Source organism: Anopheles gambiae, chromosome 2 (genome assembly GCF_943734735.2).
Source record: "Anopheles gambiae chromosome 2, idAnoGambNW_F1_1, whole genome shotgun sequence".
Lineage (NCBI taxonomy): Eukaryota > Metazoa > Arthropoda > Insecta > Diptera > Culicidae > Anopheles > Anopheles gambiae.
In genome coordinates, this window is record NC_064601.1 from 27,901,494 (window position 1) to 28,021,101 (window position 119,608).

The 119,608-nt window shown below is 46.1% G+C and overlaps 6 protein-coding genes across 10 annotated transcripts; 4 read left to right on the forward strand and 2 right to left on the reverse strand.

The window, feature by feature from the left end:
* The first annotated feature begins 2,140 nt into the window (after positions 1-2,140).
* Positions 2,141-10,988, forward strand: LOC1273134 (cadherin-23). The gene is made up of 20 exons (XM_061645569.1): positions 2,141-2,406; positions 3,229-3,433; positions 3,515-3,959; positions 4,785-5,050; positions 5,124-5,218; positions 5,295-6,119; positions 6,188-6,375; positions 6,436-6,777; positions 6,842-7,326; positions 7,398-7,610; positions 7,680-7,789; positions 7,874-8,031; positions 8,133-8,260; positions 8,328-8,437; positions 8,525-8,645; positions 9,055-9,162; positions 9,256-9,854; positions 9,948-10,513; positions 10,603-10,666; positions 10,749-10,988. The coding sequence occupies exons 1-20, from the start codon at positions 2,377-2,379 to the stop codon at positions 10,896-10,898; spliced, it is 5,208 nt and encodes a 1,735-aa protein (XP_061501553.1). The 5' UTR covers positions 2,141-2,376; the 3' UTR covers positions 10,899-10,988.
* Positions 10,989-13,491: 2,503 nt separating this feature from the next.
* LOC1273132 (probable ATP-dependent RNA helicase spindle-E) lies at positions 13,492-18,925 on the forward strand. The gene is made up of 6 exons (XM_312084.6): positions 13,492-13,819; positions 13,896-15,048; positions 15,136-17,684; positions 17,761-17,882; positions 17,968-18,207; positions 18,309-18,925. Exons 1-6 carry the CDS (start codon positions 13,628-13,630, stop codon positions 18,442-18,444), a joined length of 4,392 nt encoding a protein of 1,463 aa, XP_312084.5. The 5' UTR covers positions 13,492-13,627; the 3' UTR covers positions 18,445-18,925.
* Positions 18,926-19,054: 129 nt separating this feature from the next.
* LOC1273131 (C-1-tetrahydrofolate synthase, cytoplasmic) lies at positions 19,055-29,415 on the reverse strand. Of its 2 annotated transcripts, XM_061645574.1 has the most exons (9): positions 29,295-29,415; positions 25,957-26,244; positions 25,634-25,844; positions 23,282-23,406; positions 22,855-23,201; positions 22,147-22,378; positions 21,877-22,050; positions 19,650-21,087; positions 19,055-19,542 (listed from the first exon to the last, which is right to left on the reverse strand). In XM_061645574.1, the coding sequence occupies exons 2-9, from the start codon at positions 25,998-26,000 to the stop codon at positions 19,300-19,302; spliced, it is 2,814 nt and encodes a 937-aa protein (XP_061501558.1). In that variant the 5' UTR covers positions 26,001-26,244; positions 29,295-29,415; the 3' UTR covers positions 19,055-19,299. The 2 variants fall into 2 exon arrangements, with proteins under 2 accessions (XP_061501558.1, XP_312083.6); XM_312083.6 differs by lacking the exon at positions 29,295-29,415 and having other exon boundaries at positions 25,957-26,461.
* A 1,309-nt stretch (positions 29,416-30,724) lies between these two features.
* LOC11175696 (ubiquinol-cytochrome-c reductase complex assembly factor 2) lies at positions 30,725-31,860 on the forward strand. Its single transcript, XM_003436205.2, has one exon. It carries the CDS (start codon positions 30,725-30,727, stop codon positions 31,034-31,036), a length of 312 nt encoding a protein of 103 aa, XP_003436253.1. The 3' UTR covers positions 31,037-31,860.
* On the forward strand, positions 31,051-32,278 carry LOC1273130 (probable methyltransferase-like protein 15 homolog). The gene has a single exon (XM_003436206.2). It carries the CDS (start codon positions 31,051-31,053, stop codon positions 32,203-32,205), a length of 1,155 nt encoding a protein of 384 aa, XP_003436254.1. The 3' UTR covers positions 32,206-32,278.
* Positions 32,279-32,344: 66 nt separating this feature from the next.
* LOC1273129 (tyrosine-protein phosphatase 99A) lies at positions 32,345-90,016 on the reverse strand. 4 transcript variants are annotated; one of them, XM_061645571.1, is made up of 16 exons: positions 88,345-90,016; positions 64,752-64,918; positions 62,895-63,021; positions 62,266-62,389; positions 58,006-58,187; positions 55,865-56,052; positions 51,124-51,238; positions 42,807-43,013; positions 42,427-42,704; positions 42,216-42,332; positions 41,991-42,133; positions 38,623-38,915; positions 37,774-38,540; positions 37,399-37,695; positions 37,043-37,311; positions 32,345-36,962 (listed from the first exon to the last, which is right to left on the reverse strand). In XM_061645571.1, exons 1-16 carry the CDS (start codon positions 88,439-88,441, stop codon positions 36,371-36,373), a joined length of 3,963 nt encoding a protein of 1,320 aa, XP_061501555.1. In that variant the 5' UTR covers positions 88,442-90,016; the 3' UTR covers positions 32,345-36,370. The 4 variants fall into 4 exon arrangements, with proteins under 4 accessions (XP_061501555.1, XP_061501554.1, XP_061501557.1 ...); XM_061645570.1 differs by having other exon boundaries at positions 37,399-38,540; XM_061645573.1 differs by lacking the exons at positions 51,124-51,238; positions 55,865-56,052; positions 58,006-58,187; ... (2 more) ...; positions 64,752-64,918; positions 88,345-90,016 and adding an exon at positions 43,231-44,899.
* Positions 90,017-119,608: the final 29,592 nt, after the last annotated feature.

Here is a 119,608-nt window from a genome sequence, read left to right on the forward strand (position 1 = left end):
ATTCTCCGAAACTATGCTAACTAGACAGCGGCATACAGCAGCCCGTGGGTCTTTGGGGCCGTCCTCGTTTGTGGTACGTGGAAAGTTCAAGCAGCCCGGCACCTTGATGTCACGGAAAGGAGAAATTAAAATCCTCACTTCATGCAAGCGCCAACGACCGGCAATACTTGAGAGAAACTTCTGTCATGCCTGTGTCTTGCTTCCGGAAAAGTGCTCAGGTCTTTTCGATTTGGGATTCTTGAAAAGGGCCTAATTGGAATGTACACAGAAGAAAATCCGTCGTCATTCCAGGCTGCGCTCCGCAGACCACACAATTCCTCCGAACGTCGGCATTCCGTCGGTGCGCCGGTGTGAACGAACGCCGACAACGCCACCCAAGTCGAAGTGGCAAGTCTGCCACAGCAACCCGCCTCCGCCAGAGCGGCAGAACCCGATCACTTGGACCAAAAAAAAAAAAAAAGGATGGCAACTCGTCCCCGAATTCTGGGAACGCTCGTCACATGTAAAAGCGGATGTGGACGTCAAGTGTCAGTGTCGACGGGCATTGTGCGCCTGGCGGTGGTAATTCAATTATTCGAATGCTTGAGATTAATTGAGTTTGACTGTCGCAGCAGAGGTTGGTTGCGCGTATTCACTCATTATTTTCAGCGAGAGAATTTTTGAAGCTCAGCAATTGGAATGTCAGTTTCTAGGCTTAAGACGACTGCTGCTTGTTCTTCTCCCACTATTGTCCCCCAGCATCCTTACCACATCACGCAGATAACAAGTGGGCGAAAGGGAAAAACTTTCCAACCCAACAATCCGTCCTTTCTTGACGACTGGGCGACTGTGCGCTGTGGGTGAGCTGATGAACAAGAGAAGGGTTGAGCGAATTAATAAGATAATGAGATCCAATTATAGCCTCTCGGCCAGAGCAACTAATACAGGCAGGTAAAGTGCCCTTTTAAACCTTGAGCAGTGGTTATGATAGTGGACATTAAGCACGTCTAATAGAATATAGTTTACGAACTTGGGTTGATCCAGCAGGACGTTGGATTGTGTGCGTTCCTTCATTGGACGATAATTTCATGAAACAGCGTGTGTTACTGTGAATGTTTAAAGATGGCATATTTAGTATTTCACTGCAAGTTACTACCTTTTCACTGCAAGTAAAAGCTACCAGATGCGTATGCTATCTCACTTTTTCGTTTCTCACAAATCGTTGGAAAATCATTAGCCACAAGGACGTTTTACGGTTTGTGTGCTAAACCAACCCGATAAGGTTTAAGTTGCTCAACCATTATGAAAAAGCATGTAGAGTTTCATTGCACAGCTGCACACGGGACACAGCACAGAAAAAAGGATTCCTTCTCCCCCAGAATTGCTTCACAAATGCGCCTGACTCTTGTTGAAGAGCAAAAACAGAACGGGGAAATTTAGTTTTCCCACCCAAACCTCTCTAATATCATGCTTTTAACGGAGGTTTTGAGCATTTTACCCAGGACGAAGCCGGCCACTCTCAGTTTGCGTTGAAGTGGAAATGATTTAAATGCGAAAGTTTGTTTGACTGGCGCAACATGTGCACTACAATGGGTTGAAGCAAACAAACAAACAAATTGTTTTATTGTGTTTTGCTTATTTTACATTGGTATAGATATTTTACTTTTACATACCCTTGGGTGGACATCCATTAACAAATGGTTAGAAACCAAGTTTTAACAACTGTTCCTCATTAGCTTCCAATCTCCTGGTGCATTCAAATGCAGTTTTACACATTCCTTACCAACCAACAACATTGTTCCCCTAAACACGTGAACCTTCGTTGGGCATGTGAGTAATCAAAGATATCACAAACTGACTAGAAATGCCAATGGTAAGGTACTCTACCGACTATCGCAAACTACCGCGAGATGGTAGTACACCACCGCACCGTGTGTTGTTTGTATTGCACTTTCTATTTCACTCTGTCCTTGTGGTTTCTGCTGGAGACAAGACTCATATCACTCGTTTACTAGCAACCCTGGGACCGGTTATCTTATCACGCGGGAGGCTGTTTTTAAATAGTGAAAAGCAATCGACATTTCTTATCACCCGATAGCGGACGATATCTCCAAGCGGAGCGTCACTGGTTTGGTCACTCGGCGTCGGGGAAGAGAGCAATCGATGCCAATCGGAAGGCCAATTGGAGTCAGTCGTTGAAAGCTGTCCGCTGCAGGTGCATGATTAACGCGGTTTGACCGCAGGCACACAGTGTTTTGTTCGAAGTGGAAGTTTTTTTTCTTCTTTTTTTTTGTTGTTATTGCGATTCATTGCATTCAAAGAGTGTGTTAATTAGTGTACCGGCTGCTGGCGGCCATCATTGAATCGTGTGCATCACAGCAGCGAGAGAGCGGAGAAATGAAATGTGTTGCTAGTAAATTTAACATGGTAATTGCATAATATTATTTAATCTGTTACCGCCAATAAGTGAAATAGACGTGAAAAAGCATGTGTTAAAGATAATATTACCAAGTGCCGACTGTTGTAAATATACTCCACTGGAACTCCTAGTTCCTGTATCACGTTTGAGAGCCAAAGTGGAGAGTGTAGGGCGCTAATTGTGATGTGGTCGAGAAAACAGGAGCTTTTAATCCTTTCCCCATACGGTCAGCCACACGGCAACCGGGAACAAGATCCGGGTGACTAATCTAGCCCACGACAACAACAACAACAACAACAACAACAAAAGGCACTTGATTGTATCGGCGCATTGTTGGACGAGTTGTCTTATCGAAATGCCAGCAATTGACAGCAATCTTTACGGTCGTTCGCTTCCGCCAACATTTGCAATGCAGCAAGATAGGATGTAGCGGCCTGTAGCGGATTAACTGCCGTTAGGAAAAGGGTTTACGCGAACCTGGGTCCCAAACAGCTTGTGCGGCTCATTCATGGGCGCCCCCTGGTAGTGTGTGTGTTTGTGTGTGTGCGTGTGTGTATATGTGTCACGGCCCTTGTACGACAGTATGTCTTCCCCGTTTTGAGTTGTCTAATAATTTCGATGTCATGTGTCACTCATCGTGTGATTGATGAAACCGCTTCACCGACTGCACTTGCCAGTGGAGCTATCGCTGCCAAAGTTAAACAGCCAGTAAACATGACTCGGACAGCATGTTCTCCACTGGCACTCCGTGGGTGGGCACTGGTGATAAAATTTTAAAGCGCGTTCGCTAGTGTATGTGTGACTTCGTTTTTTTGCGACTTTCTTTACAGTGGTTGCACTTGGGTTGGTTGCTGGGGTTGCTGCTGGTCCTGTTGCCGTTGGTCCGATGCCAAGGATGGGGCGAACCACGGTTCGAGACGGGAAATGTGGAAAATATATCACTCGCCGCATACAACGAGGCGCAGCTGCAGCAAGATGTCTGGATGGTGGAGGAGATGGATGCACCGTTCGTGCTGCTCTACATCAATTACCAAGGTAAGTACGAACGATTAGGGGGGTAAACGTGCCAGCAAAGTGTGTTCCCACATTACGGCCCACTGCCCGATTATGCTACAGGACCGTCCGAGCCTACGATACGCGAGTCACCGGCCGATCTTGACGCAAGGCTACAGCTGTCCGAGGGTGGCCGCTGGTCGATCGTAATCAATCGCCGGCAGGACTACGAGGTGCATCAGCGTAGCAGTCTCATTCTGCTGGCCGTCGAATCCACGGCTATCCCGTACGCGATCGTGGTCAACTTGGTGAACGTGCTGGACAATGCGCCCGTCATGACGGCCCAAGGTAGCTGTGAGATTGAGGAGTTGCGCGGGGACTTTGTGACGGACTGTCTGTTTAACGTGTACCATGCGGACGGGTTCGAGGAGAATGGCATTGGCAATTCGAGCACGAACGAGCTGTCGTTCGAGATCGGTGACGTGGCCGGTGCGCGGGACCACTTTACGTACGTGCCCTCCACGGTGACCCCTTCCCAGCCGATCTACAACAAGCTGTTCAATTTGAAGTGAGTATAGGGGTGGGAAAGGGGCGTCCCTCTGTAGAAAGGACCAACTATCCGGCTGCATGGTGTTGACTAAGTCTCGAAAGCCTGTATAAGCCGTCCACTCTGCGTAGGACTGGACGACAAGTAAAATATATGGGTGGGCTAAGCCAATTCTAAGCCAACCCGGTCTTATCCATCAATTATTTTGCCCACTTTGCTATCAAATATCTTGCCACAAATGGGTAAAATATTTGTTAATTTACCAAATAAATGCTAATGATAATAGTTAGCATATTCTTACCGTTATTTTTCCTAAGGGGTCCTTCCCTTGAATTACAATTGAAGGAATTCACCTTGTGGGTTGGACCTTGTTGGAATCAGCAATTTAACCACCTAGAATGTAGGTATTGTTTGATATTGCATGTGCTAATTAAGTGCATTCAAATGATCAATTTCTAGTAATTAAATTTTCAATTATTTTCTGTGTCAATTAACCCCATATCAATGAAATAACAAATAGCTCGCTGCCAAACAATAGTATGAACCCTTTGATCTTTACAGTGAGCGAAACTCTATGTGATGTATAGTAGCTGATAATTACTAATAATAATTACATGTCTATTTTCTATCTGTAGCCCTTTCCTCTCATGAATTGCCATTGACTAAATCCTAATGGGTATAATTGAGCAAACATATTAGTACCTTTTCGACGAAACAGCTTCAAGCTATATTCAACACAAAGCATACAAGCATATATCGCTAACTAAGCTATCTAGAACTACATCCACCCATTTGCTTCTGGTATACTTTTCCAATGCATTAAATTGATTACACCGTCGCCTTCAGAGTTTTAAAGCAGCTGGACTACACCGAGAACGCTATATTTAACTTCATCACCACCGTGTACGACCTAGACCGGACGCACTCCTTCAAGATGAGTACGATCGTTCAGGTACGCAACGTCGATAGCCGGCCTCCGATCTTTAGCCGACCGTTCACCAGCGAACGAATCATGGAAAAGGAACCATTTTACGCGACCGTGATCGCAATCGACCGAGACACTGGACTAAACAAACCGATCTGTTACGAGCTGACGGCTCTAGTCCCGGAATGTAAGCAAGCAGTGTATTCAATTGCGGGGCAAATATTCGGCAAAGCTTTCTAATTTGTGTATTACTTGTGTAGATCAGAAATATTTCGAAATTGGACAAACTGATGGAAAGCTGACCGTGCACCCGATTGATCGAGATGCGGAACAGAACGAGCTGTACACCTTTACGGTACGTGCAATACTAACGGAAATAGGCTCAAAGAGTGTCCCATTTATGATTCCCCGTTTCGCAACCAAACCTTCAGATTGTAGCGTACAAGTGTCACAACCGGCTGCTGAACACCTCCAGCGAGGGTGCAATCATTTTGCTGGACAAAAATGACAACATTCCCGAAATATACATGAAGCCGCTTGAGCTGGAGTTTTGGGAAAACACCATCATGGAGCTGCCATTCGACGAGCTCGTTATTCACGATCGCGATCTCGGCGAGAATGCCCGGTACGAGGTGCGGCTGGCCGAAACGGTAGCAGGCGTACAGCAGACAACGGACTCGTTCACCATCATCCCTGGCAACGGGTACCAGCGTGTATCGTTCACGATCAACATCAACAATGCGACCAGCCTGGACTATGAGCTGCCGGAGCGTCAAACGTTTGTGCTGCACGTTACCGCTCACGAACCGATCGAACCGACGCACGAAAGCACCCAGCCGATTACGATTCGGCTCAAAAACTGGAACGATGAGGTACCGAAGTTTGGCCGCGATGAGTACCAGATCAGCGTGCCCGAAACGATCGGAGCGGGCGAGCTGTTGGCAACGGTTACCGTGACCGATCGCGACATAGACGATGGTATAAGGCTGTTCGCACTGGGACGGTTGGCTGAAAGTTTAAGCGTCACCGAGCTGCCGGTCAGTGCCGAGCCCGAGACTAACCTCCCCCTGTACGGGTTCGAAATCGCTACCAAGGTGGGGGACATCTTCGACTACGATATTGCGAAAGAGGTTATAGTGCAGCTGCAGGCGGAAGATACGCTGCGCACGGCTAAACAAGAAAGCCTGCATCAGATCTTCTCGCAGCTAACCATCACGGTGATAGACGTGAACAATAAGCCGCCACAAATTACGCTGGTACGTTAGCAGTTGGAGCAAGTGTGCCGTGGCGTTTAGTGATGTTTCACAATCACTTGTTATTGCAGCCTCGCGGTACGATGCACATTTTGGAAAACTCGGTCCCAGACAGTGCGGTTATCATTGGCGAGGAGCAGATAGCACAGATCATCGGCACAGATCCCGACACCGAGGCGGAGCTGGAGTTTAGTATCGATTGGAGCAACAGCTACGGCACCAAGAGCGGAATCCGGGCGAAGGCGGAAACATACGAAAAGTAATGTAATCTTTTGTGATCCAATCGTTAACATTGCTAACTCAACTCAATGTCCCTTAGCTGTTTCTACATACACGAGGAAAAGGTAAACCGTCAGCGAACGATCGGAACCATCCGTGTGAATCCCACGTTCCCCCTGGACGTCGATCACGAAATGTACGACACACTGTTCCTGGTCATTCGGCTGGTGGACCGGAATCAGACGATCCTGCCCAACACGGTGGAAACTGTAGTGGCGATACAGATTGACGATGAGAACGATAATGCTCCTTACTTTGACAACAGCACGCTCACGGTGGTACGGTCGGTTAAGGAACGATCGGACTCGGGCGTAACGATCGGTAACATCATCGCTCACGACATTGACGGACCAGGCAATAACGAAATAACGTTCGCGATGGAGTAAGTAACTACCGTTAGCTCGCGGTCAAACTGGCACTATCAAAAACCTTCTCGTCTCTTCTAGACCAATAGATCCGGCCCACAAAGGATGGATGAACATTGACGACAACGGTATCGTAAGGGTGGAGGGCAATCGATCGATCGACTGTGACATTCCGCCCATCGACAAGGTGCTACAGAACGTAACCATATCGGACTGGAAGTGGAGTAACTGGCACGTGTTTGAAATTGTCCTGATGGACACCAACAACAAGCAGCCGTATCACGATCCCTTCCCGAACGATGGGCAGGTGTACCAGTTTGAGAAAATACCCTCCAATACGGCCATCGTGCGGGTGGAGGGCAAAGATCAGGATCGCGATGTCCCGTACCATACCGTGTCGTACGAGATCAACTATCGGGATTTTCCGCAGCTGCAGCGTTACTTCGAGGTGGACAGTACCGGGCGGGTGTACGTGAAGGAAAACAACGATCTGCTCGATCGAGATGCGGGTCTTGAGAGCATTATGATTAACATCGTGATGCTGGATAATGCGGGCGGATATGACAGTAAGTGCTTTGGGACGAGCCAGCACGCCAACACTTTTCATCGGGCATTTCTCCCGTATTTTCTCCGTCAGTTCAAAATCGTGTATCGACAAACATCAATCTCACTCTGCTCGACATCAACGATCATACGCCAAAGCTACCGGAGCTGGCAGCGGACGAACTGAAGGTGTCGGAGAACGCCAAGCAGGGCTACATCGTAAAGACACCGTTTGCTGCACTTGACCTAGATGACAAGCGTACGCCAAATGCAAAGATCAACTACTACATCGAAGAGATGACGCCAGGTACCAGATGCATGCCGTTGGCAAATCGTATGATTTGAATTTGCTAATTGTTGTCTTTCCTGTCTCTAGAGCTGGAAACTCCCCTATTCTCGCTGGAAAATATCGACGAATACAATGCGGTGCTAAGGGTGGCTCAAGATCTGAAAGGATTTTACGGAACGTGGACACTGAAAATTAAGGTTAGTATTCGGTGGAAGAAACCAGCGATAAATGTGCATAAATAATACATCACCAACACTTACTCTTTGTTTCGGCATAAAAAGGCCTGTGATCGTGGCAGTGAGTACGAACCAATAATTCCACTAACGGAAGAACCGAAGGACAATTGCGAAACACGCGACTACGAGCTGACGGTGGAACCGTTCAACTACAACACTCCCAGCATTACCTACCCCTCCCGTAGCGCACAGCTCCGTCTAAAGTAAGTCGCTAGTGGGCCGAGCATGCCACACAGATTTGATACGCAGCTGGCAATTGGGGTGGACTATTTTTCCATTTTTTTGTATGTTTTCACACAAAAAGGTACGAATCGCTACAAAACGGACGCCCACTGGTCGAGACTAATGGGTCCCCGTTGCCGAAATTCGAAGCCATCGATGATGATGGTGGCATATATGGAGACGTAACGTTTTCACTGACCAGCACAAATGGTAAGCTTTCGACAAGTGGTTTGACGTTAATTGAACTGTTTTATGGCCTTCCCACTCTCCTCCACAGACGGTGAGCAGGACCACGAAGTGTTCCGGGTGGATAAAGTTGACAACAAAACGGGCCTGCTAGTGTTGGAAAATTCGCTCGCCGTACAACCGTTCCCGAAAAACTACAGCGTACGTAGTGACCCGGACCCGATTGGCAAACGATTTGATTTTTCCCCACCAACACGCGTAATTATTGAACGCTATTCTATCCCGCAGATCACCGTGATTGCCAGGGATGGCGGTGACAGGCAGTCGGAAGCCGCTATTCACGTCGTCTTCATCAACATGACGGGCGAGCCGGCCTTTCTGGAGCCGACCTTCGATACGGACTTTACAGGTAATACACAGTGGGCACAAGAGTGCGAGTGAAGGTTGCGATTTGCGGTTTAGCGAACTTTAGCGCTGTAGCGAGCAAACGGTCATCCATTTAGTTTTGCTAGTGGACGGGCTTTAGGTCTCAATGTCCGGGAGCTTTAATGTTCCAGAAGAAAGCTTCAAAAGTTTCCTCTAAACGGTCGGGCCAATCAAATAAGTGATAGAAAGCAGTTTGTTCCTCTTTCTGCGACTATTCATTTCCTCTCCAAATAAGTACATAGTGCAGCAATCATTTCAACACTGCAAACATTATCAATGACCTTTGACCCATTTGCCCAATGCTCGCGTACCGCAAAACCTTGAAGTGTAGCCACAAAAAAATCTACCTCAAATGCTCAATCTTCGGGACGGGCTTTTGTTTAATTTGGCAGAAAATGAAGAGGGTCGCGATGAGAGACGGCAGCTACCGTTTGCCGAGGATCCGAAGAACGCGGGTCTTCCCCCGGGCGCAGAGACGAACGTGTACTATTTCATCGATAGTAAGTAGCGAGCGAGTGAGCGTTGAATTTCACCCATCATCCGATTGCCCCCATTACTCCTCTTCTGAACGTCCCTCTTCCAACCCGCCCCAGAGACGTACGGTAATGCGAGCCATCTGTTTCAACTGGACCGCGTCAGCAATGTGCTGCAGCTGGCCCAGCTGCTCGACCGGGAAGAGATACCGACGCACGAAATCCGAATCGTGGCCACCAACAACGAAAATGGCCCGCCGGATACGGTGCTCGAATCGTCCCCCTCGCTGCTGGTCGTCCGCATCAAGGTGAACGATGTGAACGACAATCCGCCGGTGTTTCAGCAGCGGCTGTACGCCGCCGGCATCACCACGAACGACCGCGTCCCGAAGGCACTGTTTCGCGTGTACGCCGAAGATCCGGACGAGGACGAAATCATCCGGTACGAGTTGGTGAACGGGACGGCGGTCGGTGAAAACCTGCAAACAGACGGGCTGCCCTTCCGGCTCCATCCGGACAGTGGAGAGCTAACGCTGACGTCCAAGGTACAGCCGAACCAGAACGGGTACTATCAGCTCACCTTGATTGCGTTCGATCGGGACGATACGCACAATGATACGGTGCCGGCCAAGGTGTACATCGTGTCGGAATCGAACCGCGTGACGTTCGTGTTTCTGAACAGCGTCGAGGAGATTGATCAACCGGACGTGCGGAAGTTTGTAAGTACTCACCACCAACTTCACCGTCCCAGTTCCGCATGCTAACACGTGCTGGTGAGCACCATGGTTTGCTTTGCATGGTTTCATTTGCAGCTTGCCCAAGAGCTGACCGGTGCGTACGAAATGGAATGCAACATCGACGACATCGACCAGACGACGGCGAGCGACGGTAGACAGGCCGGGGGGTCTAGCAGCGCCCTCACGGACGTTCGGACCCACTTCATCCAGGACAATCAGGCGGTGGAGGCGAGCCGGATACAGCAGCGATCCTCGAACCGGACGTTCGTCACCGTGCTCAAGACGACGCTGCGCACTCGCGGCCTCTCCCTGCAGGACGTACCGCCCCTGGCGACGGAAGCGCTGACCGAGGCGGACGAAACGCTGCAGATCATCCTGATTGTGGTATCGGCGGCCCTAGCCGTCCTGTGCGTGATACTGTTCGTGGCGTTCTTCATCAAGATCCGCAGCCTAAATCGCCAGCTGAAGGCCCTGTCCGCGACCGACTTTGGGTCGATTTCGTCCGAGCTGAATGGGAAGCCGACGCGCAACGTGCCCACAACGAACATCTTCTCGATCGAGGGCTCCAATCCGGTGCTTAACGATAACGAGTTCCGCGACCGGATGGGTGGTAGTGGTGGCGGTGTTTATGACGATCTCAGGTGAGCCATGGCAGAACGGTCATTATCGGTATTAGATTGAGGTAAAATAATGCGATTTTTTGTTTTGTGTTTCCTCCACCATGGACCAGTCTACAATCGGAAGAATCCGACTTCAACGACGTGGACAGGGACATTTTCGCACCGAAGCGAAAGGTAAGTTGCTGATCCGTAGACACTCCAGCGATAACCATTAACGGGCTCTTCTCTTCGTGCCTTCTCGTTATCCTGCTTGCAGGAGAGTCTTAATCCCGCGCTCCTGGAGCACATACGCCAGCGTTCGCTAAACCCAATGGCGAACGGAACTGACAAGAGCAACGACGGCGCGCCAACCTCCAACCATAAAAAGCTCGACGAAACTGACGACGAGCTGTCCCACCGGTTCTAGCGCGTGTGTAGTGGTTTCGATGTCGATGGTTTTATGTGCTGGTTTGGTGTTAATTTTAGCTGTAAATACATTTTACTGTTATTGGATGAAGTGCGGCTGCTAATCAGTTAACTCCAACCTGGTGCCATTCTGTTGTAGGCAGAGACACTCGTTTGCTCTTTCTGTTTACTGTTGAAGGACTTACCTCTCCCCCCCCCCCCCGCCGATACAGCCGTTAACGGATGCACGAAACATGTTTAAAGGCCACACATAACTAAACTCAAAATGTCATTTTATGCTGATACGAGCAAGGGTTCCATTTGGGTGGAGGGGCCGGCTGTGAAAGTTATTTCTTTTCCTTTTTGTAACCATAATAAAGGACAGTGGATGACGAAATCTCTCCGATTCGTTAACGGCCTCTTCCATCCTGACGTGTATGTGACATAGATTGGAACGGCCGATGCTTTTTAATCCTTTTTTTTAATCTCTTCTTCCATTCGGCTCGTCTGGAGTCGTCGTAACGTTGTACGGGCTTAGCACGATGGGAAGCACAAAATTTATGTAAATTAAAACGGATACTCTACATGGAAGAAGAGATAAAATATGGATCAATTCATACCGGCCAGCTCCAGGGAGCAACCTGATGGTTGAGCATGAGCATCAGCAGACCACATGTTTGATGGTTGGATGTTGGGCTGTTGCCGGCTAGATGTGAACCTTCTACGAAACTTCACTTTCAGGCAAAATCACAAGAGCTACTCCATACTACACATAGTGAAAGCTTGATTTCAAAATTTCAAATACCACAAAAACCTATATCTCCATCAATCGGAACAGCAAGTGCTATCTGAACATGTTTTTCAGTTTGATAGTCAATGTTTATAACGTAATAACTACGGAAGCCTATTCATGCGGTTCCAAGAGAGCCCTTAAATAGTGCATGTAATAGGCTTTTACTACTCATTGCGCAAGTTTGAAGTAGCTTTACGTTGGGCTAGAGTGTGTAAATGATAATCCATTGATATGGATGGGCGCGTGCGTTCACCCTTGGGGCCTTTGTAGATATGAGCGGGTTAAAGGGATTTTTTAGAGTAGGTTATCCAGTGCCAAATGAAGTTCCTCATCGTCATTCGACCGGTTGCTTTGCTATTCTTCTACAGCTATCGGATCGAAAATGTTTCTGTGGATCTTCCACTTCAAAATGATTGAATGCATTGGATCGCATGTGTAAATTAAAATTTACTTCACAAATATCCGTGTACGAAGAAACTACTCACCGAAATGGAGGGTGAAGTCTGTAGTTTTTCCCCTCAACCGAGAGAAGTATTTTGGAATATTTACAGCAAAATAAAAATGCTTACCTTCATCTTTCGCTGGATATAGCAATCGTTTGTTTAAATTTGCTTATTTTTCAATTTTACGTTCGAGAATGCATTGAGAAATTCATTGGAACTTACAGTGCGGCTTTCTCCACACTGGGATGCCAGCGGACACCAGTTTATAGCGTACATAATTTTATAAACAATACACAATTTGAAATGTTCATCAAACAAAATATAAATAATGAGCATAATTTTAAGAATAAAAACCATCCCAAATCTAAGATAAATTCTTAAAAAATATCACATAATTTAGTTTTTGCACCACGGTGTATCCCTCTGTGAGACGCACGCAAACATGTATAAGAAGAGCGGGGCAAAATGGGCATGTTAAGCAGTTTACTGAATATTCCTTTGAATATGCCACAAAACACAATTATTCATGCATTATTGTATGCCTCCACTATTTATCTATGGATTAAAATTACCATATAGAATGAAAACAACTTAAAATCATGAAAACAATGTAAAATAAAAGTTGATGTTTTACGAGAAGCTATTTTGACACGCAGGGTAAAATGGGCATATGTAAACAAACTGTGAAACGTCAAAACACTGGGGCAAAATGGGCCACAACAACTGCGCTTAGGTAATGGTCTATGCTTTTGCGCACCGTTTCTTGAAATGTATTTTCGTTCTATCTTTTGTTTTGCTGGTCAAGAAAGCCCTTAAATTCTTCCAAAAATATGTTATTGAAATTAAAACAGTTCTTACACGCTTTAATTAACAACATCCAAACTTTTCAAGCTGTGTCTGTCATCATTATTGAGGCGACAAATACAATACCATAGCCTCACCAATCGCCATTTGTCAAAAGTATCTGCCCATTTTGCCCCACGTGAAGCATTTTTGTTTTTTTGTTATATTAGTAAAAATATGCATTCAATCGCCTAACTTTCTTCAGACAAATTGTATAGAAATATCATATCTTTAAAAATATATCATATAAAACTTCAACGCATCCCTGTGACACTGGTTTAAGCTTATTTTCGAAGTGGCAAAAATTACATCAATGTGCTACTAAATCTTATTTTGCATTTTGCTTGGTTATTTATTATGTAAGGGTTATGAAACTTACGTGGCGTTCATAGAACACTCTAATGAATACATTTTGAGCATTGGAAAGCATCTTTGTAGTGAAATAATGCTTAAATAGAGGGTGCCCATTTTGCCCAACGTGCCTATTTTGCCCCGCTTTCCCTTACACTTTGTGCGGAAAGCAGTTTGACATATGCACCGCGACCAGTTGTCAACGCAGGTCCGAAAAGGTCAGCAGAAACACAACACAATAGCGATTCACTGGAAGTGCGGGCACGCTGGCGAGCATCTGCCTCAATTTGTTACAAAAGATTGCCAACATTCACTGCCACGATGGAAGATGACGATGTTGCGGACTTTTTCGATTTTTCCAAACCATTCAAACGCACCGTCGTATCGGGCGGATACATCAATGGCGCGGTTAAACCACAAAAGCTTAACATCCAGACGCTGCCGGAACGGGCGCATCAGGGAACGGAATACGCGGAAAAGTTTTGCCGGGAAGAGGAGGCTCGACTAATGGAGGTTAGTACGACCATGCGGCGGCGCGGGATGGATTCGAACGCTATGGCTAATCTTCGTTTTTCTCTCGTTTCCCAAGGGTTGGGTTGACGAAACGTTGAACAAGTCGACGGCATCCCGGCTCGAGCAGGTGGACGACATGTCGTCGGTGATGGAGGAAGACACACAGCACCTGCAGCGTGTGCGGGCAAAGGAGCTGATGGAGCCGCTGTTCAGTCGGTACAACTTCACCGTCACCCCGAACCGGCTCACGATTCATCAGTCAAAACAGGACATTCTGAAGGCAATACGCGAGAACCCGGTGGTCGTGCTGCAGGGTATGACGGGATGCGGTAAAACGACGCAGGTGCCACAGTACCTGCTGGAGGATGCGTACAACCGGAAGGAGTGGTGCAACATCGTTGTCACACAGCCGCGCAAGATTGCCGCCTCCTCGATCGCGCGGCGCGTTGCCGAAGAGCGCAACTGTGCGCTCGGTTCGCTCGTCGGGTTCAAGGTGGGTCTGAAGGAGATGGTCAGCGAAGACACGCGCCTGACGTACGTGACGACAGGCGTGCTGCTGAACAAGCTCATCACGTCCAAATCCATCAGCAGCTACACGCACATCATTCTGGACGAGGTGCACGAGCGAGAAGTGGATATGGACTTTCTGCTCATCATCGTACGCCGCTTGCTAGCCACGATGCGCAACACAAAGATCATACTGATGTCGGCCACGATTGAATCGTCCGAGTTTGCCCAGTACTTCAAGATACCGGGCCCGAACAGTCTGTTCGCACCGCAGCTGGCCGTTTCCAACGTTACGCAGCACGATGTGTCGGTGTACTATTTGGAAGATTTAGAAAAGCTGAGGGTTGACTTTACCATCAAGTACGAGCAGCCGGATGTGCACGAGAAGATGTACTTCCTGGCGGCCAAAGTGGCCGTGGTGTGCGATCGATTCATCGACGAGTTTGAATCGGCGTCGACCATCGATTACAAGCCGTCGATCATCATGTTTCTGCCCGGCATCAACGAAATCGAACGGATGGCGGAAGTGCTGCGCAACTTTCTGGGCGACAGCAATGTCAACTCGCAGGAGCAGACCAAGTTTACGATTCTGAAGCTGCACTCGATGCTGCCCTCGGAGGAGCAGGCGCTGGTGTTCACCAAACCGTCACCCGGCTACCGGAAGGTGATTCTGTCAACGAACATTGCCGAAAGTTCGATCACCATACCGGATGTGAAGTTTGGTAAGTGGGCAGGGGGGGAGGGGGGCTTGTTTTCTGTCCAGCGCATTTTTGTAAACATTTGATCGCTTCTTTTCATTCTGGGTACAGTGATCGATTTCTGTCTGCACCGTGTGCTGGTTGCCGATACGCTGAACAATTTCACCACCCTGCGCACACAGTGGGCCTCTCGCAACAACTGCATCCAGCGGGCCGGACGCTGCGGTCGTGTGATGAATGGGCGGGTGTACCGGCTGGTGAACAAGCACTTCTTCGAGCACGGGATGGCCCAATCGATCGAGCCGGAAATGGTGCGCTGTCCGTTGAGCAATGTCGTGCTGAAAACGAAGCTCCTGGACATGGGGCCGCCGCACACGATACTCGCCCTGGCCATGTCGCCCCCGAACCTGTCCGACGTGAGCAACACGGTGCTGCAGCTGAAGGAGCTTGGCGCACTGTTGCGAACGGCCAAGGGTGTGTACGATCTGCAGGACGGTGACATCACGTACCTGGGCAACATAATGTCTACGCTGCCGCTGGACATACACCTCGCGAAGCTGGTCGTGCTGGGGTACGTGTTTTCCGTACTCGAGGAAGCCATCGTCATCGCGGCCGGCATGAACGTGAAGAACATTTTCTGCCAGCTGCGTACGATCGAAGCGCTGCGGGTGAAGCGCCACTTTGCCAACGGTTCTGCGTCCGATGGCATCGCGATCCTCAACGCGTACAACTGGTGGCGCTCGATCAGGGAGCAAGGCACGGGGGGCGACACGACCGATTGGTGCAATCGGTACATGCTCGATCGGAAGTCACTGATCGAGATGGCCGAGCTGGTGCAGGAAATAACGATGCGGCTCAAGACGGCGAACATACGCGTCGTTAGCGGGGCGAACAATGCCCGGTGGACCGATCGGGAGCGTACGGTCGTGCTGAAGGTGGTGATGGCGGGCGCGTTCTATCCCAACTACTTCATCCCGACGTGCGTCACCGACCGCGAGCTGAGCGACAAGATGGTTTACACCGAGATCGGTGGCCGGGACCCGTTCAGTACGGTGTTTTTCTGCGGGTTCGACCACAGCAACTACATCGGTCCGCTGTACCGGAATGAGATCCGAGCGCTGCTGACCGAGCGAAAGCCGACCAGCGAGAAGCACCAGGTGAAGGTGGAATTCGAGCGCAGCACGAACAAAATCTTTGTGCAGTTCCAGTACCCACCGGACCAGCAGAGCGGGAAGAGTCTGTACGAGGAGCGCAACTCGGCCGATCGCGTGCATCCGGGTGTGTACGAGGCGATCAAGCTGCGCCAGCTGCGCCACAACCAGTCGGAGCTGCTGGTGATGCACCACAACGACGCGGTTGCCTACGCGACCGAGCATCGACTGGGCGTGTGGAGAAACCACGAGTGGCACCCGCGCAGTGTCGAGATCCCGAATGCGCACCTCTCGGTGGAGCCGCCGATCCACTGGAACCGGGTGACGGCCACCGTTACGCACGTGGAGCACCCGAACAAGTTCTACCTTCGCCCGCATGACGAAAAAAACGACAACATTTACCACGACATCATGGAGAAACTGAACGGGTGCGATGCAGTGTTGCGCGCCTTCCCCGAAGGCTACGCGTTTAAGCAGCGCGATATCGTGGCCGCACCGCTGCCGAACATGGTCACGGGCAAGATGGCACGCGCCAAGCTTCTGCAGCAGTGCCTTGTTCGCGGCGTCGAACACTGGACGGTGTTCTTCATGGATTTCGGACTGACGGCCGGCGTGTCGGTGAAGAGCTTCCGGCAGCTGCGTGGTACACCGCTGGACATGTTCACAAAGTTCCCGGACCGAGTGTTTCTGGCATCGCTCGCGGAGGTGCAACCGTCCGCCGTCCGATCGCCCAAGGACGTTTGGATGGAGGAAACGATCAAGCACTTCCGGCAGCTCGTACACGGCCAGCAGTTCGACGTGGAGGTGTACTCGGTGGTGAACCGCGTCACGATGGTGGTACTGCGCCACAATCCGGACGATCCGATCGACCTGACCGTCAACCGGGCGCTGATCAATTCGCACCACGCGCAACTGTCCGAGGAATCGTACATGTCCAAGATGAACCACGAGAAGCGAAAGCGTGTACAGTTCGAGATGGAACTGGACCCAATGTACAAGACGCAGATACTGAACGACATTTCCGAACAGCAACGCTTCCTGGAGGATGACGACGTGGACAGCCTGGAGCTGCCGCGGGATCTGCTCAAGGTGCGGCTAATGCTGCGCGGTCCGTACAGCCCGCTCGAGGTGAAGTGTAGCTCGACGGTGTTCTCCGGCTATCGGAAGCCGGTCATTATCGAGAAGGAGTCGCTGAACTCGGTGCTGCTCGACACGAACCCGCAAAACACGCACGAAAAGCTGCTGGTGGCGGGTTGCGTAAACGAAACGTCCAACAGCCGGCTGATCGCGCGTATGACGACCATGATGCCGAACATTCCCGGACTGCCCGCGCTGATGACGCTCATCTTTGCGCCCACCTGTCTGGTGAAGAAGGATCCGGACGAGACGCGTGTCGTGGGGCTGCTGGCCGGGCTGGGCACGGATCCGCGCACCGGTGAATCGATGTATCCCGAGCATGACATGTCACTGGCAGTGGACATTGCTATAGACGACGACGACATTGCAGACGTAAGACGCGCGAACTTCTTCGCAACACAACAGCAGTCGCAGTAACTATTCTCTCCCTCCATCTTCCAACTTCCAGATCAATGCACTGCGCTATACAATGGACTCAATTCTGCACGGCGGACATAACGAGCAGACACCCATGTTTGGCGAGTACAGCATCGAGTCGCTGATGGTGAAAGTGAAAGATTATCTGATCAAGTAAGATGCAGCAGCGACCGCTTTGTTGGGTCTCTTTTTATAATGCCGCTCATTTCTTTTACACCCTTCGTTTTCTTCATTTTAGAATATTGCAGCGTGATCGACCCATTCAGGACAATCGCAGTATGGCACACGATTTCAGCTGGGTAAAGGAAAATCCATCCACAAGCACGTCGAGCCAGAAGCGTTTGCGAAGCACTGCGATCGATATCTACACCAAAGCAATCTTCCCACTGTACCACAATCTTAACCTCCGTCCAATGACGGCCGATCGGATGGAGTTCCTGCGGCAGCACTGCAAGGATCTACACCTGCTGACGCAATCGTACGTATCGTCGGCATTCAAATCTCGGTAATTTAATCGTAGAACATTCACTCATTTATTTTTGTTTTTTTTTGTGCTTTTCTTCCTCCCCCTTAACGCAGGCGAGTTCCGTTGCCAAAAGGTGGCATTACGTGCCGTCTGTGCAATGTGACGCTGGAATCGGACCACACGTTGCGCATCCATTTCTACTCGAAGCTACACTGCGATCTGGAGTTGAAGATCAACTACCGACGCTGAGATGTGTAAACGTCACACGCGTCCACATCGCCACCGATCATTTCGTATGTTTGTTTTACTTGTTTTGTTTACTTTTATTTCTCTTTCCACAATTTATTAACATACTTCGGGCATTTTTGTTTTGTTTACCAAAGTAATTACGCGACAAAAGGTATGCACAGTTACCTTTTCTTTATAGATATTATTTTGTGCTACAATCGTTTAAAACCATTCCCACAGACTTTAATGAACAAATTATGCATTTCTGACACTTTTTTGCCTTTAAATTCTATTATGATTGTGACGGGGAGTTTACAAAGATATAACGAAACAATACAAACGAGATTAGTTAGCAATCGTGCAAATGCGCTAATACCATTGTGATGAATTTTGATATGCAATATCAACTTTAGTGCCGTCGAATTTGACAAATTTATACCATAGTGAGGATATTATTTTTTTCCTGAGAATATTAAAATGACGAATTATGAAAGCATTCAAACGATACATTTGTTGAATTATGATTCTTTTTTTTCCGAAACCTTAAATACAAATCAATTTAAACACAGCCCAATCTTCTGGACTGTAAAGTGGGGTCCAGCATTTTTACAAAACAGTAAAACAGAATTAATTTTGTCAATGAGATTAGTTTGTTACTTTATTTTTCATAGTCTAAAAAGAGGGGGAAGCAAAGGATTGTGTGTGTGTGTAAGCTACCGATCAAACATAAGCCATCAGCTGCCCTTTCACCACAACCAAACAGCACGATGTGTTGTTGTGGTGGTGATGGTGGTAGTGGTCGCTACTAACACGTTAGAAACGTTGAACGTGATTGCGTTTTAGGTTAAAAACTGTTTCCTGCTTTGGGGTTGCATTTTAAAACAGTCCTTCGATTTCACCGGTTTCCGTGTTGAGGTCGATATCGAAGATAGACGGACGGGTAGGCAGGCCCGGCATTTTCGAAATCTCGCCACACATTGGCACGATGAAACCGGCACCGGCCGACAGGCAGATATCGTTGATGACCAGCTTAAAGTCTTTCGGGGCACCCTTGGCGCTCGGATCACCGGTCAGCGACATCGACGTTTTGGCCATGCAGATGGGCAGCTTTCCAAAGCCCTGCAACGATGCGCGAAACATATTTATTTTACCGTTTTCTTTTAATGCATACAGAAAAGAAGGAAACAAAGAAAGAAAGAGAGAGAGAACGAGATTGTATCCCTTACCTTCTCCGTGTAGAGCCGGATGGCATCCCGAACCTTGCTGTTCAGCTCGATCGTGCCGGCACCGTACATCTCCTTCGCGATGCGAACGATCTTGTCCTCGATCGACATGTCCAGATCGTACAGCAGCTTAAACTCGGACGGCCGGTTGCACGCATCGATGACGGCCTGGGCCAGTTCGGCCGCACCCTCCCCTCCCTTCGCCCAGTGGTTCGAAACGATCGCATCGAACGCACCGGCAGCCTTTGCCGCCTTTTGCACGAGCTCGTGCTCGGCGGCAGTGTCCGTACCGTGGGCATTGATCGCAACCACCACCGGCACACCGTACTTCAGCCCGTTCTCGATGTGCTTCAGCAGATTCGGCAGGCCCTTCTCGAGCAGGTCCAGATTTTCGCTCATGTACTCGCGGCGCAGCGGCGCACCGGCCGTCACGATCGGCCCGCCACCGTGCATCTTCAGCGCGCGTACCGTCGTCACGAGCACGACCGCATTCGGCACCTTGCCCGAGGCGCGGCACTTGATGTTGAAAAACTTCTCCATCCCAATGTCCGAGCCGAAACCGGCCTCGGTCACCACGTAGCCGCGCTTGCCCGCCAGCTTCATGCCGATATCGTCGGCCACGATCGACGAGCAGCCGTGGGCAATGTTGGCGAACGGGCCGGCATGCACCAGCACGGGCGTACCCTCGAGCGTCTGCATGAGCGTCGGCTCGATCGCATCCTTCAGCAGCACCATCATCGAGCCGGTCACGCCCAGATCGTCGGCCGTGACCGGCGTGCCCGCCTTGTCGAAGGCAACCACCATCTTCGCCAGCCGCTGCTTCATGTCCTCCAGCCCGGTGGCCAGCGCCAGGATGGCCATAATCTCGCTCGACACCGAAATGGCGAAGCTGGTATCGCGCGTCAGGTTCTTCTCCGTCGGCGACAGCCCAATCGTGATCTTGCGCAGATACCGATCGTTCACATCGAGCACGCGCGTCCACACCACGTTGTGCGGATCGATGTTCAGCCGGGCGAAGCGCCGGATCTCGTCCGGCGTCAGCGCGTACGGGTCCGTCTTCTCGATGCCGAGCCGCTTCAGCCGGCGCAGCTGGATCGGGGCAAACTTGCGCGAACCCTTCACCGCCGGTACCAGCCGCTCGTACAGTGCCTGGTCGGTTTGCGTCGCCTCGTGGAAGATGCGGGCGTCCAGCTGGGCGGCGAGCAGATTGTTCGCCGCCGTGACCGCGTGTATGTCGCCGGTCAGATGCAGATTGAAGTCCTCCATCGGGATCACCTGCGAGTAGCCACCGCCGGCCGCACCGCCCTTGATGCCGAACGTTGGCCCCTGCGACGGTTGACGCAGGCAGGCGATCGAGTTGCAGCGCTTGTGCGCCGTCAGGGCCTGCACCAAGCCGACCAGAGTAGTGCTCTTACCCTCTCCCAGCGGTGTGGGCGTTATTCTATAACGTGACGAATCGATATCAGTTAGCTTTGTGTTTCATTAATTATTCGGTCAAATTGTCATTCATCATCGAACATGAACTCTAGTAAAAATGGGAATTTTTTCCGCGTCGTCAACTCCTCCGATCATCATGCCATCGTTGTACCAGAGTAATGGACATCATTATCTCTGGTTGAGACCTCACAAAACAACAAGCTATTAAAAACAAAAAATCATTCCTCTCTTAAATCAGCGCCTCAGCTCGTGGACCAGACGTATGCAGTAATTAGGCTGTTGAGATAGGCTATTATTAGACGGTCGTTAGATTCGTATGCAATCACTAGGAAGGAGAGTGCTTCTTTACAACAAAACATTCATTTTGCAATAATAAGAGTAATAACACTATTTTTAAGAAGTGTTCTTCCTAAATGTAAAGCCCCTTTTCAACAGCATTATTGGAATTAAAGTGGCTGTCATTCAACAAGAATCTCTCAAGAATTAGGCATGTTCGGGACGTGCTACGTGGCGCAACAGAATAATCTTCTCCTATTCACCGTACTCTGATAACGAAACTCACAATAGAACATGGCTCATGTTTCCCTTTCACAATAAGCCCCGTCAGCCAAAAGACAGACTAGAATCGTAGCTCTTAATACGATAATAAAAGGGAAGCACAATGAGCGCTAATCATGAACGCTCTGGTAGCGTGGCCGTGCTTCCGTGTACGAAGCGTCCGTTTTCGGCCCAATTCAAGGTCAACGATGATCACGTGGTCGTGCGCTACAACGCGTTTTTTCTTAACACTTACCCAGCGACTACGACATATTTAGCATCGTCCTCGTACTGCAGCCGCTGCAGCACCTTCAGCGATACCTTCGCCTTCTTGGTGCCGTACAGCGAAACCTCCGACGGTATTAGCCCAATTTCCTGCGCCAGCACCGCCACATCCTTCGGCTCCTGGGCACGAGCGATCTCGATGTCACTGTGTAGAATGGAAGCGATAAAAGGAAGATCAATACATAAAGCCCTATTCGAACATATCCAACACACAGACACACACACACAAACAGGTACGCACCTCGGAACCGGTTCGGTAAGCTTCAATGGCAGCGGCTTCAGGCACCAGCGGAACTCCATCTCGATCAATCTCCGGGCAACTCTCTGGGCAGACTGAACGGTGTTCTGCATCAGCATCGCTACCGTCATCGGCCCGACCCCTCCAGGTACCGGCGTAACGTGCGACGCAACGGGGAGTGCCTCCTCGTACTTTACGTCTCCCACCAACCGCTGGCCACTCTTCTTCGTCGGGTCTGCGAAAGGTTGTGCGAGGGAGAGAGTAGAAAGCGTAAGGGGAAGTTGTTAGAACGAACGGCGGTTGCGTGTGCAAGAATGAGAGCCTGGCTGGAACCCACGGCGTTTGCAGACTTTTTCGTCAACAATCTACGGCTCCGGTACGTGGTGAAATGAGCAGTGAAATGCTATTGATCAGGACGGTGAGTGGTGTGCCCGAAATCATTCGACGTGGCACCGAAAACATGGTAACTGATAACATGTGATGATTAGGAGCAGAAGCGTCACTAACCAACCCCGGACGATGGTACAGTACGAGAGGAAAGCGATGTGAATATGATCAGCAGAATTTGAAAGAACTCAGAGTATCTCCCGTTACCACGATCGCACGATCGTTATTATGGTTGCCAACGAAAGTGATGCTCCTGAACTGATGCTGAAAGATTAGAATTCTACACAACAACAAAAAAAAACATGCAAACCCGTAAACACTCACCCGGGATGGAGTTGATGCCACAGTCGATGACGACGGCACCGGGCTTTATCCAGGCGCCCCGTACCATCTCCGGACGCCCGACGGCAACCACCAGTATGTCCGCCTTCTTAATCAGCAAGTTGAGATTCTTCGTCTTCGAGTGGGCCACCGTAACGGTGGCATCGGCCCACTTGAGCAGCTCCGACATCGGCGTACCGACGATCTTGCTGCGCCCGATCACAACGGCGTACGAGCCGGCGATCGGTGTGCCGGTGCGCTTGATCAGCTCCATGCAACCGTTCGGCGTGCAGGGCAAAAAGCCGGACATGTCGCCCGTTGCGACGCGTCCCTCGTTGATCGTGTTCAGGCTGCGAAGGCAAGGAAAGAGGGAAGAGCATGTTTATGTCGCCAGGAAGCCTTTCCTCAAATGTACCTCCGGCTAACCTACCCATCAACGTCCTTTTCCGGCGAGACGGCATCGGTAATGAGATGTGCATCGATCGGCGTTTCCGAGTCGAGTGGCATCTGCACGATAATGCCATGGAAGCAAGGATCCTCGTTAAGTCGTTTGACCTGGTGGAAGAGGCAATCGACAAACAAACAATACAATATTATATGTGCTCATCACAGCATACAGCCGTCGTCCTTGGCTGTTGAAACGGTGCCGATAAGGGGTACAACCACCACCACGGAGCTCCTCGGGATTTGCCTCAAATCAATCAAACCCCCTCCCTCTCGTGCAGAGCGTTGTGACCACATGGAATGCATAGTTGTGCATCACACGGCCTGTCACGCGACACAGGCTCACCTTTGCGCCAATGTCCATTAGAACTTTTTTGGCACCAGCACAAGATCCGATCTGCGTGATATGTTAATGGTGGCGTTATTTTTGAAACGAGCACTTAGTTTAAATCAACATCATCCGCCATCGCTAGTAGTGGCGTGGCAAAGGTGGTGGTGTGCGGATGCATTTGCGAGAACGATGATCATGGGAAAGATGCATCATCGCAAGGGAGGGTTGGTGGTGATCCTCGTTTTCTGGACAATTTATTGAAATACTTGGTGTGAACGACGTGTTGGCGTGATGCACGGTACATGGCGCTTACACACATTAGGGTTGCCTAATGTTAGCTAAACGGTGTCGTCTTTGACACATTCCGATCGGCGATCGGCTGTTGACAGATTGGTAGGACTAAAGGAGTAGTTTCAGCTAATGCGTTTTGAAGCTGATGAAGCGTTTTGAAGCTTCATGTATTTAGGTATGATCTATAGAGCTGTTTGGCCATGGTCATACATAGGAATTAAATCGACGACGGTCAGCGCTTTAACACCATTACGCGAATGGTTGTGACGCGTTATCACCGTGTCGTAAGCAAAACAAGTGACGTAAATACGTCATAAACTATCGCGGAAAGGTTCTTGGAATCTTTGTTGAGGATGTTCAAATTAGTAGTGAGCTTTCTGGAGCGCACCCACGACTCTGATCCGACTCAGGTTTTTTGCTATTCCGATTCCAACTCCTTCAAAACCGGAACCACTAGTTCCACCCGGAGTCGGCCGGAGTCCAAGACATCCAGAGCCGGAGTCATCCGGAGTTGGAGTCGTCCGAAGCCGGAGTCATCCACAGAGTCGAAGTGATCCGGAGTTGGAGTTGATCGGAGTTAGCCGGCAGATAGAATCAATAGAATCAAGCTGGTTTGCACATGCGCTTCCTTAAATAGTACATTAAATTTGTACTTTTCACTCTTCCACTTGTTGCTTTTCAGCATTTTCAGTAAAGGTCCTCTTTTTAAACTAATTTAATAATTCAGAATTCCAAAAGGCAAAATATTGAACCATTCAAATGATACTTTGCTTTGCTTTCACTTTCCTGCTAACACACCCTTTGTCAAACTTCCTAGACCTTGATTCGAGCTGATAAGAAAGCATCGTGGCGGCAAAAAACAACAACAACAACCTTCGCGGCCACTTGCTTTCCTGCGTCAGAGCCAACGCAGGCTGTAGCAACGCACTGAGCTAATCGAAAAGGGTAGGGTGCAATATGTCCTGTTGTTGTAATGCTGAATGCTAAACGATCGATCCGTCGATCATGTAGTAAAATTCGAGCCCCAGCTGTGAGCATCATTTACTACCCACTACTACCATCGTTACAATGTTGTCGCCGTGCAAGCATAACGCATACGCAATCGAAGCATGCGGGACGATCGCGAACGGTGGTTTGCTAATGTCAACCGTCGGATTAACTCATGTTTTCTTCCCCTCCACTTCCCCCCGCATTGAACGATCTGGTAGAGCATTAATTTTGTCACCATCGTGTAAAGGAAATGTTTGAATCGTAGAAATCCACATCTATCCCGCCGCGCTAATCGTCGTACTGTGCGAATCGCGATCGTTTCATCCGCTCGATCGTCGTACACTCCTCTAGCTGCCGTGTTCGGCGTTATTTCAACTTAATTGAATCAACCCCCGTTACCGTGTTTTCCTTGCAAATCATCAGCCTGCTGCCCCAAATAGCTCAGATACAGCCCGCGCGCAAAGGTGTCAACAGATTTTCCATCAAATTACTGCACGCTCCCATTGCGCCGGAAATTGGCGCATCGAAGTGTGATAGTGCCCTGCGATCCGATGCATCTGCATGCGCCAATAGAACCATGGCAACTGCAGCAACACCGCACTGCGAGATGTTTTGGAAACACAGCAGCAGCAGCAAATCGAATGCTTCGCGTCATCGTCTTCGCGCTTATCACAACGTAGTGGTGGGAGGTTGGGGGGGGGGGAATGGGAAGTGATCACTACTTACCGTTGCCAACAGCTCATCCTGCGTAGTGGAACGGGGCAGCTGCACGTGCTCGGCGTACATGCCGATCTCTTCCGCCGCCTTGATCTTCATCCGGATGTACACGTTCGAGTCTTCGCGCCCACCGACCTGAACGATCGCGAGCCCGGGCACAAGCGTCGGTACCTGGCGTCGGATTTCGGCCACCTCCTTCTTCAGCCGTTCGCGAATTTCTCTGCAAAAAACACGCACACACGCACAGACACGTTGAAGACATTGGCGAAAGATACTACTACCAATAGCAGCAACAACAACAACAAGTGAAAAAAGACGTCCACAGAACTCACTTGGCCACATCCGTGCCGGAAAGGATCTTTGCACCGTTCAGCATTTTGCTGTCGAAACTGTCGCAGGTGTGGAGTAGTAGTGCACGCGTCGGTAGCAGTTGCCTCTTGCAGGATCTCTCTATTGCCCAGCGATCAGCGATCGTGTCAGGATGCTGCTGTAGGACCGCTAGTGATAACTTCCGGGATGCTGCTACTACTGCTGCTGCTAGTGCTGCCGTGCCGAACTCGACCAGTGCTCCGATCGTACTGAGCGCCGACTGGTGCGCTTGGAAATGAAAATCAAACGCTCTGCCGAAGGACGACGGTGAGCGGGTTGGTGTTAGTGGTGGTTGAATGGTTGAAGGGGCGAGAGCGCAACCCGTTGGCTGCTGCTTTCTTCTCCATCCAATGATGGCAGATTGGCGAAGGTGCCGAAGGAGCATCGCGCACTGGCGATCTGGTGGTAAACTGTGTGCGCGCAACTGGATCGCACACGCGGGTCCCCCGCCCGGTGTCATTCGCAATCATGCTGCTGCTTTATCGCATCTGCCGCATTCGGCCACGGCCACGATCGGAGCGTGAAAATATGTGTACGGTAGAGAGGTGGGAGGGTACTGGGGGAGCTTTTTAACTGATGTTTGCTTCAGTTTCATCGAGAACGCGAGAGTGAGAAAGATTGCGCGGTTTCGTCCTCTATCAGCTGTGATAGGGGGAAGGGTTGGCTTATACAGTGGGTAGGATGGTAACAGTATAGGGATGACGATCCCGCGCAGTCCTCGTCTCTAAGACGCTCAGAATAGACGTACCCCACTTGAGTTTAAAAGTGTTTTTGTTTTTTTTTGTTCTATTTGAATCCTTCATAAACCTATATCACTGAGCTATGGCTTCTAGTTTGAGCATTATATACATTTTAAACGCTAATTTGTTAATAAAACAGCATCTGTTACAGGATCTTCAGACAGGTGATCGCTGAAGTATAAACAATATACAGTGAACCCTCTCTTATTTGAGAGGCGATGGGACTGTCGAATAAGAGGGGTTTTCAAATTACAGAGGTTGAAAGTGAATGAAAGGTCCATACAAACTAGAAAGAGACAGAACATTTAGTATGCAGCCTTAACTGTTGCTATAGGAAACTGCGAACAGGATTGCCAATTTGAGCATACATCATTCAATAACCATGGCAACACCATACACAAATAAGAGGGACACAGATTTCAGAGGTTTTCCAAATTAGAGGAACAAAAATGTACTGGAAAACAAGGGACTGTGCAAAATGTTCAAATAAGAGAGGTTTTTCAAATTGGAGAGGTGTCAAATAAGAGAGGGTTCACTGTATATAAATTCAAAAAGTTTAACTGTAACGAAGGAGTGCTCCGCAATGATGAATGTATTGGATAGTAAGAATTAAAATTAAGATTATTGTAAGAGGTAAATGAAACCAATCGTTCTTCACTGGTACCGGAACTGTGATCGGCCAAGGCCTTGCCTGTACCACTAGTAGGCTTGCCTTTCAGTGACTTTTTGATTAACCATATCAGGATAGTGTCAGTATAACATATGGGGGTACGCGGTCCCATTCGGGGTTTGAACCCATGACGGGCATGTGGTTAAGTCGTACTTGTTGACGACTGCCTCCAAGATTAACTAACAGCAATATTAATCCCGATGGGAAGCGATGTTTTTCAACAGCAGTCCCGTGGCGCAGTGATCAACTCGCACGATTTACGCAACATGATGATCGTCATGATGTTCAACCCTGCGTATTCGACCGTGCGTGCCTCCTCATAAAATCTCTCATACGCGTATGAGTTCTGTGTCGCTCATAGCTACACGACATGCTCGTCTTGGGTTCACCTCTCAGATAGATCGAGCCCGGTATTACATAACTCTTGAATTGATCCTTAGCCAGCCCATTAGAAGGCATTAGTCATTAGAGTTAATGCCGATCGATACTAAAACCAACATCGGTCAGCTTAATCTCAAAGCAAACATTATTATATATAGTTCCATGCCTGTTTTCAGGGGTGGCATACGCGTAAAAATCGCAAAAAATACGAAACATATCTCAAAAAACTTCCACTCTAATATGAATGCGTAAGTCGGCAGCTCTTATGCTAAATGAAAAGTGTTCTACAAAATGCCCTTGATGAAACCAACCCGTCGTAGTCCCAAACTAAAAACCAATACCGATATCATCTGTCCGCCAATTCCTAACGAAACCAATCGAAAGCATGCACAATAATGCATTGCGACAGTTTGGTGGTTAAAATTAGTTCAATCGAACGCGCTAATCTTAGCCAGTCAGCCAGCCAGCCGTCCGATAGGGCCAACGTGCAGCCGTGGTGGAAGAAAAAAGAAATGGAATGCTCGCAGGCAAATTAATCAAAAACGCTTCGCATAAAGCTGACCAGGTACGACACCACACGTGACAGCGAAGGGGCCCTGTGATGGTGATGATGACGATACCGCCCCGCGCATTGATGCATTAATCTTACGTAGTCGACGTACTGGCTGGCATGCAGTTCGAGCGTCCCCGGGGACGGTTCCAGTAAGTCAGTGGCAGGAAATGGTTGATTACGGATTTCCCCAAGACATCCCAGGGACGGAGAAAGGGGGAAAATGTAGGATTGACGCAATAATGATCGCAACGGATTCGGGCCGATTGGAACTGGGAATGATAGGTGAAGAATTGACACAAGGATAGTAAAGTGTGGGTTTAGGCAATTAATTACAACATAAGTAACTCGAATTTCAGAAATACAATGTATCTATACCATAATTATCTTCGACTTAAAAGGGGATGTCGGATGGTCTATTCGATAGAAGTGACGGTTCCTACAAGGCCGAACAGAATCGAACTCCAATCGGTCTATTATTGTCATCCCCTCGAAAGGGGACAGACTTAACATAATTCTTGAAAATATGGGGGTATAGTAGGCCGTCATATGCCCTTCTCATGGTCATTACGCCAAAAAGAAGCAGAACATAATGTTCCAATGTACTGAGCCCAGCCGAGGTTCGATTCCAAACTGAATCCGCGCAACCATTTTTGCAAATATTTGACAATTTAGTAACGTGTGATAAATAAAAGTCCACCATGCCTTTAGAATGGTATAAGCCCTGTGTATTAAATATTGTAAATGATATAACGACAAGAAAAGAAAACAATGATATTGAATTGGAAAGTAACCGTGAACTGAACCGGACAAAAAGTGTTTGTTGTTTGTTTACTGTTCCGAAACACATCCAAGCAAACCACATTTTGCTCTGCGTGCTGCTTTCTTTCTTCTCTCTCACTCTACTGGTTGTATGTGCAAATATGATCCTCTCCCTCCTTCCTTCTTCTACTTACGTACCTTAGCGTTTAGTTTAACAAATATTGAATACACATGCACAGAACGCACGAAAAATGCCACCATAAAATTAAACACCGACCACCGCAACCTTCCGTGCTCGGTGGTGCCACTGTCAACTGTGCATTTGGCGCGCTTTCTAGCAACGGGCTGCCGGTGACTCATCTCCTCCAGCGACAGCTTTTACTGAACGAATCCAACTGCAGAGCAGAGTGCATAGATTATTTTCAATGCGGCATATACGCACACAGCCACGCACTGGCATATCGAAAAGAAAAGGTGCGTTCGGAGGGGAAGTACAGGTACGCTGGGTACATGGTGCTGTACGTACCTGTGCCGTACTGGACAGCGGTACTTCAAAAGCAAAGGGGTGCTAGGCTATGTTGCCGGGTGCATTGGAATTGCTAAGATTTTGCGTATGAAAAATAGATTGCTTGACAGTTTACCATCGTTCAACAGTTTGTTCGTGCAACAGAACGGAAATACCCGGTGACGGTATAATAAGATATTAATCAAACTAACCTAATGCAACCGTCCTACCTCGCCCTCGCCCACCCATTCAATGTCTCTGTACCGCATCGCAAGAGGGTGGCATTTTTTTAGAACACGAATCGACCATCGCCGGTCAATTGGAGTCTATCTCTCAAGGAGCGGAACACTCAGGGCCATACCCTTGCGGCTGGTTGGTTCCCGCCCGTTCGATATCGGATATCGAAGTTGGCGGAGACACTCTCGAGCAGCGGAACATTCGGTTGCCAAACGTCGCGGAACGATGTGAAGCGTAACGCAGTTTGGAAAATATCGACCGATCGCTTGTCAGCTCGTGGCACCCGGTCAGGGCTCAGGTGTCGGATGTAATTTTATCGTTATTGATGTTGGCCAAGGGGTGTGGAATCCTGTGTCAGGAAAAGTATTGGTGCATTTCGTTGCGCCAGCCAAATAATCGAAGGGCCAATAGTAGCTTAAAGTATTTTACATAACAGTTTGTATCTTTTGATGAGAAAGAAATGTAATAACGAGACAAAAAAAAACACACAAAGTAAAAAAATACACGCATCTTTGAATTAATTTCAAATTGAAATTCTAACCAGCGCAGTGTGTAGGCTGTCACATGTTTATTTTCAACGCGTTCAACGTTTGAGAGCTGTCACTGCGCACGACCGTACGAAATCCCTGTGTCCACTTGTCACAACAAAGCATTGCCAGTTTTTCCCGTCCCAAAACACGGCGATTTCATCTCTGGCGTAATCTTTCCTTGCTTGCGGAAATTGTGCATCGATGTAGAGCGCATCGAGTCAAAATCAAAAGGTAATTCAAAACACTCCTGCACGATTCACCCACTTTTCATTCAGGAAAACCCGGTTTTTAATCAAAACAGCTTACACCTTTTCCCATCCCCCTCACCACCATCATCGCAGAGCGCGCACGGAACTATGTCCCAGCACTACAAGAACTTCCTGAGCCTTTTGGAACGGTGGCCGGTCGACAAGAGTAAGGTGGGCCGCGACTTGGGACAGTATCTGCGCGATCAGCTGACGGTCGTGCTGGGCTCCTCGAACATTGTCGCCGTCAAGGACGATCGTCTTCAGCGGCAGTTCCACTCGCTGGAAAATATTGTCAACGACGTACACGCGAACCGGTACCCGCGCACCCTTAAATCGACCGCCACCGGGCTGACCGGGGAACAGTGCCGTGAAGTGTTGTCCACCGAGTTCCTAGAGATTATACAGAAGAAGAAAGAATAGACGGGGGGTGCACGATGGTGTGGCACGGTTTAGGAGGGGCAGTGGCAGTAGTAGCGATAGTAGGACGAACTAGTTTAGGTAGAGCAAAGGGCATCGCGCGAAGATGCTACTCGGCGGTAGCAACCGGTGCCAAAGCGCCCCTTCACCGGGCCGTGATGGCAACGGAAACGGTAAAGTTTTTTGAGCCACAGCGCGACCAGGTGTTTATCGATATGACGTTCGGTGCGGGCGGTCACACGCGTGCCCTGCTCGAGGCCGCACCCGGCTCGACGGTGGTCGCCCTCGACCGTGATCCACTCGCGCACCGGTTGGCGTGTGAAATGGCGGCGCAGTTTCCCGGCCGCATCGTACCGCTGTTGGGTCGATTTTCCGAACTTCCGGCCCTGTTGCGCACGGTCGAGGGGCTTGATCGGCAGCGGCATTTCGACGGTGTGCTGTTCGACTTCGGCTGCTCCTCGATGCAGTTCGATGAAGCGGCCCGTGGCTTTTCCATCTCGCACGATGGGCCGCTCGATATGCGCATGGACCGGGACCGCTGTCCCGAGCAGCTGTCCGCGGCCGAGGTGCTCGCACGCATCCAGGAACCGGATCTCGTGCGCATCCTCAAGGTGTACGGGGAGGAAAAGCAGGCGAAAAAGATTGCCCGCGCGATCGTGAATGCACGGTTCACGGTGAAGCGCATCGAAACGACGGCCGAGCTGGCGAACATTGTGGCGCACTGTCTGAGCCAGGGCGAGTCGGCCGGCGGGCAGGGTACGTACGACTTCCGCCAGGACAAACTGCGCCGGCCAGCGCACGTGGCGACGAAAACGTTCCAAGCGCTGCGTATCTTCGTCAACAACGAGCTGAACGAAATCAACTACGGGATGGTGCTGGCGAAGCATCTGCTCCGTACCGGCGGCAAGCTGGTAACGATCGCGTTCCACTCGCTCGAGGACACGATCGTGAAGCGCCATCTGACCGGGCACGTGGTGGACGATGTGGCGAGCCGCGTTCCGCTGCAGTACGTTAGCCACACGCTGGCGCACGAAACGGAGGCGATGCAGGAGATGATGAAGCCGCACTGGAAGCAGATGCACAAGCACGTGATGGTACCGACGGACGAGGAGGTGGCCGACAATCCGAGAAGCCGGTCGGCTAAACTGCGCGCCGCCGTACGATTGAGCTGAGGACGAGCAGCACCACGTCGCGACGATTGAATAAAACTGAAACCAAATCTGTGTTAGCGATTAGTCACAACAACTGCCATCAGCGTTTTTTGTATTCACTATATCGAACGGGAAAGAGAAAATCGGACACAGTCAGCAGTCACGCTCTGTACGGTTTTTGTATTATCAGTTGTGGTTTTAATTTTCACATAAAATATTACATGTATTTACTTCGATTTCTAACTGCGGCCCCAGCGGGAGAAGGCTCCCATGCTTCCTTTCCACCCAGCACAACACCCGAGGCATGGCGCACGCGCACGCCGTTTTCACGCGCATATCTGCGCTCCGTGCGTGCGTGCGTGCGTGCACGCGTGCTTTCCGGTGCGTACCTCTGGCGGCTAATTTTCAGTTTGTTTGTTTTTGTGCATTTCAGGTATGGCGTCGGCCACAACAGTCCATCTAAATCGCAAGTCTAATCGAATAACTTTCTATTATCCACTTCGTTTCTATTAATCATTGATCATCTGCCGGTTCTGCCTGTGCGCATACAGTTTTTGTTGTTGTTTGTTTTGCTACTTATCAACACGATCAAATGATCCGTTTCGTTTTTAGATGCGTTTACAACATTCCGGGACGCTGCTGACCCGCTGCTACGGTGTGAAGTTTCCTTAGTGGAGTGGATCCTTAAAAACTATGTATGTTCACATCATGCCAGGGCAACAAATACATCACACACACTTGTGCAGCACTGCGGGGGGCACGGGCCGCAATACGATTGTTCTTGTCTGGTAGGAGATCGTTACTGATCGCTCGTTGGCGCTTACTTTAACGGGCCTTTTCATTCTTCTATCATTCTTGTTTGTTTGTTTTACTCAACGTTTTTGTTCAAAGCATTCGTTCCTTTTCCCCTTTCATTATTCATGGACACCTGCACAACAAACAATAATTCCATGCTTGCGGGCACGTGTGCTTCCCTTGCTCCTGTCTTCTTCACAGGGGAAAGTAGTTTGTTTTAATTTTTCATAATTTATTTCAAGCCTAATTTAAATTTGGTTTCTTTTTTCAGTTTTGTTCTTGTAGTAGTTAGTAGTAGTAGTTTGTAGTAGTAGTTGTAATACGTGGCACCATTGAGCTAGTGCCCTCTCTTAATGTTTGATTTTAGTTTTTACTTTACTTACTACTGGGTTCAGCACAACGCGGGGGGGGTGTGATTTACACGTTCCTTCCTTCCTTCCTATCGGCGTTGTTTGTTTTGTGCGGGTATGCAAAATTTTCCTAATTTTTGTTTGTTTGTTCTGCAACGAGTGGTGCGCGTTCGCAATTCTTTAGCTAAAAGAGATATACACGATTGAAATTTCTACTAGGTTTACTTGTGAACGTGTTGGCTTTTATGCGATGTTGTTTTTGCTACTTGGTTTGTAGTCGCGTACGCTCCTAATTAATCGGTTCGATTTTATGTTCTTCCGGGACGTTGCGTGCTGTTGTTGTATTGTGTGCTACGGAATACTGACTAATCGTGGAAGAACGTGGGGAACGATGATGATGGTATGGTATGTGGTAAAACTTTTCCTAATACTGTGTGTTCCACTGCATAATCGGGAATGGGGTACACCATGTGGAATGCTTTTCCCCCTTCTTCAGAGCACGACGACACAACAGCTGATGCTGGGGGAAGGAGAGTTGAGCGATTTGATTCGTTTCTTCTAAGGATAAGGAACTGTAAAAAACGGCTGCTTGAGTATCAATCCCGTTGCACACGTTTGCAGCGAAATTTTCTTCTCCCTCAACCTTTGCACGCCTTCGTTAAGGCGGCAAATCTTCGATACACTCCAAATATGAATGCTAGCCGATTGTATGTATGTGTGTGTGTGTGTTTGTAATTGTGTGATACTCGTTAACTAATGTAGCTTTCGTTGGTTTTCGCTAAACTATGCGCTAAACTCCCTTGTGTACACTAATAGGAATTGGGAAACTCTCAGCCGCACGCACACGTAGCGCATTCACACTTGGGGAGGGAACAGGTATGATTCTATTAGAGAAAATAGACAGGGATTTGAGTTCTGTTGTCAACACACAGGTGGTGTGTGCGGGGGCCTGCTCTCTACGGTCTTCTACAATCTAGTTTTAATCACATTTTATAATAACCGTACCCAGTTCGTGCAACGTTATTCCTGCCTTATCCTGGACCTTTGACTGTGCTGCCGCTGTTTATCATTTGTTTAATGTGTAATTGCCCGGAAATGTAGGAGCTCCTTTTATAATGGACAGCTGGTGGGGGCGACCGTTGCGCCGTCTTGTGGACTCCCTTGTGTGTGCACCTTGTGTGGGACTTAGCTTCGTGAATTGTGCAAAGATTGAATGTATTTTGGCACACAGCACGAATTTTTCACGCATCATCACGGCGGCCTATCAGGGCGTTGATTTGTGGGTTACGGGAATGAGAAATGTTTTAATCAAATCCTGCTTTTCTCTAAAGTCTTTGTGTGCATTTTTCTGTTTCTTAACTATATCCAACCGGGGTTTCTGTGTGGTTTTGCATCGTTTTTCAACGCACGCGCGCTTCCATTAACTATACTTTGCACTTTTTGTTCGATACTGAAGAAGTTGTTTCGATATCGGTTTGTTCTATTATTCACTCAGCGTCGCTGTATCGCCGGTGTACGATTTGTGCTGTGTGTTTGTGTCCACACTTTTGCTTGGTCTAAAGGTTGACAGACGGGGCAAGAAGCTTAGAAAACCAGTCTTTATATCTCATCGTTTTCTCTCTCTGTCTCTCTCCCTCTCTCTATCTTTCTCTCATTCGTATGATTTGTTTTTATCTTAACGTTACTTTTATCTAATAACGTTTTGTTTTTTTTTACTGTTTGTTGCTCACATCACTGTGTATGGTCAATTGGCCAAATGAGCGAGCTATGGCCTGTACCTTGGGGCATGCTGATGTAGAAAGAGTGTTGAATTGTGCGGCCTAACGACCGTTTGGGCTGACTTAGTTCGACATAAAATATTTGAATTTCAAATCAAACGGATCCGACACTGGTGCGCGCATCCATAGAGGAGCCAGTGGTGTTACGTATGAGACACAACCAATTGGAATAGGATCGGATATTTGCGCATTTTAAGGATTGTTCGTCCTTTGTGGGGAGTGTTTCCAGTACAGCTGTCCACTCTGTACGACATGGCCCGGGCGATTCGAATGCTTGCTTAGCGGTAATTATGGGGCAATTATAATGACTATATACAAATCGTAACTATTGTAGGTATTATGGTACTAAACTTATCGTAAACAACGGCACTTAAGCAGCTGAACTTAACGTCCGTGCACCAATGAGTTGGAAATGAGCGCGATCGAACGAAGAGGGGAGCGCTAGCTCCACGAGATTCGCTCGAAACCCACTACACGAAATGAAGTAGTAGAAACTGTGGAATCATAATCAATATGATTATCTTTTTCTTTTTCTCTCTCGATAGAAATCTTCCTCAATATAAGCGAAAAAGGGAAATAATAAAAATGCACAACTACCATTGGCTGAGCAGTATCGTTTTCTTAGAACAAGAACTATTTGCTTGCTGGCAATAGTTTGCAGTGTCTGTAGGATGCTACAGGGTGGACTGGTAGTCACACACAGTTAAATCAACTATCTTTTTACGGCCAAAGCACTCAATTGTGGCGCGCATTTTTATACCGAACTTTTGACGACTAGATTTAGTGCATATTTGTGTAGGTGTATGTGTGTGTGTGTTTCGCAGTTGCATATCAGGATTAGTTCGGTAAAGGTCCTTTAAGGATTAACGAGTACTAAATGGTAATATCTCACAACAGCGGGTGCTGTTGGTGGCGCCGTCGCACAAAAGCAGCAATCGGGCCCGGCATGCGCATTCGTTACATTACATATACTAAATACTGATCTTAAATTATATCTGTATAAATTGGTCACGACGTATCTATAAACGGTATAAAAGTGAATGCTGTCCGGTAAAATATGACAAATTGGCCACCAAAGAGAGGGAAGCGATAGGAGCGTTCCAGCCATTGGGGTCTCTTCTGCGCCTCGCTCCTCTCTTTAGCAATAACCTCAAAAAATCCTTGCAAAAATAAGGACATATTAAATGCAAATAAATACTTTCGCCCGCATTCACCCGCAGGAAGCTTCTGCAGCCAGGGCAAACTAGTTGGGAGATTTACGATTTACGTCTGATTGTGGTCCAGGTTTAGATGGTGATTGCCGGTGGCTACCACGACCGACAGCTCGTCGTTGTCGTCACCGTTCATCTTCACGATCACGGTACCACCGTTCTGCAGTGTTGCGGGTGGCGGCGGCGTCGTTCCACCGATCCCTATCATGGGTGGGCAGACGGAGTTCGGTGTGCCCGCTACCACGCCCGGAATCGTCATGCCCGGCGGCGCATTAATCGAGGTGGTCGTTGTAGTGGTTGTCGTCGTTGTGCCATTGCCCACCCCGTCCGGGGTGCCACCGGTCAGCTGATTGTTAATGCTGCCATTGCTGCAGATTTTGCTGTACAGGTCGGGTGTCGCCGTCATCATGGCCGCATCGTCGAACTCGGTACGCAGCTCGGTGCACTTGAGCAGCCCGAGATCTTTCGGCATGTACGACAGTATCCGATAAATCTGCCGAATGTCATCGTACGACGTCCAGATGCCCGGTCGCTTGTTGTGGTACAGTTTGGCGTAGGTGTAAATGTTGGCGGTCTGGTCGTACTCTAGCTGCATCGCTAGCGAGCTGATGGCGCAAAACTGGCACGCCTGGAACCCACCGTATCTGGGGACGGGATGCAACGGAAGCATGTTAATTGTCGTTTGTCGGGCTGAGCAATCACTACGACTCTACGAATCACATACCTGTCAACTACCACAATCGGCCCATTCCTGTATTCGCTGCAGCGTTCGTGGACACGCACGGCGAAGTCGAATATCGATCGCGTGTTGTTCATGTCGGGCCAGCCAGGATTTTCCAGCATCTTGACGCTCAGCTCGTAATCGTCCTGTATCGATTGTATGACAAAGTTTCGCACGATGTGATTATCCTCCGACGTTTCCGACACCATCCGGATGCGATAGTAGTCGCTTTCGATCGGTTCCGACTCGTTAGGCCAAAATTGCAAGAAAGACTAAAGAAGCGAAACAAAAACCGAGTTCAGGAGTGTAAGTTACGATTCGTTGCATTTGAAAAGTCATTGCCAAACATCTCCGCTTACCATATTGTCCACCGACGAAAGCAGTACTACTGTTTGAGCATTGTGATCCCATACCATCTGCCAAAAGTCTTTGAACGTCTCGATCACTGGGTGCTGGGTGACGATAAAATCGCGCAGTCGGCGGAAACCGTGCAGCCAGGTGGCGTTGATGTAGTCGCTTCCTTCCACGCCCGGTTTCGGCGTGAGATGCACCCGGCTACCCTCCAACGGCACCAGCGAGCTACGATTCTTGATTGCATTGACCGGCTTCAGGGACGAGGTCAAATTGATCTCCTTGGGCTGATAACTCACAATAAGCTGGCGAAGGAGAAAGGAACAAAACCCAGAAAATGAATCGATTTGGTCGCAAAAAACAGGTGTACTATCCACACTCACCTTATACTGTGCATCGATGTAATCCAGATGGTTCACCAACCCACCGATCGCATCCATCTTGATGTTTGTCTCACCGCTAGTGATCGCCTCCACCAGCGCGTCATGGATGAAAATGTACTGCTCCTCCGTCTGCACCAGATAGTTGCGCTGGGCGCGAATGTACCGCAGAAAGCCGAACACGTTCAGCGAGCCCTTCGCCTCGATCTGCTTCAGCATTGCATCCAGCACGATGAACGTTCCCGTGCGGCCGACCCCGGCCGAACAGTGCACCACTATCGGGCCACCGTCCGGCAGGTTGGCGGTGGTTGATTTCTTCACAAAGTTAATCACCGGCAGCGGATGGTCGGGCGTACCGTGGTCGGGCCAGTTCGTGTAGTGATACTGGTAGACGGTTTTCTCCATTTGCGACTGTTTCTTCTTCTTCATCTTCAGATGCTTGATGTGCAGCGTTCTCACGGTGTACGTCGCCATCACGTCCTCCTTGACCAGGCGCACCTGTATAATGCCGTACGTTTCGGTACCATCCTTCGGCCAGTACATATCACATTTCCGACGGCCCCGCTCGACCAGGTTCGTGATCATCACGATGACTGCGACGCGCTGCTCCCACACCATCCGCCAGAAGCAATCGAACGTCCCGGGCAGTGGGCCCTGGGTGCCGATGAATGCGCGCGGTTTCTGGTACCCATCGATAAAGTTAGCGTTGATGTAGTCAAGATGTTTCTTCTGCCCCGGCACTTGTCGCAAATGCACCCGGCTATGGTCGTCTGAGAAAGGTAGAGAATGTATGAAATACATAAAACGTGAATTTTGACACTCTTTTCCACACTTTTCCACACACACACTTACAGGCGATCACATTCAGATACCGATTTTTGCCCTTGTTCTCCGGATGTTGCGAGTTCTCCGACGGGTACTCATCGTTGAGCGCTTCGCCCTGGATCGCTTCGTACTCCTTGCTGAAACCGATGTCACCGTCCGCGTGCAGTTGGGCAACGTGTTTCGCAAAGTCGGCCACCGCCACTGGTCCGCGCACTTCGCCACCGATCTCGCTCGGTGCTTCCCAATCGATCAGTCCCGCCTGTGCGCCCTGACAAGGCTGCGGGTCGTCCAGATAGTAGTAGGCCGCGTGGAAACACTTTCTGCAAATATAGCATACACGATGATAAAACATTAAAAGGGTGCAGCAATGATGGAAACAATTCATATGGGAGATGAAAAATAACACTTTCAAAGCCAAAGGGTACGGTTAGTCTTGTTGTATGTTTCCCGCCTATCTTATCGATCACCAGGAAGTAGACGAATCTTACAATAAATTGATACAGTACAACAAGGAAGCTGGCATCTCACTGCCATCGGTTATCTTGTTCATTGGCCTTTTCTTTTTCTTCTCAATTTAAGGACTCTTTTTTATCAAACTTGGAATCACAAGGTTTTCAACCATTGACCACTGACGAACTGCTGTACCTTGATGGGATCTTACACACAAACAAACAAAACAGTTTGATAAAAAGCTCGCTGCTGTGATTATTATCGTACCAAAGCAGCTGTAAAGAGCACCCGTCGCCAGGCGACATCTTGACACACTTCGGCGATATATCTCGGCTGCCCTCAGTTCGCAAGAGCAGATAAGTATCGTACCCCTTATTACTTCTAACAAGCCTGCGCACAACAGAACCGCACCTTGTGTTCCAAAAAATCATAAATCAAAGCGTACTCCAACCACAAACATGCAATTTCCTCTATGTCTAGAGCTTTTCCATGCTACATTTTCGACGTGGTTTTTGTCACCAATGCCACCATGATCGTATGTCGCTGTGGTATCCCCTCCTCTACTGTTGATGCGCGAACGGTACCGTTCCCGCCGCATGGCCGACTAATTGTTTAACGCTAATTTTGCTTTCGGCACAGGTGAGATAAGGTTATATCATTCTATTACTACTGACAGTTTTTTCCCTTCTTCCACCCTATCGAACGATGATGAATCACACACACGCTGACAATTATTCATTCCAGAGTAATTGAAATGATTGACGCGACCGGAAAACGATTAGCAAACGGGGTTGCGGTTGCGCTTACGAACACATGATTTTGCACCAACCGTCCATCTTTCCTTTGAAAGGTTCCATTGAATGCTGTTTAAGTACAATGCAATAATGATGGAAAGATCCCCAGCAAATCGCGTCTTAGCAGCAATGATCGTCGAATTGTAGTTATAATGTTTATTCTACCATTTAAAAAAGCAATCAATCACGTGACATCGTCACTATGAACACTACCAACAATAGATCACTCACGTCGCTAAATGATCTCTGAACACTTCTACTCACATCAGCTTACACACAAGGCATACGTACGCCTTAGACAATCGTCGCTGTATGCTAGCTGCGAACATCGTGGTGTAGTATTTCCTTAGTAAAACTCACCTAATCCATCCACACCAAGGCGGCATTATGGTTCTTGGCAGCAAAATGCGTCGAACACAGCACCTCAACGTCGGGAAATGTTTAGCACCAGTTGAATGAATGAATAAATTGCACGAGTTATTTTCAAACTATCTTCCACCATCTGGACAAAGACACTTGAGCGTACTTTTCAACAAGCTGCTTTTGATTTCGTTCACGGAAGAAATAGTTCCAGTTTCTTAGAAAAAAAAACACCCATTAATTAAAGTTTAAATGATACCAAATCACCGCTAACCACCGCACATACACACAAACACATTTGGAATGGAATTGCACGCATGTTAAAGCTTCGCGTCGAATTTGCGCCGCGGGAGCGAACGAACACAGCTTCCAAGGTTTTCAAGATCGTCCTTGTCACTACTGACCGCCGATGTGAGATGGGTGCGTCGTCGCCGTCGTTTAGCTGTTTAGAGCATATAGCGATTGCTTAGATGCCCTAGAGGCGAACCACCGATCGACCGGTTCTGACTGGCCGATCTGACCGATTCACGACGGTCGCACGAGTGCGCGCGAAGCGATGCAAAGCAAAAACTGAGCGCTCAAGCTCGCGCCGCGCGTACGCAAGACGTTCGCGACGCGCGACTGCGTTCTCCGCGGTAAGAAATAGAGAGAGAGAGAGAAAGATAGATATGGAGAAGCGGTAGTGTCGAGCAGTTGACGCTTCGCGCTTCGTGTAACTTTTATCTTTCTTACGGCCAGTAGTAGATGTTTCTGCGATGGTTTTGGTGCGATGTATCTGTGGTGCGAACCACTTTACAAAATCGCGCAAAAGAAAACATTAATGATGTTTTTTGTAATAAACTAACAAACAAAACAACTAGGTTCAGTATATTGTGCAGTTCAAATTGCATGTAGTTATAGGTAAAGAATTTTTGTATCTATTTTACAACTATCTTTATTTTGTTAGACTGAATACTGCTATGAACACTGATGTTGGTTTTTTTTTAAATAATTTTAAAACAGACATTTTTTTGTGCGTCATTCAATCAAAACCAAGAGGTATAGGAAACGATAAAAGTAATTTCTCTATCTACTTTAGAATCCCCTTATAGGTGGATCGATTCACTTGCAATAAAACCGTATTGTTCGGTCGGTTTTGCCCAAAGACATAACATTAGACGATCGTCTATGTTTGTACAACAATCAACCAAACAAGGCTCTTTACCGTTTGAAATTGGATACGCGTGTCGGGTTCGTGTGTGCAGCCGTCAGCTGTTGTTGCGCGTTCATTCGCACGCTTCCCGAACCAAAGTGCCATGGCAATGTTGTCGCTTCACTGCATTTGGTATCAAGCTGTAGCGCGAAATCGACCACCATCATAAAACCGATTTCTTTTCGACGCTTTCGTTCACTTCTATACGCACTACTACTGACAAACATTTAGTGCCCAGCAGTGTCCATCGTTTACACACGCCACATACACAAATTACACAGCACAGGTGCAGGGTTTGATAAGCGTCGCGGTGTGCAGCGATAAAATAGAAACAAAACTCAACACACAACAAACGGGAAAGTGAATCCCGGAACCCCAGGAATGGGGCGCAGACGCGTCTAACGTTTTTGTTTGTAAAACTGGTCACGAAGCAGCTGTAACACACTTGATTCGGTGCGTTTGCACAACAGATGGCCAAACGTTCGTTATCATAAGGTACTCAAAATTTTTTCCTATTCCAAAACTTTGCCACACCAACCCGGAAGTTTTGTTTTAGAAGCGATAATGTTTAGTGAAAATGCTATGAAAAAACCACTTACTTCCAAAGAATAAGCGCCAGCGCGATGAGCAGCACCACGGAGCAACTGAATACGATGCCGGCCAGCACCGCCAAGTCGTAATCGTCGTACGCCTGTCTTTGCGACTTTAGTGGAGCTTTCTCGCAGTTGGGTTGAAGTGAAATCTGTAAACAGAACGGTACAGAGAAGAGCATTAGAAGGGTGATCTCGTAAAGGGAAAGGGGGGCCGCGAATAAACACTCTCACCTTACGTGGCTCGGAATATGAACCGAGTATCATTTGCTTCGGATTGATAACGCTCGTCGATGCTGCCCGCACCTTTACCTCGTACACCGCGTTGCTCGTAAGGTTCGGAATGATCAGCTATAAAAGGTAGGGGAAAAGAACAGAAAATAAGTTAAAATTTCAACCATTCCATACGTTTCCTCGCTCCATAAACCATTTCGAGCGAACGTACCGAAGTCTCCATGATGGAAGCATTGACCGTGATGCGTATCTCGCGAAACTCGTGGTACGCAATGTTCCGATAGCTAATTATGTACAGATCGATCGTATTGTAGAAGGTCTGCGGAATGCGCCAACCGTAGTACAGTGCATTGTGCGAGTGGCACGTCAGGTTGACCACCTTCGGTGCACTGGGACCGCTCACATCGGTACGCTGCGTCACCTCGGACGGTTTGCCGTCGTGCTTCTTCGTAAACGCCGTCACCAGAATGCGATACTCGGTGAACGGTTCTGTTGTGAAGGGGGGAGGGGGATAGCAAGAAGGAAAATAAATAAACCGGTATGAGAAAGGCGCTGCTAAGCGCACTTTTCATCCCGTGTAGGGACACTTACTTAAATTCGATAGCGTGTAGTGATAGACCGAGTTCTGCATTTCGTTCAGCTTCAGTATCGGCATGTGCAGATCGGTCTGGTTTTGATGGATGTAGTACACCCGGTAGCCGTGGATGGCCCCGTTAGCCTTTTCCGGTTCGCGCCAGGTCAGCTTGATCGTCGTGGATGTGACTTCCAGCACGGTCAGGTTCTGGGGTGGGCTTGGTTCTATGAGAAGGCACACAAACACAGGAAGAAAAAGAAAAAGAAAACACACACACACACACACACACACACACACACATACACACAAAATCAATTCGACTGTCAAATTTGCGGAGAGGGGGAAATGTGAGATCGATCATAAAAATGATGATGACAAATGCGTGTCTCATTTATCAGCCCATCTGCGCACACTGAGATTGGGGAGGAAAATTGTCTTTACCAATATCGTCGTCGGCCGAAAAGGTTGGATCGTGCGTGGAAGTGTGCGGTTCATCGTTGCTTGCCGCCTGCTCGATAGGCACAACACGAACCAGTGCCGGCGTGGAGGAGGAAGACTTCAGCGGCAATACGCGGGGTTCCTCAAAGTCCTGGTCCTCGAGCTCATCGTCGGCACTGCCATCGCCGGCACCGTACGGATGAAGCACGGACGCTATGGGTTCGCGATCCGGCCCGGGCAGCAGTGGAGTGCTTTCCAGTGCCTCCGTCGGGGGTAACGGTGGTGGTGTGGTGGTCATGTGGATTGCTTCCAGCGGTAAATTGTTCGAGCGTGGCGGAACCGTCGATTCCGTAGGAAGTGCCGATAACGTGCTGGTGGCGAAAGCGACTATTACCAGCAGGGTTCCTGACACCGGGGGCATCATCGTGTTTTGGCTGGCTGCAATCTTCATCGTAGAATACTGTTTCGTTCGTACTTCTTGCCTCTTTTTTATCGCTTGCTTTCCCGCTCACTCTCCCACACAAAAAAAAAACGGAGGACGGGGACCCTTCTTTAGTACTGCCGGGTGCGGGTGCGGTGAGTAATGGTTGTTGCAGGGCCGGAGTGTGCGCGTATGTGTAGGCCGGCAATCGGATGTAAAACTTGCACTATTGGCGTTTTTTTCTCTCTCTCTCTCTCTTCGCTTCACTTATGCACCAGTACCACCACCCCGGGACCGGTCGGTTCCTGTTTCCGCCGTGCCCTGCACTTCCGAACAGTTTGGGGCACAAGCACAAGCAGTGGAACGAGTTTCGCGTTGCCGATTTTCGTTCCGATGGAGCTGTGTGTGCGTGTGTGTGTTTTTTTTTTGTTTCTTTGTTCTACACCCAACACACCACGGCTCCCAGTATGGAAGCGCACAGGGTTAAAGTTGCACGAGAAGATTTGGATTTTCGTTTCATTTTACGCCGTCGAAATGGGAGAGCTCAAACACGAGACACACGGGCGGCTCCGCTCGATAACGCGGTCACAACGCAAGTAATCAGTTTAGTTGGGGTCCATACACACACACACACTCGAGCGCAGGGGGGAAAACACATTCAATTGCAGGGGAAAGGTCAGTTAAGTGGCCGCCCCACTAATTCTCGACGGATGCTTCGCTCACAGCTTCAATTGCCATCAATTGAGCTCCGGTGCACGGGGCACGGTCGGGAGCGCGGGTTGTGTCCCCGGACCGACCCGCAGGAAGGGAGGAGTTGGAATGATTCACTCGGGGGACCACAGTGCAAACTTTTCACGGGCTCTGGCCAGGGCAGGTTTGTTCCTGCTTTCTCTCTCTCTCTCGCTCTCGCTTTGATGCTGGAGCGTATGGGGCGCACGGAGTGTTTCGATCGATTTCGGTGCTTGCTGCTTCTTCTGCTTGTTCTTCTTCTTGATGCTCTGCTGTGACCAGTTTTTGTTTTCCAAGCTCAGCCCAGGCGACCCATTCGTTCGCACGCGTTTCACTCCACTCGGACACCGGATGTGTACGTGCGACGCGCGGAAAACTTTCACGGCTTCATTTACTACGCGGAAAACCGTTTCCTACGCACATTTTCACCAATGTTTTAGCATATTTAAACACTGCCCTGCCTACGGTACGATTTTGCTCGAAAGCCATATTTGTTTTGACAGTTTGGGCCCGTCACCGTATGTTTATCGTGCAAGGCCGAACGCTTGATGCCACTCCCGTGGCACAGGGTGCTTCGCGAACAGCTCGGTACAGCTGGCAGCGTTCTCTGGTGGTGAGTTTTGAAGGTAAGCTGGGTGGTCGTACAATCGTACCGTTGCGAATATGAATTTCACCTCTCGGTAAATCTTTATGTTTTTCTTTTCATTTTGGGATGCATTTAATGCAAAATCAGCATTTTAACATAACATATTATGGGTAATGAAAAACGCACCTTGATTAAAAAAGTTGCTTTGCTGAAAGCCAAGCCAGAATCACGCGTCTTAAAGCATACGTACTGTGATTTAAAATTGCCTTTGTCTAAATTGGGAACGATGCAATAGACAGCATAGCTGGAACGGATAGTTACCGATTTTTTCATAGCCACTTCTCATTATCTATAGAAAGCCACATATTGACTTTGTAGATCAGTGAAAATCAAGAAGACAAAACCGACTCATGCTAGTGCTACTAGGCTGCACCGGAAAGCATCTAAAACGATTATAATAATTAAGCACTGGCTGCTCCGTGAAAGCTATCCCCAAAGGACGGCGCTGGCTACGGCGCTGGGGCCGAGATGTGGAAATGTGATAATTTTCTTTTCATAATTGAATGCCCCTGGAACCATTCCACCGGCTGCCGCGCCCCGCCCGAGAGGATATGCTAGCAGCCAGCCGAGCAGAGGGACAGCGAAAACCCCCTCAGGATCATGGGTAATCAAAATTCTTCTCGAAGAAAAGCAGCGCAAAAAAGAAAAGATGCGAACTTATCCAACACAGCCAACCGCAGAAGTTAGCCAGGGGAAAGAGTTTTCGAGGTTGGCAAAGTAGAAAGTTCAATTCGGGGGGTTTAGGTTTGTTTTTTTTTCTCTCCACCGCTCTTTTTTCGTTGCGTTCTGCACCAAGTGTGTCGATGGGAAATGATTGCCCGCAGGCGTTGTACGCTCGTTGCGTCTCGGGTTTCACAACCGGTGGAAACCCATCGTCTATCGGTAATCCTATTAGGGGTAGGCCAGAACGATCGCAATACGCAGTACCGGGAAGTCGATGCCCCAGCGTGTGGGACTGTCTCGTCAATATGAAACCGCATGAAGCATGAACGTATCCTGGCGCGCGTTTTATAAAAACAGCCAAAAGTTCTCATGCGGAAATAGGATGCCATTTAAAGGAAAGCAACAGCAAGCAAACTCAGCAAGCGTTGATGAAAAGCGTTAAAGCTTTGCGCTTGGAATTGCGCGACACAGGCAAACCTGTCAACTGTCACACGCTGCATCATGTAGCTCTAATTGGCTGCATACACGACTCTATGCCACGCATTTTAGTGCATTTTTTGAGACCGTGCTTTCGCCTCTCACTCCCTTACTCATAATGCTTTCGTTGTGGAATTTGGAAATTAATTTTCTTCACCTTTCTTGCCACTCGAAATCTTGTGGATGCTGTGCTTCTAGGGTGAAGAATTTGCTCACCAAGGTACCAAGGTTGATGATCGGATATCGTGTGTGTGTGTGTGTGTGTGCTTGGAAGTGTGTGTGTATGGCAAAAAGAAGGACACCGCACAGCACGGAGCCCAAATGGACGGATAGATAGAACACAACCCGAACGTCTGTATGCAATTGGGGGGGTCTGTACGTGCCAAATGGTTCCTAGAGATGCAAGTGCAAAGAAAAGCGAGTGGCGACTGGCCTGCCATTCCTGCGTCGCCAGTCGTCGTCGGTGCTGGCTCGTTAGCAGTGAAAGATGGAGACGTTGCAATCATAGCTCGGATGGAAAACAAAGCTCATTATATGGGATGTTAGCTCTTTTTTTTTCGTTCTATCGCCCCCTCTCTCTCTCTATCATTCTGGCGTTCTTTTGTTAGATTTGTTTCTTGTGCACCCACTTGATCCACTTGAGCGAAGGACACACACACCATCATTTCGCAAGTGGTCGTATGTGTGACGCGGATGGAGAAACTTCGCAAGCCCGGAGCATTGAGTCGTTCTTAATCTAGCGTCTGGCGTATCCACCAACACCAAACCGGCTAGACATCTCGAGAGAGAGGCGGCCAGAGGGGTTGGATGCCCACCGCCCGGGTACCAGAGGCACGAGCGCCTTTTCTTTCCCATTCCCATCCAAGCACAGTGGCGGTGGTGTGCAGCCCGCGAAGGTGTGCCGCAAGCACGTGCCCATTCCGGCATTCACCATTGCCACACGGATATGTATGACCATGCTTTTAGCGTCATTGCATTGCATTGCTCCCTCGCGCGCGCTCCGTACGGGTTTGGTGAGGTTGGCGCTGTATGTGTTTGCCTTTTCTTATGCGCCACAGTCACTAGTCCATTGGGAGATGTACTTTGCTAATGATGAACCATTTACTCCCGTCCGCCCAGAGTTGTCCCTACCACTGCTCACACGCGGGTACTTCACTTTTTGCCACTGTTGGCGCACTGCAACTGATGCGGCAGAAAACTTGACTCGCATTCTCGCATTGCCCAGATGGGGAGGGCGTCGTCGCAAGTGCAAGACGAGCAAAAAGAATGACGCCCCTTTGTCTTCACCGCTCGACATATGCGCGAGGACAACGATGACACCGGCAACATTGACACCCCTTGCCCCCGCCGTGACATGCATACCCCCTACGCTGCAACTCATGGCCACGGACTCACAACCGAAGACAAAGCAACACAACCCAGGGAAGGAATTACTCCCGCCAGCGCGCTCCGTACGCTGACGGATGCGACGGAAAACGTGGCCGAGACTTATGGCGCGACCGTGGCTTTTCGTGGCTGCACAAATTGCAAAACTGTTACATACATACATCTTTCCATCACGGGAATTAATGCGTCGCGGAAGATGATGGGGTTTGATGCTTTCAAGTTTTACTGCCGTGTGCGCACCGTTGACATCATTTCACGGCTGCCAGAAAACACCCCCCCCCCCATCCCATTGCGGGTGGGCGGACGGGATACACTCCATCTCGTTCGGTTATTTTGTTTCGCAAGGGAACAACGGGAAAATACACAACCGAGCCGAGGCGTGTGAGTGTTTGTAGTTTACCATCGCATCGTTGCCTTCCGGCCGATTGCGTTTGCGTTCTTTGCGCGTTGCCTTGCTTTGGCGCCAGCATCACGCCACTGCGTCCCGAGCTCCCGAGTGGGATTTCTACCGGGAAACGAGCGATGGAAGCATGAAAGGATATTTTTCCCGGTTTCTAGCCGTGATGATTATATCCTTGCATAGCCGGCAGAAATTGCATAACAAATGTATGTGCGCTACTGTCTGTGTGTGTGTGTGTCTGTGTATCGCACAACGCTTACACCAGATGCAGATCGGGATGACGAAACGAGTTGCTGCTAGGTTTCGTTTTTAAATAATAATGTTTTGTGCTTCAACGAAAAAAACAACATCCTTCCTGGGCCTAAGGCCCCACCCTCGTACGATCCATCTCTGCCTGGAGCATTCATCTGTGCACTAGCGAGCTAGAACGCTTCATTTGCATATGCATCGGTCCCAACCCCATTCGGGAATGGAAATTAAAACGAATAATCCGCCAAAGCTTCAAAGCACCAAAAACACGAAGCGAACGAACGACCGCACCGAGCAGGATATGGTCCGCTTGGATGATAAAAACAGGTAACACCATCCACCTTACGAAATGTGTCACAAAATCAAACGACCAGCAAAACGCGTCGTTTTTGACACGTCGGGTCAATTCGCCGGGTGTGTCTAGTGTTCCCGGACATACGTTCGCACGGCTATCGCAGGGTTTCGGTCACTTTTCATTTTAGATCCGATGGATGATCGGGTTCGGGAACGCGAAAAGGAGCAAACCGTGGACGTGATTAAAACCAACAACATGCTCTTGTCGCACACGATGGCGACGGCACACCCAAAAGGGCACCCGTTACACCGTGTTACCGGAGTACCGGTTTCGCCTCAGCTTGTTATTGTGCTAGGGATCACTGCATTGTTTGCATGAAATTGTAAATTCCCGGCCGCTCGATCGGTGTTGCAAAGGTGTTGGAGACAACGCAGACGCAAAAAAGCAGTGCAAGTACATCTCATAAAACGCGAACATGTGTGAGGCGTTTTTGATGGCAAAAAAAACCCCTTTTTATTCCACTTTCTCTAGCGGTCACCGGAGACTTCTTCTTCCCTAGTGGCCACCCGTGCATCGATGGTTCTATTTCTGTATTGTCACTTTTGCCGGAATGAAATGTGTGTTATTTAGTCGAAGCGGAGTTTTATTAAACGTACCCAACGCAACGCAGCAGCAGCAGCATCATATCTAGGCATGTAAAAAGAGTGTCCCGCCTTGTGTCCCGTTGCATTGAATTCCGCTTTCCGAGCCGGGATTGCAGCGGCGTTTTTAACCGTGATACCGGGTATTGCTATCGGAAATAGGGAACGCTGGTATCCGCTTATTTCTATTTCCACTGCTCAATAAAGCATGATAGCATAGAACGGGGATGGAATCCCGAAAGTTCCACCCATACATGCCCGGAATATAGTGGAATAAGCGGGATGTGTGAGAAATTAATAAGAGTGAATGTGAACCACCCCAAAGCTCGCGCGGCTGGGCAGTGTGCTATTGTTGATAGATATTTGTGCCGGAGAAGAATTCGCATACCCCGATACACAGCGTTGGAAATGGTTCCCCTTTTTTTGGCTTGTTTTTACCACTTTTATTACTGCAACGCGCACCCACCACGCGAATGAAATTAAATTTTATACTGCCCTATCGGGAACGTGGTGTTTAATTGCTGCTACATTTTTAACATTGTTCTTTTTTATTACGGTTTGAAGAGGAACGGTTGAGGCCGTATTGCTTCAATTTAGTGGATAATATTTCTATTCATACATGGATCATTGCAGCATCATTTTTTCTTCTAAATTCTTCACTTTCACTCAAATCGGTGAGCCATAACGTATGTATCTCTGTATCACATTCGTCAGAGGAATATTACCCAAGTTCTCTGATATATTTTGCCATTTGCATTCAGCAGAGGCCAAATTGGTTCAAAGCAATACATAAAATAGTAATCAAAAACCTATCTTTTGAGAATCTTTAGCTTCCATTTCAACTGCACTGGATAAGCTAGTTTTATAGCAGAGAAGGTATATAAGACCTGCAAACAATTTCAGAACGTTAATTTTTTGCTTTAAGTTTTTTATAATGAATTTAAGAAAAGCACTTTTCAAATATTGTTTGAAGAAAAAATGAATCCATTTATCCGAATTAATTAACTTATCCTTCTTCTACTATTGGGCGTAACGACCTGCGCTGCCATGTCGATCTTTACAGAACCTTTGAGAACTTGCAGATGCTTGCATCTCAGGAATGCCGGTTTTTGCAAGCAGAGTTGAAGTTAAACCATCCTTAAATTTGATTTCATTTCCCATTACACGTAATCTGGCGAGCCATAATGAGAACCACTGGCTTTTTGAACAAAGGATTTCGCTTATCCGCAAGAAAATCATATCAAGATTTTTTTAAGTTTATTTAATTTTGTTTAAAAATATGTAATTGCACGTGTAACTGTGTTTTATATTACTTCAATTTTAACTTTTTTTTTTTCGAAGAAATTTACAATTTTTTAAACAATACGAGTGAAGTACAGTTACGAATTAATTAGATTATGACGCTCTACTGCAGATAGCCATTTTAGTGGAAATTGTGTGTCTACAACTGAAAAAAGTAGTTCCCGGCTCACGTGCCGATCGCGTCTTGCAGTAGCGTCTCACACAGACCTTCACCCTTAAGCCGCTCATCATGTTCGCCATATGTTGTTACGCTCCGAAGTGTCAGGTTTGAAAGCGTTTGAAACATACGAAAAAAGAACGCTTTTTTGTTAAACTATTTTCCACACACCCTACAATACAATTCAATTTGCAGTTTGGGGACTATGCAGAAGCCTACGAGCTGGATGGCTACATCTATTTCCGTTTCGTTCGCCGTTTGTTGTGCGGTAAGTGTTTAATGCCGTGCTGTCATACGTACGATGAATGCAGGCTTTCTCTCTCTCTTTCTCTGATGCGTAAGACGCATCTACACATTGCGCGGGTTCAATTGCTCTCGAAGCTACCGCCTTTTGAATGGTCCTTTTTGGTGGGAAAGTGCACAAACGATACGAACTCAACGAACAGAAGTACACAGCGTGAAACACACACTTACACACGCACAACCAACACCATCCAATGCCGTCCAACAGGGTATGTGTGTACACTTACCTCCTTCATCTGTCATAACCAGAACGGTCGTCGGCGGTCCTAATCCTTCCGGGTTGAACACTTGTATCGAGACCAGATACTGCGTGTACGTTTCGAGGTTATGAATTTCGTGGTTCTGTAACGGTGTTATGCAAATAGAGAGAGAAAGAGAGGAAGTAAGAAAAAAAAGTTAAAGGCGACGGACAAGAGAGCGAGAAATTAATGCAAAACCTTTTTACATCCCCGCAAACGCAAACCCGTGGTGAGTGAGGGTCGACTCGGTTTATACGTTTTTTTGCCCCCATCTTCGGCATGCCAAAATTTTACTCCGCTTTAACCTTCACTCAAACATCAACGGAGTTGTGGCCACACAAAAAAAACCCATCCGAACAGAAGGGACGAGAGTTTCGGAACCATTTCCTAATCCTTCCTGCCCCTAAACGAAGGGATTTAAGTTGAGGATGGTAACCGCTGGTACGGCAAACCGTACCCGCACCCCGGTGTGTTCCACTAATAGAGGAGGCGTACATGTGGCTGTGGCTACGATGTACACTCCGATGTACTACCGCAATGGTTCAAATTGCAGTTACAGACCCGTGCCGGTTAGAATTTGCACCATTAAATTAGTGGTAATTATGATTTTCGACTTCCCCCTCGGACGACCCTTACTACCGTTGCTTCGACTGCTCGATTCGGTGTAGCGACGCAACGGTCGAAAGCCCGGTGTCGAAAGCTGCCTCCGAAAACATGACTTTCCACTCGGCACGACGGAAGCCATTAAACCATAAAACATACGGAGCTGGGAATGCTGCTCGCTCCACAATGCTGCGCTCCAGCTATCAGCTACCAAGGTGTACCCGCCGTGGTCCGTACTCGACCATGAGTTTGTCGGTGCGCCCGGGCGTACGGTTCGTGCCCTATCTAAGCTTACACCGCCACTCTCGCTCGCCAACCCTTACTGAGGAAGGGATGGTTGAGCTTTGTGCAAGCCCAACTCTTCCCGTGGGAGCCGAAGAACGAGCTGAAAATGATTGCGAGGACGATGTTCTACAAAAAAGCACCCCTTCCTTCAAGCGCTGGGAGCAGTGGTTGCAGCAGAAAGAGCAGGAGCAGCTGCTACTAGTGCCTCACTATCGGCAAGAATACAGGGTGCATTTACGTGTGTAAACAGAATTATTATGCATTGTTTGCTGATGAATGCATTTTCTGCCCTAACGGCCGGAGACGCCCGGAGCTGGAAAGAGTGGTGTCCCGGGTGTGGTTCGACGGCCCTGCCTATTGCTGCGAAACCAGCAGCGGAGCTGTCCGATGCCGAGCTTCGACTTTTGTGTAAATACTGAACCTTGCCGGAAGCATACCAAACCGAGGAGAGTGCCGACGTCAGGGTGCTGGTTGGTTTCCAACGCCGTGAACGAAACCTCCTTGTAGAACATTCTCGCGATTAAAAAAAAAACTAGTGACCGTGTTATAGTAGCGATGGAGGTCGATGAAAAGAGTGAGGAAAAAAAAAAGATTGAAAAATTCACAATGAGCAGCAAACAATGAGTGATCGCAAATCACGCCGGGGCGTAAAGTTTAATTGAATTTCGTGCTTCCGCTTGGCGACGAGCATTTTCCCAGTGTTTTGTAGAGTGTTTTAGTATATAGGTTTTTTTTTTTTATTTCTCGCTCCTCCCTAGCAACTTGGCTTTTGTGTCACAATGGCAGCGGTGCCAGGCGACTGTGCAGTGCTAGGCGATCTCCACATTGTATGCTGCTGAACGGGCAGGCAAGCATTTGTTTAACGTTTGCTAAAGCACTATAGCGCACAATTTCTGCTCTATTAAATAAATGGTATGTGTTCAAATGAACATTGGTAGAGGACGGTGCTTTACTGTGTACTGCTGCCAACCAGGAGATATGGATCATTCGACAAGCACTCCGAAAGTGCTTAATTAAATATTAATTTTATGGCTCGTAGTGAGAATGAAAAGTGTAGAAAGACATCATCAGATTCATCAGTCTTATTTCATCATTTTTTTTAAAGCATTACGGTGTAATCAGTGTAATCAACGAAAACAATGAACATATCCGTGGTAGCTTGATGCTCATTGCTGATAGTCAATAAAAGTGCGTCATTAAATGCTGAACACGACATGTGAATTCTTGAGTCCAACGCGATACTCTGACTGACAAGCTTAGCTTAAAGCCAGCGCAAGCATAATCATGATCATGATCTGGCTGTGAACAGTGCTGCAAAACACCCATGTTTCAATCATCAACACTCATGACTGAAACGAAGCTCAAATCAGATCACGTACGCAACTGAGTTGATCAGTGACGATACTCAAAAAGTTGGAGAATCAATCACATGCTTGGTGACATTTTGAATAGCGCCCAACTCTTGATCACACACTTGGTCACGACATTTTGTGTCGGTGATAATCACGACATTTTTGGAATATACCTGACGTGTGGTTCCAAACAGCAAAATGAGCATGCTTTCTCGCTCTATCTAGTTTGGTGGTCTGTCGGGTCAAACAGAGCGAGAAACAATGCTCATTTTGTTTTCTTGGAACCACTCGCAAGCACCGTATATCTCCCATGACCATCGCGATGATCACCGACTGAAAAGGTCGCGTCCAAGTGACTGACCAAGAGTTGGTTGCACACAATGTCACCACCACATGTTGCGACCAGCACTGTTTGAGTCTCACCTCTGATCATCACAGTAGAGCTCGTGACGCTGACATTAATTTATTTCAGCCGGAATTTATCATGACTATGTCAGTGACATTTTGCGGAACTGATCACAGTAAAAAAAAAGTCATGACATAATGACTGACCAAGCGTTGGTTGCAAACATATCACGAAGCATGCATTGATCACACCAATCGTTTTAACTATCACCTCTGATTATCACAATTGAGTGCGCGACGCTGACATGGATTTTGTTTCAGTCAGATTGTTTATGACATTGACAGTGATATTTTGCAGCACTGGCGTTGTTGCTACGGATGTAGCTATCTATTTATTTTGAGTAAATGGAGTAAATTTTGAGTAAGCCTAAATCGGGACTTTTGTTACACATACAAACACAAAAAGGTGTTCTCGGAAGCTTAAAAATTAAAGTATATTATACTTCTTCTTTTCAGAGAGTACAAGCCGAAAATTTTAAACAACAACATTTTAGAAGCATCTAAAAATCCATTGGGATCAAAAACAAAATCCTGTAACAATCTTGTTATCGCTCCGTTTTGTTATTCAGCTCACTTACTCTTTGCAGCGACTAGTACTTTGGCCCTTTTGGGTTAATATCACTCACTTACCGTGTCGTATAGAAATAGACATTCTTCTAGGAATAAGAATCGTGAAAGAGTGAGTCGCAAAAACAATACCCTCAATAACACTTACTCACTTATACTTGGATGTTCGTTTGTAATGTATCTCGTTACCTTCAAAAAATGCCAGTATTTCTTCGTAGAACATAAAGACTGCATAACAGGCATAGGGGGTTTGCGGATATAGTTTTAAATTTCTTAAGCAAGATATTTTGCCATGGTTTTTGACATAGTTTGTGGAACGCTTATAACAAACTACAAACACAAATCCAGTCTTCCCATCTTCAAATGCTTTTTAAATAGCACCAGCAACACCAATACGCTGGTAAACCTTCCAAAGGTACATTTGTTAGCCACTGTTTTGCACCATGTTCGTGTCCATTCTCGGTGCATCATATGGTGCTCTATTAGAATGTCGCTGTTCCAACTGCCTGCACTTTCGGTCTGGTTTATGTCGAAAGTTATCCCCAAAACCCCGGCCTGCCCCTTTCATAGCGGCCCAAATGTGCAAGTTTAATAGCATTTAAACTTTTAACATGCTGTTTCACATAAGCAGCAGCACAAATGGAATGAGATAAATCTTTATTAAAATTACAACAGCCAAAAAAAAAAACCTACCGCTGCTGCATGCACCACTCCATTCCATTTCACAAAATGAACTTCTATCACCCGACCGAATGGCCCCCTCTGTCTGCTCGGGAAGTAGTTGGAAAATGGATTAGCCAAACTAAAAACATTAACTTTTTTCATTCCGTCGAAAGTCGCCCGGTATGTAAAAAAAAAACGGACGACACTATTTCTTATGCTGATGGTAAGGGTTTTCCGGGCAGCAGGGGCTGTCCTGCAAGGGGTGATAATTTCTATTAGAAATTAACTTTTTTTTTTTGTTCTCTCATGCTTCATACACATCGGTAAAACTTTTATTTTTTGGGGAAGGCTCGCTCGTACAGTACAGTGCACACACACACACACACACAGTGGAAAGGGGTTTGTAAATTGGATAATTTACTGAACTCTGTGCCTGAGCGTATGAGCGTTTGCATGTGACTGTGTGTGTGTGTGCGTATGAGAGGGAAGGAGGACATGTTGCAATGCGAAAGTGCAAGGCCATCAGTGCTTTTGGTACGTTTAGTCCACCAACCAACCAACCCCACCTGCTGCAACTGGCCATCGTCCCAGCTGCACTTCATGGTCGCGTGTGTAACGATGGGTCTGTAGCGCAAAAAAAAAAAACTGTTCACTTTCTCCACTCCAAACCCCACACCGAACTTACACGGTAGCTGGCAGTGCCAGCTGCACCACTCAACGTTTCACACCCCTTTCGGCCCTTTCCCATGTCCACCCGCTACGATCATGTCGTACGGACTGGACGGACGCCCGGCTGGCGCCAGCCCAACAGCAACGCGGGGCAAATCGAATTTCGTCGTGCCCGAAAACCTCACCTCGACGGTACTATCGCGGATGTAGATCTCCTTGACGTCGTCCGTGTGGTAGTCCCGGGGCCGGTACGTTATCCGATAGCCGAGAAACTCGCCGAGAATCGATTCCGGCGGCGGTGCCTTCCAGGAGATATATACAGAGGTGGCGGACGTGTTGTGTGCGATTGTTGTTACCGGTTTTCCCGTCGGTGCTGGAACGGGTAAATTGAAAAGAGAGCAGACAAGAACAAGAAGCAGCGAGCAGCATAGAAAGAAGGGAGAGAGAGAAAGAAGAAAATCAATATCAAGCGAGTGGAAACACGTACACGTAGATGAAAAATGGCCCCGCCAGGGCCAGGGCAGCAAGTGCCCGCGACGCTTCTCCATTCTTCGCCCATCGTTCGCGTTCGGGCGCGGTGTCGGTTAGGATGGTCGGTAATGGTATTAGGTAAGTTTGATCATTAGGACAGGTCCCGGCAGACTATCTATTTTAGCGTGCTTCCGCACTTTCACCAAAGCAGCCGTGCTGGGCTGCGTCGCGCGGTTTGGCATACAACCGCAAAACGCGGCGGTGCAAGTCCGGAAGAGAAAAATTATCCCAAAATACTACAGCCCATTTGTGTTTTTGTTTTGGGTTTCGTTTTTGCTGTTGTTGTTGTTGTTGCTACAGACTTGTTCCGCCATCGGAGCGAAGCGGACTTAACGGTAATTAAATTTAATTAAAAGCACTAGGGCGAACGTAGCCAGTATTTCATCGTCGTCCGCCGCTGATGGGTTTGTAATATTTTATAGTGCACTTTTGTATGATTTATCAGTTGAGAAAAAAGAAAAGAAAGGTACAAGAGCTACAACAAAAATACAGTGATACCAACACAAAACAAAAGCTTACATTAACGCATTGACATTAAAGAGCATAGGCTATCGTATCCCTTTATCGATAGATACTAGTCCAAACAACTGTCCAATCGTGTCTCTATCTCATCCCGTAAACGCCACAAAAGGTTCGTTATGTCCAGCGTCCAGAGTAGTAGTGCTGAATCATCGCTAAATTGAGTTCAAATGTGTATTCTCACGTCGTCAGGATTGGGAAAAAGCTGGTAAAAAATAGCAAAAAAATATGCTCAACTCATTTTAGATTGTTTTTCAAAACATTGGTATATTTTTCTCCCACTGCAATGATTGTTCATTGGAATGAAAATGTCTTCCTAAAAAAACGCAATCCGACGCCTTCGGAGCTGTTGGTTGGACATTTTCTCGCACCAAGAATCCAACAAATGACCCATTTTCTAATTCCAATGAAATGAGCTTTTATCGTTCATTGTCGCCGGCGATACCTTTCCTTCGGCAAAGGCTATTGTGTAGCCGGTAGGAAATTAAGCCGCTTCGCCCAACACTTACGGGCACGTTAATTGATTTTCACGCTACGTCGATTTGGTAGCCCCTCCACGGCCCCGTCCCGGATGGTCATCCGAGACGTGCTAACAATCGGCCAACCCTCCTTCCCGGGTGGTACGGATGCCTTCGCTCTTCATCAGCACAGTTCGAGTTCTTTGCAGAACGGTGCGCACATCACAGTGATGCCGCGTTTGCTTCTGTGTTTGCTTCCGGAGCCTTACAATTTGAAAACGAGAAGCAATCCGACCGAGCAACAACAACAGCAAAAAAACTGGAGCAGTGAACCCCAAAACGATACGCAGGTATTCAATGTATTTAAATTTATTCAACAATTACGATCCGTGGGTGGCCTTTTAAGAGCGGACATTTCACGCTCGCACCAACGTTTGCGCGGGCAGCCCGTTTTACCGTGCTGATGCCCGGTGCGGTGACAAACGTACCAGTGCAACCGAAACGAGGACTGGTCGTACCGAACCGGTAGCCTACGACCAGGCCTGCCCAGGCAGGGGCCCGGTACGCATACCTTCGTTTGGGTCCATTTTAATTGTGCACCGCGGGAGATGGCATTGCTGAAGCGCGAGAGCGAGCGCACGCCGCGTAAGGTTGCAAATTGGAACAGCTTAATTGGATGCCACACGCACAAAACCAACACCACCACCAACCACGGACGGAGGTCGCGCAGGGGCACGCTGAATTATGGCGCTGAGAGGCGGGCGAAGAAATGTTTTGTGTGAAGAGGCGTTACGGTTGTAACGTGTTTCGTAACGTACCTTCGCGCAGCGTTACAAAGTAGTACGACTCCTTGGACGGTGGGCTGTGGCCGAGCTTGTTGACGGCGATCACCCGGAAGCTGTAGACGGTGAACGGTTGCAGCCCTGTCACCTGGTGGGCCGCCTGGCTGCTTTTCGTGTGTATCGGTGGTTCCTGCTCCCAGTCACCATTTTCACCGATGCTGGAAAGAAACAAAGCGGTGGAATTTGATGGAAAAGAGAATCACGTGGATTTGTTATAAGAATATGAGTGAAAAAAGAGCATGACGAGTGGTATGGAAGTCGAACAAAATAAAACCTTATTAATCCGATTAAATCATTCAATAGAACTGGAGCTTTGGGACGGTCCCGTGGTACAGTCGTCAACTCGAACTACTCAATACATTCCCGTCATATGGGTTCAAGCCCATAATGGACCGTTCCTCCGTAGCAAAGACTGAATTTTCGTGCTGCTTGATACTGAATAAAGTCTTGCAAACCTTTCTGTCCAGGCCGGCACTTCCGCGTAGGACGTTTACACCCAATAGCAGAAGAACTGGAGCCAGCAAGATCGAAAGTTAATAAATATGTAAAAAGTTTTTTGTAGCGAATAAAACAATTTAACTAAAAAAATAACATAAAATCCTTTTTGTGTGTAGTGAGTAGATTGAGTGTAATACAATCGGTCTTGCATAGATCTGTCTACATTACATTCGCGGTAGGGAAAAGGTTAGTTAGGATTGTCTTGCTCCGTTGTTCTTTTCTTATCAATATTATTTCCTCCTTAGATAGCACTTCCACGGGGTTTTGCGCCTAATGTAATAGCTTTTCCCAGCTCTTCCCACACAGCGTTCAAAAAAGCATTAACAAAATTCGTTTTGTTTTCCCTAACGAAAGTCCCTGCCATCATCTTTTTTTTTTTGACATGAACAACACCCTTGCTCGCACAAAACAAACCCAACCGTCTGCGGTGCGTGCTCGAGAGCAATCGTTTGCGGTTCAGCGACGCGGGAGGTGTGGCAAAAGTCATAAATTTCCACTCATCGGAGGAGTTTTAGCAGAAACAAAAATAGCTACCCTAACCTAAGCCCTCGCCACGTGCCCTCCCGGTGGGTTTAATTTGCTGCTGCAAGTTCTTTTCCAAGTTCCGGCCATTTTTTTTTGTTGATCTCCGGTCGCTTTGATCTGTTTTCACTATCTTTGCAGATGTATCTTCGGTGCGTTTACAACCGTACTAGACCACAAAGCCGCGCCGTTCTGCTTAAAAGTTCTGCTCTGAATCGAGAGGGGAAATGAAGGGTGAACAAAGAAACAAAAAAAAGGACAGCTTCTGCTTCTCGTTTAACCATGGACGTAAGCAAACATACGTCAAACAAACACGGTGGAGCATCGTAACAGCAACAAAAAAATGCTTGCGCCCCTCAAACACAATCACGCACGCAAAAAGAAAGGCCAAAGCATATTTCGTTGCCGCACCGGGGTAGCTGAGGTATTATGCGAAGATTAAAAATTTCACCTACCACCCGCAAACACACACACACGCGCTCACCAACCACCGCAGCCTGGCGCAACCGCTGTATGTTTGCTGCGGTTTGCACGAGGGCCGCCTCAATTTTCCACTTTCTCCAGTGCGATAGAGATAACTTTTGTTACGACACCGGTTCTAACCGGTAGGGAAAGAAAGTGTACTTTGAGGTTTTCCGCCTCCCCCGCACGGAAAAGCGTGCTGGAGAGAAAAATGTTTGCTAATCCTCCCGGTTTTAAGACGACCGGGGAACATGTGTTCTCTGTCCCTGCGCGGAAAAACGACAGTGTATGGGTGCGTATTGTGCGTGTGTTCTAGGAGGATCACATTTCGCAAAATTTGTGTTTGTCTTTTCCTTCCCTCGTTGAGCCAGGTGGAAAATAATAACAAAAGCTTCGGACGAAGTTTCCCTTCCAGCGCACCGACCGGGTGGGATGGTGCAAAACTTTCGCCCACCGCTCATATTCGCACGGCATGCAGATTTGTAGGAGCTTAGGAACAATCGGGTTTTGCTATATTTATGTCTTGAGCCGGCGGGCATATTGTTTTCTTTTTACAGTTTATCCGTCCGTTCACCGAATGCAAGCGAGACAAAGGAAGCTTGCCAGGAGATTTGCGAAGAAATTTGTCTCGAAATTCACAACCAAAGTGCCATGATTTAAGCGGGAGTGCTTTGTAATACGCCTTTAACACTGCACAAATGGTAACGAGAATACATTAATTGTTCACTTTTGTGTAATTTGTGCACGTTAAGCTTCATCGTGCGTACATGCCAAAAGAGAGTTTGTTTGAACAATTTAACAGAGCATTTTCAGTGGGATTTATCATTCGGTTTCATGGCAGTAATCATGAGATTCGGCGAATGTAACGCATACAATGTTTGCCCTGTTTTTCGATGAACCATATTTTGTTTCGCAAAGTTCGTGTGAAATATACACTCATCAATAGCGCTATACACTGTTAATTTTGCCCAACAGCAGATACCGAATTCGATTGTACTTCAATAATGATATTGCAGTGAAATCAATAAGCATTGAAAGGTGAATCCTCACAACATGTGTTTCCGTCAACTTGGTTTGTTTGATTTCCAGCAAAATATGGTTCGTTCGTTTAGTGCAGAAATAATGAATTATGCTTTTTTACTATTATTACTGTAATTGATGAAATATTATTTCAATTGAACGATGTGCTTATACGCATTATAATCATAACCATTCTCATTCATATTTTTGATGAATACTAGTAAAAATATAATATGTTGATTAATATGTTTAACCATGCGTGACGTTTATTTATTTACGTAGCCAGACAAGATTGTTTAATTTCTTTGAAAAAGTCTGATTGACCGTATCATTTAACTAGAAAAATGAAAATAGTTTCATTTCAGAATATTTTTCACTCAGTTCAGTTTTAACAGCCTGGTTACTATTAACAACCATTGCTATTCTAGATAAAGTCTGTTCCAGATCTCTTTAATATCAATATCAGTTCTGGGGTTGATCACAAACCCATACCGGTCTTGGGACTAATTCAGAACCCTTACCAGACCTGAAACAGATCCTGTTCCCATACCGGTCCTAGAGCTGATCGTATAACGATTTCTGTCTTGGTACTTATATAGAGCCCCAGAACTAACACTGAACTCATCCCGATCTTGGAACTCGTCTCTACATTTTTAATTCAAGAATTGTAACTGGACCGGTCTAAGTCAAGGAATCAATCGCAAACTTGTCCGGGTGCATTGGTCCGTACTTTTCATACTTCGATCCAGTAAATGACTCCGCTATTGTTCACCTTTACGTAGTAAACTTAAATATGCTGCCTATGAAATGCATTTAAGGTAATATACGACAATATTGACGTATTTAGAGCTATCTTTACTCTATACTACAACCTACTCTTGTACTACAACTGGTCTCGAAAACATTTAGGAATGCCAACAAGTACATGGTTCGTATTAGACGCGGAAAGCAATCACCCAGAATCTCGAGCACGCCAGATTATCGACAATCTACAGTAATAATTGCTCTCTGTTCCCCGTAATTCACACACACACACACGCCTGTACACATAAACTCACGCAAACAAAATAAAATCTTCATTTATTGCAAAATGACTTGTCACACGATCGCAGTCATCGTGCACAACATTGCTACTGCCAGCGATAGCTATCCATTTCAGTCCCATTTTCCCGTCAAGTGTTTACCTTTGGTTATTGATCTGGGCTCCCCCAGAAACCCCAAACCCATCCTTCTAACCGCAACGCCAAAGACAACTCTTTCTTCCGGCACCAGTGGGACACTGTTGGGTACTTCAAATCTGCCGTACCCTTTTCCAACCCCTCGCGCCGCCCCGCGCTCCTCCGATCCAAAGCCCGCCTAAATCAATACCGAAAAGAAATTTATAGCCTTACCGGGGGCATCCTGGCGCCGGGAAAAAATACCACAGACCGGCGCACCGAAGTTGCAACAGCGGAATCAATTTATCTTACACTTAACTCGTTGTTTGCGAAGGTATGTGCGGCAGCCGGTGGTTTTAGTGCCGGTGTTTTAAGAGGAAAAGGTTGTAAAATAAATATTCTAGCAGCTACCCCCTCCCCGGAAGCGCTGCGGCACTCGTACCACGGGGTTTCCCAAGGATGGTTTTGGTCTTGGCGGACGGATGGAACCAGGGGACCGGGGGTGAAAGTCGGTGTAAATCTAAACATAATGTCGGTGAAATCGAGGAAGGGCTTTCCTTTGCCCCGCTGTCCTTACCGTGTTTCGATGATGAAATTTGTAACCGGTGCATTTCGGGGGTCCTGCGAGTGGGCCCAGGATAAATCGACCGAACGTGACGTGAAGCTTACGACCAGCGGACGTCCGGGCGGGTCAGGCACATCTAGGGGAGAGAGGGAGAGAGAAGCGTGACAGAAGGAAGGAAACATGTAGCAACCGAAGAACAAGAAACAGATCTTATGGACGTTGAGAAAACAGAGCTGCCCAGGTAGCTGCCGTTTGCTGCTGCTGCTGCTGCTGGATGTTGCTGCCACACGATACAACGACAGATCCGCTTAGCTTTTGCAAGACCAGCTTGCAGGAAAATGATACATTCTCTTGTCAACCAGTGTGGCCAGAAGAATGCCAACAATCTCGTATCGCCCACCTTCCCTCCCGTGCGAGTGGGTCGCGTGCCTGGGAGGAATGTTGAAGGGAATTTACTGCAGCAGCTTCCTTACAGCCGTACGTACCAGCCCATTAGTGCTGGGTGGGAGGTGATTCGGTGGTGCACAACCACAACTCATGCACGGTACCCCCAAACCTCGCGTAAGGTGTACATCCCATATTGTAACTCCACTAACCCTGCCCCCCCCCCCCCCTCCCCCGCCCTCTATCAATGTGCTTACCTTGTACCAGCAAATCAACGATGGCTTCCGGGCTGTGCCGGTCGTTCAGCAGGCAGCTGTACTCGGCCGTATCGGACGCGATGGCAGGGCTAAGAATCAGGCTAAAATTATCACCCAGCAGTGTGAGCTGAAACGAGCGAAAGGGTAATAACAGAGAAGTCGTTGTAGTAATTAGTGCGCTGCGCAATGGGACTGCGACCGCTTTGCGATGGGAACGCCTGTAACGCAGGTGACAAAAAAGGAACTCGTCAAAAACGGAACACCTTCTCGATGAGGGCGTGCAAGTGTGAGCTGAAATGTGTCGATAAAGCTGACGATAATTACACTCGCAACAGCATCATTACACACTCGGCACAGCATACACACAAACGAGCTAAGAGAGCAGCAGCTTTTGTTTCTCGAAGAAAGTGCAGGATTGGAAGGGGAATTGAAGGGAGCTGGGGGGTTAATGTGAAGCAAAATGATGAGTTACATCATTATTTCACCCGAAAGCGGATGTGTCGGCGGAGACTGTACGATCCCTCTTTTTCTATGTTGTTGCTTTCTTGTCGTAGCTCTTGCCGGGTTTTTGCTGGGCGTAAATTGGGACAGAGGTCAGCAAACATGTCTGCCCATCGGGTCAGGATAGATGAGGATAGAAAGTTCGCACCAGCACATCCGCCGCTGCACAGCTTAGACCTGTGCACGATGAATGAGGATGGTTGGTGACCTAAACGGACAGCTTATGGTTTCGAGCGTTCGTAGCTATTAAAGCAGCGCTAAGCTGTGGCGAATGAAGTGTATACTGAAGGTGCCAGACCTGCGAGCCTTGGACGCGGTTTGACCGTGTGTGCACTGGTTTGGAGTGTAGACGATTGGACTAATTCTATTCATTAGGAAATTTGCACGGCCAGTGACGCTGACGCACTAATTAATCTAATACGCACCACGCTGTACATGGGAAAGTGTGATAGTAGTGGTATGAATGAGCACCACTGCTTCATCGCATTATAAGCTGTGGTAAACAAAAGGTGGTAAAAGAAGATTACCGTTGGTATAGAAACACAGTGGATGAATATTGAGTGATCCGTTGCTATGAAATGTTTGAATATTATTATAAGGCTGCGTTATGAAATGAAGTAGATGTCCTGCCGTCCTGCTTCATTCTTGTTCTCTGTATTGCATTCTCTATTCAAGTTGTGTTGTGCAGGTTGAGGAAAATCCATGGAGCCGCCTAGTGCCTTTAAAAAAATGGAGACGCCTGGTACTGTTGGTGTTGAGGTGTGCGCTTTTATGTTGCTTTTAGTTCAATTATTGTTTTATATTGCTTTGGTTCATTTATCGTTTTATATTGTTTTATATTAGCTATTTATTGGTTGCTATTAATTATTGTATTGTTTCAAACGAAACTGAATATTTGAATCATAAAGAGACGTTTAAAAAGACTTAAAAATGTTGGAGGTAAAGGAATAATTAACAAATGGATAAATGTTATTAGGTAAAATGCAGAATAAATATTTTTCCAACAATCATATTTGTTGAAAATACGACCGAAGCCGTAATAATGTGAATCTAAAATCATATTTGTCCTTAACTCGTATCTGTAACTTGAATCGGTGTATATGTAATTCTTCATGTAATAAAAATACTTGATACAGAAACAACATAGATAATATCACACACATTTAAAAGAATCTCGATTTCAATTCGCCTTCAGCGTATCTCCATAATCAGCTTAAGGTGAGATGATCCATTTGATTTCGTTCCAATTCCTGCTGCATCGTTACACTTTAATCTACAGCTCATGCGATCCGGCCACCGGCCGTAGCCGAGTACTACCGACATAACAAGCACGATAAGCAGCTCCCGCACACTTACCCGCTGATTGCTGACCAACGGCAAACCGTTGACGTACTCGGCGATGGTATGGGACGTGCGCCAAACTAGCGTCTCCACCAGCGAACGCTCGTTAACGCCCGGACAGTCAAGGGTAATGTTTTTGCCAGCGACCGCTACGTACTTGACCACGGGAATGTTTTCAATATCTGGAACGATAAGGGACAGAAATATGGGCACGAAGAGTTATCCACTGTTTGCTTGCGCGTGTTTTACCGCGCCACACAATAACGGTACATGTGAGCGGGGCGAAGGATCGGCACGACACAAAGCACGGAGATGAAAATGATGAAAAATGATGATGTCCATTACAGAAGCGTGGCACAGCGTTTGGCGAATCGTTTCTTTTTTTTTGTTGTTGTTGTTTCGTTTGCTGCTTCCCTGTATTTGCGCTTTGGCTGGTTTGCCTCTTACCCCGGCGTATGATTAATGGCCGTCCGGGTAAATGCGTGTTGCACTTGACCTGTGGGATTTCTCTTTTTCATGTTTTCGTGACATCAAACATGCGTAAATTTAAAGCCGTGGCTTTCCACCGAACATCGTTTAACGGTTCGAACCGGACAGGGGAGAGCGGCAGAATGAAACGGCCCAGCGCACAGCAAGCGATGGTTCATCGCGGTACACGGATAACGGTTGGCCGGTCGCCGTGTGGGTTAGGATTTATTGGTTTCGAACAATTTATTTACAATTTAATAGGCCTTCAATGAACGTGGGGTACGCGTGGCAAGGATAAATGGAATAGGTTCAAAGTGGAATCACATTTCCAAGAATATTTATTGGCAGCAGTGTGTGTCGTGGCATTCAATGAAACCATTAACTGGACGTCCTGTTCGCTGTGAACAATAGTTTTATCATAAACGATCAGCCATCCACACGCATCATCCGCACGGCATATGGTTTTAATAACGCATATTACCGGGAAAGCAAACCTGCCTTCACTCAGCGCTATTTACATTCTACAGCTACATCCACCCAATATGTTGGGTTGGAATCGATTAAAAAGAACATCTCCTCGTCAGTAGCACCCGCTGGCGAACGGGTACCGTGCCGGAATGAGGATACCGCCAACGGGTTTCCTAAACAATATGTTACCCTTTTCCGAGAAGTTCGGATTCCATTCCACTCGCCTGCCAGCCCCATCCAGCAACTATTATTGTCAGCGAAACCGAACACATTCAGTAGCACGACAGATGCGCTTACCGGAGTCGTTTCCAAACAGCAACCTTCCTTAATTTTGTAACACACTGTAAACATGTATCGAGCCGAGACAAAGAAGGGAAGCGTGTTTATCGGTGATATTAGTTTGTCGAGAAGTTTCTTTTTACGCCCAGCCCACCCGCCCGTGTTTCCTTTGCCCTGGCGACCGGGAAACGTCCTCAAGAAACGCACCAGAAGATTGTGGATGGATCAAATCTGTCCCACTCAACCATAATCGGTCGACTGACGATCCAACACAGCCCCGGGCAAAGACTACCTCGGAAGTGGTGCAAAGTTTCGGTTTTCGGTTCTGCCACTCCTAGCCTCGGGTTGGGGTTTGGTTGAGCAGCGCCATATACGGGCGGCAGGAATCAGTAGCTTAATGACTGATAACTTTGGGGATTAATTGAAATAGTTTTTGTAGCGGAAAAGCTAATCGAAGCTTACATGAGTTTGTAAAGGCTTTCGAGAAAGTTGGCCCAATATCGTCAATCGATTGATAAAGCTTGACAGGTGGGAACAATGGCACCATGGTGTTGGCAGGACTTATGTATCAGCACTAAACGTAAGCAGAACGTTGCATATCAGGTTGCAGCAAGCATGGGAATAGTTGCAAAAGTGAGCAAACATTCCTGCTGACTGCTGTATGAAGGTAGCTCTGGAAGTAGGACAAAATTCAACAGAACAACAATACTGAAGATGGGATTACATTTCAACTTTAGATGAAAGAACATTCCTCGAAATCCATATCATATTGTCAGTGTTTGTCGCTACTGTGAACATACAGACACCTCAACGAACTGTACACTTTTGCTGGAATCAAACACGTACAGGGTTTTGGATCGTTTGGAAAGAGGGTTCATGTTTACCATCAATATTGTACATGAAATCAAATCAACGTATGGAAAAACTTTTCCCGCTGAGAGTGTCTATCAATGGGAAAACCCCTTTCATCTACCCATTGTGTGTGTATGTGTGTGTGTGTGTGATGGAATAAAACTTTACCTTTGATTTATCGATAGTATTATAATCGAAATTGAACAAATCAAATCAATGTCACGGGCAGACTGATCTGAATTCCCCAAAAGATTGGAAAAAGTCTGATCGAAAAGATACAAAGAAAGAAATAATGGGTTCGTTAGGTCGACATTGAGCTTAAAATTTAACGTTAAAGAAACATACCCACAAGAAGATCTGCAACTTTCGTATATTGCCATCAAGAAGGGAAGAAATAATCTCCATATTAGTGTTTTCTGTATGAAATACTAATAACTAACAATAATGGGACAATCATGCAATTTTTTATTTTTTTTGGTAAGGCGAGTACAACTTGGTCATATGTAATCTAAACATCAAATGAGAAAATGTAGCCCAATTTTACATCCTAAGCACCATAATAATGAACAGTACATTAATAATTCCCCGAACATGCTTCATGAGTTTAGCAATCTCTTCACGTACCCAATCACTCTAAGTACGAATTATCGTCTCACCGGGAGCACCACCTACTTGTCGGTTCAACAGTATCAAAAAACAAAATACGAAGAAAAAAAAACACGAAATCCCAACACTAAATCAGCGCAAACGTACGACCAAAGTTTGAACACACTCCGCACTACGATTAGGAAGTGGATCAGATAATTGTTTGATAAAACGAACCTCAACAGATCGACCTTTCCCCCTTGCGCTTCACTTTTCTTTTATTTTACCCAACGCACACACACGCACAGAGATACAAACACACCAAAACTTTGCCAGCGTCACAACCAAACAACCGCAACGGGAGCGAACTCTCGCGGGGGCTTGCTGGACGGGCCGCAAAACGCAGGACAAGTTTCGGGATAAGCTTCAATAACACAAACCGACTGGTGCGCGCGTACACACACACACACACGCAGCAGTACCGTACGCGCGAATGCTTAGTCATTCGAAAACAGCGTTTTTGTGCCACAGCTGACTACACAAGATCCACCCTACTCTGCACCCCTTCCAGCACCGAACAGGGCCGCACATTCGCGAAGCGTAAAAGCAAAAAGCGCGCGATGCTGCTGCTGCTGCTGCTGCTGCCTTTTCGGCTCGGTTGCGTCTGAAGTGGAAAGGTTTCGTTTAACCGGTTGATTGAGTTGCTCGCAAAACTTGTTTGAAGTGAAACTTATCTTTTCTGATCTCCCATCGGAACTCTTCTCTTACCCCCCCCCCCCCCCCCCATTTTACGGGATAACTGGCCCCGCTCGCCCGGCCTCCTTTCTGCAGGTAGAGAAGTCTTTGTCCGTGGCTCGTAAGCCGCCGATGCTGCGGTACCGGTGTCCTTTTCTCGCGCTGGCAGCGTGCACGCGAAAATGCGAACACGCTGCACAGATTTCTTCCTCCGATCAGCAAGTCGCCCGGACGAGACCCGCGAGAGTGCTGTGCAGATCGGGTTGATGTTTTGTTTTTCTTCTTTTTCCTTTCCTCCTTCGCTCGTATACTTTTGAAGCGAACAAAACTTTCTCCTTTCGCCGTAGCGGGCCAGTTTTTATCAGTTTTTACGAATCATCTCACTGTGTGTATGTGAGTGTGTATGTGAAAAAAGAAAATGCAGACAGGCAGACACTTCGGGACGCTACCATTCGAGTGTTTGCCAGGGCAGGGCTAAGCAACTAAGACGTTCGATCTTAAGCGCAGTAGCTCAGAGCGCGCGTCTGGAACAGACAGCTGCCGCTGTCGTAGTTTGGCCTTCTTCGTACGCCTTACACGGCGCGCCAACATCGGACGGTCGGATTGATGGAGTGGGGGCCGATAGTCGCGTGATCCCCAAGCGCCACACAGAGCCACGACCTGTCGAATGCAGAGCATCCACCGGCAAAACCGGCTGTGGCACATTTTATCACAAAATTGGAATGACACACGCGACGACAGTGAGCAAACCGAGCTGTGTGTGTGGAGGGGAGAAAGATAGATGGGGAACAAAACGGTTACTGCTGCAAGTGGAAATCTGTGCAAAACTCGTCCGAACACCGTTACGTCAGTCTCCGTTCGGTATCAATCGGTTGTAGGATTATAAATGTATTTCTTCCACCCCGTTTCGGATGCTGGAGATGACGCTTAGGGCAAGCGGTACCAGTTTTGTAAATGCTCTTCGCCTCTCCAAAAGAATGGGGGACGCTCAATGACGCTCAAATGAGTTGGGAAGGAACGTTAATAAAAAACCCTCAATGCTAGAAGTAGAGAGGAGTGACCGTGCCCAGACGTTCTTGGTGCCGTCTTCTGCTGCTGCTGCTGCTGCTGCTGCGTTCGTCTTGCTACTTCGCCGTACGAATCGAACGAAACGATTTTGTAGAATCAAATTAACAAATCATAAGCAGAGCACGGCTGGTAGCGGTGGATGGTCGGCGGCAAGTGCAGGGTCGTTTCGGTTTAAGGATAATCTTGTTTGCCAAAAGGACCTCGGGCCAAATTAATTGGATTATTAAGAAGGTGCAAATGAGCATCCCTGCTTTCCCGGAGTCGTAAGCCATTTGTCAATTACGTTGAGTCGGGTGGAGAGCGACCGAACACACGCCGAGCATTGACGTTGAGTGAAAACAGTTTCCCAGGGCAAATGGGGCCGTTGTGCTTGCTTGTTCGGGTATAAAGATCATTCTCGTCTTTTGTGCAGTAATGAAGCGCAATGGTATAGTTTGGTGATGATTTTTGTTTTGTTTTGCCTTCTCCTGTGTCAGTCTCACACAAGTAAGCAAAATGTGTGTGTTTGGGTATTGAATAATACTGAACCTGATTTGATTCTATGAATAAAATTAGTTGGTTTCATACATCACAATGGTCGTGTAGGTTTTTCGAAGGAACTGATAATTTACTTGAGTTGACATACCCAAGGGAGTTTGAAAATGCGTCTCTTGAATAGCTTACGCAGTATTAAATTAAAAATATATATAAGCAATATATTAAACACTATAGTAGAAAATCAATATCAAGCCATAGTCCTAGCGTACAGTTTTAGTACTATTGTGATAATTAAAAAAAGCATTATGCCCAAAATGAATATATTTATTAACAGCTGATAACATGTCGTTGAACAGCTATGATATACTTTCAATCCAATCACAATAATTTACAATAAATTTTTCGCGTGATCTACATGATTTTTAACACGTTACAAGGCAAAAAACAAACTTACAAACTTTAAACGAATTTTAGATCCTCGTTAATGCCTTTTTTATGCGTTGCCAACTAGTTTTTTTCCAATGATTGGATTTTTCTGTCATGATTTATTGACTACTTTCTTAAAATTTGTTGACTCATTTGGTTTAAAAATCAGTTTTGGGACGATGCCAAAAAAGGTTTGACACTATTTGTCTAAAATATCTGTAAAACGGTCAATAAGTCACGGATTGAAAAATATAAAAATTAGGAAACAGGCAATACATCGTGCAAAAACATTCTAAAAACCTACAAAAATCGGATTTAAAAAAAACCTAAAAGGCATAAAAAAGTGAAAAGTTACAGTTTATTTTAAATTTAATGTGCCATGTGAAGCGGAAATCGAACTATTCTTCGAGTTATGAGCAGACGAAACTTAAAACCATTCTAAAGAACAGCCAGATATATGTACACACGATTATGCAAACCAAAAAGCAGGTTTTCATATTAACCAAAACATTAAAAAAAACCTGGATGTTGTCTTAACTGCATTTTCTTTTCTATTGTTGTGCGTAGAAAGCAATCGTCTGTCAAACTCATCAAAAATACAGCACCCAACGCCCAACTGACATCGTCCGCAACATCCCTCCTAAATGTTGGTTTTTATAATGGGAAGTAAAAGAAACATCATTGCAGCCTTTTCATCGCACAATTGCACTGTTCCCTTTAAATAGCACAAACAAAAAGGGTACATTAATTATGTTCCCAAACAAAGAAAAAAAAACACCATGCTTTCCAACCACCTTTCAGCCACAGTTCACGGCTGTGCGTCCTGTGCGGGATGCTGTGAACGAAACAATTGTCAGAAGACGCTCATTTCAACCTCAAAACGGTGGACGAACCCCAAACCGACAAACCGTTGTCGAGGTGCGCGCTCGCTCACACACACACACCCGAAATTGTGTACCATAATTCAACCAAATACTTCACCATTCATCCTAATTCAGTTGTGATTTGTTTGCCCTGGGGGCCCTCGCCCCACTCCCCGCCGGCCGTCTGCTGGGAGAAAAGCGATTCCTACCCTTGCGACGGCTGTCGCTTCCCGTCCGCAAGAAAGCGCGCACGAAGCGAACGGAATCAAAATGGGGCTTTTTCCGGCTCGATTGCGTGGGCATGGCCAACTACTCTACTCGCCTCCCCCCCCCCCGCCATTGAAGCCCACTCAAACCGTTTCCATCGTACCGAAAAAACACGGTCCTTGTCGTCCCTGCCTGAAATCAATCATTTGTAATGTATCGTCGAATAAATTGTCGAAACACTTCACCGCGACCGGGCAGAGAGTTCGGCGAGCGGGCGGTGTTGCTCACCGTGTTTGCCGCGCCTGCCGAATCGGAACGGAACGGTTGGGAAGCTCGTTTAAATGTCCGGAATAAACTTCTCGCCCCGTGGTTACAGTGGATGGGAGGGCCGGAGCGGGAGCCGGGGGAAAACTTAGGGGTCGTACGGTCGTGATGGTCGAAAAAAGGGGTTGTATTGAATTTTTCTACTTCTTCTTGTATTGCTGCTGTGTTGTATTTTTAGTACACGAAAAGTGGCCCGTAAAAGTCCCACGTGGGATCTGGGTGGCTGGATATCGCGCTCGTGCTACGATGTTGGCTCTCTGCTCAGGAGGAGGAGCCGATGGGAGGCGAGCGGAGCAGATGGGACAGATGGGCAACCAGACTGTGAGGAGGAAGGGGGTTGGTTGGGATCGAAACGTTCGAGGCAATGTGTATTTAAATTGCTAATATTGACAAGGATGTATCGTTCCTCCCATCGGGACAGAAAAAAGGGGCCGGCGTGTGCTGGTGGTGGTCGTGCCATTGCCTGCCCGCCAACCGTCTGGCGTGCTGTTGCTAAATTTGATGATGTGTTTCATCTTTTGCGTAAACTCGTTTTGTGTGTGTGTGTGGCGGGGGTTTTGTTATTCTCCGGCGCGGCAACGGCCCGCGCAGACGGACGGTTTAGCTTGCAATTGATTTTGCGTTCTCCGAACCACGCGAATCAATCGATTATATTTGACTACTATTGAAATATTAAACACGATGGAAAGCCATCCTCAGCTCGCCACCGCCGTGCAGGGAGAGTCCGCGGGCGGGCAAAAAAGCGTTCGATTGACGTTTGTCGAATGGATTAACCATTGTTGAAGGCACAAAGTGGTTTCTACCCGCGTTCCGTCTTTCTTTTCATTTGATTATATTGTCAAGAAGCTGTACAAACAAAGCACTGTTACATTCTATAACATTCGTCACACTCCCTTCTACACTTCGGTTTGTTGGATAGGAAGGATTTATTTTACTATTGTATGGCATTTGTAAAGCTTGCCAGGAGAATTTTGTTACTATTTACGTTAATAGTTGTGCCACATACTTTAAACTTAAAATGTCTTTCAATAGTAGTTATATTTTCCGCACCGAGTCTGAACTCGTTGGGAAGCGCCAAGACAGGAGGATTTTACCGTCCGACTTGGCTTGGAACAGACAAACAACTTAGTCTTTGAGTTCTTGTGCTTGAAAGTCGATTTATTCATGCTTATTCCTGACTTATATACTAATTTTCTGCTGATCGATCGCGATCAGCAGTTTTTATTTGGTCGATATTGTTTACATTAGATTTGCTTACAATTGTTTTCGTTCGGTCGGTCAGTTTCCAGGCCGTGATGACCTAATTATGCGGCGCTGTCATCAACATCCTGACCCCCGTAATTCCTCGTAGAGGGGTTACTATTTGGTGACGGTTTAAACGGCGGGGGGCGTAAAGTGTACATTTTAGCTCGTACTTGTTTGATAATAAATGCTATGGTTATTCCTAATATTAAAGTGGCGACGCAGGCTATTGTACTTGTAATTATTATGAGGTAGAGCTGATCCATATTTGTTTCTTCTTTTTGCTCTGCGCTTAAATTCAGTATTTTGGCCAGCGGCTTGAAATACATTTTTGTTTCTACAGCTTCAATTTTCATGGTTGGCTGGATTTCTATGTTCTTGGTCTGTATTTTACAGTCTTGGCTAAGTGTTATTACCCCAGCTTGATACGCGGGATGTGTCAGTGTTTTGTTACATTTGAGGTATATTTCGTTAGGATGAGAAGAGTAGTATAGGATTTTGTTCGGCTGGGAGAGCTTTACAAATTTGGTTATTGAGTTTTTAATTGGTTTTATACCACACAAGCATTCTGTTTTTATATGTCTGAAAGATGAGGATATACAATCCAAATCTCTTCTAACGGCTACATCGGAGGACACGTGATGAGTGCTATTGTATCGCGTAATATCTGTAGGGTATATATAGTGTATATCGTTTATAGCTATTACATTTTCATCTAAGTCCAGAGTTGTAAAGTTTTTTAGGTTTGGTATTACAGTGATATGGAATATTTCGAATCTCTCTTGCGAAACGATGACGTTTTCAATATGTACTATTATTTCTCCCCTAAATAACTCTTTGCTAGAAATTCGGGGGTGGTCTAGAATTGTATACCCATCGGGTAACCTTGATTGTATCTTCTCGGAAATTTTCGTCGAGTCGAATATGCTAAGGGGCTGGATTTCTAACTCTAGATACCTTGTCGTAATGTATTGTACTATGTCTTCAGCTAGCATGATTGTTTCTGTGACATGCTTTATAAGTACGTTTTTTTTGTTTTCATTGAAGCTTTTATTAAGACTCTTAATACCTTCGTTCATGTGGTCTATTTTCATATTTAGTTTGTTTCTAAGTCTGTCACCCTGCTTGATTTTATGAGTCATGTCTTCCGATATATGTTTCAATTTCTGGTCTTCATAAGCTCTAAAGAGGGCTAACTGTTCATCAATATCGTCTTCTCCAAATAGAATACCTTTCAAAAATCCAAATATGCCGCTAGATCGTTTGGTTCGTCTTTTTACTGCAGTCTGTGAGAGTTGAAGTGCGTGTCGAATGTTTTGTTGTAATGTCAATTTCAAATTTAGAAGATTAGTGTCCATGTCACTCAGTGCCTTGAATACTGTGGTCACCTCTTTCTCCATTGTCAGTAAAGTCTCTGTGTCATTTTCGGGGTGTATTTTCGTGTGGAAGGTTGTTTCCCACACACCCCTTTTCAAGAGAAGCGTTCCTTCGTGGTCGAAGAATATACCAGCTTCTTCAACTGGTTTAACTGAAAGATTGTCTGTTAGTTTCCATGCGGCTAACAGGCTTATAATGCATAGATACCGGGCCATTATAAGGTTTTACGAGATGCTTCCTCCTTTTTGCAGGAGGAGTTTTTAATTGTTCAGCTAATTTCTTGACGTAGGCGATGTTGACCGGTCTTTTAACTCCCCACGAAGGTACGTCTGCAATTTTCTTGCCCTTTACTTCTAGTACTGATAAGTTGATAACAGGGCGTTTGTATTCGCCGTTTTCAACTTTAATCTTTGCGGATCTAACTTGCCCGTCTTTAGCGGGATAAACTTCTACTACCCGGCCCTTTAACCACCTACCCACGCGTTGTTCGTCTGGGAAGACGACTATGTCATCAGGTTGTATTGGGTCTGAGCGTTCTATCCACTTTTCTCGTTTGGCTAATGTTGGGAGGTACTCCTTCAACCAACGTTCCCAATAGTTTTGGGTGATAACTTGTGCCTTCTTCCAGTTGTTTCTGCTAGCTTCAGCTGCTGAAATCCCGGCTGGCGTAGGTTCGGCCTCTCCGGAACACCCTATCAAGAAGTGAAACGGTGTGAGAGGTTCGTCGTCTTCAGTTTCGAGGGGGATGTGAGTAAGAGGTCTATTATTGAGAATAAATTCGATCTCGATAAAGGCCGATCTTAATACTTCTTCTGGCATATTATCATTATTTGGCAGTAAGCTCTTGACCTCTCGGACCATTCTCTCCCATACACCTCCAAAGTGAGGCGCGGCCGGGGGATTGAAGTGCCATTTGATACCGTTGGTTGCACATCTTTCGACGAGTTCCGTTATTTGCCTGTTTGCCCCAACGAAGTTTGTACCATTGTCACTGTATATGTGACAAATCTTTCCACGCCTATGCTGCACATTTTTTAGGCACATTATGAAGGAATTTGTACTTAAGTCTTTAGCGATTTCTAAATGTATAGCGCGCGTTGTCATACACGTGAATATCGCTCCCCATCTTTTTTCTACCCTTCTTCCGATTGACACTGTCATGGGTCCAAAGTAATCTACACCTGTATGGGTGAAGGGTTTTTTGAACACAGCGGCTCGGCTTTCTGGAAGGGGGGCCATCATCGGGGCAATGGGACGTGCGCGTTCATTTTTGCAACGCTGGCATTTGCTGATCACGCTTCTTACCACGGCCCTAAGGTCGATTACCCAAAACCTTTGCCGGATTGCCGCAATAACTGCTTCCATTTTTTTATGCATATAGCGTTCATGATAGTGCTGTATGATCAATTCTGTCACGTGATGCCTCTTAGGTAATATTATGGGTTGTTTCACGTCATCGGAGAGGTAGCATATATTTGCTAATCGTCCCCTTGCTCGTAGTAGTCCTTCTATTACTTGTGGATTGAGATTCTTTATTGTGCTGTTTTTAGAGACTTGTCCATTGAGTGAAAGCTGAACTAAATCATCTTCGTATATCTCCCATTGTGCCTTTTGCAATAGGAGTTTTTCTGCTTTATCCAGGTTTTCCTTTTCTACTATCGGGGAAAATGCTAATCGCTTGACCTTGCTTTTCAAAAATTCTATATATTTTAAATTGATTGCCAGTGATCTCTTCAGTCTTAGCCAATTTGAACACCATTCGGTTTTTATAAAGTTGAATGTTCTCTTCTCTATGGTTTTAATCATAAGATTTGGACGGATTTCTTCATGAGTAATGATTAGCTTGGGGTCCCTATATTCAATTTCCCTTTGTTTAAGAAATACTGGGCCCTTCAGCCATATAGATTTTCTTGTAACTACCTTAGTTGCTTCGTCTGCAGGATTACTTTCGGAGGAGACCCACTTCCATTGACTAGCATTGGTAGTATCTAAAATCTCTCCAATTCTTACCGCCACAAATTGTTTGTACTTTTGTGGATCGGTATTGATCCATCCTAGGACGGTTTTGGAGTCTGACCAATAATAGTCCCTATCAGTGGTAATTCTTAATTCCTCTTTAACAGTCTCGGCGAGTCTGACTCCGAGTACTGCTGCTTGAAGTTCCAGCTTAGGAATTGAGAGTGGTTTTATTGGTGCCACTCTCGATTTTGCCGCCACTATGTTTACGTCAATCCCCTTTTCTGTTAATGTTCTTAAGTACACTACTGCTGCGAACGCTTTCTCCGAAGCGTCAACGAAAGTGTGTAACTCAGTTACTTCGATATTGCTAGCCACCGAGTAGCATCTAGGTATTTGTATGTGTTCTAGTTCCTTTATTCTTTCCTTCCATCTTTGCCATTGTTCCATTATGCGTTCTGGTACTGGGCTATCCCAATCCAGTTCTGTTTTCCAAATTTCTTGGATGATGACCTTCGCTTGCGTAGTATAGTTTGCCGCTAGCCCCAATGGATCATATATTTTCATCAAGTAGGCTAGCATTTCTCTTTTTGAAATTATGGAACACGGGGTATGCTTAAGCTTATACCTTAACACATCGTTTGTTTTGTCCCAGTATTGCCCCAAAATTTTCTCAAAATTCATATCTTTATTAGAGATGTGCAGCAGCTCTAACAAGCTGCAAACAATAGTTTTCGGACTATCAAGATAATCATCAACATAGTGGTTTTTTACTATTGCTTCCACTGCAGTGGGGTATTTGTCTTTATATTTTAAGGCGTTTTCATTTTTAACGAACTGGGCACAAGCAGGAGAGCATGTGGCACCGAAGGTCATAACGTTCATAACGTATACTTGGGGTTCGTTGCGTGGATTATCCCTGAATAAAAATCGTTGAGCCACTTGATCTTCTTTGCGGATCCGTATCTGATGGAACATCTCCTTGATGTCCCCTGAACAGGCGATAGGGTATTCGCGAAAGCGGATTAATACTCCAAAAATTGACGTAGTGGCGTCTGGTCCGGACAAGAGAGTAGAGTTAAGTGAAATCCCTTCGTTCTTTGCAGCTGCATCGAAAACCAGTCTTGGTTTTGGAGTTGGCTTATTTGGATTGATGACCATAAAATGGGGAATGTAATTGATCTTTGGATCTCTATTCAGCAATTCAAATGGTGTTAGTTTACGAGCGTAACCTTTCTGAACATAATCAGTAATTTGATTTTTATACCAGGTTTTCATCTCGTCATTACCTTTCATTTTCCGTTCTTGACTTTCGAGCCTTCTTAGCGCCTGTGCGTAGCTGCTTGGTAAGGATACATTGGGATCCTTCCAAAGTAGGCCAATCTCATACTGATTATTTGTATATTTCAGTGTGTCATTCATTACACTTAGGGCTCTTTCATGGTCCTTTGATTTTGGGGTGAATTTGGTTTCCCTTACGCCAAATTCTTCTGTTGAAAAAAACCTTTTCATCAGGTCCCTCATTGACTTTTCTTCCTCCTCTTTCTTATCCTGTATTGTGAAAAGATGTTGATTTTCTTTTGCATCACCATCTCTGCACTTTCCAAATACGACCCAACCAATGCGTGTTTTGTGTGCCACTGGTTCATTGGGCGCTCCTGATTTGGACTCCACAGCTTGCGTGTAATAAGCATGTGGAAGTCCTAACAGAATGGTGGGTTTAGCATTTTTGTAGCTTGAAATATTTACCGTCTTTAAGTGGGAAAATTTTCTCTTCAACACGTTTGCATTGATGCTTTGAGTGGGTAGGTCCAGTTCTTTTACTGTCCTAATGTCCTTGACATAAAGCAGCCTGCCGTTTGGACCTCTGAGTTTCAGAGATACCGACGTGCTTGTATCCTCTACCTGGTTGCATCCATTTGTCCACGAGAGTGTTAACGGCTTCCTTGGGCCATGCAGATTTAGTTTCTGTCTTAGGCTTTCTGTCATGAGGCTCGTTGAGGATCCTGGGTCTATCAATGCAAATGTTTCGATGGAGTTGTTTTCGTTATAGACAGTTATTGGCAGAACTTGAAATAGGTATTGTTCCGAGTTTTGATGAAAATTTAAATGTGCTTTTGACGCCGCGCCCATTGAGTTAAATTTTTCTTCATGCAATATGGTGTTGTGTCGTCGTCCACAACCATCCACTGTACACTGCGGCCTTGAGCGACAGTTAATGGCCGCATGGTTAGAGAATTTGCAGCAGTTAGTGCAAACGTTTTTCTCCTTCAGCATTTTCCATCTTTCGTTTACTGAGGCATTCTTTAGCTTGTAACAAGATATGGTTTCATGAGGACGGCTGCAAATTAGACAGCCTTTATTTGAAATTTGATGGCTGGCTGAATAGTGAGTATTCAGCCTCGCCGGTCTGTCTCTTTGACCACCTTCCATAGCAAGAAGTGTGATCGCCACGTCTTCTGTTGGTTTCAACCATTTGCTGAAATCTTTCAAGGTTTTGATTTTGTCACCTTCCTCGTTAAGTGAATCTCTGAGCCACCTGTTTTTAAGGTCCGGAGAGAGTTTTGCGACCAGATCTGTAAGGAGCCTTTGGTCCATCAAGTACTCCGTTTGGTTCAACATGGTCATATTTTCCACCATGTTATTCAGTGCGTTACAGAACTCAATAATCGAAGATGGATTTTCCAAAGATGCCCGTTTAACCACCATAAGGTCTTTTAGTAAGGCGTTAAAAATGCTAACTGGGTTGCCATATAACCTCCCCAATCTTTCCAAGATTGCATCCACGTTACTTGGGTTCAACATCAACCCGCTAACGGATCGCAATGCATCTCCCTTAAGGTGAATTTGGAGCCGTGTAAGGTTTTCCAAATTCGAAAATTTTTCTGTTCGAGTGGTTTCTTCGAACAGTAGTTTAAAACGAGGCCATGTTCTATAATTGCCATAGAAATCCGGAAGTTTTAAAACTGTCTTCTTGCGTGGAGCAAAACCCAAGTTTGCCATTTTATTTACGTTTGTTGTAAGTGTCTGTAGGTCGTCTTGTAGGTGAGTTGTGTCGGATTGGTTATGTATTTCTTCATTTCTTAATATGTCTTCTAGTCTTTCGATTTCCTTCTCACACCTTTCGTTTTCTTCTCTAGTTCTTTTTTCCGCTTCAGTTTTTTCTTTTAGTAGCCTCTCTGTTTGCATTAAGGCCTCCCTATTTCCCTTGCGTTCCTCAGCTATTGTGTAGCATTTTGGACACACATATTTTTTAACAGGACCTTCTAGCTTCAGACATTTGAGATGTAACCATCTGTCACACTCAATACAATTAACTTGTGTGTCCCACTCATCGGGGTTCTTGCATAGCTTGCAATTGCCTTTCGGGTTGCTTTTAAATATGATATCCATACTACTCACTTTGCGTAACCGGTGGATAAAGTAACTGGGCTGTCGCTGCCGATCTGGATGGGTGTCGTCGTGCCGTTGCTGCTCTTACAACGCCCCTGCTTGTCCTCCTCGAGTCGTCTTCAGGTGATCCCCCGCGGTGTCGTCAGTACCCCTGTCTTCTGGTCGCCTTCAGATCCGCTGCTTGGGTAGTATTGCCGCCACGGTTTTTCGTTGGATAATCGGGTCTTCCGGGGCGATGACCATTGGCTACCGATCACCGTATCAACACACGTCAATAAGCTGGACACGTACTACTCCACTAGTTCGCACTCTTATCAACACCTTTATGTTTGTGGTTTCCCGGAAATGCTAAAGCCGGATACGGTTTAGCTCGAAGATTTCTTTTTTGTATGCACGTCCCGTATTGTTACACTCCCCAACTGTTGATCTTTTCTTGATCCGCACATTTACTTGTGTTGTTGTAATTGGAGTACACTGCCGGTGCTTTACGGGAACGTCCGTAAACCGCGGTCGTTAGCGTCTTGTGGGTTTTATTACGTTCTCACTGCGAATGTGTGCCACACGCGTAATTGTTTACACTGCACTTTGTTACTAGTACGCTACGTAATGATTTTCGATCAGATGTTCTCAGGTCGTCCGTTTTAAACGCCCTTTCTGAGGTTGCGTTTCACTGCACACACACACCCCTTTTGTTTTGTTTACAAACCTGTGGTACGACCGAAACGATATAGCGAACGTCGTTTTTTTTTTTTTTTTTTTTTTCACTGCACACACACACCCTTTTTGTTTTGTTTACAAACCTGTGGTACGACCGAAACGATATAGCGAACGTCGTTTTTTTTTTGCCACCGGTGTCTTTATTCAATCACAATATATCGGTGATCGTACGGCGCCTTACTGAATTCTGTCTCTGTACCTTGGACTTCTTAAGCACTGTTTCAGGCGTTTTTTGCACTCGTTTGGTTTGTTGCACTTTACGTTTTTGGATACTATTATACATTCGCGATGTTTTCCGCTTTTATGAACCTTCCTCCGTTGGAGCGCTGGTTGTTTTTCTCTATCGGTCAGGAATACGTTCGTCAAGATCGGAAGCTAACCTCCGACTTGTATGTTCCTGCCGACTCTGGGTTTCAAGATCGGAAGTTAACCTCCGACTTGTACGTTGCGAGGTCTCTACTAGTCCTCTCTGGAGCCACCATATATTTTCCGCACCGAGTCTGAACTCGTTGGGAAGCGCCAAGACAGGAGGATTTTACCGTCCGACTTGGCTTGGAACAGACAAACAACTTAGTCTTTGAGTTCTTGTGCTTGAAAGTCCCTTTATTCATGCTTATTCCTGACTTATATACTAATTTTCTGCTGATCGATCGCGATCAGCAGTTTTTATTTGGTCGATATTGTTTACATTAGATTTGCTTACAATTGTTTTCGTTCGGTCGGTCAGTTTCCAGGCCGTGATGACCTAATTATGCGGCGCTGTCATCAACATCCTGACCCCCGTAATTCCTCGTAGAGGGGTTACTATTTGGTGACGGTTTAAACGGCGGGGGGCGTAAAGTGTACATTTTAGCTCGTACTTGTTTGATAATAAATGCTATGGTTATTCCTAATATTAAAGTGGCGACGCAGGCTATTGTACTTGTAATTATTATGAGGTAGAGCTGATCCATATTTGTTTCTTCTTTTTGCTCTGCGCTTAAATTCAGTATTTTGGCCAGCGGCTTGAAATACATTTTTGTTTCTACAGCTTCAATTTTCATGGTTGGCTGGATTTCTATGTTCTTGGTCTGTATTTTACAGTCTTGGCTAAGTGTTATTACCCCAGCTTGATACGCGGGATGTGTCAGTGTTTTGTTACATTTGAGGTATATTTCGTTAGGATGAGAAGAGTAGTATAGGATTTTGTTCGGCTGGGAGAGCTTTACAAATTTGGTTATTGAGTTTTTAATTGGTTTTATACCACACAAGCATTCTGTTTTTATATGTCTGAAAGATGAGGATATACAATCCAAATCTCTTCTAACGGCTACATCGGAGGACACGTGATGAGTGCTATTGTATCGCGTAATATCTGTAGGGTATATATAGTGTATATCGTTTATAGCTATTACATTTTCATCTAAGTCCAGAGTTGTAAAGTTTTTTAGGTTTGGTATTACAGTGATATGGAATATTTCGAATCTCTCTTGCGAAACGATGACGTTTTCAATATGTACTATTATTTCTCCCCTAAATAACTCTTTGCTAGAAATTCGGGGGTGGTCTAGAATTGTATACCCATCGGGTAACCTTGATTGTATCTTCTCGGAAATTTTCGTCGAGTCGAATATGCTAAGGGGCTGGATTTCTAACTCTAGATACCTTGTCGTAATGTATTGTACTATGTCTTCAGCTAGCATGATTGTTTCTGTGACATGCTTTATAAGTACGTTTTTTTTGTTTTCATTGAAGCTTTTATTAAGACTCTTAATACCTTCGTTCATGTGGTCTATTTTCATATTTAGTTTGTTTCTAAGTCTGTCACCCTGCTTGATTTTATGAGTCATGTCTTCCGATATATGTTTCAATTTCTGGTCTTCAGAAGCTCTAAAGAGGGCTAACTGTTCATCAATATCGTCTTCTCCAAATAGAATACCTTTCAAAAATCCAAATATGCCGCTAGATCGTTTGGTTCGTCTTTTTACTGCAGTCTGTGAGAGTTGAAGTGCGTGTCGAATGTTTTGTTGTAATGTCAATTTCAAATTTAGAAGATTAGTGTCCATGTCACTCAGTGCCTTGAATACTGTGGTCACCTCTTTCTCCATTGTCAGTAAAGTCTCTGTGTCATTTTCGGGGTGTATTTTCGTGTGGAAGGTTGTTTCCCACACACCCCTTTTCAAGAGAAGCGTTCCTTCGTGGTCGAAGAATATACCAGCTTCTTCAACTGGTTTAACTGAAAGATTGTCTGTTAGTTTCCATGCGGCTAACAGGCTTATAATGCATAGATACCGGGCCATTATAAGGTTTTACGAGATGCTTCCTCCTTTTTGCAGGAGGAGTTTTTAATTGTTCAGCTAATTTCTTGACGTAGGCGATGTTGACCGGTCTTTTAACTCCCCACGAAGGTACGTCTGCAATTTTCTTGCCCTTTACTTCTAGTACTGATAAGTTGATAACAGGGCGTTTGTATTCTGCTGCAGTTATTTTTGTTGTTTTAGAGATGTGCAGCAGCTCTTGTTGTGAGGATCTATCATCTGGGATGCTTCTTATTACCTCCTGACAGTTAGAAACGAAATTTCTCATAAAGAAATGCGCTCTATCATGTATGAGGCAAACCTCGTTAATAGTCTTGATTGCATCATTGATAGTCCGAAAACTATCAAGATAATCATCAACATAGTGGTTTTTTACTATTGCTTCCACTGCAGTGGGGTATTTGTCTTTATATTTTAAGGCGTTTTCATTTTTAACGAACTGGGCACAAGCAGGAGAGCATGTGGCACCGAAGGTCATAACGTTCATAACGTATACTTGGGGTTCGTTGCGTGGATTATCCCTGAATAAAAATCGTTGAGCCACTTGATCTTCTTTGCGGATCCGTATCTGATGGAACATCTCCTTGATGTCCCCTGAACAGGCGATAGGGTATTCGCGAAAGCGGATTAATACTCCAAAAATTGACGTAGTGGCGTCTGGTCCGGACAAGAGAGTAGAGTTAAGTGAAATCCCTTCGTTCTTTGCAGCTGCATCGAAAACCAGTCTTGGTTTTGGAGTTGGCTTATTTGGATTGATGACCATAAAATGGGGAATGTAATTGATCTTTGGATCTCTATTCAGCAATTCAAATGGTGTTAGTTTACGAGCGTAACCTTTCTGAACATAATCAGTAATTTGATTTTTATACCAGGTTTTCATCTCGTCATTACCTTTCATTTTCCGTTCTTGACTTTCGAGCCTTCTTAGCGCCTGTGCGTAGCTGCTTGGTAAGGATACATTGGGATCCTTCCAAAGTAGGCCAATCTCATACTGATTATTTGTATATTTCAGTGTGTCATTCATTACACTTAGGGCTCTTTCATGGTCCTTTGATTTTGGGGTGAATTTGGTTTCCCTTACGCCAAATTCTTCTGTTGAAAAAAACCTTTTCATCAGGTCCCTCATTGACTTTTCTTCCTCCTCTTTCTTATCCTGTATTGTGAAAAGATGTTGATTTTCTTTTGCATCACCATCTCTGCACTTTCCAAATACGACCCAACCAATGCGTGTTTTGTGTGCCACTGGTTCATTGGGCGCTCCTGATTTGGACTCCACAGCTTGCGTGTAATAAGCATGTGGAAGTCCTAACAGAATGGTGGGTTTAGCATTTTTGTAGCTTGAAATATTTACCGTCTTTAAGTGGGAAAATTTTCTCTTCAACACGTTTGCATTGATGCTTTGAGTGGGTAGGTCCAGTTCTTTTACTGTCCTAATGTCCTTGACATAAAGCAGCCTGCCGTTTGGACCTCTGAGTTTCAGAGATACCGACGTGCTTGTATCCTCTACCTGGTTGCATCCATTTGTCCACGAGAGTGTTAACGGCTTCCTTGGGCCATGCAGATTTAGTTTCTGTCTTAGGCTTTCTGTCATGAGGCTCGTTGAGGATCCTGGGTCTATCAATGCAAATGTTTCGATGGAGTTGTTTTCGTTATAGACAGTTATTGGCAGAACTTGAAATAGGTATTGTTCCGAGTTTTGATGAAAATTTAAATGTGCTTTTGACGCCGCGCCCATTGAGTTAAATTTTTCTTCATGCAATATGGTGTTGTGTCGTCGTCCACAACCATCCACTGTACACTGCGGCCTTGAGCGACAGTTAATGGCCGCATGGTTAGAGAATTTGCAGCAGTTAGTGCAAACGTTTTTCTCCTTCAGCATTTTCCATCTTTCGTTTACTGAGGCATTCTTTAGCTTGTAACAAGATATGGTTTCATGAGGACGGCTGCAAATTAGACAGCCTTTATTTGAAATTTGATGGCTGGCTGAATAGTGAGTATTCAGCCTCGCCGGTCTGTCTCTTTGACCACCTTCCATAGCAAGAAGTGTGATCGCCACGTCTTCTGTTGGTTTCAACCATTTGCTGAAATCTTTCAAGGTTTTGATTTTGTCACCTTCCTCGTTAAGTGAATCTCTGAGCCACCTGGTTTTAAGGTCCGGAGAGAGTTTTGCGACCAGATCTGTAAGGAGCCTTTGGTCCATCAAGTACTCCGTTTGGTTCAACATGGTCATATTTTCCACCATGTTATTCAGTGCGTTACAGAACTCAATAATCGAAGATGGATTTTCCAAAGATGCCCGTTTAACCACCATAAGGTCTTTTAGTAAGGCGTTAAAAATGCTAACTGGGTTGCCATATAACCTCCCCAATCTTTCCAAGATTGCATCCACGTTACTTGGGTTCAACATCAACCCGCTAACGGATCGCAATGCATCTCCCTTAAGGTGAATTTGGAGCCGTGTAAGGTTTTCCAAATTCGAAAATTTTTCTGTTCGAGTGGTTTCTTCGAACAGTAGTTTAAAACGAGGCCATGTTCTATAATTGCCATAGAAATCCGGAAGTTTTAAAACTGTCTTCTTGCGTGGAGCAAAACCCAAGTTTGCCATTTTATTTACGTTTGTTGTAAGTGTCTGTAGGTCGTCTTGTAGGTGAGTTGTGTCGGATTGGTTATGTATTTCTTCATTTCTTAATATGTCTTCTAGTCTTTCGATTTCCTTCTCACACCTTTCGTTTTCTTCTCTAGTTCTTTTTTCCGCTTCAGTTTTTTCTTTTAGTAGCCTCTCTGTTTGCATTAAGGCCTCCCTATTTCCCTTGCGTTCCTCAGCTATTGTGTAGCATTTTGGACACACATATTTTTTAACAGGACCTTCTAGCTTCAGACATTTGAGATGTAACCATCTGTCACACTCAATACAATTAACTTGTGTGTCCCACTCATCGGGGTTCTTGCATAGCTTGCAATTGCCTTTCGGGTTGCTTTTAAATATGATATCCATACTACTCACTTTGCGTAACCGGTGGATAAAGTAACTGGGCTGTCGCTGCCGATCTGGATGGGTGTCGTCGTGCCGTTGCTGCTCTTACAACGCCCCTGCTTGTCCTCCTCGAGTCGTCTTCAGGTGATCCCCCGCGGTGTCGTCAGTACCCCTGTCTTCTGGTCGCCTTCAGATCCGCTGCTTGGGTAGTATTGCCGCCACGGTTTTTCGTTGGATAATCGGGTCTTCCGGGGCGATGACCATTGGCTACCGATCACCGTATCAACACACGTCAATAAGCTGGACACGTACTACTCCACTAGTTCGCACTCTTATCAACACCTTTATGTTTGTGGTTTCCCGGAAATGCTAAAGCCGGATACGGTTTAGCTCGAAGATTTCTTTTTTGTATGCACGTCCCGTATTGTTACACTCCCCAACTGTTGATCTTTTCTTGATCCGCACATTTACTTGTGTTGTTGTAATTGGAGTACACTGCCGGTGCTTTACGGGAACGTCCGTAAACCGCGGTCGTTAGCGTCTTGTGGGTTTTATTACGTTCTCACTGCGAATGTGTGCCACACGCGTAATTGTTTACACTGCACTTTGTTACTAGTACGCTACGTAATGATTTTCGATCAGATGTTCTCAGGTCGTCCGTTTTAAACGCCCTTTCTGAGGTTGCGTTTCACTGCACACACACACCCCTTTTGTTTTGTTTACAAACCTGTGGTACGACCGAAACGATATAGCGAACGTCGTTTTTTTTTTTTTTTTTTTTTTTTTTTTTTTTCACTGCACACACACACCCTTTTTGTTTTGTTTACAAACCTGTGGTACGACCGAAACGATATAGCGAACGTCGTTTTTTGCCACCGGTGTCTTTATTCAATCACAATATATCGGTGATCGTACGGCGCCTTACTGAATTCTGTCTCTGTACCTTGGACTTCTTAAGCACTGTTTCAGGCGTTTTTTTTGCACTCGTTTGGTTTGTTGCACTTTACGTTTTTGGATACTATTATACATTCGCGATGTTTTCCGCTTTTACGAACCTTCCTCCGTTGGAGCGCTGGTTGTTTTTCTCTATCGGTCAGGAATACGTTCGTCAAGATCGGAAGCTAACCTCCGACTTGTATGTTCCTGCCGACTCTGGGTTTCAAGATCGGAAGTTAACCTCCGACTTGTACGTTGCGAGGTCTCTACTAGTCCTCTCTGGAGCCACCATATATTTTCCGCACCGAGTCTGAACTCGTTGGGAAGCGCCAAGACAGGAGGATTTTACCGTCCGACTTGGCTTGGAACAGACAAACAACTTAGTCTTTGAGTTCTTGTGCTTGAAAGTCGATTTATTCATGCTTATTCCTGACTTATATACTAATTTTCTGCTGATCGATCGCGATCAGCAGTTTTTATTTGGTCGATATTGTTTACATTAGATTTGCTTACAATTGTTTTCGTTCGGTCGGTCAGTTTCCAGGCCGTGATGACCTAATTATGCGGCGCTGTCATCAACAGTAGTGATGTAGCCAATGCGTTATAGCATTATTTTAGTATTTTAAAACGCTCAATAAGCAAGGTACTTAATTATATTCCGAAGGAAGCTGAATGTGTTTCAAAGCAAACCAACAAACTATTTGCCTGTATGCGACAAATGGGCAAATAAATTAGCAAACACAATTCGAATCATTTTGCATACTTTCAGGGCGCCCCAGCGAAATGAATTATGAGTTGCAGCACAATTTTCTGCCCACCATTTCCGCCATTTACACAAAATCAATTTCACTATAACATCAATCTTAAAATGACTCATGCGACCCCATTAACGCACCACTGTACTGTTCGCTGGCACTGGCTGCTTCCTCCTCACGGACCCACAGATCGATAGGCAGCAGGGGTACGATCGATACTGCTGATAAAAGCCAAGCTCGGCCAGTGCCAGTGGCAGCAAGGATGCTGGGATAATACACCTGTGTTATGCTTCACCGTCCGTAAGGATACTACTGCCAACTAGCAGCACAATCAGCTCGTTATCCACCCAACACACTTAGTTACACTGCGACCTGCGTGTAGGGGGGAGGGGGGGGGGGCAAAGGTTCCGTCGGGCGGAGGAGGATGGGGAATATATCTTGCGTATCAGATTGTAGGCAGGAAGGTTTCCTGCCGCGTGCACGGAGCAAGGAAGGACGCCCCAGAGCTCAACGGATGAGCTATCATAGCCCGCAGCCCACGGCACATGCTTATCCCTTTCAAGATGATGCACGTAATATCGTTTAGAAAGATGCTTCAAAGTTTAAGTAGAGAGCGTTTAATAAAAATCCAATAAAGACGCAACGGGGTCGATAGGCAATGCCCTCGAGGGGGGCGTATGGAGCGGAGGAAAGGGCACGGGGAAAGGGTACCGCGTACCAACGCAACCTGAAGTGCTTCTAAGCACAGGTCTGCAGGCGTGTGTTCGTGTTAGCAGCAGCAGTTTTTTTTCGCTCCTCACTTTTCTTCTCGAGCATTCCCTGCGGAGGAGTGTGTTTTATCGCAGCGGGGAATTGTTGTAGCATTTTATTCCTACTTTTTCCGCAAACAAACACGCACACACACGCAGGCTTTTGCAGCTGAAACTGTGCTTTAATGCTGTATCTTAACGCTTCGGACCACTTTCCAGCAGCACTCGGGTCGCTCCAGTTGCAACGCAACAAACAACAAGCAGAGTGTGAAAAGTGTAGCATTTTAACCAGCAGCATGGTTCGTCATTTTTACTCCGCAAGCACTTTATTAAATGCTTCCCATCTCGTGCGTCGTGCCTGTGCCACTTTGCCGCTTTGCAGTCGCTGCCGAGGGAGATTCCTTCGCCATCCACGCAGAACGTCTAGTGCGCAGCGAGTGCAAATTTAAGAAGCTCTTACCGAAAATTCGACTCGTACCGGAACCGGTAATGAAGGATGCTGCCAAAATTAATCCACAGACGATAAAGTTCCACTGCGCAGCGATGGAATACCTCATGGTTACGGAACCCGGCTGGCCGTGCGTTGCAGTTGGACCGGGTTACGGCATTCAGTGGCAAGAAATCGCTCTCCTCCGGGGACCACTTACCAAAACCACTGCCCAATCCATACACACACTCTGCACTATTCGCGGTGGAAGGCGCCGAGGGAGTCGATTCCGTGCGAAACACTCCACCAACGGATCAGCCAGCCAACATTAGCGGTATAATGTGGGGCCGATATATTTCATATAATCGCCAAAAAAACACCTCTTTTTCGGAATGAATCGCCGTTTCGCTTTACCAATGCCGTCACCACCGAAGCAGTTGAATTATTATGCTAATTCAAGCCTCGCACTGATCCGCACTACTGGCCCACCGGGAATGGCCTGAGGTGGTGGTGGTGGAGGCTGCCGAGCGAAAGAAGCTACACCACAGTGCTTCACAGTCGTGGAACGTTTCGGTGGGACCCGAACTGCATGGTACACGGGTTTCGCACGTGACAAAAGGATGACTCTCTCTCTGCACTCTATGGCACACTCGAGAAAAAGTGGCACCCACTGTAATTAGATGCAATGGGTTTGAAATATTTTTAAAGTGCACTCCACACCCGCGCAAACACTTTTCCCCGAGCTTTTCAATGGTTCCGCATGCCACTCACTGCACTTCACGCAACAAACTTGCTTCGAGATTTTCACCGCCGCTCTGGCCACTTTTCACTTCGCTCTCGTTGGCATCTGCTTGCAAGTATCTGCCACGGTACTACTTTGCGTTGGTTATTGCTATGACTTTGGGGCAACAAGCGACACACTTTCCTGGCCAGCAGAACTACACCGTGCTGAAATCACCACATCACCACGGGCACGCTGATTTTTCCGTCACTCGCCCGCAAACACTCTATTTAACTGACACCACGCTCAAAACAAACGCGCCTACCCCTGCACGGAAGCGCCTGTTGTTTACACAACGGATCTTGACACTTTGTTTTGCCACCCGAACTGCCCCCTCACACGACAAAACACGGCCTGGGCGGCGGCGGCGGCAGCGGCTGCAAACGGACGATAAGCCTGACCAGCTGTAGTACCACCGCGGTGGGCTGCCCTGCGCGTCGTCGATTTGTCTGGCCACTGGGGCGGCCGGTGACACGCGTCGTTGCCACTGACTGTTGACATTGCGGTACGGTTGCTACGTTTTGTTTCTGATGGCATCAGCGAAAGTGTGAGCTGTCACATTTTATTGCAACATAACCATTTTTTTTTGTTGGTTGTTGTTTTCTTCTTATACACACCACACGACAGACACGGCGACGCGCTGCTGCTTATCAACAAGGAGCATTACGGAGCACGATTTTGCGATGCAAACATGTTCACATACACACCGAGCCCCCGGTGCGTCACACGTGATCGTTATGAGAGAACGAAACACACACACCCACACAATCTCGCAGCAAATTGGGTGCGATACGGTTTGATGGTTTTCCCGTCGTACTATCCAATATGACACCACCAGCACTGTGAATGGGATGGCCGGGCCCGTACGAGCCGCGAGACGAACGCTTTTACTCCCTCTGCCCGAACGCGGTCAAGGATAACGCGATACTGAACGGAACATCAGGCCAGCATCGCCACCGGAAGCGTGTACAATGTGTATGTGTATGTGTATGGTGCGCTCTCCTCCATCGCAGATAGCACTCCGACGCCAACTCCTTCCTTTGCACTGTGACCGGAGAGCGAGAGTGCTGCTGAGAGTGTAACTGACATTCGGAGAAAAGTAGCGTGAGCGAAGAGCAATAGTGGTACACGGGGGCGAGCGAAACGCCATCTACGCTCTGCTATACTGCTCGAACCCGGACGCGGGCGAACTGCTGTTTACTACAGCTGCTCGACTGTGCGCGCCCCACTCGTGGCCCGTTTTGTTGCCCGTCGTTGCTGAGCAACGTTTTTCATTCGGAGCGGAGCGGAGAGCGGAATGTTTCGAATGGTTTTCCGGTGCGTGCTGGAAATGGGATGGGGCGTAAGAAGTAGTAGCCAGAGGTACAGGCAGCAATGAGCGACAGCGGTTACTTTTCGGCTTATAGCTAGGGATTAGGCGGGCTTCATTTTTTTTCGGAGCTTTCTTCTCGGTAGCTGGAGCCAAATCAAAGATACAGGGGCAAAAACGAACCCATTCGTTCCTTTTTGAACAACTTCTCCCACAATTCGCCACCACTTCATGCGGCAAAAGGTGCTCATTAAAGTGCGGGGGGGACCCATTAAAGAGCGATGATTTTCACTTAATTATTTCTTTTTCTCAGTACAGTACGTCTTGCCTAATTTGCCACTGCCGCTAGCTGAAGATGGCTTATAGCTGAGTGGGAATGGCTAGTGTTTGACAAGGGCTGAGCTTCAGTAACCCACGCTCGAGAACCCATTATAACAAAATCGTTTCCCTGTTCGAGCGAAATGATAATGGAGAGGTGTGATGGGACGTGTTAGCTTTCCACCGGGAAGGAAAGAAGAAAAAAAGCAAACGTTCTGAGCCCCCGTGCGCGGTACGGAAATCTGTGCCCATGTTTTGCTTATTAAAATCATGCTCCAAGCACACCGAAATGTGTACACAAATTCCGATGCTAATTATTTTACACCGGGCCCACCACGGACATACAACCCTGACAGCTCGGTCTGGTAAAGTTTTCTCCACTTTCAATTACGTCCAATCAGCCGTAAACACACGGGTACACGGGTGAGAAGCGCCCGAGCGCTGGACCCGATGAAACCTTTGCAATGCGCTGTACCGCACAGCCCATTCCCACACCAAACACATACCAATTGCAAATGGAATCCGTTTCCCAAGGAACACCAAGGCCCAACAATAACAACAACGCCCGTGGCAGCACAGCACATCGGTACCACATTCGACGACGAGTGTTACCGTAAAGCTGCCGTACCTTTGCTGTGTTGTATGCTCCCGAGAAAACACCGAACGCCATGTTCAGCACCCGATGTGGGAGTGGGAGTAGTCCGCTGTCCGCTGGGTCCCTCCATCCGGTCCAGCATTTCGTATTGCGATGCGACCACTTCATACTGTGGTACATGTGGTGATGGCAACATGTTGCTAACAGGAAGCAAATATTTAGCGTAATATACGCATTAGGCACGAATCTGAAGCCGCCGGCCGGTTTGTTTCGATTCGAGCGAGCAAATACCGTAAATATCCTAAATTTTACATCGAGCCCATGCGAAGATCCGGCGTGGCGGTTTGTTCGTGTTTGTTATTCTTTTAATCAACGTCTCACTCCCTCTATTGACTCATCCCTGCCACGACCGCGTCCAGTTCCGTTACGCTCTAATTTACGTCGATGGTCAACACGCTGGTTCAGGATTTTCGCAGCGACTACGCGGATACGGCGGATGGCCAGTAACGGATAGTCTGGAAAATGATCTATTTGATTAAATATTCAACAGCGAACAGCAGCAGCAGGGTATTGCATGATAGTTGGTGGTGGGTTGGATTCTGTATCTAGTGCTCCCGTCACCACCAGCGCACAGCTTACGCTGTCGCTGTCCATCAGTATTATCATCCCGGGTTGCTTTTCCTTCCCGAGTGCTGCGCTGCAGGCTGGCTCTCCGTTTCAAGCAGCAGCAGCAGCAGCAGCTCACAGATAAGCTTAAGTGTGGTGACTCGGGATCCATTTCGCGCCTTCGTACTAGAGTTGTGCCTCAAGAACCAGAACTGTACGATTCATTCAATTCATCCTAAAGAACGAAGGACCTACGTTCATCTAATCAACGTTCATCGATTCTTTATAAATTATAATGTATTGAGTTGTTCATGAAAATAACCTGGGTAGGAACCCGTCGAAATGAAGAACGTCCTAGTACGCCAGGTCGTTCATTCCCCCCATACAAATATGAACGTGAATCGTATGACCAGGACGTTCACGAAAAGAACGTCCTACCCGTCGAAATAAAGAACGTCCTAGCAAGCCAGGTCGTTCATTCCGCCCATTAAAAATGAACGTGAATCGTATGACCAGGACGTTCACGAAAAGAACGTCCTACCCGTCGAAATAAAGAACGTCCTAGCAAGTCAGGTCGTTCATTTTTTCCCATACAAATATGAACGTGAATCGTATGACCAGGTCGTTCATTCTCCTGATACAAAAATGCGCTGTCCCACATGATAGACATGTGTCGATGAAACAAAATCAGCATACTTTCTCACTCAGCCCAACAAAACATCCGATCTGGCATTCTGCATTGGCTTTCTGCGAGAGCATAGTACAAGATAAGAGAGCGGATAGAATGTTTCGTTGATCTACATCGTTGATCTTCACTCTCTTTCTGATCCTCGGAGACGATGCCGCTTCTGCAATATGCGCTCTCTTTTTCTTCCCGCTGCAATACTTTCAGCTGATAGTTACCGAGAGAACGATCACAGAGATAGAGAGTCAAAAAAATGACGAGGGCGGGGGGTGGTATGTGGGATGAGTTTTTTTACCCACTTGTGAGCGAGGTACAGTCGAAGTTCAATAATTAAACGAAATTTTGGTTTGTATATTTTTCGATGGATATTTGATAGTAGGTTGATAGATCAACTAAAAAGCATGCCTTTATATTAGCGAATCTAATTTCATAGAAAATCGCAAAACTGTCGCCTATAATGAAAAAAAAACTTCATTTGTTTTGTGCAGGAAAGAACGTGAAAATTTATCACCAAACGTGACACTAACCAAACAGTGAGCTGCCAATCGAAGTTCAATTAGTGAGTTTGAACTGTACTAGTCGTTTTGTTTGAGAGAGAAATGACCTTCTCGCGCTTTGAGGAAGAGAGGAAAATTACACTAATACGTTTATGGTCACTAAATCCATATGATAAATACATAGATCACGTGTGTTCGATTCGTTGTTGTATAGGTGATTTTGACCGTTATTTTTGAATACGTTCGATTTCTTCAATGTGTTGTAGGCTTATGGTAATAAACATTGCTGAAACCGTGATTGTATTGATAAATTGATCTTTAATATGCCATTTGTTGTGATCTTTTGACTTGTAAACCACAAATTGATCTACGCTCCATCGAAATAAGTGAAAATTTAATAATTGCACGGCGATCAAAGGTAACATTAGTCTTGGTAGTTAAAAACAAAAACATAAAGTGTTGTATGAAACATTTCCACAGATATGATGGCTCCAACAAACGCAACAACAAGCCCTGTCTGGGATCATTTTAGTCCGGTAGAAACTGGCGCAAAGTGCCTTTATTGTTTAAAGGTGTTTAAGTATACTAAAGGAACTACTTCGAACTTGAAGCGGCATTTGAATTTAGTGCATAAAACTGTGCCGTATTTAAAGCAAAAGCAACCAATTCCTCAAACTATTAACATAGACGATGAAGCGGGACCTTCTGCTGTAAACTTTCAGCCATCAAATCAATATTTCAATTCAAATATGAGCATACAGGGTTATCTGAAGAAACCCATTAATAGCGAGACTAAAAAGGTTTTAGATAGAATGTTGCTAGATCTAATTTGCAAAGAATGTTTGCCATTTAATTTAGTAGAAAGTGAAATTTTCAAAAAATTCGTTTATACATTAAATCCGAACTATATTATGCCTACACGAAAAAGTTTATCAAACGCCCTACTACCAAGCGTATATAATCAAGAATTTGAAAAGGCTAAAGAGAAATTATCGACCGCCAAAGCTATAGCTATTACTTCGGATGGATGGACAAACCTGAACCAAATAAGTTTTTTTGCCTTAACAGGTCATTATATCGACGAAAATTGCAAACTTAGTTCTATTTTGATAGAATGCTCGGAATTTGAAAATCCTCATAGTGGTAGGAATATAGCTAATTGGATTCAAGGTACCTTGAACAAATTTGACATAGAGGATAAGATTGTTGCAATGGTTACTGACAATGCTTCCAATATGAAAGCGGCATCAACTGAGTTGAATTTTTGTCACATACCATGTTTTGCACATACGTTAAATTTGATTGTTCGAGATGCTATAAAAAAAAGTGTGCTACCAGTTGTAGAAGAGGTAAAAAGAGTAGTAATGTTTTTTAAGAAAAGTCCAAAAGCCTCACAAATGCTAGCTGATACACAAAAAAAGCTCAATTTAGATCAATTGAAAATGATACAAGAAGTGTCAACACGATGGAATTCGGGGTATGATATGCTTAATCGATTTTATAAGAACAAAATTGCATTACTCTCCTGTGCAGATAGTTTGAAAATGAAAATATCTTTAGAATCTCATGATTGGGAAGTAATTGAACAAATTGTGAGGGTTCTAAAATATTTCTATTCTGCTACAAATATTGTATCCGCCCAAAAATACATAACCATTTCACACGTGGGATTACTATGCAATGTGCTGTTAACCAAAACATCACAGTTTAGAAATGATGAGGATATAGCAGAAAACATTCAAAATTTAGTAGCTTTGCTCATTGAAGGTCTACAAAACAAGCTAAAAATTTATCGTTCCAATGAGCAGATACTTAAATCTATGATATTAGATCCTAGGATTAAACAACTTGGCTTTCAAGACGATGTGGAAAAATTCAAAAACATATGGGAATCAATTATATCTGAGCTGCTTCCGTTGCAAAAGCCCGCAGTAGAAGTCGAAAAAGTAGTAAAAAAAGTTAGCAAGGATGTGGACATGCTTTTCGGCGATTTATTAAAAAACAAGGGAGCTCAAAACTACAAAACACCTAGACAAATAGCTGAGAATGAACTACATCAATATTTAAGCGTTGAAAATATTGATTTAGAAAATGATCCGCTTCTTTGGTGGAAAGAACATCAAGTTCTTTATCCATCATTGTATACTCTTGCCATGAGCACTTTATGCATTCCCGGAACGTCCGTTCCATGTGAAAGGCTTTTTTCTAAAGCGGGACAGATATACTCTGAAAAAAGATCTCGACTAGCGCCAAAAAAATTGCAGGAAATATTGTTTATTCAACAAAATGCATAATCAAAACGTCGTTGCAAAATTTGTAACATGGAGTATATGAAATAATTGTTTTGTAATGCACTTTTTGTAATTAAGTAAGACTTGAATTATCTAGATGTAAGTGTTATTTTTGTAATATAAAAAATAAATTCAAAATGGTATTAAAATGTGTTGGTTGCCTTAATCATAATAGATGCATCACTTAATAACATAATTAGGAATACACGAGTTTTTTAGTTCAGTGACTAAGAACTGTTATGCTTATTATATGAAACTGTTAACAAACACCCATAATATGAAACTATCGCGAAATAAGATCGATTTACCATACTGTGGTTATTTGACGTGAACGATTGAATCGCGATTCACGCTCAGTTCATGTTAATGAAAGAACCGGTAAATTCACGTTCATGGTAATGAATCGAATTGCCCAACCCTACTTCGTACACCTTCAACTACAACTGTCCAGGGCGTAGAGGGCAAGAGGGACAACAATTTGGTGTCCTGGATAGTTCGGGTCAGATAACATTGGCCACGGTTTACCACAACTGGCAAACCACAACCACCGAAAGGTATGGCACGGTCAACGCTGCTTTTGTGTATGTGTGTGTGTTTGTGCGGTTGAAAGACAACGTACACATTTCTTCCCGCTGCCCAGCTGACCCTTACGGCTTACGGCTACACGGACTGCTCATTGTCATCATCGCAGGCGAAGTAACAATGTTTATCTTGTTGCAGAATAGCTAATTGTTGTTAAGCATAAACATCTACCGGTCCTTTGTGCCTGTATGCAGTGCGCAACATTCCATCGCAAAGGGAAGGGAAATTTTCCGATCCACCAAACTATTCCCCAAACTCTTGCCTTACCAGGCGCACCACCGTTGCGCGGGCAGAGTGATTAATCTTGAAAACGTGATTTCCTGTGCCTGTCCTTCCTTTTTCTCACCTTCCGTTAGGACGTTGGTCAACGTTGGAGCTGGACTGGTGGTAATTACGGTGAAAGGCTGCGAATTCACCTGCGAAAGCAGCACAATGGCTTCGGGAGTGTGGTCGGGTGGTTAAGGGTAGCACAATTGATTGCTTACCACTGTAATTACTACCCACTTGATGTTGGTGCAGGCTGGTTGATCGGCACTGAGCTTGTGATCTAGCTGAGTGGCAGGTGTCTTTGAAATTACAACGTGTGAAGCTGCAGAGCTGCAATGAAAATCAGCCTGAAGATGAAGCACTGCTCTGGAATTTTCCAATTACAAAGTAAACCTAAATGAAAAAAATCATTAAAAATAATCAGTAAATATAAAAAAAGACAATATATATAAAGTACTAAAGCAACTGTATGCCATTAACCTGAAATAGAATCAATTTGTTGCTTAGCAGCTGTGTTTCCAAGCCAAAACCAATCTGTTAGCTCTACCAAATCTATTCATCTACCATAAATACTGTTTCAAAACTGTTCTCTATTATGCATTGATTCGTACCATTCTAATTCACTTCATGCTTTGCTTGTACAATGAATTTCAAATCACTACCATCATACCCGTAAGGAACATTGTTCCAATAACTCATCCTCAAATTAAGCAATTAACCGTCTATAGCACACAGTTCACTAGTAGCTGCCCCCGGGCAGAGCTGCGCCTACTCCATTGTGGCCGTGGCGTTCATCTTCCCCAGCCTTGCCGTGCAAAACCCACATCGACACCGACTCTTCAGCGTATCAAGCTTCACAAACGGAGCGCAACCCGCGTAAGTGTAGCCTGTTATCGTTATCAATATAAATTTTCATAAAAGCCTATGTGTTGAATGCCAATACCGTCGAATGCAAACGGTATAGTGCCATCGAGCAGCGTAGCTCACGCGAGTCCAGTCCAGTTTCGGTGCCTCCTTTTGCTGTTCGAACGCAACACGACATAAATTTCGCGGCACCAGCGTGCCGGCATGGAAGCACACCTTCGCTCAGTTTCAAACGTGGTTCGTACGCCCCGGAATAGCACTCGATTAGACGCTTACAGACGCAGACAGTGCTTCCCAGCACGGGGCAATGGCGGGCGAGTAGTTAACGCAATTTTCATCTAATTTATGATTAATTAGTTGTTATAGACTTCGCATTAAATCAGGATCGCAAATGGCTCCGGCTTACCGATGCCGCTCGCTGGTAGTGTGGGTTCTGGTGCGGTGCAAAAGTTCTGGACCGGTGGGGGCTGGCTTACAAACTCAAGGCCTAGGCGACTTTAATAAGCTAACTGATGTGGCCAAGGAGGACGTTTTAACGACACACGCGTTTGCAATCGGGCCTTCGTTTGCACCAAGGTTTCTTAAATCCGCTGTGCGTCCGTTATTAGGCTTCCCGGAAAATGGTTGCAAAGCGTTCGAACGTGGGCAAAAATAATTATGTTTTGCTTTTTACCTCGAAACATTCAGCGCAAAGCAGAACGAGGCAAAAAAAAAGCAAAAGCAGTACACTAAGGACGATTTCCCAGTTTCTATTCCATTTTCAATGGAATTGCTCGCCCTTCGCGGCCTTTTGATTATGTAATCTGAGGGAGGGACTTGGATTTTTTTTTCTTCTCCGCCTTCCCTCATTATCACGACTGAAACACTCGCACTGTTGCGTGGTGGAATAAGTAGCTTAGCTTTGTAAATATTTTTGAAAGCTAACAGCTATCTCTTGTGCCACGTGGGAAATGCTATGGGCTTTTTTTTTGTTTTTGTTGCACGGCAGCCATTTTTGCATACCTGGAAAACGATTACAAAATCCCTAACACCAGAAAAATCCTAGCGGCAAATATAGACCAAAGCTTAAGCTCGCCCTTTTCCGTCTGGCTGGTCCGCCCTTTCAAAAAGGGATACGGATACGGGAATGTTTGCACTTTCTTTTATTCTGCCTTTTCTTCTCCGTGCTGACTGGTATTGCGATCCCAAGCGGTTTTCGGTTTTTCGGTGGAGAATAATTTCAGTAATTTATTCATCCCCTTTGCTATCGATGCGTTGGCCCCGCTCTATTCCACAAAAGTCAATCCCGGGCCAGGACACAGGAAGCTGCTGCCACTGCTCCGTTCAAGAATAAACTCCTCCGCAATGGTGGGTTTCTTTTTTATGTTTGTCTTTTGTTAGGGACACACAGCAGCGTCTCTGGGCCGGCCTTTCCATTTGTGTATCACGAAACACTGCTAGAATTTGAAGCAACAGCAGCAGGAATGAAAAAATAGACATGCACACACATACAAGCACCTCAAGCAAAATATGAAGGCGGGTGGAGGTCTTCCACGGCCTACGGCGGAGGCCTACAGCCTTAAAATATTTCTATTTACTTCCGATGGGAACGAAAGGTGTACATTATTAATGGCCCGAATGTGATGAACCGACCCTGGCGGTCTGGTACCGGGGATATGGGTTGTTCGCTTGCCATCCACGGCACTTACAAACAGCGGCACGGCGCCGGGCAGTACAAGTTTCTTCCTTGCCCACCGCCTCCTTCCCACCGCCCCCTAAATCCAGGACACGCTCGGTCACCGCCGACCGGTTGCATATTTTTGCTAGAGGCTGATGCTAAAATATTTAAAACATCATATGGGTTACGGTGTGGCTTCCCTGGCTTTCTTTCGCAACAGGACCCTCCCCCTCCTGCCTGGCCACGGAAGATGAAGAAGCAAACAGCACACAGATACCGGGGTCTCTTGTGCCGTGAAATCTAGACATCACTTTGCAACAGATTTCGTCGACATGGGGCGGGCATTTTGGGGGCGTAAACAAAATGTAAATTTAAGCACTAAATGTGATCTTAAGCGCAGCGCGACAGCTCCACATCGTATACTAATGAATATTTGCTGAGCCCCTAACCCGGGCGGTGGCGGGTGGTACTGTCAAAGCGTACAACCGTTTTGTAACATGCTTCACACAACTTTCGCACAACACACGGAATTGTGGTACAACAAGCAGGGCGGAAATTAAAGCGCAAGCTTAGAGAGAATAATTTGCCAACAATTAACTTAAGTAATATATCTTTTTCGGGCTAGTTTTACCCGGGCCAGGCAAACTTTTCCCACCCGGCCAGTCCGGATGGGTGGCGGGCGCTGAAGTTTCATTTCCATTACAACCAAACATTCAACCGAAACCGTCGATGGCTTGTTCGGTCTTGGGTGATGAAGTTTTGACTGTTGGCCAACGCCAACGGGAATATCCCCATACAACCCACAGAGGTCGGGCCCGGCCAGTGGGCAATTTATTCAAATTTATTCCATAATTAAAGCGATAGAGAACGAGAAAGTGAAAGATGACTTTGTTTCGAGCGGTGCCGATTCTGCTGACCATTTTCCGGGCCACAACGCGTGCAATTCGCGCGTACACACGGGAGACTACGGAAAACCCAGCACTGTGCCCGGAAGAGGGTTTTGCCTTTTAGAGCAAATTATTCAAATGTTGCCGTCCAGCGTTCAGATCGATGTAACTTGTTGAGCAAGTTAAAATCCGGATAATCTTTTCATCGGCATGCACCTGGACTGCTTGAATTCGCAACGTGCAAAAGCGGGCAGAATTAATGAGCCTGTGATTAAGTGAAAAGCGTAATGCGAGCGCAATGCGATAAATGAGTTACAAGCAAATTGGATGTTTTGGATGAAAGCTCTGTTCTATGTTACATGGAATGATCTAGAGACGAAAATCTGGAGACTGGAGCATACAATTTAATTCAAATTCATTGATAAGAACTCTTCTTTTATAAAGCAACGGAGTAAATAAGTACACCATTATTTTTACTATTTTTACGAAACGTATTACGCTGCGAATGGGTGAAAACGATTGGTACGTGCTGTAGAGGAATAATGCGTATAATTTTTTTTAATGAAATATGCTAAAATTTGTCCACGCACGTGATAGCAAAGCACGCAGTGACAGTTAAAAACACATGCTCATTGTAACACGTTCACACGTTTTACGCGTTTTGCGTTCGATTCGTATTAAATTCGATTCGAGCACAAACGGGGTGAACATTGAAATCACTTGCACCGGGAGTGTAATAGCAAATAGCTGAACCGCACTCATCACAAACGATGCATATTAATTGCTTGAATAAATAAAGAGTTGTGCACCGGGCAGGTCACACTTAATTAGAGAGCGTTATGAGCACCGGTACGTGTCCCTCTGGTACGGACGGAAGTAAACTTAACTGCCGCTTGTTTTTCTTTAAACTTTGCCCCTTTTTCCGATTACAGTTCAAACAAACGGACACAACCTCAAACTGTAACTGTAGCTCTGCCAGCCCCAAACAGTAAGTAGCTTTGCTTTTGTCCACGTGCACGTTTCTTCCTCCTGTTTACGGTAGAGTTCATTTCAATGAAATACAGGTCCATACGCTTCGCTTCGCCGTTGGAGGTACGCATGGAAAACGATTTTTCCACAATGTGTGACGGACGCACAGTGCACGCCAAAGCAGGTTAGGCAATTGCTTTGATCTTTGCAAAACCCCTTACTTTTCCGGCAAAGGGGAACTTGCTGAAGAACAACGGCCATGGAAAGAGGCTGCTCGCTGCTGCTGATGATGAAGTTTTATACAAGTTTGCGTATTAAATATTCTCTTTCAAAGCGGGCTGAAAGAGATTGATCTCTGTAAGCCAACATATATTCTGCATTAGATAAGTCCAATAGAAAGGGCCTAAGTGATCTTCATGAGCAAATTGGTAAAGGGTTGTATCGATATTTCTCGTTTTCTTATACAAAATATTTTTGTTTTAGTTCCTACAACTACCTTTTGACATAACAATTTTATTCAAGTTTTACAAATAAGTCATTTCATAGTCGTTTTGTTATTTTTAGCATAGCATCTGGACACCTTGTAACGTTATGACATAATCATAAACTATTTATGAACGTATTATTTAGTCTCATACATGGTCCAGAAAGTATGCCAACTTAATCAGATCGTGTGAAAACTCCTGTAAGTACCACGCACCCGGGTAGTCCAGTCCCTTGGGGAAATTTTAATTTATATTGCGCTAATATTGTCAAAAAGTTTATAATTATATATTTATATATATACATATATATAGGCATATAGGGGCCGATCTTGTGGTACAGTCGTCAACTCGTACGACTTTAACAACATGCCCGTCATAGGTTCAAGCCCCGAATGAACCGTACCCCCCCTACGTAGGACCGACTATCCTGCTATGGGTAATCAATAAGTCACTGAAAGCCAAACCCATTAGTGGTACAAGGGGTCTTGATCGACAACGGGTGTTATGCCAAAAGGAAAAGAAGAAAAAGTAAATATAAATAATTTCTGATGAGTCCGGTTGCTACCCGCACTCGAAATTGTGTCGCAATTAACGATTTTCCTCAAAAGCTTGTGTATGCATTACATTTGATTTGAATGATAATTTTCTCTTCCTAACCTTTAGCCTCCATTTTTGTTTTTCTTCTATCTGCATTCGGTAACTGAATACCAATTTAACACTGAAACAGCATTAAATTAATTAAAGCAATCACTTTGAACGTGTGTGCGCGCCCTTGGGCACCAAAAACCTTCTAGCATTAGGCTACGCTACGGCAAACGTACCGTAACGAGCTCGTTTGGGTTCGCTAAATTAAACGATTCCAAACAAACTGTAAAGGTAACGTGCATCGCCCATCGCACGAAAAAGTTCTCCACGCTCACACAACAACAAGCGAGCGCGCGATCGAAGGCACACAGATAAAAACATCTAGGAAAAATAGCATGCTTTGAAAACTTTCACGACCAAGTACGCGCCATGTAAGGGGTATGATGAAGTGGGACGTATGGGGCAGTCTGGACGGCCACGAGCGGCGGGCCGGATGTTTCTTTTGAAAATTAAACCACCGAGCGAGCGGGCGAGGCACGGCTCAACGATTGAGAGATGGGTTTTGCGTCCGCGATTCGTCGCGCGAATCAAGAGGAGAAACTTTTCCTAATTTAATTGACGCGAAAACTCAAAACAAGATAATCCTTGCACACGAGTGACGGGAGGGAAACTTTAGCCAAGCTTCTTTAATTAAAGTGTGGTGTCAATACCGCCGACGCCGGTGCGATGGGGCTGTTGTCACTGGTCGCTGGAGACGGGAAGGGTTAGCTTGCTTCTCTTTTCATTATTTATTCGCGCGATGCAGCTTTCCGTCCACCATGCTCACAGCGTTTGCCGGCTCATTTTCTGCTGGCCTTCGGTCAAAGGTACGCCACTGGTGTGTTGCTGGTTGCTGGAGAGGAAGATACCAGCGAACACTAGTCGCTTGCCTAGTGAATGTAAAGTGCACGAAGTGAGTGCTTTCAATAGGAGAAGGAGTGGAAAAGTTAAAGTATAAAAGCTACTGCCGGAGGAAGGAAAGTTTTGCTAACTAACACAGCGATGGTGCTCGATAGTCGAGGCACAAACTAGTACATCGAATGCATTGGTTCAGAAAATCAGAACCATGTAACGTCTTCTCCTACAAGGGGAAGAGTGCAATGAAGGCAGCACTGTAACACACGCACACACACACACACACTATCGTTACTTTATTCCTATCGCAATCCGATGCAATCTAATTTTAAGATTTGTGGCAAAGTTTTTCTCCCACCCAGCGACTTTGCCTAACACTCAATTTAGCTAACACAGCGTGTGACCAGAAACGAAAATGAGCAACTCCGATACGATCGGACTAAGAACGAGAGACTGATTTCTTCCCGCCTGATAACCCACCCACTCCAATGGCCAATGTGCGACCCTACCTACCACCACTAGTCACGTACGACGCCATACTTTGTAGCTGGTACGCTGGTATCTTCCTGGTATGTAACACTTCAATGTTCCGGGCAATGTGAAGAAGAACATGCGAAGGAGCACCAAGGAAGGACCGGTTGATTGTGGACTAACCCTTACCTCGACCAAGGAGCTGGAGCGGAGCTTTTTGTGCAAACTTATTTTTACACAAATTTTTCACCTATTTGATCTCACGTTTTTAAGCGTTTCCGGATGTGCTGTAAGCGAGCAGCTTCAGCAGTTGCCAACTTCACACCGCCCCGCAGCACGTGTCGACACTGACAGGACAATCGCAATGCATCACGCTGCGAAGGTCGTGATCTGCATAATATTCTACGTGGTGTGTATGCTGTGATAAGTGTGTATGTGTGTGTATATGTGTGATTCTGTGTGTCGCTAAATTTATGTATGCATTTATTCGGTATTATCGGGAATTTAAATTTCGCAAGATAACGATTTGTCTACAAGCGTGTACAAGCAGAGAGACAAGATTGAGGATGGAACATCTGAACGTTGCTCGAAGGGAGACACTAAAAACTACAATTACTGCAGAATTCTACAAAACTGCGCAAATAAGGTAAAAAACAACAATTTCCAAATCTCCGTATTGTTTGTCCGTGATCTTTCTCATTCCTAAACAATAAATTCCATGATAATCTCGTTTTGCTCCCTTGCTGAAGCAACGTCTCATTTCTCAGAACGATACTATTTTATACTAAGCTTCACTAAATATTGTTCTATGCTGAAGCCAACTCGAACGAATCCACCAGCTGGCGCTCTTCGTATAAGCATAAAAGCACTGCTACTAATCCGACTTTGCCCGGTGTCCTAAATCAAGCTCAACTGTTTACCACCTTTTCGCACCTTTGCGTTTTATCGGCACAGCAGCTTTTGTTGAGCTGATTCTGGAAATACTATTTCGAACAAGCGAGAAACCAAAGTAACGCTTCACTCCAATCTTCACACGAAAAGTGCTGCCTTTGATGATAAATTTTACAACTTTGCCAACAACACAGTTACAGCTTACGGCTGCAAACAACCGCACCGCTCGCACCCACGAGTTGTACATTGCACAGCAGCAACAACAACAACAGCAATAGGGGCACGGTTCGTTCAGCTTTGACCGTTTTCAAACAATTATCTGATCGCAAACTAATCTGCTATATCAACACCGGGCAACGCTCTGCCACCGAAGTTGTTGGCCGGCTGTCTGTTGTGTAGTTGTTGCCCCTGTCTAGTGTTGCGTGTGTGTGTGCTTTCTAAGATTATCAAAGTTTGGCTGTTGTTTTACACAGTCCCATTGCTTAGAGCTGGTACGAAAAATTAGTTCGTACAAAAAGCGGCAAGCAAATGTAAATAACATCCTTCCTTTCGGTTCAACCAGTCTGCTGGTACGGGGAGTGCTGCAGTTGTTGAGCTTACGCTCACAAAAGGAACTAAAAGTAGTTTACCGCTTATTTACTGTTCGGTCCGGCAGAGTAGATACGTTATGCATCTAGAGTGAAATATTGAAACTTTACCACACACAGACACCCTTACGCAAATGATGCACACCTTGCGTCTATCTGAGGTACCAATGTCTGCTTCAGACATCATGCATAGAGTATACGCCAAGCGCTCACGCGTCGCTCACTTCCCATTTCGGAGGAGGCGCAGCGCCCAGCAGGTTCAGCCGTCGAACCTAACTGCATGTTAACGTGTGTCAAAATTGTTAGGAGCTGCATCGCTTGCATACCAGCTCCATGTGACACACTCTCTTAGGCCGGATGTCTGCCTATGGGCGGTGGTGGTAGTGGTGGTGGAAAACCATGGCATGGTTGTAGTTTGAAGACGCTCGGAAAGTTGAGTCAATAAATTTGTGCTCAAAGTTTTAGCCACACGTGTTGGCGGAGGGACGAGAAGGAACAAGATGATGTCAGTAAAACTGTGGTCGGTGAAGCGACGAACATAATTTTTGACTGCGACGACGGCGACATCGTTTTACATTGCCGCAGGTGCTGTGGAAGATCGATCGAACATGTTAACCGAACCAATTCCCGCTAATACATGTATGCAGCGAATGCAATAACTGGCGTAATGATGTGTAAATGTGTTGACATTTATTTTCACAACGTTGACCTGCCACATTACACACATTAATGTATTAAATTCTACATACGATGTTATAGGTTATTCTTTTAAAAATCAGTTTAATGTTATACATACAAGGGTAAACCTTATCGCTGAATATCCCTTCATACATCACACAATTACTAATTTAAATTGCTACCAACGCACCAGCACCGGCAGCAGCACGTTAAATTAATGCAATGAAAATTATGCATCCCCGGTACCGGCCGTTTGTCTCATGGGCGAATTGTACAAGCTGGATAAATTCTCAGCTTCCTCAAGCGTTAGCATGCATGCGAAAAGCTCCTTCCTTTTCCCGTTGATGCATGGCTTGCCTGCATTCATAACGCATGCATTTTTGCCTGCATATCTCATATGTATGCACGGATGCGTGAAAGAAATGCTATTGAAAATATTCATCCTTTTTGTGACACAGGCGCGCACACACACGTACACCAGCACACGCACATCCCACACACATGCACACACACACACACACAGTTTGCCCCCATTAGCTAATTCCTTTGTTCTGATGCCTTGGTTATTGAAACTTATCATGTGCAGGCACCGGCGAGGCAAGATCGAGACCAGCCATTTCGTGCTCTTTTTGCACACAGACACACAGTCGCGTGCACACACACACACACACACACACACACACACAAATCCCACCAGAGGGAATACACGAGGTAAAATGGAGAGTTTCGGAACACAATACCGATGATACATGCCGGGCAAATGGCATAACTCCCACCTTCCAGCTCGAACCGTTGTGACACCATCACCGTTGTGCGGAAAGCCTGTGAATGTACTGTTATTATTATCCAGCAACACTTGCACTGGCGGTGCACGCGGGGAAAGGAAGCAAAAGGACACTTGCCATCGCTCACATTCGTTTTTATACGAGTGCTTAAAAGTGTACAACACAGGCACATTAATATTGTTATTCGTTTGTCTCGGACAAACAGGGTGGGTAACATGAGCGGCGGCGTGGCGTTGCGTTCGGTGTTGAGTAGGTGTTGACAGGCTCGGTGGGGATGTTGGCGTGCGTTTTTCTTTGTTATTGTTGAACAATTTAATTTTAAATATTTTAAATACATCAACATGAATGGAGTGAAAGCAATGATTAATAAATAAGAGAAAAGCGTCGTGCGAGTCAACCCGTTGAAGTTAAATTGATGATGAAATGCACGTATTTGCAAAAGGCAAGCATGTTTTTCATCTATACAGCACACATTTCACTTGATCAATAGAAAGTTTTGCTCAAATTTGCAAGAATCAATGCATAGGATAGGGTGCAACATTTGAAAATTGAAATATTGCCGATTTTTTTCCAATCTTTGTTCATTTCATGTTCAGTATTGGAGTGTCCACAAAAAAATATTGAACAATGAAAAATTCAACACAAATAATGATTCAATCGTTACTAAAACACATATTTACAATGTTTCAAACATACAGCCAATTTCCTGATACAAACTCATTGCGGTAAATCTTTTTTTTGACATGAAATAAGAAGAAAAATGAGTTAACAGTTCCTTACCAGCATGATTTGCCATCCTAAAAGTCACGTAGACAGTGGTACGATGCCGACCAAAATGCCATATCAATAGGGTTAGCAGCATCTATTGCCCGGGAGGGATACTTAATTTGCGCATTACCCATACATGTTTGCGGTCGTCGTATTTGCGCCCTCTCACACCGGAAACTAATTCAACGAGCGGCATGTCGTCGGCATGTTGTTTCTGCACATTGTTGCACGGGTCAGCCATACGGCCCGGCCAAGAGTCTTCGATTGAATAATTGCATGGAAAGGGCGGATTGTTTAACTGACCGGATACAGCACAGAAGGTACGGTCCCAATTGGCCGGCTCTAGGGCCGATCACGGAAAAATATGCAACACATACCCCACACTTTGTATGCACACCAGCCACAGCGAACCAACGAACGGGATGGGTAGGTACTGGTGCTTTCGACGGATGCAAACGTTTCGAATGATTGCATCCTGCTTTGGCCCGGTGTCGATATGGATTATCGCACCCGTACTAACCAACTTATGCGACGCGCTTTCATCTGGGACCGGACCAAACTGGCCCGGGCACTGAGCAGTAGTAGTTAGCGGCAGCCGGGTCACTTGGTTTGAGCGACAAGAAGCTATACTTCATCATTTATTGAAACAGAATGTGAGCGGGTCGGTGAAACAAGCAAGCGCGCCGGACGGCAAACCGATCTCTTTTCCTGGCAAACTTTTCCACAGTCCAGAGTCGTTTTTCGCCGGAACCGCTGCGCTAGAACAAGAGGCAAATGTGGTGGTTTCGGGCGGTAAATGGATTTGCATAGAGGTGAATGCGTCGCTATTATCCTGCTCCTTCCCGTACGGGCGTTCAATCTCCGTATCTCTCCGCCTCTCGCTGCACACAATCGTAGGCAAGGTTCACTTTGCGGGGCCGTTTTAAGTTTGCATATCGTTTCTCGCAATTTGTGGCGTAACGTACGTGTTTCGCGTGCAAATGCACTACGCGGTGCCGCTGAGAGCAACCGCTCTGTTCGCGATGGCTTTGGATTCGGTAGCGATTGTGTACTGAGGGGGTTTGCAATATTTTGCGCACTTTGCGTTGCACTCGATCATGAATGTAGCTCATTTCAAATGTGTCAAACTGTGGCAGAAAGGTGAATGGCTAAGGCGAGACAGAAATAGCGCAAGTTGAATGCACACTCTACCCTGTTGCTGCATGCTTCAAGCTTAGATCAACAGACAAGCTTCTTCAATTGACCGGTTCAGCCACATCGGCTGGCGGTTGGTATGAGATTACTTCTGCAGATTGCTCCTAAATGCATAAGATTAGAGTAAACTTCATACGTAATGCTTACACTCCCTACTACACCCCGTATTGTGTAATACGATCTTATCTTGCTCCACTCATATCATGAGCGATTATCTTCGTTGGCTGATATCCAACCGGGTAGGCACACGTCGTTGGAATAATCTAACCATGCTTGAAATCATCGGTATGAATTTGCAATGGATACGGAAGCCTCGCAACCACATCCTCCAGCTGTACCTGCAGCTGGATATGCTATCTGTATCTACTGTCTGCTCGATCAACAGCTTCCCGGTGGTGAGTTGTATCATCACCAGGGCCATCAGAACCAGCGTGTATTTGAAGCTCCTATTCGATACACCACACGGAGAAAGTTCATTACCACTCAACGACACCTCGAACGATGGTGGATTTGCGGACGAGCGGCACCAGAGCTTGGCTATTTGTGTGGAAAATAGAGAAAACAATCACACAGGCAACTCAACACACTACCAGCACAGTTCAGCCGTAAGTGCATTGGGTTGCTGTCCTAGCGCAGTCTCCTATTCCCACGGGTTTCCCTCCGTAGGGCGAACGCATGGTACAATGCCAACATTGGCACGAACCCTTCAGCTCATGCTCAATCCTCTTTGGCTCACCGTGGTAGCTGTACGCTACCATCTCTTGACGCTCGAGAATGCAACAACCGCTGTCTGAGCAGGCAAATTGAAATAGTTTTACAAACAGAATTGCACCACATACCGTCACCCCTGGCTCTGCTTCCGTGCCACCTTCTGCGGGGCACCATCACCGGGAAGGTGGCCAACATCCCGCAAAACCATCAACGGAACACCGTCCAAAGGGGAATGAAAATGCGTGCCACCCTTGTGCTGTTAGCGGCAAAACGACCCGGGAATATAGCTCAACAAAGAGAAACATTCGATTACTATCGTAGCACCTAGAAAATCGCACAGTACACAACCATTTCTCGGCGAAACGGATACCCCTTCCCAGTAACTGTCCTTTCGATTGACTGCGGAGCAACGGTGGCAATGCGCGGAGATCACAGATGTCGCCGAGGATAGTTTTGAATAATAAGATACTTAATGGTGCACCATTGTCGTACTGTTATAGCTTCGGTGAGGCCACTGCTGGCACATACACAGCAATAGACACCGCTAACAGCAACGTAATTGGAACGCGTTCGCTGCTGTTAAACCAGTTAAGCTTGCCTAGCGTGTTGGTAAGCCAGGCAGTGAGTCTTCACAGTGCAATAAGACGATGAATTGTTATGCGATGTTTTATGGCAGCATTCTACTTATCGTTTGTAGATTGAAGCTGTGGTGATGAAGCGTTAAATGACCGACACAGGTGATGAATTACAATAATAGAAAGCGACTGTCATAACTAGCGAGGTAATGAACGACAAGCATAGAACAAAAACTATAAAACAGACCAAAATATTATTCTCAATGTGTTTAGGAAAATGGTACATCAAAACGATACAGGTAGCTCGCCCACGAGGATCACGATAAGGTTATTATTATTCAGCATTTGAATAGGGAATCGATTTTGAAATTTGAATTCAATTGCACTTCCGCTTATTTTTAAAACAGCCTTTCTTTCAATTTATACCACTTTTTTTACTTAAATTACCATATATTTACCGACGGATTACTCTTGGTCCTTTTTTTTGCTTCTCACCATAGACCTATCACTGGCCAATATATTAGCATGTGTGTTAATTACGTACAAAATCAAAGCCGAGCTTATTCAAGCCCGCCAAAGGCTCTCTATTTTGCTTTCATTAATATCATTTACATCGTCCATTGCGCTGCTAAGCTCTCCGCCACGGTATGCACACCCACGGAGAGCGAATCCTGCGAATCCAGGTAGATGAACAATGTATGATGTAGGCTTTGATCAAAGTTTCGGGTGTGCAGGCAGCTGCTCTTTGACAGGTGTAGAGTGCAATAGTCTACAACAGAGTCAACACCGTTCCGCTCCGCTCATGGGTTGTTGACTAAGATAGAGGGTAGCCAAAACGATCGACAGCATGGCATGGATACGCGAGGGGAAATGTTATTTTACGGCGCAGCACAAAGTCCGTCCGATAATCCCTTGCAAAAACAGCGCAAGCCTCCCCAGGCTCTCGTTTGCATCGCATTAAGCACTATCGTTTTAATTGTGTCGAGAGCTGTGAGAGTAATCATCGTTATCAGGGCGTACGGCTTTATTGCAGTCCGGGGTAGCAGAACTCGATCATGTTGTTCATTATTCCCTTACTGCACCATCCTGTGATGCAAATATTGCACTCTACAATAGAAGGTACGCAATAATCGTGCTAGTGCTATGGTTACATGTATAGCAAACCATAGGTACAGATTTATTTGAACAGAACAAAAGTGTAGCGAAATGAAATTCAGCCAAATACGAATAGCAAACAACAATTCACTACATCATAATACCTAATTTGAATATGGCACAATAACAAAACAGTTTACCTGCAACCCCATTCATGAGCTATTTATTTTGCACTAATAAAACATGCACTTCCATTTTGCACGCTGTAAGAAGCACTTGTTGCCACGGGCTGCCCGTCTGTCCACCAAAATAAAACACGCATCACTACCTTTCGAGGTCAAACGTGTGTCGAACGGCGCGCTGTGTGTCCGCATAACGGGCTACATTCCATCATAGATAAAACCACTGCAGAGGACCGATCGAGGACTGCGTGGACTGCGGCAAACACTAGCCAAAGCCCTACCCACGATTTGTGCGATAAAATCTGGATCAATACGGTATATTTGTTTACGTAGCTCGGGCACATTAAATTATTGCGAATGAATGGGAGATCCCTTTTTTGCATCTATCTAATTTATCGACCCGTGCCGGACGTTCGGCCACGGCAGCGGATGCTGTACCTTAGCGCCCATTTTGAACCCATCAGCCTTGTTCCCTTCCTCGATACACCGGTCGTTCTGACCATTGGGTGGGTGGCGGTGGTGGTGGTGGTGGTGGCGATGGTGGATCTATCCTTCCCTTACCGGCCGCGCTACTCACGCTTGCCATTTGCCATCCCGAGCAGTCAATCCATATTGCCACTGAAATCGAATTGTGCCGATAAATGAATCCCTCGATTCGGAAAGGCGGTTCAAAGCGAGCGGGCAACAGTAACTTCCCACTGTAGCATGCGGTGCCGTGGAACCGGGACAGTGCCGGGGAACGTTTCCAAAACGAATCAATGCAAATGATCTCCATCAATCTCTCGTCCCAGGATGGAATCTTCGCATTCGATGGTTGAACCTCGGCCGCTAAGCTCTAGCCCAGATTCTTGCGCGATTTGCTTCCGAGGTTCGAATTGAGATAATAAATTCAACTGACATCGGCGATATATAATGGCCCCTTTCGAACGAAACTACTCGTATGCAAACGCTAGGTCGATGGTTGTGAGAGCGAGAGACACTTTACAAACAACATGGGTAAGTTTTTCTTCTACTTATCTTATGATAAGAGAGGGAACAACACAGCGTGCCAGAGAGAGAGAGAGACAGAGAGAGAGAGAGAGAGAGAGAGAGAGAGAATGCAAAACAAATGAAAGAAGGAATACTGAAAACTATCCCCATAAAAGAAAATTGTGTAATGAGAAGCATATCCGTACTAAAAGCATCCAGTGCAGACGGCAACAGCCGCCCGAGGGTTAGCGCAAAACTGATCAAGTTAATCCAATGACGTAAAACGAGACGATTGTAGACAATGGCATAAATGTAAACGGATGCTTACTGTATTATTGCGTTATAATTATCTCGTTTCGAAGGATCATCTTTGTCGTGCTACGAAATAAATCTGTTCAATTCGATTTACTAGCCTAGATTCCACCAGCTTTGTATTACGAGAGCATTACAGCCAAACACTTGCAATTTGTATGGCAATTATGGCTTTTGACACCAGTTAATACCGAATTGTCGTATTCATACAGACTTTTGCAAGCTACTGCTTTTGAAAGAGTTCCAATTAAATCAACTTAATGTCTTAAGCAATAACGATAAGAAGAAGTTAATCGAATCAGAATTGCTAACGATAAACCACGCACAAATCGATCCGGAGAATACAATAGAGCAAATCCCATATCCATGTCCTTATGCATCAAGTCGAATGATGTAGTGCTGGTCCTTTAAAATATCCCCCCAGGCAGAACCAACGCAGGTACAGTGCCCCAGCGATTCCGAACGCACCATGATACTTATGGTTATAAACATCAGTTTGCGTGATAGTAGTTGGGAGCTACATCTAATTGGACTGGCTCTCTCCCTGCCCATGAAGCTGTCCCATGGTGGTTGTGGCTTGCTTTAGAGTAAGCTAATTGAGCTTTTATCATTCGATTCCACGAACTGCCGCCGGCCAGATTGCACTACCAATTGACCTTTTGAAGTATCGCACAGTACAGGCACACAGGTACACATTTTACATGTGCAGCCGGTTTTACAGCACATAAATTCATGTTTTTACCACAAGTATAAGCTTTCTGAATGAGTGGTGCACGTTGCCAACTTTTCTTTGTTCTTGGTAGGCACAAGCGCTATGGCATGTTCATACATTATTGTCTCTTTTTTCCTGCTTCGTGAACTACACTGGCTTAACTGATGCGATGAGCAGATTTTCATTTAATCTTTTACCGATTATTTAACATTACATTACAGTGCATGGACACAGTTCACATGCTAGTTAAAAAAGATAACTCGCACAAACACACCCACACACGCACGGTTGCAGCAACAAACTTCACCAATTAGTAAGGCAATTTTCAGGACTAAGGACATCTTTTCACCTGTCCCAGATTAATCACCCGATTATCCGATGCGGCCGGCTACGGGCTGGTGGTGGCTTTCAATGGCTTGCCCCCCAGGTGCATGGCGTTTGCATGCCCGCCTTGCTGCCCATCAATTACGGACCCTTCGGCCACTCTTCCGCCATACGGGTTGTTTCTCCTAGCACTGGTACACCAGCGGCTGGATCTCTGCCAATCACGAAATGTATTCCACGTTGCCCCTTCTGGTGTATCCTACAGCGAGCGACAGTACGCAACCCATTCCTTCCCTCTTTTTGTAGCCCATTAGAGAAGCGACAGACGTTCAAATAAATCCTGTGTGTATGTGTGTGTGTGTGCATCGGCAAAGATTCATTCTTCTGCTACCGGCGGTGGTAGCCATCCGCCCGGTGAACCGAAGCATCCATCTTCCGGTAACGAACGTGGGCTATCGGGTCAGCCGCATGCAGCTTGTTGAATATTTAATCAAACAGATCATTTTTCTCTGTCTCTAGACTGGCGGAATGGAGGGAGCGCGGAAGGATCCTCACTGGAGGTAGCAGCACCACCAAGGATATGCTGCCCCGGGTGCCTGACAACTTGGCATGTTTGGCGGCTACGGCCGAGGAGTAATTGTAATTCAACATGCTGATGGAAAGTGGAAAGCACTTTCGGTGAGCTATCTCCCCGACAGACAAAGCGCTCTTTCTACTCGGTTCGCCTCGGCCTCGGCCACCCAGGGATGAAACGAAGCTGGAAGAACGAGTGTGCTAACCACACTGATGCCTTGTTACACAGGCGTGTATATTGATGTAAATTATTATAGCGTTACTTCACTTACCCTGCCGGAGTGCGGGCAGTAACACCTTCACCGAGCGAGTGAAACGGCAGAATGAAGATTCCTCACCCACGAGAGCAACAGGGTTGTGTCGGTGTGTGTGTGTGTTTTGAAAGATCTACCATTTGAAGATATTTAAAACAAAAGAGGCATAGCTGCTCCGTTGCTATATGAGAGTACATTATGGTGAGGCTTTTTTTGCGTGTGCAATTTCATTTCGTATATCAAAACACACAAACGAACAACCGTAAGGACTGTTCGTAATTGAAAAATTGTTGTTCCGTTTCAACCCCTTGGGGAATACCTTTGGCTATACCGGCTCGGCCAACATTCCAACCCGGGTCAGACCAACAAAAGCAAACAACAAGGAAAGGGAGAAAAGTTTATTGAGCTGTTTTACAAGCTGCACGTGCTGAGCTGCCCCGGCTGAAGCAGATGGAGCCGTTTTAGGGCGGATGAAGCGAGAGAACAAGAGAGTTCAGTTAATTAATTTGGGGATTTTCATTTGAGCATTCGGTCGGACAGATCCCCAGGTGCTGATCTGTAAATGGTTTGAATTGCAACCCTGGGTCTGGGGTGCGATGTTGATGTAGCCACGAATTGACCGGTTAATCGGACCCGGTGCCCCACAACTGCCCCCACCACCCTGTCGATCGTAGTCGATAAAAAGTTATGCAATGATCATAACATAAAACAAAACGGTTCACACCTGGAAAGTCCGTCCGTTTTTACAACGTTGTTTATTAATTACTGCCCAGCTGGATGGTTGCTTGATTGATGCTGGCCAATTTACGTACACGTGATCAGATTTATAGGGAGGAGTGGGTGAGAGATATGACGGGAGAGTTAAGCCTAGGCTTTAGCGGCATACATACATCGCGATTTTCTGTGCGACCGTTTGCTCGACAGCTTTCGAGCAGTTGGGAGAACGCTTGAGCATCCCTGCCACTCTGAGCGGAAAACTCGCGCTCACTCTTTCTCTCTCTTTTTGTCGATGGAAATCGGGTTGCTCACAACTGTCGCGCTGCTTTTCTCGCTGCTCACCACTTCGGCCGTTTTGAGCAGCGTTCGCTCGGTGTGCCAAATTCTCCACACTCTCTGTTTTCTTTTCCTCAGCGTCACCCAATCCTTCCGTCCGGAGACGAGCCACGAGGCTGTATGGCACAACAAATGGCTGGTTGGACGTGTCGCCCTCGTCTTACCACCAACCGAACCCTCTTGCTCCCACCGCCACCCTTGTGTCGCGCAGCTCGGAACGGGCCGCGTTCAGGGCGCTTTGTTTTTCTTGAGCATTCGAGCGACGGACGGTTTTGTTATGATAGGCGAAAACGCGTTCCCTTTCCAGTGCGCCCTAAAAAGAGCACATAGATAGTTCAAAAAGGTAACCGCATTTGTCGTGGGTTCGCCCGCGTGTGTCTCAGTTTGATTGTTAAGGCTGAGGACTTTTTTGTTTGGGCAGTATGTATGTCTGGGTTTGGGTATTTACCGTCCCAAACCATATTGATGTATAATAAACTGCAAAATGTATCTGTACATCCTTTTTCAATATGTTTAAATAGTGTATATTCAACGGAATATGCAATACAAATGAATTCCAAAGTAATTAGTTAATGAATAATAAAAATCGTTACTTTTCACAATACAATCAATATTCTGCATTCTTTAAAACAATACGTTCAACCAATTAAAGTTATATGTTTTTAACAATTGAATAACCTAGAAATTCGATATTTTGACAGTTGTGCTAGCTTTTATTAATTTGATATTTGTTCTTATCAAGCTTGCTTCAAAACCCAGTTCCATTTCAATCATATTCAGTTTTTCATGCTTGCTTGGGAAACCATCACTATAGGAACTAAACACAGCAAATATGGGAACAATACCGCCATCATGGGTGGAGTGATGTAGCCATAAAATTTATTTTTTCGTAAATGTGATGTGTTGTGAGAAACAAACAAAAGTATTTCATCAAACCTGTTGAAATAAATGTACATTGAAAAACTTCGACAGCAAAACTTCACTCTGGGCACATATCAATCATTAAGGAAAAATACCACCTATCATTGAACCCCTTCCCTGTAGGTATATTTCCGTGTACCCTAGATATTCTGCCAAAAAATCAGTAATTGTAAATTATTCTTTGCCATTTTTTTTATTTACCTTTGTTTAATTTAACAGAAAATTCTGTACTCATCAATCACATGTCAAAAAACATGCGAATCTTAAAACTCCATTGTGAAAGTTCTGACCAAAAACTGGGATGAAAATAGTTTGTTCTTCAAGTCTCAAACAGAGTGGCATATCACCGGGCACGTCTCAACCCCTCGACTGCCATTACAAATCCCATTCATCACTCTGCAACAGGTAAGTCTGCACAATCCATCATTTAGCTCAGACAAATGGGATTCCATCGACATGTAGTGATTGGAGAAGCAAATAGAATAAGTGCACAAGCGTGCAGCAGTGGTACAAACCAGCCAGGACGGAAAAATTGTACAGTAACTAAATAGAACCCACCGTAAATTGCTTTCAACGCGGCTAATTCCAGTGAATGTATCAAGAATAGGAGCTACTCAGCCCGGATAGTTAGATTATTGTACAATATATGCACAAAACCTCTTATCGGTAATATGCAACCATGCGATGAAATGCATACCGATATTCTTTACTATTTGCTTTCACATTGTGTATTGGAGCTTTCTACGTAGCATTTTAAGCTTGTACGTTAAATGCACATAAATGATTCAATTAAGGTACAGAAAAGCTGCACTCTATTCCAACAGTACAAGCCTAGAAGTGCTTCAAGGAAAGTGCCACAAAATCTCATTAAAACGAGCAAATCATAGATGTTATCTAGCCCCGATTCCATTGCAAACCCACAACATCCCTCAAGCACAATGTATTAGTAGCGCTCTTTACACGTAGAACACTTCAAAGGTAATTATCTTCGAATTACCCACCGCTAATGCAGGAAGATAGTAGATCAGTATCGTTGCAATTACGCCGTAATGGATAAATACCGTGCGATAACACACACAAGGCAGCATGAACACTGACGCTATGGTTAGCGCCATACTGGTGGCTAAAACGAGACAAACCAGTAAGACAACGCACACGTTAGGGTGACTACATTTCCGGGCAGTTGATGTACATTAGATCAAATTTTAATACTACCAAACATACACTGCCGAATGGATGGGCTCTTTTGTGTTGCAATGGTCTGTCTTAGCGTCCATACTTTCCAGTTTGTTTAAAGAATAGCTTAGGCGGTTTATGATTCCTCCGTTCCCCCATCACAAGCCAAAAAACAAAAAATCAGTAAACACGAAACCTTTCCACTCAACTTATCGCAACGTGACAACTTCTTGCTCCCGCAGAAACAAAAGCAAACCCCATAAAAAAACTACCACTTCTCGCGTGGCTTACCTGTTTCACAAATGCATGATGAGGTTTGCTACTACTACTACTACTACTGCCGTCTGCAACTTTCATTGCTCTGCATGGGGAAAGTGAGGAGGGGAGAGGCGGGAGCTTGAAAAGTTTTAAAACACTTTAGCACCATCCATCTTTCATGATGTGCTCCTTCTTTTCCTGTTGTTGCCGACTGCCCGCCAGCGATGCAGGTTCTCTAATTTCATGGCTGGCCCCAGCCAACCCAGCGCCACCCCTGTGGCCGCGTGCCAGACGAACCGTATAAGCGAAAATAAATCCAATAAAATATTCAAAATTGTTCGCCATGATGAAGCTCGGGCACTGGTTTTCCGACTCGGTTTTTTGGGTTTCCCCGCCAACCGCTTTCGCTTCCCAACCAAGCATGGCCGGCTGTAGCTCAAACCGCTGAACCGAATGCACTCGGTGACCGTTGCCGGCTCCAGCGTCGAGAATGACTAAATAAAATAGCAACAAAAAAAATGTAACAAACACTCACACGCGACTGCAACGCAACAGCCTTTGTTCGGTGGATGGACTGAGAGTGGAATGATGGTGCCATTTTTTGTTTCTTTTTTTGTTAGCCCTGCCAGATTGTCCCCTGCGCGGTCCCCGTGGAGAGTTCATGGGGTGTGTTTATTTGCAAATGCATCCTCCTATCCCCGTTTCCTGTTTTCTCCCATCATGCCACGCATCCTCTCATGCTGCTTTTGGCGTGGTCGGGCACGAAGGTGGTGGTGGTGGTTTTAGTCGTGCTTCTGCTGCTCCCTTCCACGCCCATGCTTGTAGTGTATTGCCTCGTGTGCCGGGGTTATTTCCCTTCTTATCTCATTTTCACGCTCTGACTGTTCGCTGTGACATTTTACGTTTTGTTTATTTTTCATTTGTCCTTCCCTGCCATCGTTGTTCTACTTATTTGCCAGATGTCCGGGTGCCGGTGCGTCTGTACAACCCCGGCTACCGTGGAATGCCAGATTGACCCTATGGGTCAAATATTGTTTTGCAAATGGCAGTAACCTTCAATGTATGAAGTTGTATGTGATGTTTTTCCTCTTTTTTTAATTTAATTTTATTCGTTTTCAAACACCTTTTGTCAAACTGGCAGTATATATTGCGTTTGATCGACCGGGTCTGCGCTCTGAATAATCATATTCATAACACGCCTGCCCCCAGCTGCATTGCACCCATCATTGCGCCAAGCTGAAACCATAAAACCGAAGCTAGGCAAATATAATATAACGAGAATGAACACAACAACAATAGCAAAAAAAGAAACACAAATAAACAAATAACAAACGAACCACCGGTACGCATATAGGATATTCGGTCTATACAGGTTAGCTGCTGTCGGAATGAGTTTGTTGCCGGCACAATGGCGGTTAAACCTGCCCCACACACACACACACACACACGGGGTGGGCACGGGTTGCCGGGGTTTCTCTATATTTGTCCAACCCGTTCAATTGTCTCGTCAGTTGGAGCGTCCATTAAAAAAGGCGACAGCCGGCTTGCCGAATGTGTTTCATATCACTGGCCCCGGATCGATAGAGTGTGATTGAAGATACCGGGGTACGTAATTGAATCGTAGTGAATCAATCTTGATTGGAGTTGAATATTGATTTGCTTTGTTGCGTGCATCGTTTGGTAGGATTTTTTTACCATGAATAGAGGGAACGAGGAGAGAGTGGCAAAATATTGCCAGCATCAATCAATGAGCAGTTAAATTAGTAGCTGCTCTTGGATAAGAACTTCAGGTGTAGTGTTGTATAGTGTTGTGTAGTGTAAGTAGAATCATCCAGCTTCGTTAAGATACTTTAAGGTAAGGAAGGCAAGCTATGGTTTCATTTTACTAAACAAAACCAAGCTTTTAACATGAATTCAGTCGTGATGCACATTGCTTAAACTCGAAACCCGTAATGAAAATGTAATAATTCAACCACATTTCTCCTCACGGTGGTTCTGATTATTACACCGATGCATAAATTTCTCTTACAGATAAATACAACACACACATACACAGCTGGTTGGTTGGGTTGCTCATTTCCCAGTTTGCTGAGTGCTACCGAAAGCATCTGGTTCCTACCGAAGCTCGGCACCGCACGATATCTCTACGGTTGCATAACACTTTGTCTAAAAATCAAAATTGCCAACCCAAACCGCTCATGTGCAAGCACGAAACTATACTCGGCACCAAAGCGAGCGAGCGAGCGAGCGAGCAAGCGTAGCAAGATATAAGTTTCATCGCTCCACCGCAATCACGGTGCGACACCAGGCGGCTCCACCGACCGGGCGAAAGGAAATGGAGATCATCGTTCTTGTCGATTCTTATGAAAGCGCTTTCGATTTTCTCACTCCAATAATTTTCAACACTTTACCAAACATCTCCCGACGGAATCCCTTTGCGGCTTCCATTGCCCATTCCGGAGCCAAATGCACACACACACGCAAGCGGCTAAATTTGAATTCTGTTCCGGGCGAACCAGTTCAAATGGAAAACGCA

What these genes read in the sequence shown, in the direction of transcription:
- LOC1273134 (XM_061645569.1), top strand. Translation starts at nt 2,377, where the DNA reads ATGAAATGTGTTGCTAGTAAATTTAACATG. An exon ending in TTCACTGACCAGCACAAATG is followed by an intron (nt 8,261 to 8,327) that starts GTAAGCTTTCGA and finishes TCTCCTCCACAG; the next exon opens with ACGGTGAGCAGGACCACGAA. An exon ending in CGTGTACTATTTCATCGATA is followed by an intron (nt 9,163 to 9,255) that starts GTAAGTAGCGAG and finishes AACCCGCCCCAG; the next exon opens with AGACGTACGGTAATGCGAGC.
- LOC1273132 (XM_312084.6), top strand. Translation starts at nt 13,628, where the DNA reads ATGGAAGATGACGATGTTGCGGACTTTTTCGATTTTTCCAAACCATTC. An exon ending in CATACCGGATGTGAAGTTTG is followed by an intron (nt 15,049 to 15,135) that starts GTAAGTGGGCAG and finishes TTCTGGGTACAG; the next exon opens with TGATCGATTTCTGTCTGCAC. An exon ending in ACGACGACGACATTGCAGAC is followed by an intron (nt 17,685 to 17,760) that starts GTAAGACGCGCG and finishes TCCAACTTCCAG; the next exon opens with ATCAATGCACTGCGCTATAC.
- LOC1273131 (XM_312083.6), bottom strand. Translation starts at nt 26,453, where the DNA reads ATGACACCGGGCGGGGGACCCGCGTGTGCGATCCAGTTGCGCGCACAC. An exon ending in TCCGGCACGGATGTGGCCAA is followed by an intron (nt 25,845 to 25,956) that starts GTGAGTTCTGTG and finishes TGTTTTTTGCAG; the next exon opens with AGAAATTCGCGAACGGCTGA. An exon ending in TCCGGCTCTACACGGAGAAG is followed by an intron (nt 19,543 to 19,649) that starts GTAAGGGATACA and finishes GCATCGTTGCAG; the next exon opens with GGCTTTGGAAAGCTGCCCAT.
- LOC11175696 (XM_003436205.2), top strand. Translation starts at nt 30,725, where the DNA reads ATGTCCCAGCACTACAAGAACTTCCTGAGCCTTTTGGAACGGTGGCCG.
- LOC1273130 (XM_003436206.2), top strand. Translation starts at nt 31,051, where the DNA reads ATGGTGTGGCACGGTTTAGGAGGGGCAGTGGCAGTAGTAGCGATAGTA.
- LOC1273129 (XM_061645570.1), bottom strand. Translation starts at nt 88,441, where the DNA reads ATGAGGTATTCCATCGCTGCGCAGTGGAACTTTATCGTCTGTGGATTA. An exon ending in CGTTGATTTGCTGGTACAAG is followed by an intron (nt 62,390 to 62,894) that starts GTAAGCACATTG and finishes TCTCTCCCCTAG; the next exon opens with ATGTGCCTGACCCGCCCGGA. An exon ending in TCCGCGATAGTACCGTCGAG is followed by an intron (nt 51,239 to 55,864) that starts GTGAGGTTTTCG and finishes ACACCGTTACAG; the next exon opens with AACCACGAAATTCATAACCT.